The 144,179-nt window shown below is 40.0% G+C and overlaps 3 protein-coding genes across 4 annotated transcripts in view; 2 read left to right on the top strand and 1 right to left on the bottom strand.

Annotated features, from left to right (window-relative positions):
• LOC134577176 (prolactin-like) overlaps nt 1-5,978 on the top strand; it is a 6,612-nt gene extending 634 nt beyond the window's left edge. Inside the window, exons 2-5 of the mRNA XM_063435845.1 lie at nt 949-1,130; nt 1,546-1,653; nt 3,661-3,822; nt 5,363-5,978. Coding sequence (XP_063291915.1) covers nt 949-1,130; nt 1,546-1,653; nt 3,661-3,822; nt 5,363-5,551 — 641 coding nt within the window. The 3' untranslated portion in view covers nt 5,552-5,978. The remainder of the gene's footprint in view (nt 1-948; nt 1,131-1,545; nt 1,654-3,660; nt 3,823-5,362) is intronic.
• Nucleotides 5,979-24,385: 18,407 nt separating this feature from the next.
• PIH1D1 (PIH1 domain containing 1) lies at nt 24,386-42,258 on the bottom strand. 2 transcript variants are annotated; one of them, XM_063437200.1, is made up of 11 exons: nt 42,192-42,258; nt 41,035-41,150; nt 39,355-39,421; nt 35,229-35,414; nt 34,016-34,077; nt 33,771-33,852; nt 30,835-30,931; nt 28,258-28,305; nt 26,440-26,530; nt 25,428-25,571; nt 24,386-24,610 (listed from the first exon to the last, which is right to left on the bottom strand). In XM_063437200.1, the coding sequence occupies exons 2-11, from the start codon at nt 41,113-41,115 to the stop codon at nt 24,575-24,577; spliced, it is 894 nt and encodes a 297-aa protein (XP_063293270.1). In that variant the 5' UTR covers nt 41,116-41,150; nt 42,192-42,258; the 3' UTR covers nt 24,386-24,574. The 2 variants fall into 2 exon arrangements, with proteins under 2 accessions (XP_063293270.1, XP_063293269.1); XM_063437199.1 differs by having other exon boundaries at nt 41,035-41,145; nt 42,192-42,242.
• An 85-nt stretch (nt 42,259-42,343) lies between these two features.
• ALDH16A1 (aldehyde dehydrogenase 16 family member A1) lies at nt 42,344-138,084 on the top strand. The gene is made up of 17 exons (XM_063436967.1): nt 42,344-42,491; nt 54,088-54,190; nt 61,930-62,056; nt 63,226-63,404; nt 64,009-64,086; nt 72,790-72,974; nt 74,022-74,174; nt 78,656-78,853; nt 79,068-79,166; nt 79,556-79,692; nt 82,747-82,852; nt 93,870-94,039; nt 104,484-104,651; nt 111,819-112,023; nt 113,413-113,598; nt 133,963-134,088; nt 137,787-138,084. Exons 1-17 carry the CDS (start codon nt 42,396-42,398, stop codon nt 137,958-137,960), a joined length of 2,490 nt encoding a protein of 829 aa, XP_063293037.1. The 5' UTR covers nt 42,344-42,395; the 3' UTR covers nt 137,961-138,084.
• The last annotated feature ends 6,095 nt before the right edge of the window (nt 138,085-144,179 follow it).

Below are 144,179 nucleotides of genomic sequence, written 5' to 3'. Positions count from 1 at the left end.
ATTGATGTTTCTGTAAAATCAACATCTCTTAAATGTTTAAGACCTTATTGTCGTAATCACTTTTGCTGGTTGTACATTTTACATATTTTATTTTGAAATTCTTCGACAAACAAACAGATCAGTGTTTTATCTTTGGATACAACGTTAAGTGATCAAAAATTAAGTGAACAATTATCTAAATCAAAAGTAGTCCCTTAAAACGTAATAATGAATGACAAACTGTTATCATAAGGACTTTTAAGATTTTTAAGCCATTTATATTTTATCTGTGTATGATAGAGGTTTATGTAGTCATCACTTGCTTGACACTCTGGAAAGCCATTAACAGTTCTAAAGGATTTTAAAATGTTATTGTTTGCCTTTATGAAAAATTTGGAACATGCTTAATTTACATGCTACTGAATACAGTAAAAATGTGTTATTATTGGAACATAACCTTTGATGAAATTAAATTACCTAATGAGTTTTTTTATATAACAGTCTTTTATCTTTTTGTCTTAACAGAAATGTTATGAAATGAAATAGAGCCAGAAGCATAATAATTTATAACAAACACATGGTTAGACCGAATACGAAGATTAAACTGGGGTATTTAGTATTTACCACCAAGTTCTGAAAGAAAACTCTAAAAAATATATAATCTCAAAGAATTCTGCACATGACAACACAAAAACTCACAATCTGCTAAGCTTAACAAGGACCCCACTGGGCATGGTGTCTACTGACGTCTGCATGTCATGTGGATGACCTCGATCTTCATAAGTGATTGTAGAGTACGTTGACTTCCATGTTGCTTTCCATTTCTATATGAGTGTTTCTGATGTTTTAAGTCAGCAGGAAATTTGATAACACAAAGTTTCTACAATGGGTGACAAAATACTACCATTTAACCACCATAGCCTTCACTTTGGAATAATGAAATACATTATTTCTGTTTTGTTCAAACAGGTGTGATTTTGCTAACACTTCTTATATCTGACATATTTGTGATGAAAATGATGGTGTTCTCCTACCCTCTTTGCACTCCGGGAAGTTTCCAATGCCAGGTTCTCATCAGTGACCTATTTGACCGGGCAGTCAGACTCTCACACTATATCCAATCTCTCTCTACGGAAACGTTTGAAGATTTTGTGAGTACTTTGTTGGTGGGATCTTATCTCATAAGGGCTTATGACAAGTACGATGAAGGTTCAGAAAAAGAGGCAGTGAAAGTGTGGTGGAAGATGTAAGGTTAACCAGTAAAGAACAGTGTTGCAGAGCGTAGGTTAAAGAAAGCGAGAAAAATTGCATTGGTTCACAGTATAAAAAGTAGTAGTATAATTTGACAGTAATTAATTGAACATATTAGTAGAGTGATATCAGTAGAGTGCCATGATTGGAAACCAGGACTTTCAATAGGTCTTCTTGTCTCATTTCCTGTTCAAATAATATACCAAGAGAGTTGCTTATGTTCATTGAGTATAGCGAGTAAGTTGTGAATTCACAACATCATAACTGCCCATCTAGCAATTCTGTTGATAAATTGGTGAAAAATGTTTGTTACAGGATCAACGCTATTCTCAGGGGCGTTCTTTCATAACAAAGTCCATGAACAACTGCCATACATCTGCACTGCCTACACCAGAGGACAAGGACCAAGCTTTACAGATAAAAGTAAGCATACAGATTGTGTATCGATTATGGTTGTTTTTATTAAATCATACACAGATCGAGATCAGTAATTAAAATAAAAGAATAAATAAAACGACCGTTCAGTTTAACCAAAACATCATTGAAAGATAAAAGAAATCTCAATTTATCATCTCTTTTGGATCATGTCTATGCTTACTTTTTTATAGCCAGAATAGGATTCAATCAAAATTTTCCAATCTACTGGATAGAATATTCACCACCCATGGGCTGCTACAAGGAAGATGCTGCATAGCTAATCATCCATGCATTTTGTACTATATATGAATTTAAGTTGCATGATAATTAGATGAAGATGCTAAGAAGACAATTGATATATAGGTTTTTTTCCATATGGTTAAAGGGACACTCTAAGCAAAACAACTTTATCTTAATGAAGCTGTTTTGGTCATGCCCCTGCAGTCTCACTGCTCAATTCTCTAGACATTCTCCTCCTCACACAACATCCATGGAAAAAAAGGTTTAATTTTTACAGCACAGTTTGCTTACTTTATAAATTCTTATCTCCTGCTCTGTTAATTGAACAACACACATAAGCTGAAGTAGGCTCTAGCAGGTAATTAACAAAGCAAGAGATAGGAAATTCTAAATTAAACATACTGTGCAATAAAGAGAGTGTAAATATTAAATCTCTCTTTACAGGAAATGTATACAGAGGCTGCGTAAGTCTCAGTCAGGGGAGTTGTGGCTACTTAAACAAAGCTATGTAAAGCCTAAATGGCAGAGAATTAAGCAGTGGCACTGCAGGGGCATGATCTCTACATCAAAACCATTTTAAGATTAAAGGGACACTGTAGGCAATCACTGTAGGCACTGTAGGACACTGTAGACAATCAGCAAATTGAAGCAGTCTGGGTGCTGTGACCCTTTTGCACTTAGTTCTGCAATGTAAAACATTGCAGTTCCAGAGAACCGCAATGTTTACATTGCAGCTCTAAGTCTCCCCTCTGTGGTTGTCTACCAGACAGTCACTAGAGGGCTACCAGAATCCAAACTGACTTTTGGTCCGTTATCTGATGCTGGACGTCCTCACGGACCTCCAGCGTCAGATTTTCGCCATATAAAAGCATTGAATAAAGCTTTCCTATTGGGAGATCTAATGCGAGTGCGGCCATTGCCGCCCATGCGCATTAGGTCTCCCCCGCCAGCTGACGTCGGGGTGGGGAGGAACATGGCGGAGCCTGACCCAGCACAGAGTGACATCGGCGCTGGATTAAGGTAAGTCGCTGAATGTGTTTTAACCCCTTCTGCCCTGCGGGAGGGCGGGTGCGAGGAAGGGGGGGGGAAGGGGGGGCTATTAAACCTATAGTGCCAGGAAAACTGATTTGTTTACTGGCATTTTAGGATCCATTTAACTCACTGGCACTGCTGAAAACAGGAACCCATTTACTAATAGTGTTCGAACATGGTATTTTCATACATATATATGAAATGAATGACAACATTAAAAAAACAAACATAACTACAAATTTGATATTGATGAAATATGTTGTTGCACAGGAGGTATACAAGCATTAAGTGATTAATAGGACCACAACATTTTTGCATTCTCTGTATGGTTTTCATATATAGAACTATTTGAGATACATAAAAAAGGTCCCAATAGGGCTCCTGCTTATCTTTTTTTTTTGTGAAATAGAAAATTGCTCATGGCTAAAGGGATACTATGGGCACCCACACTACTTAATCACATTGGTCTGGGTTCAGTGTCCCTGTCCTCCTTAACCCTGCAATGTAAAACATTGTTTACATTGCAGTGCTTACTACCAGGCAGCCACTAGAGGCGCACCTCCTTCTGTTTCACAAAGCTTAACTATATGAAACTATGCTGGATAGCCTTGGCGCGGATGTTGGGAAGGTCTAAAAGGAGCCATGGGGAGAGGTGATGGCAAAAGAAGTTAGGAATACAGTATTTCTTTAACACTTGTGGTCTTATTTATACACCTCATTGTTTTATTTCTGATTGGGCAGCATGAAAATCTGATGAGTATTGTGCAAACGTTATTACGCTCCTGGAACAAGCCTCTTGAACACTTGGTCTTGGAGGTCCCAGATAATATTGCCAGGAAAGTGAAAGAAATTGAGGAACAAACCAAATCCCTGCAGGGAGGAATAGACAGAATCGCGAGCAGGGTAAGTAGTTGCATAACCCTGCAAAAGGAATGACTTCTACAGGTAGAAAAACATATTGTATATATATCAATTATAAATACTGTGCATACTATTTACCTTTTCAATTGATTCATTTATTGCTCTGTGCAGGTGCCGATATTCATAATATTCAGTATTTGTGGCTACACTCTTTAAATGTGTTTGAATAAGATTTTAATAAGGTTATGTCAGGCCTTAGTTCAGTTTAAACAGAGCTCAGGATAGTTTTAATGAGGCACTGTCAACCCCCACATACCCTGCAAAATGCATATTTCACAAAAATAAAATATTTCATAAATACTCATACTGACTGTGTTGGAATTTCACTGAAATCCCAACCCGGTCAAAACATATACTGAGACAAAGTAGGAACTACATTGTCTCAGTAATTTTCCTACGATTGACCCTGGGCGGAGCTACTGCCGTCAAGAAGTGTCAGTTCCCCCAGCCGTCACTAGTGACAGCCACAAGGAAATTGGTCTATATGTGTAGGATCCTGTGATCTCACAGGATCATCCATAGATGCCGTACGTACTCTAATAGACCGCAATGCTGTCCAGAAGTGACATCAACCCCTGGTGCTGAATCACCAGGAGCAGAAGAAGACTTGCTGAAAGTGAATGGTGTTGCCCACAATGGACAGGTTCAAATAAGCAGAACTCACATTTCCCTGCCCCCCCAGCCACCGGACCTTCAGCAGTGATGTCACTGTCAGGGGTCTTTGCAAATTATGCAAAGTTTCCAGATGGTGATACATGGTAACTGATCTACAGTATGAAGGCACTTTCAAACTGTGCAGTGAACTCAAACCCTATGCCATTTCAGTGGATCCCCTACTGGTAGGAACAGGCACCTGCTCACAGTCAGTTGTTCATTGCATTATTGAAAAAAAAAAAACAGTGCAGTTGTGTGAGTTTAATTCATATTTTATTTGTTTTTGTTTTTATATTTTCTTCTTAAGTCAATTAAATTAAGCTTGAAATACAAGTTATTGAGATAGTTTCCACTGGGGAATGGGTTGCCATCCAATGCCATGTAGATAATTCTGGCTCCCGCACAGGAAAAAGTAGTGAATTCAGTTGAATTTTCTAGACTCCATCAATCTGAATGAGAATTCCACTACTTAACTCATTATCTAGTCAAGAGAGTCCATAGATCAGACATAGCTCATCTTAATTACCTTGATGTTTAATTTCAAGGGAATATTTCACAGTAGAAAAAAAATATATATGCTTTTGTTAAGGAATGGAATCACCAATACAAACACACAATATAATTTAAGCTTAATAACATTTGAAAATATATACAGGTATATTTATATATCATATAAACTATGCATATATGAACCGGCCTACATAATATAACCTCAACACCAAGACACTATTCCTTTCCCAGTGTTGAGCATTAGGCTTTCAAAGGTTTGAGCACTTGTGGCAAACAGTAGTATATATCACAACCCAATCATGTTATAGAATTAGAAAATACCAAGAAGTCAGACTAATATTTTTTTTTACATTTTCAGATGCAAACTAATCTGGAAGCTGACGTTTACCCCCCATGGTTTGGACCCGTGGATACTGCTGTACCCAATGGAGAATCACAGCTCTTCTCGATCTACCACCTCCTGCATTGTTTCCGCAGAGATTCTAACAAGATAGACAACTACTTGAAGATCCTTCGGTGCCGCATGATTCATGCAAACAACTGCTAGGCTATAATCATGACTCAACAACTATGACACCTCACTACAAAATATATGAGCCTAGAATTTAGAATGTGCTTCAATTAGATAATTTCAACATGTCCAGAAAAAAGAATACCCTAAATGATTTTATGTAAAGCTTAGAAAAATCTAAAATCTAGAAGTACAGTACCCAACCTTTGTAATAGCTCAAAGTTGAAGTGCCATGTTCCCCAAATCGGACAACTATACAATACATGCAGAATGTGATGTTCTAGGTTCTGGCCACCCTCAAGAAGAGTGCTTACAAAGATGTCTACAGCAAGAAATAGATGTAAAATTATTTCACAATAAGTTAATTTAAGTTATATCTTTCTGCTGATGTTCTAAATATGCTTCAATTTGTACAACAAATGAATGTTATTGGAAGCAATAAATTCCATGCATTAATACCCTTGCCTTGGCTATGTTTCTATGTTTTATTTCAAATAGTATTTATGAATACATGTTTCAATAACAATACAGAAGAGAAAATAATTATCACCAAAAAAATGGGGGGTGGGGAAGGGGAATACAATGAATAACTATAATCTAATAATATATTTTATGTGTATATTAAAGCAGAACTATAATAGTAATATATAAAGCAGTGTTAACATTAAAATGTCATATGTATCTTAATAATTTAGCTAAATGGGGAACAAAACACTAGAGAAGGACTTATAATATACCATCGTAAAACTATTAGGTCCCAGAACTTTGCCAGCAGGAAAATCACAGTGAGAAGCGCGGAAGCGCCTCTAGTGGCTGTCAATGAGACAGCCACTAGAGGCTGGATAAACCCATATGTAAACATAGCAGTTTCAGAGTTTACAGCTGCAGGGTTAACCCTAGATGGACCTGGCACCCAGACCACTTCATTGAGCTGTAGTGGTCTGGGTGCCTATAGTGGTCCTTTAAGTCTCTTTAACATCAAGGCTGTATGCTCCAACTGAATAGTATCAATTTTACTTTTAACATCAGAAATCATTGCGACAAGAGAGGGAGGAGGACCAAATTTGTTTGCCTGATTTAGATTATATAGTTCCTTTTCTAGTTCCCTTACGTTTTTGGATCACATTTTCTTCAAATAAGAAGCCTGCTGTATAAAATGACCTCATAAGACTTTATGGGCATTCCATAATGAAGATATTGATATAGTTGGAGTCAAATTGTCCTGAAAGTATTCAGTAAGCACTTTCTCAGCTAGTGACCTATTTTCCATATTCGTAACCAGATAGTCACTTAGTCTCCATGATCTGCTAGGGTTTGGTTGGAAAGATTCCTGTATATGTAACGCTGCTATAAGGGCATGATCTGACCAGGTCAAGTCTAAAATATTAGACCTGAGAATGTATGGAACATTATGCTCACCTGTCAAAAACCTGTCAATTCTAAAATACATATTATAAGTTGATGAGTGGTAGGTGTAGTCCTTCTTTCCTTTGTGTTGGATCCGCCAACAGGCAAATAAGACCTGAGAAAAAATAAATGTGGAACACGAACTAGCCAATGTTTTACTATTATAATTTTTAAAAGTGTGATCACTCTCTCTAGCAATATCTTGATCACAATCTAACACAAAATTAATATCTCCACCAATTATTAATCTACATCTGATATCCTTGGAAACTTTTGTGACAATTTTATTCAGAAATGTATATTGCCCAGAATTAAGGAAGTACACATTAACCAAAGTGTAAACCACACTATTCAGCGTGCCCTTCCAGATCAAACACCTACCATTCTGATCAGTGGTCACCTCGTCGGTATGGCAAGCCACACCCTTATGACATTTTTTTAAACGCCTCTGGACTTTGATCTAAACATGGAATGGAACTGAGCATAATCTTATAACATAGTTGAAGGAATGTTATCATGTTTGATATGTCTCCTGAAGAAAAAGAACATCAGACCTCTGTGTTTTCTCCTCCCTGAACAACAATCTACATTCATGTGGTGAGTTCAGGCCCCTCACATTAAAAGACAGTACCATTGGAATCGCCCAGTATAAACCAAAAGTAGTGAGGGGCCCTAAACACATCAAACATCAGTAAAAAAAAGTAATTCAAGCAGGGAAAAGACAAAAGGACCTGGTCGACCTGGACAGCCAATATACCAACAAATGATAATAGAAAACAGAAACAAAAAACATTCAATAACGACACATGTAAAGGACAGATGAAATGTCTATGGTGAAAAGTGAAATAGTAGTAAAAGAAAAACAAAAAAGTTAAAACAGATAACAAAAAAAAATACAAAAAAAGGGGAAAAAAACTTAAAATCCATAACGTGGGGTAAAAAAAAATACAAAATTAAATATATACAAAAAATAAGGCCAGGAGAGGGGAAGTAAAAAATGCCCCCACCTTCAAAAAGAGATTACCAGGGACACTGGCTTATATGACATAAAGGGGAGAGGAAAACAATTTTGAACAAAAGGAACATCGTTCATCACAAAATTGAGAAGAAAAAATATATCAGTATTCCATTGAGACAGAATACAACAGTTCATGACATCCAATACAAAGGACAGGAACCAAGAACTGGAAAGCAGGAGCCATGAAACAGAAACCAAGGATCAATAACCAGAGAGCAGGAACCAAGTGACAGAAACCAGGAATCAAGGACCAGGAAACGAGAACCAAGGACCAGGAAGCAGGAACCAAAGAACAGGAGTCAGAGTCTCTTTATCAATCACTCTTAATGAGGAATTGCCTCCTTTCTCCTCATTTTTTAGGTGGCTGTGGAGTCAGCGGAACTTGGGCCTAAGGAGCCTCTGGATTTGGCCAATGTATAGTTTGCAGAACTTCCAGTCCTTATTCAGATGTAGTAATCACATACTGTTGTCTGTCTAGGCGGAATAAGATTTTAACAGGAAATCCCCATTAGTAGCTGATATTTCTATGGCGCAGTTCAGCTGTGAACTGTCCACATTTTTAAAGTTTTTGCACTGTAGCTGGTGAAAAGTCTTGGAAGAACTTTATGTGCCTAAATTTGCTTGGTAAATCAGAGGATCTCAATGCCAGCAGGAAATTTTCTTTCACCGGAAAAAAAATAAAAGTCTGACTAGTACATCCCTAGGGGCTTCCCTAGGGGAAGAGTTGGGCTTAGGGATCCTGTGAATACGGTCTATAAATAAATCTAAATCAGTAAGGTTTGGTGTAACAGACCTCATCACGGCTTTTAAATAATCAGCCAATTCACTGGGCTGAATGGAGTCAGGAATCCCCCTCACTCTGATGTGGTTTCTCCTACTCCTGTCTTCAAGGTCACTCAGTTTAGTATTAGCAGATTGCAATTGTAATTGTGAAGATTTAACATGTTTAGTTAGGTCTGCTAAATCAGAAGCATCTTGCAATAATGTATTATCAGTAGTATAAGTTCTATGCTCAAGCACTGTTACATTGTGCCTCATTGTTGCAAAGTCCTCTCTAAAATCTTTCAGCTCCTGTCTGATCTCCTGTAATAGTTACCAGATTTGTTCAGATGGAGCAGGGGAGCAAGGAGCTGTTCCCTGTGTCATGGAGGGAAGAGACCCTTGTAGCGGAGCTCCCTGTACCCCAGCTGGGTACCTCCGCCAAGGACCGCATCCTATCTGGAACAGGAGAAAACCTCAGTGCTTCTGCCCCAGTTGCCACGGCTTGACTGGAGTCCTCCTGGAGCCTCTCTGTCCTGGAACAGGATAGGCGACTAGCTCTATTCCCTCCCAGGGACTGGAGAACAGGCAGTCCTGGGAGCTCTAGTCCTTACAAGGACTTTCCCCACCGAATCCTCCACGAGCTGCCACAAGGTGCTAAGAAGTAATTATAGCCGTTCACCTCCCAGTAACTAGACGACGCATAGTTCTGGGAGTACAACTGATGTTAATTGGCCAAACTTTGCTTTTTATGCACAGACCCTAGCAGAGGGTCTCCACTGTATTAAGCACAAGCCCCTCCAGGAAGTTCTGGACCTGAGAGATAATTGCGTTAAAGACTGGTAAGCTAATGATCTCACGGAACAGAGAGCCAAACACAAAAATATAAAAACACAAAAGTACCCCAAAACATAATAAACACATAAAATACCCCACAAATAATACATCTTTAAATAGCCCTGATCTGAGCGCCCAAGTTCTCCAACTAATGCTCAGATTCATGCAGTGTAGTAGGGGAAATGCTAAATGTTAAAGTTATGACTGGCTGAACACGTGGTCCTATGCCTAAAATAAAAAGAACTGGGAGAATGTGTAGTATGAGGCGTGGGCTAGTTAAGCAGGGTATGGACCCAATTATTTGAGTAATGAGAAACGAGAGGAACTAGCTCTAATCCCTGGGGTATATGGTATAGATTAATAAAACTTAACTTTTAAAATGTTCACAAATTTTATCCCATATCTATCCCATATACCCTATGGCTTAGAGCTAGTTCCTCTCTTTTCTCACTATGCCCAAAATCGTTCCAGCGCCTTTGGTGCTTTTGCCGGTCAACTTTCGGGAGCTCCTGCGGCCGCAATACAGGGTGCTCCGCCTGGCAGTATTTGTTCCCCTAAGTCTCAGGCACCTTCCCTCCAAAAAGCACTCTCCTGGCAGATTTCAAAGTGGTTCAAAACCGCAAACCAAGTTGTCCGGGAACCGTATGGTCACCTCATGACGAAATGAGTTCCATAGCAGTCACAGCCAATTACCGCTGAGAACTATTGGTGAGTTTGGCTAATGCGAGCAGCCGCCAAGGAGCAAGCGATCAGTTCCATTCGCATGAAGGGAAAGTGCCAAACCAGGGGCACCCAGGGAAAGTTGCTAATGGCAGCTGGGCAGAGTAGCTCCCAAACGGTGTCCCAGACCTGGACCATAGTTGGTGGGCAGGAGGCCAACTTCCACACTCCTCCAGGAGTCCGTGGCAAAAATACGTGGGAAGGAGCATTTGTCACAATCCTAAATTCATTAAAGCAGCTCTGGCTTCAATATTAATTTCCATTACTGGGTCAGCTCACAGTGAAACTTCAGCCTGGTTCACTTGAGGCACTTGTGACCAAACTTCATTCCTTAATAGTGCTGTGGAGGAGCCCATTTCTATTACTCTGTGAGCAGCTGCCTGCTGCAGCTTTGTCAGGAGTTGATAAAGATTGTGAAATTGAAGTCCCAGTGATGTAGAATTATTAAAAACCTTATTGATCCTGTATTGAATTTTTGTACTAACTCCATTTTAACTACATTACATGACAGATTTTCCTAACAGCATTTAGAATAATGAATAGAGACTGTATTTTTTAGAAGGACATGACTAACACCCAAAATGACGCCCAAGCCCCCCCTTCCCACCGAGTAAGCCTCGTGCTGGATAAGATGGCGCTTGAGCCATCTGTCCACACCCGTGTCCAGAAAGACGCCACCTCCCGGTGGGAGGACACCTAGCTAACCACTTAGTGCTGGAGCCAATTAATAATATTGATGGGTGGACATTGACATAACCACTTAACACTTAATCCAATTAATGATGTTTATTTGTTGTTATCTTGATATTCAATGATGATGCAATTTCGCTCTTATAAGGGTCTGCGAGCCCGCTTTTTAATCAGATGCCATAAAATTTTCTCGAAGTGCTTTTAACCTGAACTCCGTGTGTCAGTGTGAACTTACTTCTGCGTATACGCAATTTAATCATCTCAGATTTGGACAGGAACAGATAGACATTTAAACATATTTGTTGATTTAAAATAATCTAGAACAATTTGGCGCCCATACGTGGGGCACCGGGCTATGGCCTCTGGCCGGTAAGCCGTGCTAAGGAAGACGCTGTTGGACGGAGGAATCCTGGGGGAAGGATAAGAGACTGATCACCTCTGAATACACGGTAGAGACTACTGCAGAGCCTAGCCGGTATGTTCCAGCCCCTTTGATTGACCCGTCCCAGTGTCTGTGACTGCTACCGGGAGGACATCAAAGACAGGTAATATCTTGCCCGGTGCCTTATTGTTGTTACCCACCTGTTTACCTGCATTTAGTCTATCTGTTGCCTGGGTGTGTTTGTATTGGCCTGTCTTTAGCTTAGGTGCCCGGGTAGAGTGTTTGTCTGTTTACCCCTTTTGGGATAAAGGGGGGTGGACCTGTGGGTGTGTCCCTGGGGTCCTCTGTTGTCTGTTTACCCCTTTTAGGAGCCGCGTGGCTGTGGCTGTAGGGAAAAAGGGGGGTGGACCTGTGGACGTTTTCCTGGGGGTCTTCTTTGCCTGTTTACCTCTTCTAGGTGCTGGGTAGCTGCAGCAGTAAGGAAAGAGGGTGGGGAATCTGTGGAGGGGTGTAGACTCATTGCTTCCTGGGGATTCCCCTGGTGTCACTTTGATAGCCTAGCTAGCCTCATTGTGCACATAGCTCTGCTTGCAGAGAGGTGGTACCCTCCAGCTTCGAGCGCTGAGGCTGGTGGCATTCCAATTTTATTTGTGGTGCGTGGATTCGGGCAGGCATTGCTGTCTCCATCACCACGGGGTAGTGAGACTTATGGGTGGGTCCGTAGAGGGTGAGGATAGTGGTAGCCACACTTAGTGGACTGCTGTAACGAGGGAGGCATATGGATTTCGGGCCGGTGTTAGCTGTTATCCTTGGCCGCTGGTAGTGAGACTTACGAAAGTCATTCTGCGAGCGGGGACACTGCGGGGTTGAGGGAGGTGGCTTTGGTCACATGAGTAAAGGAAAGGGATTACTGTTGAATTTATTTGAACTGTGATGCATGCACTGTATTTCAACTGAATTGTTGTTTTAATTGGGAGTCATTCAAACTCCTGTGTCTGTCTCTACTTTCACTTTACTTTTACTTCCTGTGTTATTTACACTATCCACTCCTATTTCTCTTGTGAGAGAAGTGATTGGTCACACACTTCTAACCTCGCTCCAATCCGTGGCTACCTCGGGTAGGCGGAATTAGTGACTAGCCTACGTTTTGGGAAGACGCACTTGGGGGGACCCACCCTTCCGAGTGGCAGTCGAGCATTGTAGACACTCTGTTTCATCTTCTTTCCTCTATATCTGGGACGCCTTTTATAGGGGGTATGGGACAGGGATTGGGAAAGCCCGGTAAGGGCTGGCTAGCGTGTGATCTAGTTGAAGACAGAGAGGGTGAAGAGATGGTTAAGGGAGTTGAAAAGATTGCTAAAGTGTGTAAAATTGCTGTGCCTTCATGTGGTAGATTGCAGCCAGAAAGCTGGCGTAGATTACTGACAGAGAAGAAAGGCAAGCTTACAGATAATGATTTATTACGTACTGCAGAAGCATGGTATAGAGTAGCAAAGGCTATTCAGCAGGAAGGTTGGGTTGAGGAAGAAATAGATCACAAAGGTGTAAAATTGTATGTATATCATAATAATTATGTTGCTGGGGCATTCCCTCAGCCAGCGCCCCAAAATGGCGCCCAGGGGATGTCCATCCCCAAGGTTCAGTCAGCAATAAGTGACAGCCAGCTGACCATGTTCCCCACTCCCAATCCTCCCATCACCCATCCCGTCATTTCTCCTGTTTGTCCGGTCCTGAATTCTGATGGATCTTTATTTTCCCCCTCATCATCACTAACATTCCCATCATCCTCATCCATCCCTGCACTACCTTCTCTGTCTAATCCAAACATTTCATCCGCCATTCCTTCTCTACGCTCCCTCTCCGTCAATAATCCTACCCTCCCACTTGCATCCACCCAGTTCTCTAACCCCTCCTCACCCGCTACTGTCAGTCCCACTACACCCACTCTGGCTCCTCCTACTACACCCACCTCTGCTAATCTCTCTCCGTCCTCTCCCCTGCCCACTCCTCCCACAGCCCAAGTTCCCACCCCTTCAGTTTCATTTCCGTACCCCGGATGTCCCACCTCCTTCCCTAATCCTTGCCCAACTAACCCGCCCTCCCCAGGTTCCACCTTAGCCCCTGCCCAGATGGCCTGGCCATACCTCTTCCCTTACCACATGGCCCTGCCCTATCCAAACCAAGCCTACTTCCTTTCCCAAGCCACTCCCCAGACCCCGGTCACGCCCAATCCGACACAGTCTACCCCGGATGTGCCCATATCCAACATGGCCGCCACTACCTCCCTTAACCCTAACGCAGCTTCCTTTCACGCCTCCAATATGGCGGCCCCCAGTCATCCAGCACCCCTGATGCCGGTACTTCCCGGTGACTACTCATCCCAGGATTATAATCCACTGGCCACCCCAGCATCCGGGATCCCCGCCTTTCCCCCGGCTCTGACACCCCAAGTGGCCCCACAGTCCAGAGGGGCCTTGGTCTCAGACGAAGATGAGTATGAGGAGACCGGCTCTCATGGATACCGGGGCTCACCGGATGCCTCAGGGCCTCCGCCTCACTGTTCCCTCGATGATCCTTTCGGACATACGGGCCGAGGGGATCAGGCTCCTCCTAAATATGTTTCTTTTAATCCTACTCAGGCTAGTTCTCTGATGAAATCACTCCCTGACCCAGAAAAGCAACCTATGCCTTTTTACCGAGGGATAGTTCAAATTCAAAAGACTTATTCCGCTGCATGGCGTGATTTACTGAGTATTTGTGCTATCAAAGCCGGAGATGCATACTGGCCCAGCATTGCCCGCCACCTTAGTACAGATTTGCTTATAAGTGACATTGATTACCCCTCCGGAGTAGCATTCTGCAACCAGCTAAAAGAGTGGGCTAAGGACAAACTTGCAGATCAGGCTGCTGGCCTTACTGATATTGTACAAGAAAAAGGAGAATCAGTGGAAAGGTTTCATGCAAGACTGTTTCAACTGTTTACAGATTTGGGATTTGATCCATTCTCAAATGCTGTCTGGTGCTTTTGTCCAAGGTGTTAAAGACTCCATACGCAAGGGAATCATTGCTGCACGCCCTGAATATAAGGTAGTCCCTCTGGATACCTTACTCTTAGTTGCTAGAGGTCTGGAATCTGCCCAGACTCCTAGAAGGCCCACTTCAGCTCCTCTCATGGTGTCTCACCCCGGACCTGTCCCAAAAGGCACCAAACCCGAGGATGGATTTTGCTTCAATTGCAAAGCTAAAGGACACTTCAAAAATGATTGCCCAGAACCCAAGAGAGTGTTCAAGCCTGCTCCTGGCCCCAAGGCAACAAAAACAGTTCCAATAGTTGAGGAACCTGATGATTAGGAAATTGGCAAGCCTGTGTCATCAACCCCTGTCATGGCAGTGTCTTCAGGGGATAAGGGGGGGCCACTTGCCACTGTGACTCTACCCATTGAAGGACAACCTACTACATTTCTTGTTGACACAGGTGCAGCCCGAAGTGTTCTACGAGAACAAGACCTGCCAGACCCATCATTTCTGTCAAATATTGATGTCTCTTGTGTAGGAGTGGATGGCCTACCAAGACACAATCCTTTAACAACTCCATTACGAGCTGGCAACTACCCTAGCTTGCTTGCTCGTTTTGTGGTATCCTCCACATGCCCCATTAACCTGTTAGGCACTGATGTCCTCTCACGCCTGCAGGCATCTATCATCTTCACTCCAGATGGACAAGTAGAGTTATCCACCCCTCTATCTGTGTCAGACACCTTAGCCTTGTGCTCCCTGCCTTTGATGCTCCATTTAGAAGAACCCCATGGGGAAGCAAAGGAACTGAGGTCCAATTTCCCTGATTCATTGAAGACAAGAGTACCTGCAAAGCTGTGGTCCTCAGGCCCAGAGGACATAGGACACCTAAAGGTCCCACCTGTGGTGGTAAAACTCATTCCAGGAGCAAAGCTACCAAGGAAACCACAATATCCTTTAAAACCAGCTCAAGCTGCAGCTATCTCAATTCAAATCAAAGCACTCTTGGAGAAGGGTGCTCTCGTGAAATGTGAATCAAAATGCAACACCCCATTGTTTCCTGTGAAGAAGAAGACTCCAAAAGGTGAACCAGAGAAATACAGAATGGTCCAGGATCTCCGTGCAGTGAATGAAGCAACTGTCCTGGACACCCCTATTGTACCAAATCCACACACTCTGCTCTCTGGGGTCCCACCTTCTGCAAAAGTCATGCAGAAGTCTGGGGTCCCACCTTCTGCAAGTCATTGATCTGGCCAATGCCTTCTTCAGTGTACCCCTGGATCCAATTTGTCAATACCTGTTCGCCTTCACACATGAAATGCAACAGTATACATGGACTGTCATGCCCCAAGGGGCACAAAACTCTCCAAGTCAATTTGCAAAGGCCATGTGCTCTATCCTTGATCCATGGCAATCAGACCACCCACAAGTTGTCCTGCTCCAGTATGTGGATGATTTGCTGCTCTGTGGAGATGACATACCTACAACTGAAGAATGTTCAATTAGTCTCCTTTGCTACTTAGCAGACCAAGGATGCAAAGCTTCACTTCTCAAGCTTCAATTCTGTCAACCTACTGTAATCTTCCTTGGACATTGTCTATCTCAGGGTACCAGACATCTCACTCGTGACCGAGTCAAAGCAGTACTGGATATTCCACCACCAAGGACTTCAAAATCTCTACATGCCTTCTTAGGCCTCATTTCCTACTGCCGAGCATGGATCCCAGAAGCCTCTCTGCTCATGCAACCACTCTATGATGCACTCAAGTCAGACCCATTCTGCCTGACCAATGAAGCACAAGACAACTTCTGCACACTAAAACGTGCCATTGCACCTGCTCTAGGCCTACCAGACTATACCAAACCTTTCAAGCTGTTTGTCTCTGAAAGACAAGGCCACGCTACAGGAGTCCTTACTCAAACAAATGACTTAAGAGGCCGTCAAAGGCCTATTGGATTTTTCTCCTGCCAGCTGGATATTGTGGCCAGAGGGACCCCGTCTTGCCTTCGGGCCGTTTTTGCAGCAAGAGAACTAATTGAAAGAACTGCGGACCTGGTCCTTGGCCACCCTCTAGTTGTCTTGGCCTCTCATGACATTTCTGCCATCATCAACCAAGTACAACTCAAGCATGTGTCTCCTGCAAGACACCTACGCCTTCAATGTCACCTCCTATTACCTGACAACATCACCATACAAAGATGTCAAGTTCTCAATCCGTCCACTCTCCTCCCACTACCTGAGGGGGGTATCCACTACGGGTTTATCATGGATGAAACCTACATCTACCTTCTTACTGGTACCATCAAGAGAATGCATCCTGATTTATCCTTTCATGATGGACAAACACCTCTCTGAGAGGGAGCAGGATATGCCTTCTGTACCATGTGGTACAAACCAAACATCACTCCTGAACCTTGCTATGAAGATGAGCTCTATCATCGGGTGGAGGTGAAACTCACTGCACAAGACTTCTACTGTGACTCTGAAGGCAACAGCATGGTCCTGATTCAACTACCTCCAGAACTCAAATACTTGTACCGTCATTGGGATACTGCCATTCCACATGTCCCTGTCACCAAGTTGAAAACAAAATCATGGAATGATCTTGGGCCCATGGCAAAATTATGGGCCACCATGGATGAACCACAGCTACAGGAAAATGGCATTGCCAAATACCCAACAACTGACCATCTTGAAGCATGGCCACGCCACTTCCTGGAAAATTAATTTCAAGATCTGGTCATAGTGAATGATTATGACCCAGAGACACCTCATGACTGTTTTGAACAGATGAAAATGGAAACAATACATCTACCAACTGTACATGAGAATCCATTAGCAGATCCTGATCTCACTCTGTTTGTGGATGGTTCAAGGTATGCTGATGAAGAAGGAAAATACCACACAGGATATGCCGTAACCACAACAGATGAAGTTATCAAATCATCATCTTTACCACCAGCAATGTCTGCACAAGAAGCTGAATTGCAAGCCCTGACTTCAGCATGCAAGATCTCCGAAGGAAAACGTGCCAACATCTACACAAATTCAAGATACGCTCTGGGTGTGGCACATGACTTCGGACTAATTTGGAAAACAAGAGGATTTCTTACCACTGCCGGTACACCGGTCAAACACAGCTCTGCAATCAAGGAACTAATGGATGCCCTCCTACTCCCTGAAGAAGTGGCCATCTTGAAAGTAAAGGCACATGGGAAATTGGATACAGATGAAGCAAAGGGCAACCACTTAGCTGATCAGGCTGGTAAGCAAGCGGCAAGAAAATAGCAGGAAGTGGATGAAGAAGTGTCCGGACACGAAGAAATTCCTATTTTTACCTTGCAGACTCTTCCTACTGACCTAAGAATCTTACGGGAACAGCAAGCTACAACTGCCCCCGAAGAAATACAGAAATGGAAGAAGAAAGGAGCAGTCCTAAAGGATGGAGTATACTACAACAACTTTAGATTCTGCCTTCCTAAGAACTTATATCCAGCAGTTGTCCAATGGGCACATGGACCTGCACATCTGTCAAAAGACTTAATGGCTGCCCTCATACAAAAGTATTACGAAGCACCTGGAATCACAACATTGATCAACAGCTTCTGTAGGGCCTGTGTCATTTGCGCAAAATGCAACCCAGGAAAACCAACCAAAGTGCCTTTGAAACACCTGGCTAAGCCTATCTACCCATTCCAGAGAATTCAGATTGACCACATACAAATGCCCAAGAGTGGGCCTCATGAATATGCGCTAGTAATAGTGGACATGTTTTCAGGCTGGCCAGAAGCCTACCCAGTGGCCAATATCACTGCCAAGACAACAGCAAAACGTCTACTTGCAGATATTGTATGTAGATTTGGACTTCCAGAAGTCATTGAAAGTGACCAGGGCCCAGCTTTTACAGCAACAGTGACTAAAGAAATTTGGACTGCTCTGGGAGTGACCCTAGCCTTTCACACCCCTTACCACCCACAAAGTAGTGGCAAAGTGGAACGCATGAATGGTACCCTAAAAGCCAGAATGTTAAAAATGTCACAAGAAACAAAGATGCCCTGGCCAGAAAGCCTGTCAATAGCTTTATTCAGCGTTAGGCACACACCTAGAGGGAAGCACTCACTATCCCCATATGAGATTCTATTTGGGACTGCACCCAGACTAGGTTGTTATTACCCACAACAGTTGCAGCTTCAAACTGATGTTTTAGTAGACTATGTAACTGAACTTGCAAGTGCCTTGAACAAAATACATGCCCAAGTTTTCTCTTCAATTCCAGATCCCGAATTTGATACGGGTACCCACAACCTGCTTCCCGGAGATTGGGTTCTGGTCAAGAGATTTGTGCGGAAACACACCCTGGAACCAAGATTTGACGGACCATTCCAAGTTCTCCTGATCACTTCAACCTCCGTCAAGTTGGCTGGCAGGCCACATTGGATCCACGCTTCCCATTGCAAGAAGACTCCTGCCCCAGAGGAAGCAGATACCGCACAACCATGTGCCTCTGGTACATCATCTCCTTAATTAGCCTAATTAAGGCCCAACAAGTAGCCATTACTAAAGATGCCAGTGGGTATACCTTCTGGTACAACTCTTCATGTACCCGTGTGGCTACATACACTTTTGATTACTGTGACATTGTAGACTGCCCATTCCCCACGTCACAAATTCAAAATATCTATAGAGATATCCCTCATGTAAAGGACCCCTATGTTTGTGTAGTTGACAAACAATGGGGGCACAACTGTAACCATTGGGGGGCGGCGGGATGGAATGCCGGGCCTGCCTGGGGTTACAAACCAAAAAGTGCCTTATCTAAAGTAGATGATCACGGTAGATCCCTTCTCCAAAGAATGACTCTGAGGAAGCCTGGAGGGGGTATACCCATGAAATTAATCCTAAACATTGAGCATCCCAGTCCAACAGATGCAGACCAGTATGTAATGGGAAGAAAGGTTCCTATAACAAATTAGGGCACTTCTACCTAAAAGATATGTGCCACTCTCCAGAGTGGCAAGGGGCCACCCACATGGTCTCAAATCCATTAAAACCACACATCCAGTCCTTTAACCCCTTAAGGACCAAACTTCTGGAATAAAAGGGAATCATGACATGTCACACATGTCATGTGTCCTTAAGGGGTTAAAGACATGATGGCCATTGCTAATCCCACCTTTGAAGATACCATGGCCGCTGAAACAGGTTTTAATGATGTTAACTTATGGTTAGAATGGATGAAATATAATGCCAACAAACATAACAGAACTGCATGCTATGTGTGTGGTGGTGCCCGGCCTCACCTCGGCACCGTACCTTTAACTTTGCCAGTAGATATAGAAGAATGTGTTTTGAGTCTTTTTGCCTACCACTACAATTTCAATAGGTCCCTCTGCAAAGCATGGACAGTAGAATATCCTCTCCTAACCAAGGATGTCAAACCCCCAGATGGTGTTACAGTTTATAAAGGTAATTACACCTGTTATGCTAATTATGGTGGAATTGGTAAATTCTTGGGTAACTTCTCCAAAGGGTATTGTGCCACCTACAGAACTGTCCCTATGTACCTGTTACAATTCCATACTAGGTCATTGGGGGATATTTACTGGTTGTGTGGGGATTTACAGCTAAGATCCAGGATGGACAAGGAATGGTGGGGGGAGTGTACTCTGGCTAAAGCCATCATGCCTATACATATTATCTCTGACACACACCCTGACATACATGAGTCCATACACACACCAGCCAAGGTTAAGCGTGAAGCCCCTGTAAAAGGCAGTTTTGACCCTCACATTTACATTGATGCCATTGGGGTACCTAATGAATTTAAAGCAAGAGATGAAGTTGCTGCGGGGTTTGAATCACTTTTTACCATAGTTACTGCAAACAAGAATTTAAATTGGATAAATTACATTTATTACAACCAACAACGCTTTGTTAACTACACCAGGGATGCCCTCCAGGGTTTAGCCGAACAGCTGCAGGCTACATCTCAAATGTCCTTCCAGAATAGAATGGCCTTAGACATGATTCTAGCTGAGAAAGGGGGAGTATGTAAAATATTGCCCGACACCATGACCTGTTGTACCTACATCCCAGAAAACACAGGTCCTAATGGTAAAGTCACCTTGGCCATAGAGAAATTAAATCAACTCTCTGAAGAGTTAAAAAGGAATTCTGGGATAAAAGATCCCTGGGAAAGATGGTTTGGTTGGATGACAGGTAGGCAAAAAGCTTTAATGCATATTGGTATGGCAATACTAGTTTCTCTTTTTATTTTTGCTCTTCTCGTTTGTTGTGTCCTCCCCTGTCTGAGAAAATTCCTACAGAAGACTGTAGACCAAGCGGCACCAACTTTCGCACATCTGACAGTTGATGACCAAGATTTCCAAGATCTCAACTCACCCTGTCTGCCGCTGCAAACTATCCCTTTTACTGATAAAGTGCAAGAGTTCTAGGTAGGGAACCAGCTTAGGGACAGCGTCCGTCTCTATGGAACTGACTGCCGTGCGGAGAAGTGGTGGACTAGTCACCGCGGGCCACCAGCGGAGTGAAGAGATTTCCTGCCCGTATTGACGGATGTGCTGCAGCCTGTTAGGGACAGGAAGGGACAGAATTGCACTTTGCAATAACACCTAGCTAGCGGCCACTGGGCTTCTGTGCCTTTGGGCTAACACGTCTTCTGGTATTAACAAAATAAAGTTTATCTTTTTTAGAATCTAACATTTCATAGGGAGGACTGATGTAGAATTATTAAAAACCTTATTGATCCTGTATTGAATTTTTGTACTAACTCCATTTTAACTACATTACATGACAGATTTTCCTAACAGCATTTAGAATAATGAATAGAGACTGTATTTTCTAGAAGGACATGACGAACACCGGAATTATCAAGTTCCTGTAATATGAAACAAAGTATACTATAGCTAGGCCATGAGAAACCGCTTGTATGAAATGTTCTTTCATAAAAAAGACCCTGAACCTGACCTAGAGTCTGACATCACTAACTACCCAAAATGACGCCCAAGCCCCCCCTTCCCACCGAGTAAGCCTCGTGCTGGATAAGATGGCGCTTGAGCCATCTGTCCACACCCGTGTCCAGAAAGACGCCACCTCCCGGTGGGAGGACACCTAGCTAACCACTTAGTGCTGGAGCCAATTAATAATATTGATGGGTGGACATTGACATAACCACTTAACACTAAATCCAATTAATGATGTTTATTTGTTGTTATCTTGATATTCAATGATGATGCAATTTCGCTCTTATAAGGGTCTGCGAGCCCGCTTTTTAATCAGATGCCATTCAATTTTCTCGAAGTGCTTTTAACCTGAACTCCGTGTGTCAGTGTGAACTTACTTCAGCGTATACGCAATTTAATCATCTCAGATTTGGACAGGAACAGATAGACATTTAAACATATTTGTTTATTTAAAATAATCTAGAACACCAGCATCAGGTTTTCTGTTTTTCTTCTTGATATTTATGTTCAGTGAGATTCACTAAAAAAGGCATTCAATTTAAAAGCTATTTTTAATGTTTTTATGAATAAAAGTAAGCCCAGTGCTCATGGAGCTCACTTAAATGGTGGCCATGTCAGTCACTAGCCAAGCCACCTCCCCTGTTTTTGTTTTCTACACTGCCTGGCCCCCAAAAAATGTCACACACTCTAATATTTCATTGGACCGCCTTTAGGTTTGATTACGACACGCATTAGCTGTGGCATTGTTACGATAAGCTTCTGCAATGTCACAAGATTTATTTCCGTGCATTCATTTTTCACCAAGATCTTGTATTGATGATGGGAGAGTTGGACCGCTGCGCAAAACCTTCTCCAGCACATCCCAAAGATTCTCAATGGGGTTAAAGTCTGGACTCTGTGGTGGCCAATCCATGTGTGAAAACGATGTCTCATGCTCCCTGAACCAATCTTTCACAATTTTAGCTAGATGAATCCTGGCATTGTCATCTTGGAATATACCCGTGCCATCAAGGAAGAAAAAATCCATTGATGGAATAACCTGATAATTCAGTATATTCAAGTAGTCAGCTGACCTCATTCTTTGGGCACATAATGTTGCTGGAACCAACTGCAGCAACTCCAGATCATAGCACTGCCCCCACAGGCTTGTACAGTAGGCACTAGGCATGATGGGTGCATCACTTCATCTGCCTTTCTTCTTACCCTACTGTTCCCATTACTCTGGAACAAAGTAAATCTGGACTCATACCACGTGACCTTCTTCCATTGCTCCAGAGTCCAATCTTTATGCTCTCTAGCAAATCGAAGCCCTTTTTTTCCCAACTAGTCTCACTGATTAGTGCTTTTTTTTAAGGCTACACAGCTGTTCAGCCCCAGTCCGTTGAGGTCCCTTCACATTGTGCGTGTGGAAATGCTCTTACTTTCACTATTAAACATAGCCCTGAGTTATACTGTTGTTTTTCTACGATTTGATTTCACCAAACGTTTAAGTGATCGATGATCACAATCAATTAGGATTTTTTTCCGACCACATTTCTTCCTCGAAATGATGGTTCCCCACTATCCTTTGGGTTGCGTTGGACAGTTCTTAACCCAATTTTAGTAGTTTATGCAATCTCCTTAGATGTTTTCTCTGCTTGATGCATGCATGATTTGACCCTTACCAAACAGACTAACCTCTTTTCCACGATCATGGGATGTGTCTGTTGACATGGTTGTTTAAGAAATGAGAAGCTACTCATTGCATCAGTTGGGGTTAAATAACTTGTTGCCAGCTGAAAGATAATCGCCCATGCAATAACTATCCAATAGGAGGCTTTTACCTATTTGCTTAGTTCAATCCAGGTGGTGACTTTTTTTGTTTGTTTTTGGCCAGCCAGTGTCTATCACAAGTAATATTTTACTTAATGTCTAACAGAGTACTAAATAAGAGTGAAATAAACTCAGGATTAGTAAGCATATTCACTGCTCATATACAGATATCCCATACTGTAAGTTTTCTTATAACGTTTAAAGAACTAGAAAATTAACATAGTAACGGTGGTCATTGGTCATAAATATAAAATAAATAGGAAGGCTAAATTGGAAAATAATAAAATACTTCATGTGTACTCTTAGTAGATACTGGTAAAAGGGAGATGAAAGGATAGTGTAAAAAATAATAACTGAAAGAGGGCTCATAGAAGTCTGACAGAAACAGGGCATCAATGTGCAGCAGCAGTAGAGAAAAAAATCATATTTAAATTCATTTTCAGCCTGCAGAGTGAGGCAATGTTCTCATTCATAGCTAAAGCTTTTGAATGAAACAGTTGTATCAAAGTGATGCATGTCCCTTTCAATATCTGCTCCTAATGCAATTAGCAAGTGACACCAAAACGTCCCAATTCATTCCTCTGTGCTCTCGGTTTTATATTGCTTTTTCCTTGTGTAACATACTGCCAGAAGAGGATTGTCAATAATAGCAATAAACAAACTTTAAAAAAAAAAAAAAACAGTAACACCCTCATTCTTTAAACTTTCTGATAGACGGTCTTACAAATTGTACAACATTAAACTGTATGTCCCAATCTTCCACTGCGCATCCTATTTTACTCTAAACTGAACCTCTTATCAGGTCCTGTGTGACCAAAATGCTGCTCATAATAGAGATCTGTGAGTCTCATTTTGTTTACTTTATTTTACTTGTTCAAAACCAATAAAATATTCACACACAAAATAAAAATATTTATTTTTTTCGATAATCACCCTATAAAGCAGGAATAGGCAGCCTTCTGCACTCCAGATGTTGGGACTACATCTCCCCTGTTGCTTTGCCAGCCTTGTAGCTGTAAGAGCATTATGGGAGATGTAGTCCACAATATCTGGAGTGTCAAAGGGGGCCTACCGTTGCTTTAGGGCATGGCAAGCATTACATCACTTTAATATGGTCTGTCCCTTAACCTATGCATTGAAATGGTATACTACTATACATATTAACCAGTTGAAATACAATGCCCTAAGTTTAAACCTCCCAAATGACCTTTAGCCACATATAATAATCACAGTACTACAATGACAAATCCAAACCAGATTTACTAAATAGGCTTAAGTCTCAAAATCCCGTGGATCGAGTCTTTTCCACTTCAGGAGTAAGCAGCATTTTAGAATGAACACAAACACAAAACATGTAAAACATATGCATTTTCGGATCCACTGGATCAGTATGTTGATGAAGGACTGGTATTCAAATCTTCTAGCAGTGCACTCGTTAGGATGGCTGGACTGGCATTGTAATTGTCAGAACCTGTAACAGAAATATCATATAATAAAAATAGACATAATGGGTCTTTGTGTTTTGAAATCGAAAGGCAAGTATTTATTTTTGGATTGGCAGGATTTAGAGTGAAAGATTCAACTTTTTGTTTTAAGATTTTATTTTTTTTAAACTGATGATAAGCGTTTTCTTCTTCATACATAGCAAAATAAATTATGTAAAGGACACCACCATTTTGAGGATTTTTAATAAATTTTACTATGTAATAGATTATATTTAACAAATAAGTATTTATACGTTTAAAAATTAACTGTGGAAATCCATACCACTCTATTTACATCTAATCCTCCATTTTGACTGCCTATCATTTATTGATACTATTAATCTATGTAATACAAAATGTTATTATTCACCCACTCAATTGGTGTCCTGCATTTTTGAACCTTATAAATGTATAGCAAAACAGATATAGAAAAGGTTAACACAAGTTACAAGTCATTTTCAATGGGTTTATACACTGGCGTAATTTCCAGATAAGGGACAGTTTCCCTTTTAACCAGAACAAAGTGCAGCTTTGGCTAATTTACGTAACATTTCCACCAATAGCATAACAATGAATCTACACCAAACCCTGCAAATTCAGTGTGCAACTACTCTAAACACATAGGATTGAAAGCGAATTTCTGAAGTAGCAGAAATTAAAGCATTGCTGACTATGAGAATGTTTCCAGTTTGGCTATTTTACCTTAACTTTGCAATTCAGTTTAATTTTCACTTTGGTAAATAACCCTGTAATCGTCCATTTAAGTCTGTAGTTCTGATACTTTGTAATTGATTTCAATTTTACCTTTGTGCTTTTATTAAACTGGGCTCCACTCTCTTCTTGGATAATGTTGTAAGGTATGAAGATGTCCAAATGGTACAGATCAGGCCTTGCCAATAATACTATTCGATCTTCTCCGAGGTCAAGAACAAGAGATCGAACAGATGACTGACGAGAGAAATAATATTGAAGATTGTGAAAAAAAAACTTGCGTAGTCCAGGTTAAACAGGCTTCAAAACATTTCCAATAACAAAAAGTAGATAATTTTGTTGTTGTTGTACATATAACATCAACATGACATTATTGTAACACCAAGTGAAAAATGTGAGCGTGTACATCTCTTTTATATGTGTACGTGAGTGGAAAAGTTACGTATTCACCTATTAGTCAAGTAGGAGTCTTCAATAACATTCACTATTTGCTGAGATGATCAATATTTGTCTGAAAGCTCCATACGTAGCTAGAGCAATAATGAATGACAGAACAGCAATATGGACAATCGCCGGACGATTTTTTACTATGAATAAATAGAATGGGGCTCTCACAGAATAAGGATGAAATGTAAATACCACAGTGTACCATATTGATTTATAAAAAAAATAGATGACTGAGAAACTCCCCAACTAAGTTATCGTCACATGTCAGTAATATTAGCAAATTTTTTAAATGACTAGTTAGGTGTTTCATAAATAATACCCTTTGTCTTTTGCCACAGACTAAATCTACCTTCAATGAATTGAGTAAGGATGTTAAAAGGTCTCCTTAGTTGATCCTTCAATATTCCCATTAGTACATCTCATACCCAAACTGTGCGGAAATGTAAATCATGTTGATAATATGAAAGGAATTAAGGAGTAACAAAAATGAGGCGTAAATGTATATGACTAAGGAAGACTAATCAGTTATAAAAAGATAGTATGGACACACATAAAAGAAAAAAAAAAAAACACACACACTTGGCTATAATAAAAAAAGAAAAAAATTATGATTTAAACCTCAAAAGCAATAGCACTGTACATATTCTGGAATACTTACTACTTTGGGTAAAGAGATTTCTGCCACAAGAAAGCTTGGATGCCCTTGAGATGGTTCTGCCACAATTGTATACTCGGGAACGACTGATGAACTGTAACATTTACCCCATAAAATATTATAAATGAACGTTAATCTCAGAATCATTGGTTGGTGGTACAGTATAAAAAGAACATCAAATCTCATTTCATTTGTTAGTTACAAGTCATGTGCCCCCCATTGGTATTAAAACCATTCTGATAATCACGGTTTATGTTTGGATATAAAACTTTAAATATATTTCAAAAACATAAGGAAAAAAAGACAATTCCATGAACCTCATAGTTACAACACAGTGACTGTTCGTTTTCGAATTACATATGTTTTAAAAATGCATTCCCATATTTGCAGTTAGAAAACATCTACAGAGACAATGTAAGTCCTCTCTGCCATTGCATATTTAGGTTCCAGATTTTAAGGACTTAAGAAATTACATTTATTATTAACCATGGAAGAAAAAAAAAAGGTTGGATTTCTTTTTTTATTGAACTCATGCAATAACAAATGGTTATCAGTTCGAAAAACTTCTACATTGTCCATTTCTAAAGTCCAACAGGATACAAAACAAAATCCATTCATTGTCCTTCAGCAAAGTTGAGAGACAGTCTAAACATGCTCAACAATTCTCTTTTCTGCTTAATGGCCATCAGTTCTTAAGCCTTGGTAATCATGGCCTGCCTGACTCATCTGTCTGAACTGCACTGGAGAATAACAATGGCTGTTTCTAAACCAACAAAGATAACAATATCAATAATATTACAAAAAAAAAGGTTGAAGGGGCACAAGGCCTCCAACTTACCAGATGGGAACCCCAAAATCTTTGACATGAATACTGTGCACCCCTCATTTAAATTATCCATTCTCCTTGCACATGAGGTGAAAAACAACACTACCATTACTGGTTACTAGAAGGACCTATGGGCAGTCAATCTTTTTATCTTCTGATATCAATATGGAGCTCTGGAGAACACTTTTATTTTTATTTTTTTTTTACATATTTTAAAGGGGAACTGTCACTTCCCAGGGTTTATGTCATGTGACATAATGTTAACGTATCCCTGTCATCAGAGCTTAAACATTCCAGTCTTACGTCACTAGCTAAGCTTTAAAAGTTACTTGACAATGCAAGTCTGAAGGTCCATAGAACACTCATCAGGGCTAATTTTTCACTTGTCAGTGGCCAGTGGAAACCGTGAGCCCTGCCCTGAAAAAAAAATTGTTTCCATTTCACATCTTACAGCACAATGTGTTTATTTCAGATGTTTGTATCTCCTGCTCTGTTAATGGAGCTCTAATAAGACACAGAAGGCTGCTGCAGGCTCAAGCAGGCATTTAATAGAACAGGAGATAAGAAAATAAACACACTGTGCAATAAGGGAAGCTAAAAATGTAGATGGGACACGATCTTTCAACCAAAATCCCTTCATTACACTCAATTTTTTTGTTGTTAGAGTGTACCTTTATAAACAATTTAAATCTCAAAAACAAAAAGGTAAATACAAGTTATGGGTGATTTTAAATGTTCTGGTCAATGTGTATTTTCCAGGTAAGTGTCAGTTACCTTTTAAAGTAGGGGTAGTTTGGCTGGTCAGAACAAAGATATTCAATGGATGAAATAAATCTAGTTTATAACAAATAAATATGAGTTCTTGAATAACTTAAAAACACCCAAACTAGTTGCCTCAATAGAAGTAACACCTATTTAAATCATTATTTTTGTTAAATTATCATAAATATCTCAGTAATATCTGTGTCTATAAACAAACAAAGAGATACACTTACCTTTGAATCTCTGAAATCAGTGGCTTGCTCTGGGGATTCCGAGACACACTGAAAAAGGAAAAATCTTTAATGTTTTACAGCTTGTGCGGATCTACCTCTTAGCTTTTGTACTGCTCCATGTTTTACATACTCTAAGTTTAGCAGTGAAACCAACCATTGCAACATAAACTCTGCACAATATTCCATGACTGAATGCTAGAACTTACCAGAGGATGCTTCACGAAGATCAAATAACTGCATGTTCTAACTTGGTGCTTCACTGCTTTGTGCTACTGAAGGTGCAGCGTGAACATTGCAGCTCATGTACCCTATGTCCCAATGATTCTCTATGAGAAGCACTGGATTGGCCAGAAAAGCATCAGTAATGAGGATCTTCTGGAGCAGTGCTGCAGCAAAGGACTCCCTTGTTTTTGGATTACAGGCAAGTTAACTGTCTTTAAGGGCACTGTGGGGGGTCACTATTCTAAATGGTGCTTGTTTTTAAACAATCTCGTGCTTTAAAGGTTTTTATTTAAAACTCTGGAGTGTTCCTTTAAAAAAATAAAAAAATAAAGAAACATGTAGACCAAAAGGGAAAAGTACATGCTTCGCTTTAAGCATTAGCTAGTAAAGAAACACTCTAAACCCCCAAAATCACTAGGTCGTAATGAAAAGGTTTTGGTTCATCAATGTAGTCCCTTTAAGACATTCTAAAATACTGCCAGCGACTAGAGGCATTCCCTTTCTTAAAGGACCACTACAGTGCCAGGAAAACATACTTGTTTTCCTGGTACTATAGTGCCCTGAGGGTGCCCCCACCCTCAAGGTCCCCCTCCCGCCGGGCTGGATGGAGTGGAAGGGGTTCAACTTACCTATTTTTCCAGCGCCAGGCGGGGAGCTCTCCTCCTGCTCTCTGCCTCCTCGGCTGAATGCGCATGCGTGGCAGGAGCCGCGCGCGCATTTAGCCAGTCTCATAGGAAAGCATTTACAAAGCTAAGCATTTACAAATACAAAGCTTTAAGAGCTTTGTATTTACAATGCTTTCCTATGGACGATGGCGTCTTCTCACTGTGATTTTCACAGTGAGAAGCACGCAAGCGCCTCTAGCGGCTTTCAATGAGACAGCCACTAGAGGCTGGATTAACTCTAATATAAACATAGCAGTTTCTCTGAAACTGCTATGTTTATATAAAAAAGGGTTAATCCTAGCTGGACCAGGCACCTAGACCACTTCATTAAGCTGAAGTGGTCTGGGTGCCTATAGTGGTCCTTTAAGAGCTTTGTATTTTCAAAGGTCTTCACGTCTGACATTGTTAAGCACACAGCATGCTGTGGCAAACACGCCATCAGCGTATCACAGTGATTGCCGCACATGCAACCTATGTCCCCAAACTGCAGGATTGTACATGGATCATCTAATCCTTAATATCTCACGAAGGCGGAGTGACTGATGAGAAGAGTGTCTGAACTTTAAAATAAAATAAAACATTTACAGCTCTTTTTTTCATAGTATTTAAAACTTAAGAAAAGAAAAAAAAAACTACGCCCCTGAATCTTAGGAGATCAAGGAACACTAAGATTAAAAAATAACATTTAATTTGAATGTGAGATAGTTCCTTTAAAAACACATTACTTTTCAAGTTCTGGTCCCTAGCCAATATTTACATAGCAAATCAAGTAATGTGACTACAGTACTTAAAAGGCTACATTAAATAAAGCAAATATATATTTTTTTCATTCCATTAATAGTAATGAAAATCTTTGTTTCATTTAATTAAAAGGGACACTGGACACCAAAGCACTCCTGCTTGCTTAAATGCTTTGTGTGTTTAGTGTGGCCTCTTTTTATTTTACAAAGTGCAAATTTCTAAATAAATTGGCACTTTTATAAAGGAACTTTGTTAAAACCCCTGGCTGGCAATCAGACAACCTGTCCTGTTATTTCCTTGTTTGGTTAGCTAAGTGGAGCTAAACTCAAGAGGCAGCAATAGCTCAGAGCACCTGCCTTGCAAAGACTTCTCATTGAGTATTGAAGTCTTTGATTGGACAGGAACTGAAAGTCTGGGCGGGATTAGAAGGGAAGGGCTTGCAAAGGATGAAGACAACTGCATATTTTGCAAGATGTTTTGATATATTCCTCCCCCCCCCCCCAAAAAAAAAAAAGCATAATTAAATGCTTGCATGATTTCATTTGATGCATGTTTACTAAACAGTGGTTGATTTTTTATTTTTGAATTTGGCCAGTGGAGTATCCCTTTAAATACATAGGCTATACATATTGTTCGTTCTTTGCCAAACAGTGATATGTGTTTCATGCTCTACGTCAATGTCATGAATAATGGTCCCTGGAAGCATGTAGAAATCATATTATCCTGATAAAACACTTCAATCATGGAGTAGAACCTATAGGCACTGCTTTACACTCTAACAATACATTTCCCATCAGGAAAATAAGATATCCAGCAATATGAGAATCCCTTGCCTCCCAACAGCATGAAGATATCATAGTGGTACAGTGATAAATAACAGCCACCCCAGTGATCCGACAGAGTTGTTGCTGGAGGAAACACCACACGATGTAAAGCATTTCATAAGTACCTTGGATCAATTTCCTGGATGATAGGCTTGGATTTTGTTCTGATGTTTTGATCAAAAATAGATCCCATGAATTTTCGGTTCTTCAGCATTCTCCACTCTGTAAGTGTTCATAAAATATCCCATTACTGACCTGCTTCATAAAACATTCTCTATTAAATGCATGTAAGCACTTTGTACCATTTAAAATCGAATTGTTCATCTAAGCTCATGCTGATGCCACTAACCGGAGAAGGGAGTCACTATATGGTTTAGTGAAAAATAAAACCACAAGCACCTCATATTAGTTTTCACCAAACTAATGTAAGGGAACAACTTCATATAAATTAAGTTGTTATAGTGCCTACAGTAGTCCTCCCTCGGTCGACAAAAATTTCTTATCTCCGGCTACGTTAACTGAACTTTTTTATCTGCGTCTATGTTAATTGAACTCAAACACAGAGGGCTGCTGCACGCCGGTAGTAGATCAGGAGAGAAGAATTTTTAAATAAAATCGCATTGTGCGATATAGAAGCTAAAAGTGAACTCTTTCTCAGGAAATGTGCAGTTAGGCTCAGGCTGCGTGGCTGAGGTGTGGCTAGGGCTGTGTAAACAAGGTACTTGAGAATAGTGCAGTAAGACAGCATAGGCCTTATCTATACACACAAACTGCTACATTGAAATAAAGTTGTTTATGACCTTAGTGTGATTCTTTAATGCAATATGAGTAGGAGTTTTATTCCCAAGCTAATGCCATCTTGTGGTTGTTAAAGCTTTTTCAAAGCTGCTGTATTCCTCATAGTGGCTCATGATTTACCCGAGGAATATAGGAATAGATTGACAGCTGTTAAGAAGTCAACTTGTTGGCATCAACGGGTAAGTACACCCTGCGTACGGATATGTTAGCAAGCATGGCCAACTGGAAAGAAGCAGGGAAGAAGCACTGTCTTACCAGTGATTATGTCTCTTAAAGTAAACCTGTCTGCCCACAGATTTCATTGTTGGAGAGTAATCTCACAAATTAGTGCCTGATTTCATGAAAACGACCTAATTTTAACTGCACTTTTAAGGTGACTCTGAGTGGAAGCTGTTGGCTCTACTTAGCTTCCTGCCTGCCTTACTCTACAGTTAGACTTCAAAAAGAGCTACTCTAACTGTTTACTTAAACGTGATTTTAAGTTTAGCATGCCCTGTTGGGAATTACATTTACCTAAATCTACGTCTCCATCCAACATCGCCAAGGGCATCGCAAGGTCGTATCAAATGCTTCTCACAGAGAATCATTTTCTTAGACTATTTTACCGGCTCAGAGTGCATGTGCATATCCTGAGCCAGGAAGGGGAAGAGATTAAAAAAAAAAAAAATCAATTAACAGCAATAGAGAGTGGTGGGAGGGAGCACAGAAATGGATGGATGGGAAAGCAAAGCTGTGGTGGTCAAGGTGGTTGAAGCAACCCTTTAAGTATTTGACTCTCGGCCTGACCTCAGAGTCTGGTTTAACTTTATCAATTCAGGATATTGCTGCTCATTTGTTATTGTTCTGCTTAGCCAAAGACAACACTGTCTGTCTCCAACCTCCTCCACATTGCTGTTTACTTATGACTGACCTGGAGTGGTCTGTGTTTTTAAAATAAAATAACACAAAAAAGAAAGAAAGACAGAAAAATACAAGAAGCTGAGCTACTAACCACGTGTAACAAACAGGAGACCAGCTGTTCCACAGTGACTCATCATCTTTAAAAATATTGTTTATTTAGTGCAATCTGTTATTTGTCAATGTATAATCACAGGGGACAAATTCCCATATAAAGGTTTATGTGGTTTAAAGGAAACTGTCACTTCTCTAAAAGTTTCCACAATAATGCAGTGGAGGTTACAAATATAAAATACATTTAAAAAAAAAAAAACTTATCTACACCACAGTTTTGTGTTCAGAACAGCTTTGCTGCCCAATGAGGTCTCCGCCATGCTCATGTGCAATAGGGCAAATACAGGCAAAGACTGTACAAGTGCCACATATGTGGCACTGAGTGCCATTCCAGAAAGCCAGGCAGGGCATATAAATTAAATACACCAGCTAGTCATTATTTATAAAAAAAATAAATAAAATAAAAAAAAGATACAGCACACTCGGCTTGTAGATAAATCTCACTGGTTCCACTTTAACCTGGTGATCTGTGCATAAAACACCAAGGGTGAAATATATCTTGTTTTAGAAAAAAAAACACTGGGGGTACATGTTTATAAACTGTCAAACAAGAGCATGGGTGTCTTTTGTTTTTGTTCTAAAATGCCTTTATATGATGATTCAATACATTTTGAATGTGACAATAATTGGATACTGCTTGAATGGTACCAATGACAAAACCTTTTAAAGGAAAGAACTTTTAACACTATAAAAAGGTATTTGATTTTATGAGAAAACACACTTTGCTTAAATTAATAAAAAAATGTGGACACAAATCAAAATAAAGCAATTGTGAACTACTGACTTGTGGTACAATATTTTGGGTCATATACACCTGGGATGCTCAACTGTCATAATGTAGATAATTAGGGACCCCAAAATGTTCATGCAATCATTATGGACATAGTCCCACATGAGTTCAAACCCTCAACCAATGTGTAATAAGGACTGCAAGAGTATTTACCTGCATTCCTATGACACAAACAAACAGACAGGCATGTGCCTATAGGTCATGTGACCTGGTCCTTATTAAACCATTGAGTACATAAAAGAAAATAGAAAAAAAAACAAAACAACTTTATTCCAAATAGTATTTTGAGCAGACAAATATTTTACCAGAACTGAGTTGCATCTGTCCCTCTTAATGACCTGTCATTTCTATTAATTCTGGCTATTTTTCTGCTCAATAAACTCAGTAATGATACCAATCACCTCTGCTCAATTTACCATTTGATCAAAATACAAATCACGAACGTCTTACAGTATATTGTACCTCTAGAGAGTTCCATCTCATACTTGTTTTCAAGTCCTTCCATTGCTACTGTGACGAAGAATTCCCTGAACAGCTCATTATCCTGGTGAATGGAGTAAAGAGCAAGGAAAGAAGGAAGTTAGGAAAAATGCCGTGCCTGAATACGCTTGTGCAGTATTAAAACTTGAGAAGGAATAGTACTTCTGACATATATATATATATATATATCATTATCTCCTGCCTGGTGGCCACGAAGTTGGTTGTACCTTAATCTTGTCGAAGAAGGAATTATTTATCACAATGTCGTAGGCAGTGCATCCGCTCCCACCTGCATTGAAAAACAAACAAGTAAAGTGAAACACAGTTGTCCTCTCTTTATCCCAGCAAAAGTTTACTTTTATCCTGTCGATGAGTATTGAAAAGCCTGTGTTGCTCTACTGTAGATAAGTCCCTTCAAATCAACGCAATACAGTACCATCTACAGAATTTTCAAGCAGGGTAGAGAAAATGAAAATACTTTTGAGAACGAACAGTCAGACAACCTTAATGAACGAAGTGATCACTTAATGGGTTATTCACTAAACTTTGAATTGTATCAAATTAAATCTGAATTCCTAATATTCAGCTACTTCAGACCAAGTTTTGGATTTAAATTTGGTACAATTTGGACTTTAGTGAATAACCCTACCAGTGATTCTAAAAAAAGGTGATTTAGGTAGTTTACAGTAGGCACAGAAGGCTTGACTTTACCATTTAAAAAAGTAGTAATTGCATAGAGCAGGTGCGTACAACATGCAGCTAGTTGGACATCGAGGTGCGGCCAGAATGAGATTGGCAACGCTGACCACATCTCCATCTGCTGACCGCACGTGTAACTTGAAACAGCGGAGAACGAAGTTTCAGCACGGATCAACACAGTTAGTGCGCATAATCCTTCCTCAAACCCTGCTCGTGAGGCATTGCGCAAGGGTCAGAGGGAGGGAAGGCAGAAGCACACCACAACAGTGTGAGCATCATGCCGAGGAAAGCTACGTGGATATGATAAGAAAAGAACAATGTTCTCTAGCTTTGGAACAAAACCAGAGTCAGACAAATCTCTTAATATAATGCTCCAGGTATTTTGTTGGTCCCATAGTGATTATATTACAAAGCCATAAGTCAATAATCAATGCTGCAATTAACATGCCAATCAAAACATTGACATTTAGATAACTGATCATTCTCTGTAACCATTTTATGAACTAAAATCAGCCAAAAGGGTTGCCCTTCAACTGACCAGAATTAGGACAACAATACGATGTCAGCCAAAATTATATACTGTGCAAACCTTTTTATTTTCAGGCCCACTGAAAGGTGTCTCTATCTTTAGAGACACATGCATTTCACAGCATGGAAAGAGTTTGCTAAAAGGAAAGTGGTAAATGACCATTTAAATCTATGAACGTTACTGGCCCATTTAAACATGTCAGTGTAACATACTGTTATCCACTTCTACGTGCGGTTCTCCGATGCTCATAGGAACTCGATAACCAGATGGGTCTTCTGACTCTAAGATAGCAACCAGCTCTGCCTCGCTGATGTCTGGAGCTGCAGGGATGTGACTTGATTTGCAGATGTTGATAAAGATCTTTGTGTTTTTTGATGTTCGGGTCTTAATGCAGAAACCTGGTCAGTATCAATAAAGAAGGGAAAAATAAAATAATAATAAAAAAGATAAATGAAAAAACAACACTACATCCACATTTAATATCTATATAAATAAACTAGATTTGCTAGATTTCCCACAGGTGCGAAGAGCTGATGATCTCATCTTATGAATCAATTTTAGAAGGTGCAGATTTCTCTCCAGTGTTCTCACTAAGCAGTAAACTTAGATAATATTTTATTTTTTTCAGTGGTGTTTGAAAATGTAATTCATGACCCATGCTAGTCAGGGCCCATCATGAATACAAATCTAATCCTTGTGGACAGATAGATGACTAAATAAACACATCTGAAATCTCTATTGCACGTTTATACCCTGAGAAGAAAAATACATGAAACAGATAATAGATACAGATCATAAGCAGTGTTCCCCTGTGTAGTCAATGTGACAAGATGAGGGCGTTTAGAACCACTCTGCTGGTGACAAGGACTCAGACAGGGACATGACAAAGCTCTCTTGCTGTCAGTGTTATGGCAGACGTTTGCACAGGAAAAAATATGTAGTGTATACTGGCAAACATCCTCGGCTTAGAAATTTCAAGAGTATCATAAAAATAATTTTTATTTTTTTTATAATTCTTTATTTTTGATATGCAGGTAGGTACAACAGTGCCTGTATCGCCACAACAGCAGCTGCAGGCTCGCTTTTTATGGTCATAGCATAACAATATTGTGGCATGTTGGATTTGCATACATTTTTTAAATAAAAAGTAACGATTCGAGATATAAGAGTTTGAGTATTAGTTCTCAGGTGTAATTAGTACATTATTGAACTAGGCTTAACAATTGAACCTGGAATAAGCTGTAACGTTAAGTGGTAACTAGAGATGTTAATATCTGCGATGAGTGATCTAAGGCATATAGTGTTATTGCATACGTTTTTAATTAAGTAGCTGGGTCTCAGGCTATTCATATATGTCCGATTAGATAGTACTATAGATTCTGCATTCTATGTGGGTTAGCTGGACATATGAGTGATTAGGTAAAGACAAGATTACAGACATGCTTATAGGATACGAATTGGGAAGGAGAGAGAACATGTAATAGGAAGCATTTTGTATGTTTTATAAGCTTAGCTATACAGTAGTTTCAACAGATTATAACTAAGTGAAATAAAATAAAATAAGAATAAGAAAGGCTGAACATTGTTAGGTCAGTTGTGCTAGTGTAAGTATAACATGTTGACACGTTTCATAATGTGGCAGTAGCTGGGTACTATAAGGTATATATATGCATCATGCTCTGTGTGTAGGCTAGGAGGCATTTCATATTGCATAACATCGCTAAAACCTGTTTATATTGCAAAGTAACATCGCTATTTTCTCTAAACATAGTGAACTTATGGTTCTGCAAATAATAGCTAGTAGAGATCGACCGATTATCGGTTTTACCGATATAAATCGGCCGACATTCGGTATTTACGGCAATATCGGTAACTGCCAATATAGATACCGATATTGCCGATAATACCTCCTAGGACCGCCAGGCTCATTACAAGCCCGGAGGTCCTGGGGGGGCGGGCAGCAAGCGTTTACTCACCTCCCAGCAGCTCCTCCAGCTCCCCAGTGTAAGTCTCGTGAGACCCGCGGCCGTCAGAGCGTTGCCATGGGAACACTCCGCGCGGCACACTGGCCGCGAGACGTACACTGGGGAGCTGGAGGAGCTGCTGGGAGGTGAGTAAATGCTTGCTGCCCGCCCCCTGACAGCTCAGCCAATGCCACTGGACCACCAGGGACTGCTATATCCCCCCCCCCTCCCTGGCCAGGTAACAAGCAGGGGGGGGGAAAACAAAAATAAATGATAATAATTAAATATAAAAAAAAAAAAAATGCCCCCTCACACACACTCCATTATATACACATACACTACACAAACACACTGTGTATATAATGCAGTGTGTTTGTGTAGTGTTTGTATAGTGTATATAATGCAGTGTGTTTGTACAGTGTGTGTATATAATGCAGTGTGTTTATATAATGCACACTATACAAACACACTGCATTATATACACACACTACATTATATAAACACACTCCACAAACACACTATATACAAACACACACACTCTGCATTATATAAACACACTACATTCACTATACACACACTAGACAAACACACACCGCATCCACTACACACACTAGACAAACACACACCGCATCCACACTAGACAAACACACACCGCATCCACACTAGACAAACACACACCGCATCCACAACATCCACACTACACAAACACACACCGCATCCACAACATCCACACTACACAAACACACACCGCATCCACAACATACACACTACACAAACACACACTGCATCCACAACACACACACACTACACAAACACACACTACACAAACACACACTGCATCCACAACACACACACACTACACAAACACACACTGCATCCACAACACACACACTACACAAACACACACTGCATCCACAACACACACACTACACAAACACACACTGCATCCACAACACACACACTACACAAACACACACTGCATCCACAACACACACTGCATCCACAACACACACACTACACAAACACACACAGCTCCCCTGTCTAAATACACGCATCCACTATACGTGGCATGTATATTTTGTGCATTTACCTTTAGAAATAGTTTTTAGTTTCCAAAATGGTAAATGTACAGAATATCGGCAAATTATATTGGCTATTGGCCTGAAAGTTCACAGAATATCGGTATCGGCTCTAAAAAAATCAATATCGGTCGATCACTAATAGCTAGGCATCATACCACTGGCTACAAGTTCCATCATAAATGTCATTATCATCACAGGGCAATGCTGGTTTGGGGCACAATCTGCGTGTGATGTGCTTGAGGCATCTGTGTCTGGGTGGCCCGCTATGAGGATTCTGGACAGTCCAGGCTCAGAGTGCTCATGTAAGGCGAGCTAGCGGTCGCTTCAGCCGATGCCTAGTGTTGGTAAGCCTTAGGTGTTTTCCTTGTTTATCTCTCCGTCATTGACTCTGGGTTTGCTTTCTCTGCTTTGTGGGTCAGCTCCAGCGGTGCTCCGCAGCGCGAGCAGCCGCTGGAGGTGTAGCGTTCTTCGTGTGAGGTCTGTACCTGCTGCGTTGGGTGCCAAGCTTTTGATCGGGTGAGTTCCTTGCTTGCGTCGGTTGTTTTGTGTTGCCAGGTGTTTAATTTTGCAGGTAGGAGAATGTGCCCGTTAGACTTGGCGCCGTTTTTCTGCTTAGGGCCTGCAGATGTCTGTGTTGCCGGACGGCCATTTTGGAGGTTTGTGGTGTCTGCCTATAATAGCTGCGTCGCGCAGCAGGCCGTATCCACGATATCAGTTATCTCTGCTTGACGGTAGGATTCTCCTCTGCTACGCAAAATGTCCTTAAGGCTTATGCAGAGTCGATCAAATAGCTCCAGGGGGGACATGGGTGGCTGGGTTTGGGACCTCCGCTTGTTATGTTTATGCTGGGCGGCCATCTTGGTTATGCCCTGTGTGCCAGCAGCCCCAGCATGTCTTGTGGCTGGATCGCCTGCTTGCAATCCTGCACTCTGGCATAAATCGTACTGAGTCTTAGCAGATTAGTGGTTTCTCTGATCAAACATGGTTAAAAATGGTTGTCAAAACAAAGTAAGAGTAAGCCTAAACCATAGGTAATCGTTTTTATAACAATAAGAATGATGTAAATTTTCCGTTAATGTCGAGAGCGTTTGCACTAAAGTTAATGCAAGCACTATCAACAATACTGTCAACAATACTGTGAATGCAAATACATACCATAAGCTATGAAAAGAGTATAGGTAGTTTACGTTTATTTCTTGCTGTACATTGGCACCTTTCCATGTGGTCATAGAGTGATAATAGTGTGTGACAGTGATTTCTGGGATTAATGATACTGTAAAATGAATAGGTACCTGGCTGTGGCCGGATTTGTTTAGATTCAGAAAGATTTGGCAACCTGCTCTGTATTTCTTCTTTAGCCTAAAAGAGTAAACATAAAATATATTTTTTATCAACCGTTAATAAGCCAACATTTACATACCATATATTGACAATTTAACTTGTTAAGGACAACATTTTATACATTGCTAAAAATATGGGCTAGTCCGTAAAGAGCGTATGCTCTATTAATTTTGTTTTTCTTTTCTTTTTCTTAAAACCCCACATTGAATGTGCTATGGAAGCAAAAGTGTCTAGGCACCGAGTTACCTTCAGAGGTTAAACTGGTTGTGTTTAATTCCAAAGTTGGTCACCCAGTGTCTGACACTGCTACCTCCAACTTCCTTCTCGAGTAGCCAGTGATAGGATGAGAGTGTCACTAACTGCCCATTAAGGGAAATTGTGCATTTCATGTGTCAATCCCAAAATTCATTATGTGCTGTAAAAAAAACATTGCTCCTCTTCTGACATTGTTTGTCTTCTCTGTATCTCATCTTCATTATTTAACTCGCTATGGCACTGCTATAGCAACTAATGAAATCCTTTTACCTTTTTTAATTATTTACACTCTCAGTTGCCTATTAATGTGCAATGCTTATATGTGAAACTATACTCACTTCAACAATTATTTTATATGTGCTTGTTCTCGTCATGCTTGCTAAAAACGTTTATGAAGCAGTGAATGTAAATTTGTAGTCAGGCTTGGCATCCCTAAAAATCAGGTGCCTATAGGCAGCTATCTATAAGTAAATCTGACCCTGGCGCGGATAATTCAGAAATGATATTTCTACATTTTCAAGAAAGCATTCTTTCAAACTTGGATAACAACTATAACCTAACAACACTAGGCAAATCCGCCAAAAGTGCTCCCATCCAATCCAAATCAATACAGAAGATATATTGTAAGGATTTACACTTACAATGTGGATGTGTCATTTCTACATTATCAGTGCAGCTGCAGATAATGATAGATATTACAAAAATGGTGAAAGAGAAAAGATCCAATACAGAGTGATGAGTTAAAGGGACACTAAGCACCATAACCACTTCAGTTTAATGTAGTGGTTCTGGGGCAAAGAGACAGTCACTTTAGTTTCAGCAAGGAAACATAGCCTTTTCTAAAAAAGAAAAAGCAGCTTTTACATGGAGCTGTAAAGACACCTCTAAGGGTTGTCACATACTCCCCCCTCCAATTGTATGGAGTCAACCGTTTTAGAATGGTTTGGTTTCAGTGTCCCCTCCTGTACTGTTCTCCCGCCTCCACTACCATCTCCTAAAGGCTGGAAGTTCCACAGGAACTTCCATTAGCTCACAGGCTTAGAGCGATCAGACAACCCTGTTTCGAAGAGCGGCGCCCTGTGAACCACAGGAAATAAATCAAATCATTCAAAGTAAATCCCATATGTTGGGGAAGGCGCCCTGGCGAGTCGTAGTGATTATTGGAAGGCGCCCTGGCGAGATGTAGTGATTATGGTGCCATATAATTATTTTTTTTATATTTTAATGCATTATGTACATAATGGATTAAAAAGGAAGGGTAACATTCAGCCTGAGAGCCCATTTATTTGATGATGACACAAGAATCTACCAAGCTCATTATAGAACAGCAATCATACACTGATCTGTCTATTCCTAATACAACTCCAGTAACGTACCTTCAATAACATCTGTTCATACAAAGCTTCTTCCATCTCAGCGTTGCGCTCTGCTGACAGTAAAGATTTGTCTGTCTCCATCTTCACGAGTAAATAGTCTAGGTAGCGATGCTTTACTATCAAAGATATATTATATTTTAGGTTTCATATCAACAAAAATAAAGCTTTACAATTTTACAAACTGTATATATAAAGCAGATAACTGAAACAAAGTGATGTCTACCCAACAGATCCTGCTTAAAGGAGCTGACAATCTAGGAGAAAGACATGACAGAGAATAGAGGTTGACGCTGATATCTAGATGATGGAACCAAGTACTCTGGATAACTGTAGAATAAAAAGGGACAGAATGAACCGGATTGTGGAGGCACTAGTTATGAAACGATGTGCAGAAGGATTGCTGTAAAGAAATTTACCCAGGAAGATGATAAGCTGTCCTAACGACATATCTGTATTATTTGCCAATATATATTTCAGACAATTTGTATAAAATGTGTTAAGAGGAAGCATTTACTCCGCTTTCCCCAACAACATACAGTGTTGTACCTCTTACATTCCGCTTAGCATAATTAAATACTGAATTGTATGTAACAGAAAACGTAATGGCATTAACTAAACTCGTTATGTTACGGCTATTGTGGAGCTGAAGAATTTCTCCAAAGCAGCTGTTGTTGTTGCCTATATCTAGCAGCTTGTTTTTCATTTTGCAAAAATTCCATGTTTTGTGAATAATTCCTGATGGATAATATCTGTGGTAAGTGATGAGGGGGGCAGTGCTAACATAGTTATTCACTAAACTGCAAATTGTAGTAAATTAAATGGTCTTACATAAAACATGTAAACTGAGCCCAGAAACCATAGGCAACATAACTGCTACACTGTGCTGTTAAGGTTATGGTGCATAGAGTGTCCCTTTAATTCAGTTTAGTGAATAACGCCGACAGTAACACAATCCCCACAGAAACCCCCTGATAACTGCTCCAAGTTTTGCACTTATTGCCTTATAATCCCTCTTTATAAATACAGCCAAGCCAAACCAAACATTACATGATTCCCCTCACTCCCAGTTGGCTCGGCAGTCTTATTTAATATCAGGAGGACCCAACAAACACCCGTCACGGTACAAATCCAACAATGAAAACAACAGCATCTCTCACCCAAGCAACAGTAACCAGCAGCAGCACTCAGCACATGGAGCCACTTCCGGGTAGGTGGAACGCACAGTGCTTGTTGGAACGCACACTTCCGGGTGGCACTGGCTTTTTGCACCGGAAGTGAGGTAAGCACATCCGTCAGGTTGGCACGCCCCCTGGTGTCAGAGAGCTGCTGGTTGCTTTTTTCACCAATTCCTCTCTGCAGTAATGGCTGCATGTACAGGGTCTGACAAGCCCACAGTGAGAGATATCTTCACCAGTATGCAGTATGGGCCAGCTCCTGAGGCTGCCAACGTTGCACAGGTGATTAGTAGCCATTTTCTAATATTAAACTAAGTTCCTCTTCTATTAGGTGGTGACACATGCTTCAAAGGGGACATGCAGCATGTCATGTCTGTTATACATGTCTTTCTTAAACTGTGCTTATTTTTAATAATGTACTAGATATGTTGCTACCCTATTATTTGGTTGTAATATTTGTAACTTCTAGTTGGGTTGCTGCAAAAAAAAAAAAAAAGCTTTATATATCCCCAGCTTTAGTCCAGTTCATCTGTGTAACTTTGTATTATGTTAAAGTAAGGAATGACTTGTTAGGATGCAGAGTTCCTTATTATTACTTTACTGAGAGAAGTTATAGCGTTATACTGAGTACTGTTAAAATATAACTGGATTATTATTATTATTATTGCGATTTATATAGCGCCAACAGATTCCGTAGCGCTAAAGAGTAAAGTAATTTGTCTAGCTTCCTGATTGGACCATCTCTGGCACTGGTCTGTTATACCACCATCACTTACTTAAGTTGTATGTAGAAAGTCACATAGAAAAATGTTACATTCTGCTGAATAGCACTGCAGATATATGGCATTTACTAATTAAAACTGAGGACAAGTATATGGTGCTGCATGATACATGGTGGTTAGAATTAGGGTTTGGTCATAGTTGGTGGTTATTCAGGTTGAGACAAACTCTGGTTGAAAATGATAGGAGTTACAATCAAAAGCATCCTGGAATCAGGTACCTACTAAGTCACCCAGTTATAGAAGTTAATTTACCCTAAACACCACTAAACCGTAAGTGCAGTTACTTTTGATTGATTGAAAGTTCTTTTCTGCATTGCTTTTTAAAAAAAACTTTTCAGCAGTATTTTAACAGTGCTGTGCTTTCCTTATGACTGTAGCCAGGGCAGGGGTATGACAGACAGGTACCAGTTTCATATCTTGTAATAATTCTAGATCCCACTGTTCATAAATAGGGAACTGGTTTCACACCAAATACTATAACATTTATTGACAAAACACCAAATTCTAGTGAATTAAGTCACAATTTAAATGTTTTATCTTAAACTTAGCAATATTGTGTTCTTTTTGCAACATTTCAGTGTTGATTGAATTAACTCATGCAGTTGGCGTTTACCATGGAATTGATCATTTGAAGCAAAGAGTTGAACTGGATAAATGCTCTAGTGATATTTCCATTTCACTTCTTTCGATCTGTGTGTAATTCCCTGGTTAAATCCCATCCGCTCCTTATTAGGTGAATAACACTATTGGGGATTCAATTTATCCACAAGAAATGGTTAATGCCAAATTCCACTTATACCTATGAGGAAGTTGAAATATCCAAATATTTAACATCCCAATGTGAGGGGATGTGCGTTTGGTTGCAGAGGGACAGCAATCATAGAGTCTTTGTACTATTACCACTCCCTTTAACCCCTTAAGGACACATGACATGTGTGACATGTCATGATTCCCTTTTATTCCAGAAGTTTGGTCCTTAAGGGGTTAAAGGGAAATCCTAAGCATCATAACAACTACAGTGCACTCTAGTGGGTATGGTGCCAGGAGTCCACTGACATCGTCTTAATATTAAGATTACATTTTCAGGTTGACACATATTGTGGTCCACTGGAAGCTTCTTGACAGGTATTGTTAAAGCAGTTTTCCTTCCACATTAGCAAAAATAGTTTACATTTCAGAATCCAATTGCTGAGGAGCATCAACTGGCACTCTTAGCCAGTGAATTCTGTCCGAAGACAAGCTAAACTGATTTCACTGATACATAACTAGGCACAGGTACTCTATGAAGAGTGGCTGGATTGCATGCACGCAAAGGACCCAGGTAAGTGTCAAACCCTTTGAAAGCAGTCTGACTCTTAATATTTTGACAAAGCTAGAGTACTCCTGTCACCATGGTGCTTAGAGAGCCCCTTTAACTACAGCATTATTAAGACCAGGAGTAGGCAACCTTCGGCAATCCAGATCTTTTGAACTACATCTCCCCTGATGCTTTGCCAGTATTATGTCTGTAAGAGTATTATAGGAGATGTAGTCCGTAACATCTGAAATCTTGAAGGTTACCTACCCCTGATTTAGACCTATAGTTCTTATCCTTCTTATTATGAGGACCCAAATAATGTTCATGGTTTTATCTCAGTGACCCATTCTTCAATTCAAAATGGCCTAATTAAAGTTTTAAAATTACTTTCATTAGACCCTTTTCGGTGTCTAAGGGTTCTCTCCATTGTACTGAACAAGGCAAATGTAAGTTCTTTATTGTGGGCAGTTGCCTGGGACCTGATCAATATCATTCACCTATTGTGACCATTGGGGACTCAAGATATTGTCATTAAGCCAGCAGGTTGTAAACGCTGATCTAGGAAATGACCTTGGTTTTGTAAATTGTGTCACTGTTTTCATATTTCAGTATTTATCACAGTTGTGCCTTTTGCATTTGTTGTCCATGAAACAGGTTATTGTGTCTTTTCCTGTCATCAATGACGGTTAGTATTCAAGAATGTGGCTTCCTCTTTGAGGTTTCTGCATAAATGATTGCATCTATTACGAGCGGAATGCCTGGATTCACTTATGGAACAATGGAGTACGTGTAGCAGTTTTCATATACAATGGTTAACGTGGACTTTTCTCCAAAAAAAGTGCTCAGTTTTTGGATGGAGGGGAGATTAAGGCTTCCTATTGCAGGTGCGCTACCTGCAAAGGGAGAAGCTGGCTACCTCTGCCGCTAGCAGATTTGTGCACAGAATTAACTAAGGCAGTCCTGGCTGCAGAAGTCATATGTGCCAAGTGTGTAATGGTCTCCAGCACAAACGTACAAATATGTCTGAAAGTGCTGCATTTCAAACAGAAACTCTGCGCATACAGATTACCACCATGACCTCTTCTCAAAGCAGTTTAGCAGTGGTTTTGACCAAACGTGAGATTCTTCCCGCCATGTAGAGACTGCCCCTCCCTCCTCAGCCAGATTGATAATACTGTACTAAATTTTCTTTTCCACACAGTCTAGCAAATTGGAAGGATCCCTCTTTCCTCCATAGAACTGTGAGACAGTGTGTGTAAACTGATTGCAGCCACAGTATTGCTGGTATCAGTTTACAGAGCAGTCCTACTCATCCTGTTTCATGAGTGGAACTGCAGCTGGGGGATATACTACTTATCCTATAATGTGCTGGTGATCAGGGACCCATAGACCAACATGAAAGGCTTCTGACTGGTGGAGACTCCTGGTCAGCAAGTGGTCTGTACACGTGCAGTAGCTTTAGGAAGTTGGTTGTTTTTTGTTTTTACTTTTTGCATTTGATTTTTTTTTCCTAATTCATTTAAAAAAATTGGGGTGTCCGTTTCTGACGTGTAGTGTTTTAATTAACCAGGGTGCCTACTGGTATACCTCTTATGGGGAGTGAAGTGAGGCAAACATGTACCAAGCTTGTTCCCCATCCCATACCCTGCAATAGTGGCTAATAAATGGAACATCTTCCCTATATAATCAACCCGTGTGCATCGATAAAAAAGTAACATTATTATACATTTTCCTGTTTCTGCAATGGGGATGTGGGTTGCAATAATAAAGCAGATGTGTTGGCCTGTGTGGTGGACCGCCTGGCACCCCGACTGGGTACCTCCGCCAATCATGCTTCTTACAACTCACCGAGTACCATAAGCACCGCACCAGACACCATAACCACTGTAGCCCCCTTAGCCGCCGCAGCTTGGCTGGGGTCTTATTTTCCCTTCCCATCCTGGACCAAACACCTGGATCCCGCTCTCAGTGGGAAGACCTCTCCTTCAAGAGAGTATAGTCTGTATAGCAAGTGATAATAGCAGGTATAGCTTTCCCCACAGACATTAGTCGAGACTTAATGCTGGGGGTCATCTGTTTAATCCGGCCAAATGGCCCACTTATACAAAATCTGAGCACAGTGACACACTCTTAAACACACCCACCATGTGCCAGAAAATACAGTGTCACTTTGACTCAGCATAAAATACAAAATATTAAAAACACATACAAATACACATTTCCCACATAGGAACCCCCGCAGTCTATACATCCCTGGATAGCATGTATCCGAGCGCCCAAGAACACAGCTGAATCGCTACCGGGGTAAAGTTCTAACCGGCCGCACACATGGTCTTATGCCCAAAACAGTTCCATGAATTCAGGGGTTGCGGCTGGTCCCGTTCGGGAGTTCCATGCCACCAAAATACCGAACATAATCCCTAAGTATAACGTGGAGCTCGTTCATCTCATTCGGATGAATGATTCCACCGAACAGCACTGTTCCAGGATCTAAAATACCAAATGCAGGCGGGATGGAAGTTCAGCGGTATTTGCGAGGTCGATTGTCTGATTTTAGTTCCATGCACTCGATGACCAAACACTGCTGCCTGCGTTCGCGCGAACAAGATTGCCGCCACCACGTGTTCGGGTTTACGAACGGCGGCCACCCAGACGAACAGTTAGAACACTGCTGGCAGAATCGTTACAATGTGTCAATAATGTTTAACAAGCTCCCAGGGGGTCTTTAGTTCGGGAGTTGATTCGGTTCCCGAACCAATAAGAAAATCCCACAAACCAAGTCTTTTCCCATGGCTTTTACAGGGCCCATAGTCTTTCGGCAGGACACTGGCAAGGAGCCCGTGGCAAGATCACATTCGCCACAGCCTGTATCCTCCATCTGCAATTTAGATATATTTAAAAACCAGCAGCTCCACAGCCACTGCTACGTGTTGTTTTCTTTTCTAACTGTGTGATGTACATTAGAACAGCGAGGAGCTGGGCGAGCTGTGATTGGTTAAAGAGCTGTTACAGGGCCTCCACCTCCTGTACAGTATACACACAAAGTGGTTTCCTTGTAATGTGCTGGGCTCAATAATGTACAAAGGTTTCTCTTTATAGTTTGCCATTCACATTACATTTTAACTGGGTCCCTGCTGAAGCTGTACCTCAATGCAACCTTTTGTGGTTTTTTTTTTTTCATTAAAGGACGAGGTTGTTAATAATCGTCAGGAAACTATTGCATGTGTCCCTTTTTGCTTTTCAGCAATTAGTATTGTGATATTTTTAAAGAGTGAGATTAGTTGAAATAATATTAATGTTGCAATCTGTTTGTTTTTGTTTATACCAAACACTATTTATCTTCTGTTTGACCTCCATTAATACTATTATTGTAACTAATATTTTGTAATTGTCTCATTTATTGTTACATTTCTACTTTATAATATTGTAAAGAGCTGTGGAATATGTTGGCGCAATATAAATAGCAATAATAAAAAAATAACACTGCTGTAGGACTTAAAGGGTTATTTACTAAGCTCCCAATTTTTGTGAATTAAATCTGAATGATAAAACAGGCAAAAGAAATGCTGGTGTTGAAAAAAATTATCCATTTAATTTCCTCTATAGTCATTATTTGGTTTTAATTTGTGTAAGGTCCGTAGCTTCTTGAATAAACATGTAAGGTTAATCATTGCTATGCCCTATGGTTTTCTTTTTTAACTTTTTTTTTGTCCTCAACAACTCACTCGCTGGGGATTACCAGTATTCACTAAACAATGCATTGTAGTAAACTGAAAGCAGAATTTTAATTTACAGAAAAATATCACAACTATATTCACAGCTTTAAAGCGAAACACTAACTTCACTGGATTGTTTATATAATGTTTCCCCAATTATTAACAAACACAGTATATTTTTGAGATGTGTGAAAAATACAATTAAACCTAGAACTCTACACACCTCTATCCTAGAACATCCATCTTGTCTCCCTGTTATTAAAGGACCACTCCACAAGTGCTTTATGGGTAATTAGTACCCTCATTTAACCCCAGTTTATAAAAGCGCTCATTTCTATGAGAAATCAGCGCTTTTATAAATTAACTGGGAACTCCCCCCTGGCTGTCAATCAAACAGCCAGGAAGGATTCCTTTCTACTTGCTAATGGAAGTGGCAGGCACGCTCTGTGCCTGCCTCCCTAACAGACCTCAGTCCAGCTTCAGAAGTGCACAAGCGGCGGGCGCACATGCACGTCACTGTGTTTGAGTGTGCATGAACGAGCCCATGTGGGAAAAAGGAGGAGGGGCTTACAAAGGCTGCAGTCATAAGAACTGCTGCTTTTGTAATCTATTTTAGACAATACTCCCAAAGAATACATGCATAAAAATATGCATATATGTATTCATTGGGGGTATATCTACTAAACACTGAGATTTTTTGGGGGGATGAGTTGGAAAAGTTGAGTGGTCCTTTAATCATTGTTCTAAGCAGGTGGTTTGCAATAGAATATCTTCCAGCGTAATGATGGCTCACCTTCTAACCTACATTTTGCATTTTGGTTTTATGTTTATTACAATTTGATGTTTAGGAAATATTACCACTCTACATCTTCTGGTACTGGTTATCGTGCTCATATACGTTTTGGAAATTAATTATTCTACATGTAATGCTTTATTTATCACCCCCCAAAATAGTAACCAGTTAAAGGGACACTCCAGGCACACACATCACTCCAGCGTAACTGAAATCCCCATAGGAAAGCAATAAATAATGCTTTCCTATGGGGAGGTCTAATGCGCGTGCGTGGCCAGGAAGGGAGGAGAGTTTGGAGGGGTTTTCAGCAACTTGGGATGGGGGGTGGGAGGGAGAGGAGCACTGTAAGGTCATGAAGTGATTTGTTTTCCTGGCATTGGAGAGTCCCTTTAATTTATCAACATCTTTGAGTGATGTATAGTTTTGTTACTTAAAGGCGCTGTATATGCTTCATCTCATTGAAGTGATTATAGTGTCTGGAAGCCCCTGGCACTGTCCTTTTATTTAGCGTTAAACAGCTGTTAATGGTTTTATATTTTACTGCTAAGTAGTCCCCTGCAGCTCATCCCCTCTATGCTGCTGTGGCTAGTGAGATAGTATTAGCCTGAGCAATAATGGACAACTGTGATTGGCTGAGAGTGTCAGCAGGCTGCTTGTAGCCTTGCAGAGCACCTTTTGTCGGTATGAATTAGTGTGACTACAAGGAAGTGTTTTATTTTTGCTTTAGCCACGCCTCCTATGGGCTGTGGGTCGCAAGGGATCCTTATTTTTTTTTAAAGTGCTCGAAAATAGTTTATCCCTGAATGGAGGGTCAGTGCCAGAGAACTTCACGCTCTATAACCAATTCTAAGATATGAAATATTTATAGTGACTACTGTGTCCTTTTAGTGGTTTATTCACTAAATAGCAACTGTAGTGAACTTAAAACCACATTGCAAAGTTCTGGCTAAAATAATTCATTAGTGACTGTAAGCTCGTTTGAGCTGGGTCCTCCTCAATCTACTGTTCCTGTCTCATTTATTGTTAAATTTCCCCTCCTTTAATATTGTAAAGCGCTGTGGAATATGTTGGCACTATATAAATGCCAAAAATAATAAGAGATTTTTTCCATATCTGCTATTTTGGCCTAAATGTTGAAATTCAATATACAGATCACTATTTAAAGGAACACTATAGTGCAGGCCCGGACTGGCCATCGGGCACACCGGGCAAATGCCCGGTGGGCCACGGTGGCCATGGGCCGAGGCCGGCAGGGGAAGGTCCCAGGATCTCCCCTGCCGGTCTATGCAGGGCCGGCAGTATCCGAGCGCCGGCCCCGCTGTTTTCAATGAAGGGCCGGTGAGGAGATCAGAGATCTCCCTCACCGGCCCCCTTGGAGAAACATGCGGCTGGGGAGGGAGGTAGAGGACCCGGCGGAGCTCTATCTTGCAGCTCCGCCGGGTTCCTCTCGCGAGATCCGGCGCGTTGCCATGGCAACGACCGGATCTCGCGAGAGTGAACTCTAGCCCTCAGGTTAGAGTTCACTCACCACTGGACCACCAGGGATGGCGTCAGAGTGCCTGTCCCCCCTCCCACTCACCAGCATGCCGGTCCCCCCTCCCAGGCTAAAGGTAAGAAGGGAGGGGGGGACATAATGCGTACTCTTTTATTTTATTTCACCCCCCCAACACTCAATCCCTTCTAACATTCACACACAGCACACACATCACTATCACACACAGCACTCTCACTCCCATCACACACAGCACTCTCACTCCCATCACACACAGCACTCTCACTCCCATCACACACAGCACTCTCACTCCCATCACACACAGCACTCTCACACCCATCACAGCACTCTCACACACAGCACTCTCACACACAGCACTCTCACTCCCATCACACACAGCACTCTCACACCCATCACAGCACTTTCACACACAGCACTCTCACACCCATCACAGCCCTTTCACACACAGCTTTCTCACTCCCATCACACACAGCACTCTCACACCCATCACAGCACTTTCACACACAGACCTCTCACACACATCACACTCAGCACTCACACACATCATCCACAGCACTATCACACTCGGCACTCTCACACACATCACATTTAGGACTCACACCCACATCACACTCAGCACTATCACAAAACACATCATACACAGCACTCTCACACACATCACACTCAGCACTCACGCACATCGTCCACAGCACTATCACACTCGGCACTCTCACACACAGCACTCTCACACACATCACATTTAGGACTCACACACACATCACACTCAGCACTATCACAAAACACATCATACACAGCACTCTCACACACATCACACACAGCACTCTCACACATCATCCACAGCACTATCACACTCTGCACTCTCACACACAGCACCCTCACACACATCACCCTCAGCACTCACACACATCATCCACAGCACTATCACACTCGGCACTCTCACACAAATCACATTTAGGACTCACACACACATCACACTCAGCACTATCACAAAACACATCATACACAGCACTCTCACACACATCACCCTCAGCACTCACACACATCATCCACAGCACTATCACACTCGGCACTCTCACACAAATCACATTTAGGACTCACACACACATCACACTCAGCACTATCACAAAACACATCATACACAGCACTCTCACACACATCACCCTCAGCACTCACACACATCATCCACAGCACTATCACACTCGGCACTCTTACACACATCACATTTAGGACTCTCACACACATCACACTCAGCACTCTCACACACAGCACACACAGCACTCTCACACATCATCCACAGCACTATCACACTCGGCACTCTCACACACAGCACCCTCACACACATCACCTTCAGCACTCTCACACATCATCCACAGCACTATCACACTCGGCACTCTCACACACAGCACCCTCACACACATCACCCTCAGCACTCACACACATCATCCACAGCACTATCACACTCGGCACTCTTACACACATCACATTTAGGACTCTCACACACATCACACTCAGCACTCTCACACACATCACACACAGCACTCTCACACATCATCCACAGCACTATCACACTCGGCACTCTCACACACAGCACCCTCACACACATCACCTTCAGCACTCTCACACATCATCCACAGCACTATCACACTCGGCACTCTCACACACAGCACCCTCACACACATCACCCTCAGCACTCACACACATCATCCACAGCACTATCACACTCAGCACTCTCACACACATCACACTCAGGACTCACACACATCACACTCAGCACTATCAAAAAACACATCATACACAGCACTCTCACACACATCATACACAGCACCCTCATACACAGCACCCTCACACACATCACACACAGCATCCATCATACACACATACTGCACCCCTCACATACACACCGAACCTCCCCAACACACTGCACCACACACATACACAATACTTCCAATATATATATATATATATATATATATATATATATATATATATACACACTCACACACACACTACATTCCTGACATACACACTCTGGATACCCTATACACACACTAGATTCCTTGTATGCAAACACATACTACACTCCTAAACACACACTCTCTACAAACACTACATCACATACACACACACACACACACTATAGCCTGTATGCACACACTTGCTACATCCCCTATACACACATTCTTTACAGACCCTAGCCACATATGCATTACATTACACCACAAACACAACACGACTAAAACCGACCTTATTACACAATACCACACCACAATCAGCTCACTCTATACACACACACACACAATCCCACAAGCAGGCTCCAAACACAGCACGATACTCTTTCCTGGCATTTTTGTCTCCTGGTATCCATTTATAGAGACACCAGAGACAAGTTGCAAGGAAACACAGTGCAAGCATGTTATTAAATTTGCTTGCACTGTGCAGAACAAATACAGGGCTTTTTTCTCATGCTAGAGCTCTTTAGCAGAGCTCTGCGCATGGTCTGCCCTGGCCTGCACTTTGAGAAGGGGGCGTGTTTGTCGTTAGTGACGACCAAACACACCCTCTCTGCACCGCCCCTTCTTAGTGGGCCGCTGTGATAAAAAAATGCCCGGGCCGAATTTTTATCCCAGTCCGGCCCTGCTATAGTGTATTCCTGACACTATAATTCTAAAACACCTATTCAGGCCCCCAGCCCACCTTGCCTCCGGTTAAAAAGGTGATTCACAGAACTCTTTTCAGCTCAGTCCCCTTGGCTAAGATCTCGGCCAATCCAATGCTTTCCCACTTGCCCTTAGGAAAGCATTGGGAGGCTATCATGCATGTGTTGCAAAACTCTGCTCTGCGCCAATCAACATCTCCTCATAGAAATGCATTGAGTCAGTGCAGCTCTATGGGGAAAGTTCAGCACCTCCATGCAGAGGGTGGTGCTGAACGTTACTGACCCAGGAAGTCCCTCTAGTAGCTGTCTGAGTGACTGGCACTTGAAGTTTTACTAGGCAGCAATGTAAACTCTGTCTTTTCTCTTATAGTGTGACCAGCGTAGTGCAGCAATTAAAGGGCCACTATAGTCACCAAAACAACTTTAGCTTGATGAAGCAGTTGTAGTGTATATATCATGCCTCTAAAGTTTTACTGCTCAATTCTCTGCCATTTAGTTGGGAAATCACTTTTGTTTCTGTTTATTTAGCCATACCTCCCCTGGCTCTGAAAAGGCAGTGTTTAGATTATTAATGAATTAACCTTCTCTTGTTTTATTTTGATTCAAGTTATTGTAATGCTATGATGCTTTAATTACCAGGTACTCTGTGTAAATGGTATTTGTATGTGCTGTTTTGATACACTGTTTTCTTTAATAGTTTATGGCTGATGCATGATGTTGGTTGACGGTTAATTTTCATTTTTCTTCCACTTGCCTGCTGTATTCTGTATTGCCAATATAGATTGTGAGCACGTTTGATCAGGGCATTCTTGGCTATAATATCCATTTTCTATAAATGTCAAGCGTTGCAGAATATGTTGGAGCTATATAAATGATAATACAAAAAACTAATAAATATAAATGATAGCTGGTATAAAATAGCTGAATAGACAGTTCCGTTGTGGTATTGCATACCTTTAATTTTTTTACCATTAGACAGAGAAATGTTGTTGCCATGGAAACATTTTAGTTTCACAGATTTACTTTTGTATTTAGTTTTATTGCAAACCGGTACGTAAAAAGCTTTTTTTTTTCTTTTTAGCAGATGATGTTAATCCTTGTTTTTTCTTTGTTTATTCTAGGCATGGCTCGACTCTCATAATCGCAGCTTTGGGCATTTTGTAGACGGCAAGTGGCTACAACCTGAAGGAAGGCAAACTTACACTACCAAGAACCCTGCAACTGGTAAGCATTTAACAATCCCTGTCTGTAGGTCTTAAAACCTTTATGTCAGTCATGTCACATTCTCCATGACTTGCATTGTACTGGTGCCTTTTTAATGAGCATCATGATATAAATAGATACATGATTCATATCGTTCAGATACCATGTAAACCTTCTCCTGTGTCATCATATCTATTCAGTGAATTTTGCTGTGTTTAAATGATGTCATTATTGTGCAAAATGTGGACATAGAGGCCTGAGGAGTAAAACAACAAAAACATTTTTTCTATGTTTGTTGCCCTGTATCCAGATGTATGTGGCAAATGAATGACCATGGTAGTGGATTGCTTCTCCCACTATAGCAAAGAAGGGCTTTTTAGATTTCCCTATTTACCTTCTCAGATCTGGTAGTTAGTGGTGTCCGCCAGCGCTCCTTCCCTATGCAGCCATCTTTCTCGGCATCCAGGCCACACTCCCCTTTATTTCTTTTTTTGAATGTCTATAATACATTAAAAATATGGAGTCATGTTTGACCTAGACAATCCATTGAATGATATTGATAAACCGGTGGGGAGAGGCTAATTATTAAAAAAAAATTATAAAAAATAAATTATTTAAACTCTGTACATGGGCTAGCATTGCTGCTAGCGCAATGTGTAGCTAAATTGTTTTCTTCATAGCTTAATATGACGTTGTGTGTACCCAGGGCCGGTGCTAGGATTTTTGACTACACAGGCGAAGATGCATTTTGACGCCCCACCCCACGCCTCTCCCCAAAAAATAAACAACGCATCTTCACCTCTGTGTCTCGTAGCCCCCTTTTGAATTTCTTAGCCCCCATTAGTATTGCATATCCAACCTCTTCAATGTCTTACCCCTTTGGCCCCTTTGTGCCCTTTAGTGTGTCTCCTACAACCCCTCTTATGTATTTCTTACTTCCCCGCCAGCCCATTTCTGTCTCTTTCTTCCCCTCAGCCCCTATCTATCTCTCTTTTTTTTCCCACATAGACATGGATACAGGCAAAAATACATACATGCACAAATACACAAACATACAGACACACAACCATACAAGCACACAGACATAATTATTCAGGCACACAGTCACAAAGATATACAGACACACAGTCATAAAAGGCACACAATCAAACAAACACAGTCATACAATCTACACATACAGGTACATTGTCGTGCAAACACAGACATACATTCATACAGACACAGGCACACACAGAAATACAGACACAGACATAAAGAAACAGAGAGGCATATAGAGACATACATACACAATGATACAGACAGACATACACACACACACACTGACAGACAGACATATACACACACACACTGACAGACATATACACACACACACACTGACAGACACACACACACTGACAGACATACACACACACTGACAGACATACACACACACTGACAGACATACACACACACTGACAGACATACACACACACTGACAGACATACACACACACTGTCAGACATACACACACACTGTCAGACATACACACACACTGTCAGACATACACACACACTGTCAGACATACACACACACTGTCAGACATACACACACACTGTCAGACATACACACACACTGTCAGACATACACACACACTGTCAGACATACACACACACTGTCAGACATACACACACACTGTCAGACATACACACACACTGTCAGACATACACACACACTGTCAGACATACACACACACTGTCAGACATACACACACACTGTCAGACATACACACACACTGTCAGACATACACACACACTGTCAGACATACACACACACTGTCAGACATACACACACACTGTCAGACATACACACACACTGTCAGACATACACACACACTGTCAGACATACACACACACTGTCAGACATACACACACACTGTCAGACATACACACACACTGTCAGACAGACATATACACACACACACTGACAGACAGACATATACACACACACACTGACAGACAGACATATACACACACACACTGACAGACAGACATATACACACACACACACACTGACAGACAGACATATACACACACACACACACTGACAGACAGACATACACACACACACACACACTGACAGACAGACATATACACACACACACACACTGACAGACAGACATATACACACACACACACACTGACAGACAGACATATACACACACACACACACTGACAGACAGACATATACACACACACACACACTGACAGACAGACATATACACACACACACACACTGACAGACAGACATATACACACACACACACACTGACAGACAGACATATACACACACACACACACTGACAGACAGACATATACACACACACACACACTGACAGACAGACATATACACACACACACACACTGACAGACAGACATATACACACACACACACACTGACAGACAGACATATACACACACACACACACTGACAGACAGACATATACACACACACACACACTGACAGACAGACATATACACACACACACTGACAGACAGACATATACACACACACACTGACAGACAGACATATACACACACACACTGACAGACAGGTTCAGGAGGGTGGCTTACCTGGGATCCAAAGTGCTGCCTGAGGTAGTTAGGAGTTGGAGGAGCTGGTCCTGCCCAGCCCCCCTCCTCTCTGCTCTCTTCTTGGGGGGACTTCCTCCCATGCTGAAGTGAGGGGCCGGCGGTAGCTCTGCCCCTGCTGGGCGCCAGCCGCGCTGTGTGCTACAGAGGGAGCAGGGATATGACGTGTTCATATCCCCGCCCCCTCCACACAGTCCGCGACACTGCCGGCTTGCGCTCGGTCACGCTACAAGAAGTGACCGGCAGGAGAGGGGAGCTGTGCGCTTCCCAACCTCCTGCTGGTCACCCGGACTTTTGCGCCCCCCGGGCCGGTGCGCCCTAAGGCGGCCGCCTGAGCCGCCTTATGGACGCGCCGGCCCTGTGTGTACCATGACTGGAACAGTATAAGCATGACGTAATAATGGCACCCAACAATGCTGGGTGCTTAGCAGCCTGTTAAAAGAAGACACAACATGGGATGCCTACCCACAAGACCAAAAAAAGGATACAAGAACACTATATAAATACAAGCATGTTATTCTGTACTTGCACAATACTGTGATCAGCATAGTGCAGCAATGAATTCAAATTCCATTCCTGTGCACATGGATGTGTCACTCACTGCAGCATGACTAGGCTGCATGAAACATGCATGTGTACCATGATGCAGTTATGTGCACATGAAGAATCAAGCAGGTACAGATTACACTGGAAAAATAAACCTGGCAGGAATAGATAATTTCTACCAGTTTTTGGTGTTGGCCCTGGAAAAACCCCCAAAATAATATGTGTAACGGATCGACGGGCAACCCGACTGGGTACCTCCGTTGAAGGATGCTCCGAGCGCTTCCTGAGGACTCCAAGCACTGCAGCAGACACCACAACCACCAAACCGGAGAAGCATACGACTGCTCTCATGCATATGAATGCTGTAAACAGCTGAACAGGAAAGGCATACAATCAGCTTACACTCCTGGCAATCAGCATACAATCCAATTCCCCCAATAACGAGACGACACTTCGTTTTGAGGTCAAGCAGAACTGACTGTACTGGCACATACAGCCTCTTTTATTCACAATCCACAAACATAGTACTGCCCACAGGGTTTTGAAATATAACCAATCAATCCGTACAATACACACAGACACTCCCACACAAAATCCTCCCCTCTGTCTGTGATATGATTACTGAACACAATGGGTAATATAATTATCACAGGCAGAGAAATACAGTTTTATGAAACATATCACATGGACCCCAAAACATGCAATAACCCCATAAAAAAAGTCCAAAACAGTGTCTGTGAGTTAAAATGGCCACCATCCATTGTTCTCACCATGTGCCTCTGATACATGAAATGGTGGCCACCCAGTAACTCCACAGTATGTCCCCAGATGGTTCTTAAAGGGCCAGCAGCAGCATAATAAAATACAATATCCCGAAATACTGTATTTAAAGGGCCAAATCTCCCAGGGGCCATAGTCAGCAGGCAGAAGGCGGGTAAACAGGCTTCTCCAATGCCCAGTGGCGAGGTTGGTTTCGCCACAAAATGTATCTCTCGGGAGTATGTTCATGAGATTGTGCTATGATGCTAGTAAGAGGGCAATGTTCACATGATGTGCCAGAGGAATGTCGGTTCATTGCTAAAATAGGTAAATGTCCTGACTGTCAGGTCGTTGGCCCAGTTAGAGCTGCAAGGGGAAAGTGGTTTTCTCCGAGTCTTGAGTAACTGGGATAGAACACAATAGTTATATGTAAAGAGATATTAAGAAGCAATGTTAATAGAAGTAGAACATAAACACGTGGCGAAGGAAGGCTGTTTCCTATAGGTGGTTGTGGAAAACTTTTATTTATTTATTTATTTTTATATGTAAATTTTATTGTTTTTTACAGTAAAGGGGGAGGAGGTACAGAAAGGGAAAAAAGAAAGGGAGGAGGTTATAGCAAATGAGAATCATCAAACGCATGGACTTTTATTTATTTATTTTTGTTAAATCCATATTCAGCCATTGTGCATGGGTGGAAAGGAACCAGAATATTTACAGGGTTATTCATCATAGGACGCTCCAAACCAAAAAGGCACAATGCTTTATGTGCGAAGAGCGTGTTGTAGTTTTTTTTCTTTTTTCATTTTTTCATTTTTCACCTTTTGAAAATTAACCTGGTTACACCCCGTGGCTTTCAAGCACACAAGAGGTCCTGTTAGTTTATGGTTGTTTAGCTCAGTGCACCTGCCTTGTAAAGATTTCTAAAATAATAGGGGTCCAGGCACTCCTTGGTTCAAGACAGGCACTTTATTGAGAACCACAACAGCAACGTTTCGACCCCAAAAGGTCTTTTGCTGCATTGGGAAGTCATGCATAATTAAATGCATGCATGATTTCATTTGGGAGATAACTACTAAACAGGGATTTTTAAATTTATTTTATTTGATCAATGGTGTGTCCATTTAAAATAAGAATTGTCTGTAATTTAAAGTGAATTTCAAATAGAAAGGGACACACTAAGTATCAAAAGAACTTTAGCTTAACCCCTTAAGGACGGACGCAATTTTACAAGTTCTGATCAAAACATTACCTGAAATTTGAGCTACATGTCTGTTCAACCATAATTGACCTCTGTCATATCAAGTGTATCCACACTTATAAATCCTTTTGTTCATGAGAAACAGGGCTTTAATTTCCAATCAAATATTTATATATGAATAAAATCTAAGCATGTGTAAGAAATTTAGAAATGTTTTTTTCTTAGTTCTGCGTGGCATTTTAACTGTGAATGCCATAATACTGTTAGCTTTTACTGCCATAAAATACACATATTTGTGTTCAGCAATGTCACGTGAGTACAACTGTATCCATCATGTCAAGATTTGATGGTGTTTTGGAAAGTTACAGGGTCAAATAAAAGGATTTTCCCTTTTCCGTATTTACACATTGAAATTTGCCAGATTGGTTATGTTGCCTTTGAGACCGCTTGGCAGCCCAGGAATGAGAATTACCCGCATCATGGCATACTATTTGCAAATGTGGTATGTCCAGTCTTTTTTAGTAGCCACATAGTCACAAACCCAGGCCAAAATTATTGTTTATATTTGTTTTTTGCATTTTTTCATACACAAATGACTCTTTCATTCATGATACCATTGTTGTGATAAATTTACTGCTTCTTGTGTTCAGCATAGTCTGAACGCAATAGTACCCCCCTTGTACAGGTTTTACAGTATTTTGGAATCCTTGGGGTTAAAGGAGCACTATAGGGTCAGGTACGCAAACATGTATTCCTGACCCTATAGTGTTAAAACCATAGTCTATAACCCCCCTTGCCTCCCTAAATATAGTAAAACCTTACTTGTATTCAAGTCTGAAGCTGCTGCCTCTGTCTGCTGACATCATCCGAAGTGGTGGGCCTGAGTCAATCACAATTCTTCCCCATAGGATTGGCCAAGACTGTTAAGGAGGCAGATCAGTGGCAGAGCCAGCACACGTCAAACACAGCCCTGGCCAATCAACATATCCTCATAGAGATGAATTGAATCAATTCATATCTATGAGGAAAGTTCAGTGTCTGCATGCAGAGGGTGGAGACACTGAATGGCAGTACTGCTTATTCTGCAGCACTGCCCAAAGAAGCAGCTTTAGCAGCCATCTGAGGAGTGGCCAGTGAAGGTATCACTAGGCTGTAATGTAAACACTGCATTTTCTCTGGAAAGACAGTGCTTACAGCAAAATGTCTGAAGGGAATGATTCTACTCACCAGAACAAATACATTAAGCTGTAGTTGTTCTTGTGACTATAGTGTCCCTTTAAATATATGGCTTTCAAATTATCCGGACTTTCTGCCTGGGTTGTCAGCCAGGTCCCTCAAATTGTAATTCATAGAATTACTTAAAGGGATACTCCAGGCACCCAGACCACTTCTGCCCATTGGAGTGGTCTGGGTGCCAACTCCCACTACCTTTTAACCCTGCAAGTGTAATTATTGCAGTTTTCATAAACTGCAATAATTACCTTGCAGGGTTAAGTCTTCCTCTAGTGGCTGTTCTTAGAACACGAAAAGTGTGTTATACGATGCTGGACGTCCACACATATTGTATAATGCTTTCCTATGGGGAGGTCTAATGCGCGTGCGCGGCCATTGCCAAGCATTCGCATTAGGTCTCCCCCGCTGGCTGACGTTGGCGGGGGAGGAGAGTTGGCGGAGCCTGACCCAGCGCAGAGGGACTCCGGTAAGTCACTGAAGGGGTTTTAACCCTTTAACACTTGGGATGGGCGGTGGGAGGGAAGGGGGCACTACAGGGTCCTGCAGTGCCAGGAAAACTAATATGTTTTCCTGGCACTGGAGAATCCCTTTAATTATGTTAAAACATAAATATACACATAGGGATGAAGAGAGGATTAATTTAAAAGTAAAATGCCTCTGGTTACATACCCATACATGGTTTATGTTTCCTGTTAATTTTTATTGTAGACAACGGCAGCGGCAATCAAAGCGATAATAGAAAAGTAAATTGCATTTACATTTTTCAGTATTTATGCACGGTTATTTGCTACATTGTGAACGGACAAATTTTAGGCCAAACTTAAAATAAAAATGGGAAATTCACTGTTTTCTTTGACTGGTCACAATGTAGCAAATAACTGTGTTAGAGAATTTAGAATGTGAGCTTTAGCGACTCTGCTATCAAGTTGGAAAAAAAACACCTTAAAGTTGAAAATGTTTGTCAACTTCCCTCGACTTACTACTTAGTGAATAAATCCCATGAAGATATTGTCATGCTCTGGCCGCCCAACATGAACCTGAAAGCAATGAATTTATCCATTTGAACACTGTCTACATGTCATTAGAAACCTAGATTCATTTATTGACATGTAGCTGCAAAAGATTCCCTTTCAATAACTTTACCTGTTTTTATTGTTGCCGTTTTGACATTGTAGTTAATGGGCCATTTATTTAGAAACCCTTAACAGTGCAATAACGCTACTTGATCAAAGGTTAATTAGAAGCCTAGTCACAGTATTGGTGCCAACTTAGTGGTTTTCCCGGAGGGATAAGTTAAAGTGCCATCAGTTCAGGGAGTTTCTGTAGTTCTCAGACAAAGAAACCGCCTTAATGCGCCTTGCTATTATTGATCTGTGTTCTTTTCGGTTCATTAGGAGAGTCCCTGGCCAGTACCGTTCAAGGAAATGAGGAAGATGTGGAGGTTGCTGTCAGTGCTGCACGGAAAGCTTCTGAGACTTGGAGCAAGCTGCCCTGCCACGTTCGTGCTCGTTACCTTTACAGGTCCGATATATTTCCCAGAAGCAATCCGTGACATTCATTATCTGGCAATCACCAAATATAAACTAGCAGGTGTCAAACTCTAGCTCGTCGGCTATTGTTGCATCACAAGGTTGAGTCCTATAATTTAAAAGCTAATTGTTGATGGCATTGAGACAGCACTAGATATTGTCTTTTTAAATGTAAGCACAATTGGAAAGAATACTCTTTCCTTATATCTGGATGTGAGTTGCAGTTATTGTTTATCCCTATTCTTTGCAATAATATAAACTGCCAAGCATTAAGTAGACACTTCTAAATTGGGCTGCAAATTTAAAATATCTCTTCAACAAAGGGGGCAAAGCATCATGAGAGTTGTAGTTCTACAATAGTTCGTGGTTTACCTCTTGACCGTACCTGCACTAAAACATAGCATTCCAACTGAATTTTATTCATGTACCCTAATTTTGAAAACTGTAAAATTTGTAACTGCAATAAAGGGATCAGCAAAAAAAAACAAAAAAAAAAAAAACCGATTGGAACAGTAAAACAAATTGATTAGCATGATCATTATGCCAGTGTGTTCTGTCGAGTGACCCAAGGCTACAAACTGTTGAGGTGTGTAGTAGTACAAAAACCCAGGCACATAGGAATCAAGCAACTCTGTACCTCTGTTTATTTGATTGCCTGCTAATGGTCCAGTACGAAACGGGTGCTTGTTGTAGTTACCCAGATTTCTGAGATATGACTTTTCATCCTCGCTCAATCAATATTTTTTTTTAAGAAATACTCAAGAAGGAAACGGCTAATCTATGGCATGTCACAGTCTACCCCTGATTTCTATAACATAATGATTGCTAAGCTCAACTGTAAAGATGTTTGTAAACTACAATTACTTAGGGTAATCATATAACATAAAGGTGGCATAAACCTGTGACATCAATGTGAGATGTGCTGCAACAGGGAACACTAGCAATTTAGTTTCTGATATTTTTTATATTTGTATTTAAAAAAAACAAAAAATTTTTGGACATATTTTTTCGATTTTTATCGGTATTTATTTTTTTATTAGTAGTAATATGTTTGTAAAGCTTTTCCACTGGCATTCAAATATTTTTCTCAATGTTTATGGCGGGATTGTTATTCACATAATAGATGAAATCCATGACATTGATTTACGTTTTATTCCTCAGCATTGCACGCACTATACAGAAACACCAGCGGTTGCTTAGCGTGGTGGAGAGCATGGACAATGGGAAGCCTATAAGAGAATCCCGTGACTGTGACGTGCCACTTGTTGTTCGACATTTTTATCATCACGCTGGGTGGGCACAGCTCAGAGACACAGAAATGAATGGTTGGAAGCCTCTTGGTGAGTCTGTAAGGGTTGAATGTAATTGCAGTGGGCTGAAATGTAATCTAACATTTTTAGGTAATTCTTATATGTTTATTTTTATTCATGTCTATGCCCAACTCCACAATATTTTAAAGGTTCCAGGGTAAGTGAGTCATAGAGGTAATGGTAACTTCTATCTGGTTCTTGGAGCCTTTCAATAAAACCAAAATCTAGAAATCCCACATCCTGTGCCATATGATACGCAACCTGTACTCACGTGCATGAGCCATATTGCAACTCTCACTTACATGGAAGTCATAGCACACTACGCTTGATACCCCTAGAGTGCAGATCTACACTTGTACCATGCACGAATACTTACTGGGTCTGACTGCCCACTCAGTTTGTTTTTTTTCATCCAAATACTGTGACAATTAGATGCTCACAATATTCTTTGGTGAGCTGGCATTCAGGTTTTTTCATGACCTTTCCTAGGTCTTAAAAGGCACTTTTAGGTTTCTACAACTAAAGATGCCTGTCTTATAGATTAAAACATAACATGACCTTAATTTGGAAGTGTGCAGTTCTGTAAACTCCTGCATTAAATGAAATTAAAATACGTGTTTGTTTCCTATACTAGGTGTTGTTGCTGCGATTGTTCCATGGAATTTTCCTCTCATGTTACTTACTTGGAAAATATGTCCAGCTCTTGCAATGGGTAATAAAGTACTTCTAGTTTTTTCGCTGTTTATATACTGAATGTTATTGTTTCATATTAGTTGCTCACAAATGTTTTTTATTTTTTTTATTTACAATTTTATTATATATGAAACATCCTAGAAGAATGTTTGTTTTTTTATTTTATGTAATTATTGTCTAATCAGAAATGTTTATATAAAGAAAGAATATGTATTTAGAAGTAAACATATATAGGTGTTGAGCCAAATTCTGTGTCACTGTTAATGAACGGACTTCTTAGAATTCACCTGTAATTCTTATTTGATCATGCTTCCATCTTAACACCCCGTGGTAAATACTCCTAATAGATGACCACCACATAATATACATGCTTTATGTGTGTAGTGTGTATCTTGTTTTCCTTTTCAATTTATAAAAGTGCAGATTTCAATAGGACTCTGCATTTTTATAACTTGGGGCTCGATTTTAATTTCTTTGGATACAGGGCTTTACAAACTTGCTTGGAATCTAGGAGCCATCAAAACAAGTTAGGAGCCAGATTTTTTTCAATGTCAAAAACACAATTCTTAAAGAGACACTATAATCACCAGAACCACTACAACTTAATGCACTCCACTTGATGCCCATTGAGGAGATCAGCCTCTGTGCAAATTGAATTGGCTCTTCTCCTCCTAACTCCTCTGGAATTCCTCGGAGGCAGACGTTCCGGTGTCTGGGTCGGTAGTCCAGTTAGGCTACTGCACGGTTCAGTTGTTGGATTTGCTGAAAGAGCCCTTTTATCTGGCTCTTTGCTTCCTGCAGTTGGCCATCCCTCCCTCACCTACACTGCTTGAACTTTCTGATTAATCACCCCAATCTAGGTCTGTGATTTCCAGACCTCTCTCAGGAGCCTTTTAATGTCTTCCTTAGTGAATGGAGACGAGTTGTCATACGACTCAGAGGGCTGGTAGACTCTGCTGGTTCGAGGCATGGTTAGAGATCCTTCTGGGATTCCTCCGAGGTTTCCTACTCGCTCTGGGCCTTGGATGCTATCTTGGGTGCTAGTCGTGGCGCGGGCCTCTTGAAAGAGAGCCTGATATCTGGGGACCTTCCGGGCATTTTTGCTTTCTGTATTTGTGCCCCATTGTGTCATTTGGGGGTGCAGTACGTTTTCCATCTGTTGGTTAATTTTTCTGCTGTATTGCGGAGTCTCAGCAGAGCTCCAGAGATGTCTGGTTAGGTGCTCGGCCGATCACACCCGTGCAAATAAGTTTTTATCTTTACTTCTTTAAAAAAAAATTTGATAGGGAAAACCATGTCAAAAAGGGTTATTCCATTAAAAAAAAATCTAATTTTATTTTTTTACATTTTTAAAAACATTTTTTTTTATTGTTTGGATTAACTGTTTAATTGTAATTTTAAAAGTTCTTTAATATGATATAGAGATTTCTCTCCATCTCCTTCCCCCATGGAACTCTTGCTCATGTTGGTATGAACACAAGCTACATGTTTAATCCAATTTTATTTTAAACACTACCACCTTGTGGTGTGTTAAGTCTACACATCTCTTTATTAATATGTAAAAGCACACAAAGTATAGTGAGTCTCCTTGTTGTTATCAACACACCAGTTAACTCCCAAAAAAGGTGATAAACACAAAAGACAAAAGGAATGGTGTGGTGTGCTGCAATTACATGTGTGAGGATCACCAATGAGATAATATACATACACTGGTTATCAGTCTCCCGAAATATACTGGTAGTACTCCAGTTAGGAAATGATATTCCAGCATTTAATCATCACAAGTGGTCCGCCACTAACAGTGGCCAGAAAGGCACATCAATAGGTCAAAAGACCTGCCACAAAGGGACTCCAAGATGTTCTAAATCAGCTCCTGAATGCACCAAGGTTCTGGATCCCAAGGGGTGATAAATGAGTGAGTTCTAGAAAAGGATGTCCCAAATAGAGTGAAGAGAGTGTTATGGAGGCTCCGTATGTGTCCAACCGGTTTCGTCCTCAGGACGTTTTCTAGGAAGAGCTTAGATGTAGGCCACACCATTCAGACTTATAAACCCCACCAATTTATAAACAAATTCCGACCAAAAACATGGCCAATGAGATCATATATAGAGACCAATTTGGTAGCCATTAGGTTATGTCTTCTGGATATATAATCCAGTGACTAACCATTGTATTCATTATCCGGACTAGCCATCGTGTGGGGGAAGAACACAATAATAAAATGCGCATAAAAATGAACAATTAACATTTTAATCAACATAAATATTGTTTGCCGGTATCTTCACCAGCCCCACTCATGGACACCAAAAAAATGGCTGCTCGCATGTACAGCGGCATCTAAGTAGTCACACATGCTCAAAGTGAATGGCTGCTTCATTCTGCATTCATTCACACTTCACTACTGATGAGATAGACATTAAGAATGGTGAAATTAAACAAAATATCAAGGAATTGGAAGATACATTAATAGAAAATAAAAATTCAAAATTAGAGATCAGGATGATTACAAATTAAAGAGAGAATTGAAAGGTATTTTTCTAATTAAACCTGTTAAACAATATGTTGGATACCAAGGATATAACAATCAAGCCAAAAGTTATCCTTCACAAAGAGCAGGCCACACCAATAGATCATTCCATTATTCCAATAGGAATAAAACCCAAAACATAATTTACACCGGGCTCTCAGTCCTAGAGAAATAAATATAACAGGAATTATACAAATGTAAGGAGTAGAAATTATCGATCCCCTTCCCTATTCGTGAGAGGGCTGGATATCCCCTAACAACTCAATAGGGGTTTATTTAGACCAGTGGAACACCAATCATCGCCCCCCCCCAGACCAAATCAGACCAAGGGGTCTCTCCGTCACTCCAACCGCTTTCTGGCACTCCAGTCCCCACTCAAAAGGAGAAGAGGAATGGATCAACCAGAGGTGGAGGAGGAGGGAGAGAGACCAGATCCCAATTATCGAGAACAACAAAGATCTGTGAGACCATGCAGGAAGATATTATAAATTTATCCCAGGCCCATTTTGACACACAGGAATTGAATATTTTAGCCAAAGGATTAAAATTTGCACACAGCACCAACCCGGATGGTTTTAATTTATTCATGGATGCTCAAAAATACTTGCAGAAATTAACCATGAAAAGACACCTTTTAAAAAGACCTATTCCTGTCATGGCATTGGACTTGATAGGGATCCATTTTTTCACACCAATTTTAAACCTAAATCCAAATTCTACCCAGTTCACGATAGAGGAGAATATCTACAGGTCTTCAGCAATATGCTTCTTAAAGAATTTGAGGCTATTGAATCAAAGATATGTCCCAATAACAACTTGAACAATAGGGAACGATCAGCTTTTAAAAGATTATGCGATAGACGTGATGATGTCTTCAAGGAGGCCGATAAAGCCGGTGCAGTGGTTATATTGGATCATGGAGACTACATAACAGAGGCCATGAGACTCCTTGGAGACAACTCCACGTATTGCTTGTTACCCAATGATCCCGTTGTAGAATATACCACTAAACTTCTTCATTTATTTATTAAATGATGGGAAGGATCAGGATATCCTAAGTCAAAATGAATTCAAATATGTATTTTTTCCTCACCCTAGACTGGCCACATTTTATCTACCCAAGGTCCATAAATCCCTAAAATAACACCAGGCAGACCTATTGTAAGTGGCATTGGTAGCTTAACAGCTAATCTGTACCAATATGTTTCCTATAGAAATATGTACCTAAAAGTAAATCTTTTATTAAAGACACATGACCTATCCTCAGCATCATTTTAAGGACATACAATGGAAGAACAGTTACATATGGGCTACGGCTGATGTGTCGTCTTTATACACTGCCATACACTGGTATTTATATCGGCAGACATTTTGTGCTATGATAGAAATTAAAAGTGTATATTCTGAGTCACTCTGAACAGACCAGACTCCATTTTGTTATTTTCAAGTTAACAAAAGACACAAGATTTCTATCCTTTCTGTAAAACTAACCACTTTGCCAGAGCTAAGGAATGCTTAGTATATACAAACCTGTTAATAAGAGATGAGAACAGGGGATGGACAGACTGTCTAAATGCTAATGGAATATAATCAATTCTAAACCCAGACATTTGTGACAGAGAAGATTAAATAATTTAATTTTACTTTCGATATTGTATAACGTCCCATTGTAAGTTTAGGGGTCATACTTAGTTATAACTGTCATATTAGAAATTACAGCAGGAATTGGAGACACATAGTCTGAAGAAAGCCTAAAAAAAAAAAAACTCTTTGGACTGACCGAAAACGTAAGTTATAGACAACCATAAAGATAAGGTAAATGACGTCAAAATAGCCACCAGGAAAAGTTAACTCTTTCCTGGATAGGTATGTTTAGTGGGACGAGACTGCCCTCTATAGACCAAATACTTAAATTGTTATCTGGAAGGTAACCACACCTCCAGTGTTTCTATTGGTCTATCACCTAGTGAATTTTTCCTTTAAAAGTTAAGACAAAGGGAAGAGAGAGGTATGCAGAGAAAGCAAAGGGCAAGGCAGTCGAAAGCAGGCTAAGAAAGAAAAGCAGAGTGAGAGCGAGAAAGAAACATTCCTTGACACTTAACTACCTGAGAATATCTGATAAGAAAATCTACTCAACTGGTAATTATACTGGTTTCATTTAATTAATCTAATTTAATTAAAATTTTCTAATAGCATGATATATGACTGGATAAATCACGATCAGATTTCGATATTTAGAAATCTTAGTTAACTAATAAGTATATATTTATAACCATTCCATGTTGCAGTTGGAATTAGAATAAGTATGTATTTATGTGACATATCACATGTTAGCATATCGTGATATTTATCCAGGTGTATTGATTTGCTCTAAAATAAGATAAAATATCTGTTTAGGCAAGTTAAAATTCTGCTTATAGAACATGGTAGATTTCTCTTATTGGATGGTTCCAGGAAGTGACTAATGAACTGGTTTAATTGTTATTTTATGTAAAATCACATGAGAATAGGTCTTAATTACCTAGGAGGTCTAGCCAGCATTGAAAGGGTTATTCTAACTGTCAGCTAAAGTTGTATGGCCTTAAGCTGCAGCTCTGTGTCTGTGTGTAAGTTTCACTTTCGTTTCTCTGTGAAAGACAGTCATAAATCTTGTCTTAGCCATTGGAAGATGTTTTTACATTACCATATTGTATTGCATACTATGTTATACTGAATTTTCATTGATTATTGTCACGCATGTTACTTATTATTATTAATATTTAAATTTTCACAATAAATTGCATCTATTTTTATAACAAATTGTAATTTTATTTATATGGAATACATTTCACTTACACGATAACGATCTTTGGGATCTGAGAATTGAAATAGTGGGCAATTCTCAACTGTTTACTATTATTATCCCATAAATATCCCCACACCACCAAAAAGGTCTGCTAACCATTAGGAAGGTATTAGAACAAGATCAAAGTATGGACGAAAAACAGAACAACTTTATATTGGACTGCATGAATTTTATTCTTACTAACAATAATTTTTTTATTTGAGAATAGGTTTTACCTTCAGATTTGTGGTAACTCCATGGGCACCAGGTTTGCGCCCAGCTATGCCAATCTCTTTATGGCCACATGGGAGAATGATAAGATCTGGGCCGAGTATAGCTGGACGTCAAACCTGGTGCTCTAGAAACGTTTTATAGATGACGTCATTATTATTTGAGATGGTGCAGTCTGAATTGTCTAAATTTTTAATATATAAATAATGATCAGGGTCTGAAATATAACCCGGATATCCAAATCATTAACATTAATTTTTTGGACATTAATTTTATTTTTTTATTGAACAATACAAAATTTGCTATAGGACCTATTTTAAACCTACTGATAAGAATAGTTTTATTGATTTTAAAAGTTGCCACCATCATCAGTGGTTAACAAATATACCTAAAGGTTCATGCGCATAAGTCGCAACTGTGTCAGGGGCGAGGACTTTGAATCCCAAGCCGAATTTTTGGAAAGAAGATTCTCCGACCTGCATTACCCCAAAAGGCTTGTTGAATAATACTAGAGACCTTGTATGACTGTGTAGGAAAAAACGTGAAACCTGGGTTAACAGACCAAATAGAGATAAAATAGATTTTAGTTTGTCTTTTAACACACAATTTAATAGAAAATCCAAATGAATAGAAAAAGCACTTAATAAATGTTGGCCAGTTTTATTGCAGGATGATGTTTTAAAGGGAAATTTTACCTCCTAGACCTAAAGTCATTTAAAATAAAGACAGGAATTTTAAATCCCATTAAGCACCCAGCCTTCTACCATCCATTGATGAACAAAACTCTACTTTCTTTCCTAAACCCAATGGCTTTTTCAAATATGGGCACTGCAAGATATGTAAACATCTTCCCAGTTCAATTAAGGAATTTAGAAGCTTTTGCAACCAAACAGACCTACAAAATTAAGCACTTTATAAATTGTTCCACTAAAAATGTGGTTTATTTATTACAATGTCCCTGTGGGACGTACAATCAGAGCCCTTAAGGAACGCATCTTGGAACATCAACGGGCCATTACGGAGAAAAATGTAAAACACAGTGTACCTAGACACTGTACAAACTGTGCTCTCTTTGATCTTCTCTTTAAGCATTTTTTATGTTTTGGGATTAGTTCAACATGAAAGTAGAAAGGGGGATATAGTGAAACAGGTGTGTCAACATGAATCCCAATGGATATATAAACTTAAGACATTTTATTTTATCCTGAACTCAAGCAATCCTAGGTGGGGATCATTCCACCAACGCTGTGTCAATAGAGCAGCAGTACCTTCTGCTCTATACTTGTGAGTATATTTTATATATATATTTTGTTACTCATCCCTTATATATTGAAAGCACCATTGCTGTTTTTTATATATCCTGGAGCACTGAATAACCAGACCGGATTGACGGACGCACCTCTCCACTATATCCTCTAGCGGGGATTATACCGCTATATTCACCCCAGAGCTGGTTAGAACGCTCACCATTGAGTGTATTATCTTCCTTTTATTTATTTTACCATTGGATCTTAACTATATCACACTATCGGCTGTTTGCCGTGTTTTCCCTTTGTCTCTCCACATATTTTAACCATCCGGATGGATCAACTCCTGAGGATTGTACCCCTACCCTATCCAGATATATCAATGAGACTTTAACATTACTTTTTATTGACTTTTACATTTTGTATTTTATTATCCGGACGGATCAACCCCTAATTTATTCTGTTGTCTTAAGTGAGACTTTTTACTCTCTACCATTTTTTATTATCTACATAGGCCTACTTGTTGTTGTTTATCCATTTTAGACCATTTGGCCTGGTTTCCATTGTTATAGACTACTGCTATTAGCCCTTAGCACAGCCCTTACCCCCTTCACATCTTTTAGCTTGTTTCATTAAGGGTCTTGAGGGATTCTCTTTTTTGGGTTGCCACTTTTTATCTTGTTATTTAGCGCTGACTCTTTCTCCCTGTTATTGGGAGATCCTGGTTTAAATGTTGATGTCAACATTATGGCTTTAATTTGATTCTTAACCATTTTCATGTAAAAAAAAACTGATTTTTTTTCATACTCCTTTTGCACATTCATTTTATTATTAATGGCATATATATTTTTTATATATCATGTCTTTTCAATGCAGTATATAAACACAGAAAACATCTACAATGGAAGGAAATGAAATCTCATAGAGTAGTATAGTTAATACACCTTTAAACAGTGCGCTTTAAATTGCACTCACAAGCATATGATTGATTGTAGGAGCATCACATGATATAAGATGACTGAATATCCTCAGGCACGATAAAGGGCATGTAGGAGAGAGTGGGAAAAAAATATAATAAGTGTTGACAGTATATAAAGGACTTCGTACTTTAATGGGTTACACTTACAAAATTGCAGTGGTATCAAGGCATATCAAATCTCAGAAGATGTTGTCATTGGCTGGATTTTTGCCTTAAATTCCAAAAATGTATTATAAACCAATCAAAATAATAAAGAAACAATAAAATAAAATCAACTCTCTGCTACAGCTCAACCCTATGCGTTTCTTCCGTGTGTTGCCCGGACTTCCTCAATCCAACGCTTGTTTAGAGGTCACAGATAATCATATACAAAATGACAATAGGGTGTGGGTTACATAAAAGAAAGGGTTTGTGTACAAATGCCCCTTCATAATGCTAAAATGTAAGTACACAAAAGAAAACTAAAGTTGAAAACGTGATACTGCAATTCTGAACACTATACAACTATAAAATGCCTGTCATATGATTACTACATATTTTCATATTATTAAACTGTTGAGTTAACTAATGCGGAGGTGATACGCAAATTAGGGTAATAGCCTAATTGCAATGAGTGTAACATTTTATGAAGTTGGTCGTGAATTATAGAAAATGTAAAAGAATACATTCTCGTTGGCAGAAGTTGAGATGAGCGTAATGCAGAGTTTCTATAACCCTAGGAAAACTGTTGGAATGACATAATGGGATTTAGGAGTTAGGCTCAGTTAGTTGAGAGAGCCCCTTTACTAAAGGGGTCCCTGAATTGTAACTTGTTACAGGCTTACCATTTAACCAAGCTTAATTACTGACCGTATAAAAATCAACGTGATTAAATCATGGAGTTCAAAGCAAATCTCACTTTTTTTTGTCTTCAGGTAACACTGTGGTATTAAAGCCAGCCACTTACACACGGCTGACAGCACTTCTTCTGGCAGAGATCTGTGCCGAGGCCGGGTTACCTCCAGGGGTTTTCAATGTAGTCACTGGCAACGGGGCATTCGGGGAAAAGCTTGCCGTCCATCCCAATGTTGACAAAGTAGCATTCACTGGTTCCACGGAGGTAAAAAAACACACATATCGTGTATCTGTTATATATACATATTGGATTGTTTGAGATTAACATTTTTAGGTGTTTTCGATATTTTGTTGCTATGGTATTAGTGACGTTTAGGGAGTTTTTACATGTTAGCTCTTTTGTACCTGTCCCTATTGGCAACTGTTGTCAATACAACTACTTATAATTCACTAAACCAAGAACCGTGAATAACTGATAAGGTCATTTCATGTTTTAAAGGAGCCGCCATAATCGCTACTTGTTGAAGTTGTGGTTACGGTGTAATTAGCTTGTGCCATTGTTCCGCACTTCTTGCTCAAACTGTTTAGCCAACATCAGGTGTCTCTGAGGCACCAGCACTCTGGCTCTACTAAACATGGTTGCCGATGTGGATGTTTTACTGCTGCATTAGCTATGTTAGTTTTATTCAGCATGTCAGCTGACAAATCACTTTTTTACTATTTAGACTTTTTCCACGCAGTGGGTAGGATAAATAGTAGTGACGCGACAAGCACAGCACGTTGGAACTGAATAAATATTAAATAAGCCTAATTATGGTTTGACTGTTTCCAGTTCTACTTTATACATAGCATGGCACCTTTGCCATAGATCAGATTTTATCCAACTTTTATTATTTAGATCACATATACTTTGGAATCCTTTCACTCATAACTGAACTGAAACATGTTTTAATTCACAATCTGAGGTACTGCAGTGATATTTCACACTAACACATTAGGCATTTCTAGGTGTACCTTATTTTTATGTTTGTCTACTGATCTAAATTTAATTGAATACCCAAATATTTGCTCTCATGGAGGCAATCTCAAGGACAGTTGTGTGTGTTTGTATAGATATGAAATAGACCTATGGAAAAGGCTCACTTGAACAGTGTTGCCTTTAACCCCTTAAGGACACATGACATGTGACATGTCATGATTACCTTTTATTCCAGAAGTTTGGTCCAAAAGGGGTTAAATACAGTTGTGTGCTTTCCTCCCAAATGTTTTCGTCTTCTAATGTTCAATGTTCTCTTTTCGTTCTATTCTATAGGTGGGTCGTACTCTGCGTAAAGCTACAGCTGGGACCGGTAAGAAGTTGTCACTAGAGCTGGGTGGGAAGTCACCCTTCATTGTGTTTGACACAGCAGATCTAGACGGTGCTGTAGAAGGACTGGTAGATGCCATCTGGTTCAATCAAGGACAGGTAGATGAAATTAAATTATGGTTTTTAAAAAAGCCAAAAAAACAAACAGTAGCACTCTTTAAAGAGACACATTGATGCTTACCCCTTAACGATGCATGATGGAATTATTCTGTCCTGGATGTGCTTTCCTTAAGGACCCATGACAACATAATTCCATCATGTGGTATTTTACCACCAGGGACCTATTCCCAGCTGGTAACTGGAAACAATACCTGGGGCTCCCATCTGATAACTGGGGCCAGAATTAGTGGCCCCAGACTGACTGCTGCTCTGTTTGCTGTGCTTAAAGTAAGCATTGTAAATTGGCAACTAAATGTTGTTTTGAAATGCAATTTTTAGTGGCCCTAGGCTGATTAATGAGCTTTATGCAGTGCTAAAAGTGCATACAGCCCTTATAATTCCTTGAGAAAGACTCAGCCACAACAATTTTCTCTGTGCAGTTGGTGAGACCTACATGCCCCAGTGGTATTTTAATCGATTATGTGCTTTTCCAGTTGCCCATTACCGATCACAATACTATTTTCAGTTTAACAAGTATCTATCTGCCCGTTAGACTGAAAATATCCAGTAGATGGCAGCAATATACCACTCTCTTTCATCTTAGAATTCACTTTACTAACATCAGTACTCATATTGGTAGAAGAAAAACTTTTTTGGCATTAGATTCAGGTTATGGATTAACATTATTTAGTATAAGTATTAGTTTTATATGATTTAGGTTGGGAATTCATTACAGGATTAGGGCTCAGATGAAGATTTGGGCAAGCAAGGGAATTTCTTTGCTGACATCAGCAGAGGGGATCCTTCTAATACTATTGCTAGGGTTTGGATTAAGATTAGGATTAAGGTTAGACATTGAATCAGGGTATGGTTTGGGGTTAGATTTGGGATTATAATTTTGTTTACAATAAAATAGGGATAGGATTAAGATTATTACTTTGCAAATTTATACATATGGGGTATTCTTGTACTCAGGAGATGCTGAGATACTATTTTTACAGTGGGACTCATGAGATGTAAAAAAAAAAAAAATAAGCAGCAAAGATATGTGCAAGTAAAAATAGAAAAATAAAACTTAATACCACAAACTGTTTAAAAGAATTGCACTTCAATAAAGCTTTAACTATTTCTTGTGACGGGGGAGTGGCCAGCAGAGCAGCTAACAAGACATGTTGGTGAGAAGTTCCGGCTCAGCACACTAATTAATACACCACATTGTGATGATATTGCAGCACTAAGGCCTATAAACCAGGTTAATACCAACGCTTATACCCCGACAGAGAGATGGGGCAAAAAAATAAAAGATTAAACCGCCCAGAGGGCTCTTACCTGCCTGATATCAGGCGATCCTTTGAAAGGCCACAACAGCCATCACAGCCTAAAATGGCGCCTGGTAGGCCCCAGAGTTCCAGTGAATAAGAAGCATCTCTAGAGGAAGAGGGCCCTTCGACCATACAAACCATCACCGCAGTGTGCTCATCAGAAGAATCGGACTCAGACGACTCACCCTACACTAAGGGCGATATTAAAAAGCTATTGCTTGATTTGTGGGAGGTCTGGAAGTCTGATCTGGCTAGCGTGTGTTTTGAGATGACCGGTATTACAATGCGTCTCAACATAGTAGAGACCTGGGAAGGGGAAAGAGACTCTCTACTTACTGAAACTCGATCCCAGGTGGCATCACTATCCCAACAACTCATAGGACTCACCCACACTGTAACAACGATGGAAGCATGTCACTGTAAGAGAAATGTGCGCATCTGCGGAGCCCCTGAAGAAGTGGGCCCAGAGGCCCTACTGGAGTTCACTAACAAAGTAGTGACAACGATGGGGGCGAAGAAAGAAGGTGAAGCATGGGCAATTTACAGCTGCATTCAAAATTCGGAAAGCCACGTCCGCCACTGCAGATGGCCCCAGGGACATTATTGCCATCACCTGGGATGTTTCGGTTAAAGCGGCAATCATGGCCCATTCGAGAAAGGCACCTACCACAAACGTGGATAATTACCACATCAAAGTTTTTGACGACTTACCATTCACGACCCTGATGGAACGGAGAAGGTTCATGCCAATTACTCGACCGCTACTGGACTGCGACATCAGATATCGATGAGGGCCGTCAGGCACTCTGATGGTACCACACGGGGACAAAGTCCTTTTGCTGTCAGCTGAGGAGGACCCCAAGAAATTCCCGCAAGACCTTCAGCTAACATAGCTCTTATCCCTGGTAGAGGGGAGTAGCAAGATCCCGAACACTGCGGGCGATAACCAGGAGCAGGGGAGTATCGCTGGGGTGGAGAATGTTCGTGCACGGGAGTGCTGGCCGCGCATTTACCAACAGGGACTAGTTGAGGCCCTTGCGAGATACAAGCCCATTATAGATGTACAACTTTTACAATGTTTTATCTTTATTTCTCATGTTGTCGCTCCTTTTCTTTTCCTTTCTCAAATTATATCCAGAAGCAAGCTGATATACTATTTTACGTTTGGCCACTCAGAGACGGGCACTTCGCGCCCAGTAGCTTTACCACAGGGCCCTATCCTGAGTCACGAGGAATGAATGGAAAGTGCGAGTGATTAAACATATGGGGAAAGGTGAAGGGGGTAAGTTAGGACCATAGCATGCTCCAGGTGAGCAGATCAGAGACCTACCATAGAGACATGCAATAAATCATTTCCTTCCATATAACGACTCACAGACTTACGGACGAAACAGGGTACCCATATGGATCACTTAAGTAGCAGAGAAAATTGGGCATTCTACAGAGCAACATATACCTGTTTGATGAGCATAGCTCTCGTTGGTTCTCTTCATTAGGCAGTTTAAGACTCAGATAACGTCATTAGCAGGGCAATTAATACATAGGAGAAAGGCACGTATGTCACTGTAAATGGTGAGGAAGCATGATAAGGACGCTAACAACTCCTGGTAAGATGGAGGTCTGATGAAGTATGGGGACTGGGCGGGCAGGTTGGTGACTGACCCCAGTACTGTATATAGCGGAAGTGTGACTGAGGGCAATAGTGTGAAAGAGAATGCATGTGGGGACACGTGGAAGTATGAATGAAATGAGTAGATGCCTCAGGGTCTAATACTTTATTGCCATGTCTACAGCTGCACCTTCTGTGTCATGTTCTAAAATATTTTCTATTACTGATGGAAGTTGTCAGCCTATACTAACTAAAACTGTGGCCACTTTAAAATTGTCAACTTCATTGTTATGCTGCCACATCACAAATAAAGAATTTAAAAAATAAATAAAAATTCTTGTGAGAGTCCCCATGGTGTTCACTTTTGGAAACAGTAGGCATGTATTCAGTAATTTAAATAGAGTTAAATAGAGAAAAATCCCTGACCAATGAGATGACAATAGGGGGTACTGTTTAAATGTCTAAAAATTCACTTTTATTATGTCGGTTTACAAGAATAATGTCAGTAACTAGTGTGAGTCATGGCCACAAATAGGTGTGTGTCAATAGTAGATTAAATGATGTTCTATGTAGAAGAAAAATATATATAAAGAAAAAAAAAGTACATTATTAATGAGAATCACTGTACCTGAGCTTGATCTCTCAGCTACAGTGTTCTCTATGGAGTTTCAGTACTAAATGCAGCTCATCAATCAGCCTACGGTCACTAAAAATGGACCCAGCTGACAGTGGATTTAACTCTACTCACACTACATTGTTGTATATAGGGATTTAAATCCTCCATTTAAAGAGCTGCGTGTTGATCTCATTCTGAGCTCTTCATGAGCTTACTTACCTGTCTGAACCCCAGATATCTATTGATACCTTGGTTTGCAGTTGTGAGACTTGTATATAGACTTGTAAATGCCTATTTATAGAGCTACATGCTGTGCTTACTTCCTGCACTGTATGCCGCTCATCATAGAGTCTGGAGCCACTAAAATTGTCCCCATCTGATAAAGAGGATTCCCAGGTATCTATTGATACCTGGGACTCCCTGGTGTGAGCAGGTATTTAAAGTCTCTAAATGCTAGCCTACAGCGCTCACTTTGAGCTCTGCAGATGGCATCGGTCAGTCTGTGGCCACTAATTCTAAACTGAGCTGACAGAGTGGAGCCATGGAAATCAAATCATACCTGGAGTTCCCAGTTACCAGCAGAGAAACTGTTGTTTGAAACATTAATAATCAGTCAAAGTGCCCAGTTTAATCTGTTTGCATTAAGATATTTAGAAACACCCCTGCCACTGGGCAGTAACAAATGTCCCCGTTCAGACTGTTAATATTTACACACTAAAATAAGATTGTTTAAGTCCCATGTAAATATTTGATCTGAAGTGAGAACATGGATATTGATATAAATAGAAAAAATGGTATAAATAGAAGAACCTACTTAAAGCTTTCATATTCGTTTTGCTTTAATAATATTTTGGAATACTAATATTGATGCATAACATGAAATATACACTGTGACAAAATAAAACAACAAAATAACATCTGGCTTTGCGTGCAGGTTTGTAGTGCTGGATCCCGTCTTCTCATGCAAGAATCCATTGCCGAAGATTTGATTCAGAGGCTTAAGCAGAGACTCTCACATCTTAGGTTGGGTGACAGTTTGGATAAAGCCATAGATGTTGGTGCTCTAGTGGACGAAACGCAGAAGAGAACAATCACTGAATTTGTGGAAGAAGCACGGGCAGAGGGAGCAGAGGTAAGCCTCGCAGGATTTGTAATGGCTTTACTATCAAATTACACACTCAGACCAGCTTAAATGTGTCTATGGAAGTTAGATGTTAAATATTTCATTGCTACAATGCAGATGCTGTTTCTTGTTTCCGCAGTCTGTTATGGCTTGGCCGTAACAAATTGGATCAAGTCCTTTTAAAATGCATTTACAAATTGTCTTGTTCATTTTTGCTTTACAGGTTTTTCAAGCACCTGGCCCCATCCCTAAAAAAGGCTTGTTCTACCCACCTACCTTGATCACTGGTGTTGACACTACATCGCGCTGTGTCCGAGAGGAGGTAACAAGAATCTGTGCTATGCCAATCAGTATTCCAACATCTGTAGTGCAGTGAGGCAGAACTATGTCATGTTTAGAGTGTTTTCATCAATCACACACCAATGGCAAATACAAAGATTACATTTCCTACCCTCATATGTAAATATTACTATAAAATCTTTCATCAGTAGACAGCACAGCTACTGTCCATAAGCCTACAGATAGATGTTTGTTTGTTTTTTCAGAAAGCTATACAAAACTGTGTATTTACACAGAGATGATACTTTATTTTGATCTTCAGCAAGAAGTCCATAGAAGCAGAAAGATTACAATTTCTGATTTACAGTAAAAGAAGAAAATCTTTATATATTTATTTAGTAGTATTCTATCCTGTGTTTGTTTTCTACTCAGATTTTTGGACCTGTTTTGGTTGCAATGACTTTTCGGACAGCTAAAGAATCTATCGCTTTGGCAAATAATACCCCATATGGATTGGCTGCAAGTCTCTGGACTGAGAACTTACCTTTAGCACTGGAGGTAGCTCTGAGGTAACTACTGAAAATGAACCCAATGTTGTAGTTGCCGATTTATCCTTCTGGTGTAATATTTAATTTCTATGTCTAAATCAGTGGTAGTCAACCTTTTTCTAACTACCGCCCACTAATGCATCTTTTTGGTTGAAAAAATTTCCTTACCGCCCACCAGTTTTCGCGCAAGTGCGGAATATTTTTTTCGAAAGGAGGGTGTTTTAAAAAAAATAAATGTACGTACATTTATCTTTTTATTTGCAATTAATGCATGTTTATAATGTTTTTAACTTTATAAAAAGTTTAATGAGAAAACAATAAAGTAAATTGAAATTACCTTTACTAGTGATTAATGAGATCCTTGAGGTTGTAAGGAACAAACGAAGGTCTCCTCTTTCGGTGATATTCAGACGACTTCTCTGTTTGCGCATAATATGATTTCTCATCTGTGCGTCAGCTCCCCTCTTCTCCCTCCTCAATTCCCCTCCCCACCTTTTTTCCCCCTTTTTTTAACCTTCCTTATAGCAATGCCCAGTAGGAAGGCTGAGCTAGGTATCCCACTATAACAGACTGGCACACATACATACAGACATACAGACACACATACAGACATACAGACAGACAGGCACACACACACACACAAAGACACATACACATACAGATAGACACAAGAAACAGACACACATACACACATATATACAGACAGACACACACACACGACACATACATACACACATATATACAGACAGACACACACACACACACACGACACATACAAAGACACACACACACGACACATACAAAGACATACATACAAAGACACACACACACAAAGACATACATACAAAGACACACACACACAATACATACATACAAAGACACACACACACAAGACATACATACAAACACACACACACAAGACATGCATACAAAGACACACACACAACATACATACAAAGACAAGACACACATATATAAAGACATACACACAGACACAAACAAGACATACATACAAAGACAAGACACATGTATACAGACACAAACAAGACATACATACAAAGACAAGACACATGTATACAGACATACACACAAGACACATACATAAGACACACACAGGACATACATACAAAGACAAGACACACATATATACAGACATACACACACACACAAGACACATACATAAGACACACATACAGACACACACACAAGACATACATACAAACACAAGACACATGTATACAGACATACACACAAGACACATACATAAGACACACATACACACACACACACACACACAAGACATACATACAAACACAAGACACATGTATACAGACATACACACAAGACACACACAAGACATACATACAAACACAAGACACATGTATACAGACATACACACAAGACACATACATAAGACACACACAACATACATACAAAGACAAGACACACATATATAAAGACATACACACAGACACAAACAAGACATACATACAAAGACAAGACACATGTATACAGACATACACACAGACACAAACAAGACATACATACAAAGACAAGACACATGTATACAGACATACACACAAGACACATACATAAGACACACACAGGACATACATACAAAGACAAGACACACATATATACAGACATACACACACACACAAGACACATACATAAGACACACATACAGACACACACACAAGACATACATACAAAGACAAGACACATGTATACAGACATACACACAAGACACATACATAAGACACACATACACACACACACACACACACAAGACATACATACAAACACAAGACGGTTTGCCGCCGGGGCCGCAAGTGGTGATGGCGGTACCCAGTCACAGTGGTACCGCCGGCTCGCGCGCGCCCGCCTGCCCAATTTATAAAAAAAAAAAATTGAAAATCCCTACCGCCCACCTGGAATCCTGAAACGCCCACTAGTGGGCGGTAGGGACCAGGTTGACGACCCATGGTCTAAATAAAAGTCCATGCGGTAACCAACTACCTAATATATCTAGTGGCTCAATGCATGCCAGCAATCAAGACATCCCAGGTAGTTTATATGCTGATAGTTTAAAAAAGAATATTGGAAATTATAAGGATGGAATGTAGGGAAAAAATGTAATTTGCTGTTGGTCACAATTCCAGTTGTTACCGGAAATAATAGTGTGTTTATGTTAATAAGTCTGCATAAGAACGAAGGATTAGAGGTACTTTACATGCAACCCACTCTCGCCAACTGTTATGATAATACAGTCTTTAAAACAAAATTAAAGCTACTCTTTTAGAAGTTTGTGAAATTTTCACCTTTATCTTCAGAAGGATATTGATACCCTAGAGAGAGTTCAGAGAAGGGCTATTAAACTGGTTCATGGATTGCAGGATAAAACTTACCAGGAAAGGTTAAAGAATCTTAACATGTATAGCTTGGAGGAAAGACGAGACAGGGGGGATATGATAGAAACATTTAAATACATAAATGGAATCAACGCAGTAAAGGAGGAGACTATATTTAAAAGAAGAAAAACTACCACAACAAGAGTACATAGTCTTAAATTAGAGGGACAAAGGTTTAAAAATAATATCAGAAAGTATTACTTTACTGAGAGGGTAGTGGATGCATGGAATAGCCTTCCAGCTGAAGTGGTAGAGGTTAACACTGTAAAGGAGTTTAAGCATGCGTGGGATAGATATAAGGCTATCCTAACTATAAGATAAGGACAGGGACTAATGAAAGTATTTAAATTGGGAAGACTAGATGGGCCGAATGGTTCTTATCTGCCGTCACATTCTATGTTTCTTTAACATGTCGGGTCTGTATAAGTTCGGGGTGGAGGATTACACTGAAAATTAAACTCTGCTGATGAATTCATTGTTGAAGTTGATGAAAAAACATACAAATACCCACTAAGGTCCAATAATATAGTCTATAAAAGCAGAAGCAATATATAAAATGCAAAAAAAGCTACATACCTAGTACTATAATAGCATATTGTGTGTGTCTACTACCAATGCTTTCTAATGTTCACCTATTTTAAATATATATTTTTTTGGCTTGTAGCCTTAAAGCTGGTACAGTATGGATTAATGGACACAATATGTTTGATGCAGCAGCAGGCTTTGGTGGATATAAAGAGAGTGGATTTGGTCGTGACGGAGGTAAAGAGGTGAGGACTTTACAGTTGTTGTTTTTGTTGTTTGTTAAAAACCAATCGCAGTACATTTTCTTACAAAATTAGAGCTATTGGTTGCTGTCCCATAAAATATAAAAATATAAATATGCAACAGTAGGTACCACATTTGTACAGGAAATTGATTGTTAAAAACAACCAAAAAAAACTGGGAAAATATTAAAAATGGAAAAATAAATGGAAAAATAAAAAGAAATAAAGTAATAAATACTCTCAACTCTGCACAACCCATATAATGTTGAAGAAATCACGTAGGAACATGTAGACATGGGCGTAGATGATCCTCTTCTGCCCATTAACAAGTGTTGAGGTTGTAGCTAGCAGGAGCTAAGTCAGGTCCCAGTTCCTCTTGCAACTATGACAGGCAAAAACTCATTTTTACGAAAGGGGACATGGGATAAGGAGAATAAGATAAAACCATATTTGAGCTTTATTGTATCCACTGGTGCAGGGAATTAGGAATAGCTAGACACCTCATCCGGAGAAAAGCCCTGTGTGGTCTTTCAAGCCACATATAACATTGTGGCAAATCAGAAACAAAAAACTGGAGTCAAGGTCTGCCCAACAGCGCTTCATAGAAAAGAGATGCTGTAGTACTGTCTCTGCTAACTGTTTAATACACATAAACGTGGTAAAACCCAGCCTGATCTCAGTTTTAGGACAGTGTAGGTAGGAGCTTTCCTGCAATTCTATGTATTCTCTAATTGGACATCATCCAGGTCCTATTTACAAATTGAGACAACAGCTGAAAAAAAGTGAGGCAAAATATTCATTTTCAGAGTGTATCATGCAAATCCAGGAGATTTATTTGGAATCCCATTTATCCGGGTCAGCCTTAACCCCTTAAGGACCAAACTTCTGCAATAAAAGGGAATCATGGCATGTCAGACATGTCATGTGTCCTTAAGGGGTTAAAGGACCACTCTAGGTACCCAGACCACTTCAGCTTAATGAAGTGGTCTGGGTGCCAGGTCCAGCTAGGGTTAACCCATTTTTTTTTATAAACATAGCAGTTTCAGAGAAACTGCTATGTTTATTAATGGGTTAAGCCTTCCCCCAAATCCTCTAGTGGCTGTCTCATTGACAGCCGCTAGAGGCGATTGCGTGATTCTCACTGTGATTATCACAGTGAGAGCACGCAAGCGTCCATAGGAAAGCATTGTAAATGCTTTCCTATGCGACCGGCTGAATGCGCGCGCAGCTCTTGCCGTGCGTGCGCATTCAGCCGACTGGGCGGAGAGGAGGAGGAGAGCTCCCCGCCCAGCGCTGGAAAAAGGTACGTTTTACCCCTTTTACCCTTTCCAGAGCCAGGCGGGTGGGGGACCCTGAGGGTGGGGGCACCCTCAGGGCACTCTAGTGCCAGGAAAACGAGTATGTTTTCCTGGCACTAGAGTGGTCCTTTAATAGAGAGTAGAAAAGGATGGAGGGGTCAACTGCAAGATGGATTCATAGATACGTAATGAAATGAGTATGCAGCTGAAACCCAAATCTGGATCTAAGCTATACCATGTCCTGGGCTGGCATACTGATTGGCATAGCACAGATTTTGTTGAAGGTAAAATTTGTATCTAGACACGGCCCCAAATCAGGATAGTAATTCAAATAGTGGAGCTTCCTCATGGTTTGTTTCAGTCAACAGCTAATACTTAAACAAGGGGCACACCACAAATATATATGAAAAGATTTTTATTAAATGGGTCACAGTAGCAGGCTATCTCATTAACTGTATTAATGAATGAAAAAGACATACAATGTCAAATGTAAAATACAATGTAACACCTGCAATAAGCCCCCAACGAGTCTTGGTTGACTCTTGTCCTTCTTCTCACTAGGTCGGGTATGCTTTTCTTTTCTTTGTATGTATAATTATTTTTGGGTTTATAACAAATGTTTTGGTATCTCATAAAGCTATTTTTGGATACTTGTATTCAGTGATTTATGTATTGTGTATTCTGTCTATAGGCTACGCCAGAACTTGCAGGTGTTACAATGTCAAATGAAAAATACAATGTATGACTTTTTCATTCATTGATACAGTCAATGAGAGCCTGCTACTGTGTCCCATTTAATAAAAATATTTTCACATTTATTTGTGGTGTGCCCCTTGTTTAAGTAATATATGTAACTTTTTTGGCCTTTGGGAATATGGCCTTACACGAGTGAGCACCCATGACTAGATTGTCCATTTAGGTTTAGCCCTCTTCTGCTTCTGATCAGCACTTCCGAGTGTGCCTACCTGTTTTTTTAATTTTTACTACTTGTTTCAGTCAATATGACATCATCTGCATATACTGATACTTGTTGCCTGCAAAGAAAAAAATCTCGGTCAGGTTGTGATCTAGTATTATGTAGAAGGGTCTCCAGGGACAAGAGGCATCACTTGCGCATTGCATTCTAAAAAGAAAGGGAGTTCTGGTATCCCCAGGTATCTGTGCATCTTAACTACTTTACGTATCCCTAGTGCTCCAGGAGACTAAAAGGATAAGGCCATCCTGTCAAATGCCTTTTCTGCATCCAAAGACTGAACCAGAAATGGTGTTCTTGAGCTAGAAACCCACCAAATTAAGTCAAATGAGCTCCTCTGGGTATTCTCGAACGGTTGCAGTCTGGAATAAAACCCTACCTGATCTGGGTGGAAAAGACCATTCAGGAGTGGGTTCAAGGCGCTCCCTTTTCTCATATCATTATCTAGGCTGGGACCTCTTTTATTACAGGCCTATCGCATTGTCGGTTCCGGCACACCACAACCGACTTTGTCAAGTTGCTGTATGTCTCATATAAGGAATTTACATACCTACTTCTAATATGCTCTCATGGCTTTTATGCCTCAGAAAAAATAAAAATAAATAGTGCTGGATATATATATATCCAGCACTAGCAGGGAAAAAACACTTGCACAATGTATAGATGGAATTTTACACTCTTGTAAAAGACAACTTCTTTTACAAGAGTGTAACATTCCATCTATACATTGTGCTAGCAGTTTGCTCTTTAAAAAAATCAAAGACATTTATACGGATCTTCAAAATAGATTTATTCACAATAAAACTCATATTTAACAAAAATCTTTATAATCTTGAATGTGAGAGGATTCTTTATATTCTCTATAAGCTCAATCATGTCTAAGTGTACACAACAGTTTTCTGTTAACATGTATAGATCCTGCAAATAGTTTAGGTTTGCTTCGTTTTTTTGGGTTTTTTTTTAAATACGGGCACAGATTTCATTCATGAAAACTGCCACTAGAGGTGTGCGTAAACTCACAATAAAACATTGCCATATCTCCTATATTAAATATTTTACATTGTGGGAGTAAAATGGCAGGGCCACTGCACTCAGTCCACTTCATTGAGGTGAAGTGTTCTGGGCGATTCTAGTGTCTCTTCAACCCAAAGAGCATAGATACATTGGTGTATTTTACAGAAGTAACTATTAATCACTTTTGACAGGCTGTGACATTATATAAAGAACCAAAAAAAAAAAAAATGTATGAACAGTAAGTAGTCTATTATATAAAGAACAAAAAAAAGTATGAACAGTAAGTAGTCTATTGTATAAAGAACTAAAAAAAATGTATGAACAGTAAGTAGTCTATTATATAAAGAACAAAAAAAATGTATGAACAGTAAGTAGTCTATTATATAAAGAACTTAAAAAAATGTATGAACAGTAAGTAGTCTTATCAGGATGAACAGGTTTGCCTTTATTTGCACACAAGAGATGTTGTTGTTAAAGGGACACTATAGTCACCTGAACAACTTCAGCTTAATGAGGTTGTTTAGGTGAGTGCTACAGCTACCCGGAGCCTTTTTCTTGTAAGCACTGTATTTTCTGAGAAAATGCAGTGTTTACATTGGAAGCTTGGAACACCTCTTGTTGCAGTCAATCAGACGGCCACCAGAGGGACTTCCGAGTTCAGAGGCCCTAAAAAGGCCTCTCGTCCGATGCATTCTGGGTGAATGCATCAGACGGGCTATCAGCACACAAAGCACTGTGAACGCGCTTTGTGTGCTGACAGCCTGTCAGCACTGCTGTGGGCGTGGCTTCAGCTGACAGCTGAAGCCCGAACCCACAGGGATGCTGTCCGGCCACAATAGTGGTTGGAGGGGGGGGACGGACCTACTCTCCTCCCCCCCCCCCCCGGCCCCCACCCCTGAGCGGTGAGTGGGGGCCCTAAAAATAAGGGTGGCACATACTGCCCCCCCGGCCCCCACCCCTGTGCGGCGGGTGGGGGCACTAAAATTATCAATTAGGGGGGACCTATTGTCCCCCCCCGGCCCCCACCCCTGTGCGGTGGGTGGGGGCCTTAAAATAAAAAATAAGGGGGGGACATACTGCCCCCCCCCGGCCCCCACCCCTGTGCGGCGGGTGAGGGCCCTAAAATTCACAATAAGGGGGGGGGGGGCCTACTGCCCCCCCCCCCCCCGGCCCCCACCCCTGAGCGGTGGGTGGGGGCCCTAAAATTCACAATAGGGGGGGGACCTACTGCCCCCCCCGGCCCCCACCCCTGAGCGGTGGGTGGGGGCCCTATAATTCACAATAGGGGGGGGACCTACTGTCCCCCCCCGGCCCCCACCCCTGTGCGGCGGGTGGGGGCCCTAAAATTCACAATAAGGGGGGGGACCTACTGCCCCCCCCCCGGCCCCCACCCCTGAGCGGTGGGTGGGGGCCCTAAAATTATCAATAGGGGGGGACCTATTGTCCCCCCCCGGCCCCCACCCCTGAGCGGTGGGTGGGGGCCCTAAATACAAAGGGGGTGGGGACCCTAGTTAACCCTCTCCCCCCCCCCCCCCCCCCCCCCCAAAAAAAAAAAAACTTATCTCCCTACCTACCCCCCTCACCCTAAAAATAATGAGGGGGGACCCTTTAACTAAAAACCTGTAAAGAAAAAAAAAATAAGATAAAAACAACTTACCATTCGATGTTTTCTTTCTTCTAAAATCTTCTTTCTTCAGCCCCAAAAAAGGCCAAATAAAAATCCATAATAACCGACGCAATAAAAAAAAAAACCCGAGCGCAAAAAAAATAATCCATCTTCACCCATGGAGGGCTCCGCGCAGACTGAGCTCCGCAGGGCGGGGGAAGGCTTATAAAGCCTTGCCCCGCCCTGCAATTAGGCTAAGAACACTCTGATTGGTGGGTTTAAGCCAATCAGAGTGCTCTTTGTCATTTTACAAGCGTGGGAAAGTTCTTTGGAATTTTCCCACGCTTGTAAAATGACACAGAGCAATGTGATTGGATGGATTTCAAGCCATCCAATCACATTGCTCTGTGTCATTTTACAAGCGTGGGAAAATTCCAAAGAACTTTCCCACGCTTGTAAAATGACAAAGAGCACTGTGATTGGATGGCTTGAAATCCATCCAATCACAGTGCTCTTTGTCATTTTACAAGCGTGGGAAAATTCCAAAGAACTTTCCCACGCTTGTAAAATGACACAGAGCACTGTGATTGGATGGCTTGAAATCCATCCAATCACAGTGCTCTGTGTCATTTTACAAGCGTGGGAAAATTCCAAAGAACTTTCCCACGCTTGTAAAATGACAAAGAGCACTCTGATTGGCTTAAACCCACCAATCAGAGTGTTCTTAGCCTAATTGCAGGGCGGGGCAATGCTTTATAAGCCTTCCCCCGCCCTGCGGAGCTCAGTCTGCGCGGAGCCCTCCATGGGTGAAGATGGATTATTTTTTTTTGCGCTCGGTTTTTTTTTTTTTTTTTTTTAATTGCGTCGGTTATTATGGATTTTTATTTGGCCTTTTTTGGGGCTGAAGAAAGAAGATTTTAGAAGAAAGAAAACATCGAATGGTAAGTTGATTTTATCTCATTTTTTTACAGGTTTTTAGTTAATGGTCCCCCCTCATTATTTTTAGGGTGAGGGGGGTAGGTAGGGAGATATTTTTTTGGGGGGGGGGGAGGGTTAACTAGGGTCCCCCCCCCCTTTGTATTTAGGGCCCCCACCCACCGATCAGGGGTGGGGGCGGGGGGGGACAATAGGTCCCCCCCCCTTATTGATAATTTTAGGGCCCCCACCCGCCGCTCAGGGGTGGGGGCCGGGGGGGGGGGACAGTAGGTCCCCCCCCTTATTGATCATTTTAGGGCCCCCACCCGCCGCTCAGGGGTGGGGGCCGGGGGGGGGCAGTAGGTCCCTCCCCTCATTGATAATTTTAGGGCCCCCACCCGCCGCACAGGGGTGGGGGCCGGGGGGGGACAGTAGGTCCCCCCCCTTATTGATAATTGTAGGGCCCCCACCCGCCGCTCAGGGGTGGGGGCCGGGGGGGGGACAGTAGGTCCCCCCCCTCATTGATAATTTTAGGGCCCCCACCCGCCGCACAGGGGTGGGGGCCGGGGGGGGACAGTAGGTCCCCCCCCTCATTGATAATTTTAGGGCCCCCACCCGCCGCACAGGGGTGGGGGCCGGGGGGGGACAGTAGGTCCCCCCCTCATTGATAATTTTAGGGCCCCCACCCGCCGCACAGGGGTGGGGGCCGGGGGGGGGACAGTAGGTCCCCCCCTCATTGATAATTTTAGGGCCCCCACCCGCCGCACAGGGCGGGTGGGGGCCCTAAATTATTATTGATAATTTTAGAAAGCGAGCTGAGCTGTCAGTCAGACAGCTCAGCTCGCGAACGCGCATTCCGCGCACATGCGCGGTAAAGCGCTCAGGTTCTTCATAGGGCGGCATTCAATGCCACTCTATGAAGAACGCGATTGGTCCAGCGCGAAGCCGTCCCATTGGGCCCCGCGATTTCGTCATTTTGACGAAAAAGGGGGCGCGGCCTAGCGGGGAGCTCGGCGCTGGAACGGAGGTAAGTTTTTAATATAAAACCACCGATTTTTTTTTTTTTAATGAATGAAAGTTCATATAAAAGCAAGAAGGAAGGCTGGGGGACCTGTCTTTCTTGCTTTTATATGGTGACTATAGAGTCCCTTTAAGGGCAAAATGTTTTTAAATATGAATACTGAAAGTGTTCCCTAGAATAGCGATGAGCACCAAAACAGGAATGGCCTATTTAAGAGAGAATTAAAAATATTTTTATATATACATTTATTAAGACATCCCCTTAGGGAGAAAAGACAAAGAATATCATATTGTGCATACAATAACTGTAACAAAGAAATACCATAAATACTTACAATGTGATGGGACTGAAGCTATATCCGTGTAGCTAGGTTGCAGTAAGGAATGGCTATTTATTTAATAGCAAGTGGCTACAGATACATGGATACTGTATCAGTTATCCTAGAATGCCTTGACATGTTACACTGTCACCATATAGATCTAAAGTATTCCTTAATCCCATTGCAACGATACATTTAATTCGCAGTGTGTTAATGTAAAATCTGCACTTAAATAAAAAACTAAAACGAGTGCTAGAAAGAGCATTCAAATGTTATCATTGCAAAAAATAATATCTGTGCGTTTAAAGAAATAGATCGCTTGTTATGGTTAATACCCTTATTATTGCACAATGACAAATCTGTGAAAGAGTCACTGCAGGGAACATGGCTGATCATGGTAATATGTAAATACTGGCAACTTGACAGCCCTGCTAGTTCAAACCAAGGAACATGTTGTCTTTTTGACAGCTATGCCAAAATACGCATGGTCTTTTCTGGAAACGTTACGCAGACGACATCCTCCTAATCTGGACTGACAGATGATTGTTTTAAGTCTTTTGTGGAACAACTGAATGGGAATGAAGGAAACTGATAATTTTTTTAAAATCTGACGTTACTTATCAATGTACACAATCAAATAGTTACCTCCCTTTTTCGAAAACCTACGGCATCCAATAATCTATTACGTCGGACAATTTCCACCCATATTCATTAAGCCATGAATAGCTGTTGGTCACTATATAAGGCTATAAAGAAACTGAAGAACAAATTGTTTTATTAAATATATGATTTTCTATTAATTTTATCTGAACCTCCTTTTGTTACTAAACAGAATGATTTTGAACTTGTGATAATTTCAGTGAAGTCAACACTTTAAACACTTTCTTTTTTTTTCTTTTTGGGGATTGTCTTCATTTGTTTCTCTTTCTTAAAGAAAAACTGGTCGAGTGATGTCTATAAAAAAAAAAAAAAGGCTGACTTTAAGAGAGCACTTCGGAAAAAAGGGTTTCCTAAGCAAATGCCTTAAAAAGGCATCTGAAAGAGCATTTGAAACAACTTGGGAAACCCTTCTAACTGAACCCTCTAGTTACCTGAATCAAGTCGCAAGTCAGATTCTTTGTGTAGCAGCACGTATGATGGAGGCTGGCATCACATGTGTGGACTGTTTTATAGAGATTCTGGCCACTTTTTATTAAAGATAACACCTTGAGAGAAAAAAAGACCTGTAAATGCACACGGCTTCACTCTTTTATCATCGGTACCTACCCATGTGGGAAATGTTTGGCATGTAGACACATTAAATGAGGCTCTAAGACCATTACTTCAGGTAACAACAAAGACACTTTCAATATTAGATTTTTTTTTTTTATTATTATTCTTTATTTTTAGTGTGCAGGATAATACAAACATGCATGATTTGCCACAACAGTATAAACAAGCTTTTGAGGTGAATACATAAGGTATATTTTCATGGCACGTAGGAAAGACTGCACATTTTATAGTAAGGGTAAGCAAGCTAAACAAAGCATTTTTTTCATTTTTGAGTAATAAACATGCTGGTACAGGGTATGTCAGTTGGTGATGAGTAGATAAGCTTATAGAGAACATCACTTGTGGGCTGACATTGACATTTCTAAGTTGAGAAGGGAATATGCTGAACTACAATTAAGATTAATTCTAGAGCTTCGTAACCGCTGGGTATTGAGGTTTGCGGAAACGGGAGGCAGCCCCCTCGAAGTTGGTAACAAACATTGCAATAAAACATGGTACGTAGCTTGTATCTGTAGGTTGGCTGGCTGAGAGACTTATTGCCGGACTCTGTGGATATACCTGGGTGGTAGGTTGGAGTAATGGTGGTGAGCTGTGTTTTTGGTGGTCTGTAGCCGTTGTTTTAGGCTGTTCAACCAGTGCCCGCTAGTGACAGCTTGCCAAACCTGAGGGGCCTGAGTGTCTAATCGTTGGTCAGAGACAATTTAGCTAGGTACAAGTGTGTATCTAGACCTGAGAAATTATCAAATAATATTAGAAACACTGTGGTATGACAAGTGTAAATTATGATCATCGCATGTAGAAGAGTGGTTGAAAAATATTTGCCAGGGTGAGGAATCAATACTGGGTTTTAACTGGCAAGGCAAAAACGTTGGGTATTATTTGAATCCACACAAAGGATTAATTATAAAAATGATGTCATATTTTTTTTGCTGGTATATAAATATTTATTATTTCTGGAGGAATATTGGTTCACTTCTTTTTCTATTGGTTCAACTTTGTACCAGTTATCCATATCAGATTTGCTGGTGTCAGACTTTAACATAGGTTCTTCTAATTACAACATAGTGATTTGTGAATTTTTATTTTTTTTCCAGCATTGCTATTAGCACAAATGTAGCTTTAATCTATAGGTTTCTCCCTGCAGATGAGATTTAAGTGCTTAGAGCAAATTGCAACACTGGTGGAACAAACATTACTGTAAATGCGCTTACCACCAGGACAGAAAGAGTTCATGTGTACACTCAGACGAGGAAATGGCTTTCTAGCCCATTTTGCAATCAGTAGCCATCACTATTTCCTTTAGATGTTGAGTCCTATTGGCGCATAATACAAAGTAGGCAGGACACCACTCTGTTTAAATGCATTTGGCTATGAAGAGCTATGTTTCCTTTTGTCTGGTCCTTGACAAAGATGCCTTATTATGATGTGTATAAATAAAGTTGTTTTGGTGCCAGGAGGCCCCCCGGATACACTCATACCTAAGGTGATTAAACCATTTTCGAACGGTTTAACCCCTAATTTGCCTCCAATGCTGATTTCAGCTCCATCCGGCTTCTGAAATTTCCCTTTCAGGAAGCGCAGAGTGGTGCCAGGCAGGGGCGCCTCTGATTGGGTGAGAGTGGTCAGTGACTTTCCATTCACAAAGCTGGCTTGCAAAGAAACGTACCTTTTGCAAGCCAGTTTGTTGCATTGGGAGTCATTGCTTGCCTGAGAGTGCCAGATGACTGCTCTCAGCCAATCAGCGGCGCCCCTGTCCGGCGCTACTCTGCGCTTCCTGAAAGTAAAATTTCAGAAGATGGATGATGCTCTGGGGGGAGCTGAGGTTGGCGCTGGAGGCAACTTCGGGTTTAAACCGTTCTCAACGGTTTAACCTCTTCAGTTAAGATTTTGCCTGCGGGCCTCCTTGCATCATAAGGCACCATAACAATTTAATTTAGATGAAGGTGTTATGGTGCCTAAACTATTTATTTAAGCCAATTTATTTATATCTAAACAAGCATGGATATTTTTTTTTATATAGTGATTACACCTACAAGTGTTCTATAACCGTTGGTTTGAGCTAGTAGGGTCTGGCAAGTGGTCAATATTTACATATTAACATTCAAGTGATCAGCCCTGTTGCCTGCAGTGACTTAGATTTCCCACCCTGTGTAAAATAACACAGAGCACTGTGTAATTGCATGCAAATATATCTGTTAACAGTTCTACTTCTGCTGCCTCCCTACTTTGCTATCGCAGTTGATGACAGCAGACTTGCATTCACCTGATAATCCACAGAAACATGCCAAAATGCTTAGTATATATGGGTACCTGCTATGGCTGCCATGTTTGTAGTTTTCACTTTTTTGTTTACAGCATTGTGGTTGTAACTGCAAACGTATTATTTAAGAAAATGTACACATTAAACAGTAGCAGTTAAGAAATCTGAACTCTGGTATAAGAAATTTCCATATCCCTTTACACACGTTCTAATAATGCATATTAACACACACACACACACACACACACACACACATATAAACCCAATCTACCTGCTTGCATTCATAAACAAATCACACGTTCTAATCTGTGTTTTTTTTTTCTTCTTGTCTTTCATCTGAAGGGCCTGTATGAATATGTGCGTCCAAGCTGGGAAAGCAGACCGCATCCAAACCCAGGAGATGTGAACGTTAAAACCTTTGCGGTCGCATATGGAGTCGATGTACCCCCCATTCCTGGACAAAATTCAATCTGTCCATCCGTCATTAAACAAGAGGACACTGAGATTCCCAGGTAAAATATTCCGTATTTTCAATTTTGAGCATTTAACTGCTAGGAGTAAAACACATACCTTTTTTTTTTTTTTTTTTGCCTATTCATTTTCTATTTTTTCCTGTGGTATTTGGCTATTGTATTAAGACAACAACTCCACTATGGACCAAAACACAGGAAACAGGGTGCAGAATAATGGCAGTAGGTGCTCTGGACTGATGAGTAAAATGTAAATATTTGACTTTAGCAGAAAGCAGTTTTTTCACCCAAAGGCTGTACAAGAATGAGTGTCTGCAGACATTTGGTAAGAATGAATGGTCTCCCCAATGCTGAGAAGTACAGACAGCTACATTTTATTCTGCAGCAGCACAACTCCTACAAACATACAGCCAAAGCCAGTAAGAACTATCTTCAGTGTAAAGAAGGACAAGGACCCCTGGACGTTATGGCATGTGCTATGGCAGTTGCTTTTTTATTTTGGCGTGCAACATTTGGTACTTTGTTATAAATGGTCACAGAGGTTTACCACCTAGTAGAAAAAAAAAAACCCTCATATATTTTTATATGTATTTATATATTTATAAAAGACCAGTGTTTAAAGTGACCTCATACATATTTTTGTATAAAAAAAAAATTCTCATTCAAATTTCAATTTGACTGACCACAAACCAGCAAGCTCTTCAATGCAGTGTTGATGAAAAGAGGATGCTTGGTAAACATCGTCTGTACCTGGTGGTCTTACACATATGAGGGATTAGGTTGTATTCCCTAAATAATGCGTTTGAGCTTGATAAATGCATACGCAAATGTAATAAAGTGGGAAAAATGCGGCTAATTAAATTTTACCTGTGCAAAAAAACAAAACAAAACTGTGAAACCTTTTAGAAAACAATGATTAATCCCTTTCAGTAATTACACAGTGCCAACATGCAAAATTGTCGATTATTATAAAGTGCCAAATGTGTGTATAAACCATACAAAAACGCAACAACCATCTAGATAATACACATAATCCACTCGTTCTTTTTGACTTGCCATCTGTATGATCTTTATTATATATTATTGTACAGATAATCTGCATGATTTTTTACAATTGTTTTTTAAAGGTTATATCCAGAAAATTGCATTAATGAATGATGAATACTAAGTATAACAACTTTTGCCCACCATTTCTACGCTTGATAAACACATCATTTATACAATGATCAATGTGAGAAAATTGAGCAACTTCAAGCACTCTTACAAAACAATTCTAATTGTTTCACTTACATTGTAAGTTCCACTTACAAGTAGACAGAGTTGTTGTGTTCTGTGGTATATAATATATTGTTTAGTTAAATAAATACCACATGTTAGGTCTACAAGAGAAGGCACCCTGTTTGTGAATTTCCTTTTCATTCACTCATGCATTAGTCATATCATCAGACACATTTTTTTTGTAATTCTTTATTTTTGTTGTGCATAAAATCAAGCCTATATGGCCACAACAGCAGTAACTAGTATTATAATTTCAGTCTTTGTCCTGTCTTTCGAGAGAACTGCACATTTTATATATGCATATAAACAAGAGTGAATTTAAAAAAAAAACAGGATAATATAGAATTGGCTACTAGACAGGATCTATTAGACTGCAGAATATGCATGACAGAAGTGCAGACATAAGTTGTTTGTCTGTCCCTGCTGTGATAGAGCAGAGCCAAGACTAATATGTTATTATCAGTAGAATAAATCTGGCACATTTTAAGCATGAAAGTTGAGGTACTGTAGCAGTTTCAAGAGCCGTGTGGACCTTAGTCCAAGTCTCACGTGTACATGCAAGATGTTCATCCAGAGCAGGAATAGCAGTGTCGGAGAACACTGCGTGAAGAACAGTAGGATGACTACCGCTGTTGACAAAAAATGGACTATGTCCAGATGAGTCATGGGTAGTATTATTCCTGGCAAATTCGGCCCAAGGTAGCAAGTCAGACCAGCTTTCCTGAGTGCCATTAATAAAACATTGCAAATATAGTCCCAACGACTAGTTGGCCCTTTAAGCAGCATTAGTGCCATTTTTGAAAAGCGATCAACGGTATAGCCTTTAGAAATCGGGTGTTCCACAATGAAGTCCATTGACAAATGAGACCATGGAACACTGGGTATAGGAAGTGGTTGTAATAACCCACATGGTAGTTCATGGGGAACCTTAGAAACCGCACAAACAGTACAAGCCTACACATACTCTGTGATGTCTTTTCTAAGCGAAGGCCACCAAAATGAACTGGAGACAGCGGATACAGTTTTATTGATACTGGGATGTCCAACTGTCACATTATCGTGAAATACTCTTAGTACCTCCTCTCTTTCTAGCATCGGAATAAACAATCCAATATCATAGTTACGTTCCGCTGGTGACAACTTTCTAGAAAAGAACCCACAAGGATGCAAAGGGGTATCCTGACTCTCCCTCTGAGAAAGAACAGCCTCTACCCCTGTCTCAGAGGCGTCTACCTCTAGTATGAAGGGTTTTCTAATGTCAGGATGTACCGATATGTCAGCAGAGGCGAATAATTTATTAAAAAGCTCAAAAGCTTCTCTAGCTTAATTAGACCATATAGTAAAGTTATCCCCCTTACGTGTCATATTGGTGATGGGGGCTATCACAGTAGAGAAACCTTTGATGAATCTCCTATAGTAATTTGCAAACCCAATAAACCTTTGAATGGCTTTTAACCCATTAGGTAATGGCCAGTGTAGAACGGCTTCTAGTTTCCGAGGGTCCATCTGAAAACTAGAGGCCGAAATATTATATCCCAAGAACTGTACCTCCGTCTGATCAAATATGCATTTCTCAAGTTTGCAAAACACCATAAAACCTGTACAATGGGGGTACTGTTTTACACGTGAGACATCGCTGAATACAAATACGTGTACTTTATTGCAGTAACAGCTAACAGTATTGTGACATTCACAGTTAAAACGCCATGCTTAATTTCTCATTTTTTTATATTTTAATCATATTAAATTGTTTTCCATACAAATATTTGATGTGGCATTAAAGCCATGTTTCTCATGAACAAAATGACATATGATAAGTGTGAGTGCACATAATATGAAAAAGGTGAATTACGCCTGAACAGACATATAGTGCAAATTCAAAGTTTTGTTTACATTATGTTTTTCTCACCACTTGTACAATTGGCTCAGTCCTTAACGGGTTAAATCAAACTAGTAAAACAAAATATATTATAGGAGGTAAAGATGTTGATACAATAATTTGCCAAATATAGTCCAAATTTTCTTCTAATGACCTGAGTTCTTATGCAGTCTACAAATCCTCACTGGATGTATATGTGGATAGAAGAGAGAGGGGAATACTGATAGTATAGTGTAGAATTTGGTGTACTGGGATAATGACAAAGTGCGAAAGTATCAGTGTATAGTGGTAATATCCTCCACTATTTAGATGTAGGCAGACTCAATCTTGTAAATCCTAATAGAACATGAAGTGACAGAGCAAAATCCAATAGTGCAATATTATAACTATAGGGTACATAAAGTTACAAAAAATATAAATTTTACACTCACAAGTGTGGAGCTTTGCATTAAAGCTCACATTTTAAGGTATAAGGTGGTGTAATTCTCACCCGGGGATATAGTAAATACATTTGTCCACCAGCAATGTTGATATATAGAAGAAAATAAACAATATATAGTTTCTCTGCATGTTAATATATTATATAGCAATGGATTTGCTCAGTATTTGTATCATGCTTGGAGTCTTTCCAGTGCCTTACCCTTTCCTTGCTTTTCTTGTATTCCACCAGCTCTTGGCACTTTCTTTGCTATTGTGACACCTTCACGTGTCTCCGTAAAGGAGAATTTGCTAGATACTCAGCATAATTTTTTTATCTACCGTATATACTCGAGTATAAGCCGAGTTTTTTAGCACATTTTTTGTGCTGAAAAACCCAACTCGGCTTATACTCGAATCAATAGTCTGTATTATGGCAATTTGCATTGCCATAATACAGACTAGGGGCTGGCAGAGAGTTTACTTACCTGTCCTGCAGCTCCTGTCAGCTCCCTCCTCCTCCGCGCCGTCCGTTCAGCACCTCAGTCAGCTCCCACTGTAAGTCTCGCGAGAACCGCGGCTCTCGCGAGACTTACAGTGTGAGCTGACAGAAGAGCTGACCGGACGGCACGGAGGAGGAGGGTGCTGACAGGAGCTGCAGGACAGGTAAGTTACAGCTCTGCCCACACTGTAAATAAATATTCAATTAATATATTTTTTTTAGGATCTAATTTTATTTAGAAATTTACCAGTAGCTGCTGCATTTCCCACCCTAGTCTTATACTCGAGTCAATAAGTTTTCCCAGTTTTTTGGGGTAAAATTAGGGGCCTCGGCTTATATTCGGGTCGGCTTATACTCGAGTATATACGGTATTTCCAAGCAAGTGTTACAGATGGGTAACTTCTCCCTTCTTAGTCGACAGGACAGGAAACCATTTAAGTTTATTGTCCTTGCATATCAGGTTGCGTCAATATTGACACCAGATTGACGCAACCTTTTGTAAGTATGTGTTTCTGTATGACATAGCATGCAGAGTTGAAATTGAAGCCAGAATGATGCATAATATTGCCCTATAAAGGAGTATTGCTCTAGAATGTGCTACACCTAATTGGAATATAAAGACAAGAATTTAATAGGAAGAAAAATATATAGTTCAAAACATCGAACTTGGAGGCAGAAGCAGACAAATACCAGACAAAAGTGTCCACAAACATCAACAAAGTTGCGGATGATGCTGGCTGCACTTCAGCAGCCAATGTAAAAAAATTATCCAGTCCAGTGTTTCTTAAAGGGACTCTCCAGTGCCAGGAAAACAATCCCTCTCCGTCCTAGACAGCCACTAGAGGTGGAGTTAACCCTGCAAGGTAATTATTGCAGTTTATAAAAAACTGCAATAATTACATTTGCAGGGTTAAGGGTAGTGGGAGTTGGTACCCAGATCACTCCTATGGGCAGAAGTGGTCTGGGTGCCTGGAGTGTCCCTTTAACTTATGGTTCAAGGTACAAATTTGGATATGCACGTTATGCTCATCATCCCTCTGACAAATGTCCAGAATAATTAGTTTACTGCACTAACCATGCCTTCCTGAGTGTAATGAAGCCCCATTTGACACAGAAAAGAGTTTTAGTGAATGTGTTTTTCAGACATTTATTATTTTACATATTTATAAAAATGGGTTGCCACGCTATTGCCTTGTACAAGATTTTTGGTCCCTTTCATTTCAAAATAAGGTTAAGAACCATTGCTCTTGTCGAGTCCACTTACAATCCTGTCAATCAAGAACAGCACTGGCCTAATAGGCCAAAACATAGCCATCACGGTGCGTCTACATGGGGGAAAGGAGCGTCCTGCCCATAACAAATCACTTGTGGAAGAATGAATAGCACACCGTCCTAAATCCAACATCTGCCAATTAACTTCTTCATCCGAGTCAGAGTTTTTGAAGGATAAGGTCAGGACAACCTCAACATTAAGGTGAAACAAAGCCACAAACACAAATTCCAAATTACGGCATTGTTCGAAGGACTACCCAGTCAGAATTAAATGCCAAAAAAAGCTTTTAAAATCAAGGTTTTAAAGGGACACTCCAGACTTTTAAAACACTTAAAAGAGCACTATAGTGCCAGGAAAACAAACCCGTTTTCCTGGCACTATGGGGTTATTAGGTCCCCCCCTTCCCTCATGGCCCCCCTTCTGCTGGGCTGAAGGGATTAAAACCCCTTCAGCCACTTACCTTAATTCAGCGCCGGGCTCCCTCGGCGCTGGTGACCTCTCTTCCCCCGCCCCGAGTGGAGCCAAATGCGCATGCGCGGCTAGAGCTGCGCGCGCCTTCAAACCGCCCATAGGAAGCATAAAAAACATTACTTAATGCTTTCCTATGGGCATCTGAACTAACGCAGCGTGAGTTCAATGCAATTTTCTCACTGAGAATCGCGGAAGCGGCTTCTAGTGGCTGTCAGGGAGACCGCCACTAGAGGCTGGATTAACCCTCAGTGTAAACATAGTAGTTTCTCTGAAGCTGCTATGTTTTCAGCTGCAGGGTTAAAACTAGGAGGACCTAGCACTCAGACCACTTCATTAAGTTGAAGTGGTCTGGGTGCCTATAGTGGTCCTTTACGCTTTCTGGAATGCTTTGTGTGAGGTGTCTTATTTTTATTTTTTCTTCTTCTTCATTTTGCAAAAAATGAAGATTTCAATAGAAATTTACACTTTTATAAATTAACCTGGTTACACAACCTTGACATTCAAGCAGACTACAGGTAATGTTAATAACTGGTTTGGTTAGCTCAATTGAGCTAAACTCAGGAGGCAGCAATAGCTCAGAGCACCTGCCTTGCAAATACCTCTCGTTGAACTGTATTAGGCAGTCTGTGATTGGACAGTCACAGAGAGTCTGGAAATAATTAGATGCATATAAAACAAAATATTTGTGTTCACAAACCAAAGTGCAATTAGTGCAAATGAAATATTAGCAGACAAAAACTTTCCTGTATCAGGTGAAGCTTCCAAGGGTAGACCAAAAACTTCCTTCTGTCTTCCACTAAATATATATACAAAATTTGGGGAGTATCTGCTAAACCAATATAAAATAAGAAGACATTGCATATAACTGTGTGGATAATGTGCCACACATATTCTAATCCCAAATGGCTACTCACACTTTCAATGAGGTAATTATGCTTTGTACATAGTTTTCAGAATAGCCTTCATAGTCTTCACAATAAGTTCAGATCACCATGTGTTGGCTGGAGTACATACACTCAAAAAAAGAGATAACATTGTAGTGCAAAATCGAGTGTGGAGTAAAATAACAATTTATTGACTTATCTGTGGATGTAGTTGATCAGAATCACCACTAGTCATCCTACGCGTTTCGTCCGAATGAAGGACTTCTTCAGGGACTTTAAAAATTAAACAAATTCTTTTATAGAATGCAATCTATGTGTACAGATAACATTTTAGAACCACAATGGACGTAGAAAGAAACAAAACTTTTTTAAATGCATGCAGTTTATTGCACTGTTCCCATCAAATAATTTGTATCTTATATATAATGAAAAAAAAGCTATTCTTTCTAATTCTGAAAATGTCCCAGAAAAGGGGGGCAAGGGGGGGAGATTGTTAAATAGGAAAAGAGGGCGGAAATTTATATATTTTTTATCTTATATGGGAATATTCATTTTATGTATAAAAAGACCTTTAATAAAATATATTAAAAGATTAAAGACATGTCATTTAGCATCTTTAGAATATAATATGATCGATCTTTCCTTAAAAAATTGGCCAAAAATTAACAAAATTACTCTTGCAAATATCACTCAGCAAGATCAAATAGATTCATTCTCCAATATTATTTCAAAATAACAAATAAAGAAATATTCACACGTTTGAGAATCAAAACTTTTTAAATAATACATTATTAAAACGTACAGCAATAGCTCATAAACTTATGGAACAAATGTTCTTGTATGTCAAGGTTAATTTTTTTTACCTCCAATGCCAATAAATTAAATTAAATGAGATGTTCATTGATAAACCATTAAAATAATAAAAACCTGGAATAAGGAGTTGGGATCGGAGATTTTAGAATCTGAATGGTACTCCTCCTTATGGCTAGTTTATAAAAACATACATTGCTTGAATTTAATAGAATGGCAATGTAAAATTATGAATAAATGGTATTTGGTTCCATCTAGATGATCTAAAATGTATCCTAACTATACGTCAAACTGTTAGAGATGTAAAAATCTTGCAGACTCTTATATACATATCTGGTGGTCATGTCCGCTAATTAAAACAATTTGAAAATGGGCATTCGAAAGTTATAGGGTGTTATCGAATGTAAATCTGAACTGGTGCCCAGAGACCGCGCTATTTCATTTGAATCTGGATGTACTTCCTAGGGAAAATAGATGTTTAGCTATTCACTGCCTCATAGCGACAAAAATTGTGATTGCCAGAAATTGGAAATCTAATATGCCATTCCAAAAACATCAGTATTTATATCAATTGAAATTGCAATTTTGTATGGAAAAATAATTGGCTAACTTAAATCCACAGTAATATAAAAAACGAGATTTTTTTATCGATGGTTGAAAATAATTTGAAATTATGATGCTATTTGTTTACCTTGCAAGACATACAACAGATAACACGATTAGATAAATATAATAAATAACTCCTGATCTGTATATTTTAAACTAGTGTTTGTTTTTTGTCTCAGTGAGTTAATGTCCTTGTTGTAGGCTATGCTTATATATTTAGATACTTTATTGATTAAAGAAAAGGAATATGAATAAGAATATCTAAATCTATTATTGTATGCTATGATGTATAAGCATCTAATGTTTTGTGAAGTTTTTGTACAATATATTAAAAAATGTAATAAAAAAAAATATATATTTATTTTTTAAAGACCTTTATTTCTAGGAAAATGTATAAAAAAAACCCCTTTATTTCTAAAAAAAAAGAAAGAAAAAAGACCTTTAGTTCTTAAAATAAATGGGAAAAGTGCACTGTTTACATTAACATGCAAATGTGCTAATCCTCTCAAAAACATCATAGATCTATATCCAAGTTTTTTAATTCTGTTACCCACTCTCCAATGAGGATTGATATGTTCAATGCCCATAAAAATAGAAATCTTGCCAATTACACTGCAATAGGTGCAGAAAGTTTATCGGTACTATATGTTTATAGCAGTATTTTCTGATGTTATTTTGGTGTTCTAGGATTCCTTCTTTTAATTTCCTACAAGTTCTTTTGGAAACGTTGAATCATAATAACTTTGAAAAAATTTAATAAAAAACATTTGGCAAACAAGCAAATTTTTTTCAGTATATTTCACGCACTTGTATTGCGCTCTCTTCCGCTGTCAAATTTTCCCTAATTCTTGCAGATGTTTTCCTTTGTTATACAGCATACGAATACTAGATTTGAGGTTTCAGTTTGCTCGGATACAAACATTAAAAATTGTCCGTGAATTAAAATAAATAATGAAACTGGTCCACAGTGTTCAGTGTGCTATAAGCAATTTCAACATGTTTATTCAGCATAGTGTGACGTTTGGGTAGTTCAAAGTAAATTACATAATTTAGGACAAAATAGCCAAGGTTTAGTGAATAATCTTGATAGACTTTGAAATGAGAGGCTTGAAGCCCAGCTTCCTGCCCACGGACTATGGTCCTGAGTGTGCTTCCTTCCACAGAGGTTCGGGAACCCGTTTTGGAGACCGAGACTATGCCGCCACATGAAAAATATAGTAAAAGATTGATAGATTGACACTTGCACGGAAAGTATTACAAATAAGGGTTGGTTAGTGTGGGCCACCCAAGGCATAACCCTTAAAATTATATATGAATCAAAAGTAAGGGAGATCCCTAATATGGTATTTGAGTAAATATAAGGTAACTGTTTGGAATACACTAAAGAGTAAATAGTGTGTTTGCTGCCACATGCTGTCAACAGATCGGAGAATAGCAAAGATTAAAGCTTTAACACGCTGTAACTTGGGCACGGATTCTCTGATCAGGACTCTGTTTGGACAGGGAGGGAGCTTGGTAATGAGCTTTCCAGGGATATATATATATATATATATATATTGTGTGGTGTTCGGTCAAGGGAAATAGCATTCTAGCGGACATTTTGAGTGCTGTGCCTTGAGGACTGTGAGAGCACAGCAGAGATCCAGTTGAGTTAGCTCGGGATAATGTGATTAAGACCCCAGGTATGAACAACTGTCCTGTACATTCTGTACATTTATTTTGCATGAAAGATCCCCTGGAGGGAGTATCAACATTGTGGTGTATAATTAGCTGTGGACTCTGTAATAAAATGCTATTTTACTACCTTCATTGACTAGTCTAATGTTGGGGAAAAGGCTACAGTGTCTGCTTTACAGGAGATAAGATTTCCTCAGCTATAATCACTGCAGCTTAGTCCGGAGGAAGAGGTCCTCAAACACCCCAGTCCAGCTTTGGCGACTGGGTCTGAAATTCTCCAGAGTCCCTGCTTACCCAGAGGCTACTGGCCAAGTCTTCTTCTCTCATGGGCACACAGATCTACACATCCAAATGCATGTGCACATGAACATATACATACTGTGACGCATATACACACAGCTACACACACTCAGCTACACACTTCCATACAGATTAAATAAGAGCGCTGATGTAGACTAGGCCACTTCCAATACAGGTTAAAGTCCTGTAACTCAGATGTACCTCTCTATTCCAAGACTGTTCTAGTCAAACAAAAAGGATGGCCGTGGGCTACGAGAAAATATTTAGGGTGTCACAAATACTGGAAGTGTAAGACACCTGAAGTATACAATAAATAATTTTTATTTTTTTTTATTTTTTTTATTTACTTGTGATTGCTTATTAAATCCATATATGTTTTTCTTCTTCAGTGTTGACAGGACTTATAAACTGTATTATGGTGGAGCACAAAAACGCCCAGATGGTATGTACTCGCGCCCCATAAGTGGACCAAATGGGGAAGTCCTTGCCTATGTGGCTGACGGTAATCGAAAAGATGTGCGCAATGCAGTGGAAGCAGCTCACAAGGCAGCACCAGGGTAAGCAATTCAGATTGCTCCATATCTCAAGTAATTCTCTCCATCAGAATCTCCTAGATTGGGGTTCAGAATTTCCACTTGCTTTTTTGCAGTATGAAAGGAGAAATTGTGCCCTGATGAGGGAGTTTGGAATCTCTCAGACTCCATAGGCTGGTGGTCCCAGCTGGTTGTTGCGTGTACTGCAACAGCCAGCTGGGAGTCAGAGCTTAAATATCGACTCCTCTCCCCAGCAGCTTGCACAGTGCTGATTGGAGAATGGGTTACAGGCTGAATCTGTGACATGCAGGGTTAGATTACACTGATTGTCCCTACCGGGCCTTACCTTCACAGCACGGCAATCGGTCACCAGTCTATTGCAGCTGCCCTATTATAGAATAGTTCTCTCTAAGAAGATTCCCACAGTGTTTATCACTCTGGGAGCCACCGGTGATGTGAACACTTTATACGAATTATAAATTATAAGTTGACCTCTCAGGAGAAAAACTAGCCCGCAAACATCAGTGAAGAAGGAAAACTACATTTATAAGGGAAATAAAAAAAAACGTGTAAATTACACCAAAGTGAATACATACAAAAGCATACAACCTGGGTATGAATATATTTGATATGGACAAAATACTTGAATGGATAAAATGTCTATTTACTAATGTCTATTTATTCTGTGTTCAATGTGTAAAACTGGCTGCTAGAGTAAAAGCTTCCCTCCCCCCCCCCACCTGTGTGCTCAGTAACTATTTCCTCTGTAAATTCCTCCCATCCTGCTACCCTCCCCCTTTCCCATCGAGCAAGCCTTGTGTAACAAATTCCTGTGTTAAAGGACAGCTTCCTTTACTAACTCCTCCCCCACTTCCTTTGTGCAACTAAGAGCTCTCTATAGAAACATGACCCGTGTAGTAAAATGGGGCTGGGATACAAAGAAATGCCATGTGATGATGCTGGGGTCACGCCCAGTAAGGTGGGTTTAGACAAGACTCCTTAGACTGTTAACCAATTGATGAATGTATACTTTATGTTAACTGTGACTCTGTACATTACGTATTTCTGCTTTAAAAGGGAATCGCACCCCCTCGAATAAAGGCCATTCTGAAGTATTTCATAAACCTGCAATGTGTCCGGTGTGATTTACTTCTAGAAGATATGTGCACAATCAATTTGAAAAGGAGTATATAGACAAATAATCAAATGCTTGATTTGATCCAAAATATGTTTAATATACAAAATGACAAATCAATATCTGGAAAAGAAAGTGTGTATATAGTAGAGTACAATCGATCAAACGGGTGGGTGGAGGTAGTGGAGAACGCAAATAGACAAATGATGATGCAGGCCTGTCTCCCTCACATGAAGAATAATATCTGGGATGTGTGCTATCTGGGATCCCTGACAAAGTCCTACAGAACGAAACGCGTAGTATTGTTTTGTTTATTGACTTTTGTGTTTCAACTGGTCTTAAGGGCATTTCAGGTGGCAAGTTGGGATTTAATCTTAATTCATGGATATGCTACCATACCATCTGACTTCTTGTAAATATATTACTGTACCAATAAATTTGTAAGTTTTATACCATCTGCACTATCTACTTTATTCTCTTTATCCTTTGAGTGGCTAAGGAGAGTTATTCTGAAGACTGCCAGCACACATCCCAGATATTACCCTTCCTGTAAGAGAGACAGGCCTGCATTATCATTTGTCTAGTGAATTCTCTACTACCCCCACCCCTTTGTATGTTGAATGTATTCATAACCAGGTTGAATGCTTTTGTATGTATTCACTTTGGTGTAATTTATACACGTTTTATTTCCCCTTTCCTTTTTTTTTGCAATACTGTGTCTGAGTGTTTAGAGGGAAACACTTTCTAAAAGGGTTCTAATATGTTATTCTTGAGCATATAGTGATATATTTATGTTTTTAGAACATGCTAATGTGACCAACTAGTGAAGACGGTTAGCTATATCGCAGCCAAAGTTTTCAGCTATATCGCAGCCAAAGTTTTCATAACTTCCTGATGAAGGCTATTAAATCAAATAACACATTGAGAAGGAGAGATGTCAAACTTATTTGAGGTGGTGAGAAACTCCTTGAAGTCTAGGCCTTGTGCATACAATCATATTGTGAAATATTTGTAGTCAATGCTTGCCAGCAGATGTATTCAAATACAATAACTGCATAATTCTTCCCTCAATGAGAGATCTAATAAATATTTGCATTCATTTTGTGGAGGAAATATTTGCTGAACTCTTAGTCCCAAGTGTGTTGAGCCTGGGATAAAACAATCTGGCAGTAACATTCTGCTTGTGGAAAACCCCCTAAGATACCAAATATCCAAGGGGAATTCCATTGTTAACCACGCCAAAACATATAACAAGGTCCTTTTACATTATTTACAGGGCTTATCCACCTAATTAGATTTTTATAGCTATGTTCTTACAAAATGTTCTTACAAAATGCAAATTGATGAGAGCGGTTGAAATTCTATAAAAGTTTGTGAAGATGCTAAAAAGTTAAACATTGCTTATAGGAAAGCAAATAGAACAAGCTTTTATCACTGTAATAGTATAGATACAACGGTTAGAAAAGATATTCAGATCACACGTTGCATACATTAAATGTTGAAATAATCTTGTTTTAAATGGAAACTGTCACTTCCCTGGATCTTTACTATTATTATTGTTTATTTCTGAGGGCCAATATATATGGGTATTAAAAGTCTACACACCCTTGTACTGAGCTTTTTGAGCTGGGAAATATTAAATATAGAAATTCACACCTCTTTATCCTGCAACTGGACGCCTCCATCATAGCCCCTGTCAATCATTGTTCTGTGTTTTTTTCTTTGCTCTTGACACTCAGCGTAGAGAAAAGAGGAGTAATTATGAGAAAATGGATCCATAACTCTAAGCCCTCTGTCGTCCCTCTTGTAAATAGTGTTGTTTCTTTAAAAAGGTTAGCGAAAAAAATCAGTTTTCCTGGCACTGCAGGTCCCCTCTCCCTCCCACCCCCCAATCCCTGGATGCTGAAGGGGTGAAAACCCCTTCAGTTACTTACCAGAGGCAGCGACATGTCCCACGTCACTGCTTATTCCTCCAACGCCGCTCCTCCCTGTGATTGCGCATGCACACTAGAGCTCCCCATAGGAAAGCATTGAAAATGCTTTTCAGTGCTTTCCTATGGGGAAATGAGCGACGCTGGAGGTCCTCACACAGCGTGAGGACGTCCAGCGACGCTCTAGCACAGGTTTCCTGTGTTATGATCCATGAAGTGCCCTCTAGTGGCTGTCTAGTAGACAGCCACTAGAGGAGGAGTTAACCCTGCAAGGTAATTATTGCAGTTTATAAAAAAGGGTTAAGAGTAGTTGGAGTTGGCACCCAGACCACTCCAATGGGCAGAAGTGGTCTAAGTGCCTGGAGTGTCCCTTTAAGGAAACAATTGTCACTTTAAAGTTACATACCTGCAAATTGTACTTCGGTTGCACAGCTACAGGCAGATTCCGGCCACAGCAGAATGAGATGCTCCATAGAGTAAAGACTCACTCAGAATTATAGGACTTGGCCATTTCTTATAATCTCCTGTTCAGCAGTGCATTATAGGATAAGTACATCATTTCTTACCTACCATATCATAGGATGATTGGAACTGCATTAGAAACTTATGGCAGTTCTATCAAAACTGCTCTCAGTTTGTACTAGGACTGATTTGCTATTTAGTGAACTGGGCTGTGGATTTCTAAAGGGCGCGCTGCGGACCATGCATGGGCAGCTTGGCTTTCTCCAGGGAGGACACTATATGAACAGCAAAGACAAACTTAATATACGACAACCCAGAACTAAACATTCTTATCTGCTTGTTTGACAGCCCTGCCTTACTGTCTTATAGCAGCAGTGACTTAATAATTTATTTCTTTTTTTAAACCGTTGGCACTATAAGCCACTCCTTGACAAGAGAGTCCGTTTCGAGCACTTTGAGGTAATGTGCTGAGACTGTCCCTTTAATAGATGTCATTAAAGAAAAATGAAGAAAATCGAACTGACAGAAAGTGGGTGTTTTAGTGAAGAGACACATATTTTTTTTTTTTTTTTTAGCCATTTTTAATCTTTCTTCCATTTCTTTTCCCCCTTTGTCACTTCTATGAAGATGTAGATATACTGGGCGTTATTAAAATTTTTTTCGATTGGTTTAACATATTAAGTGCTGACATTCTTTTAAACATACACGCACATTTCCATAAGTTGGGGATTTTATCCAAATCTATCATTAACTGACCATACCTAATTTCAATGAATACATTCTAAATAAGGGGAACAAAATTGAGAAAAAAAACAACAACATATATATATATATATATATATATATATATATATATATATATATATATATATATATATATATATATATATATATTCTGAATTTAAGGTGCCTTTTACACATTGAATTAAGTTGCCCAGTCGGCAGGTTGGGGCCCTAATAGCATATTACAATAAAAGTTCTTGCATTTGAAAGTTTTTGAAAACTTTTTTTAGATATATATTTTGACTTCAAGATTGCTGATCAACATGACAATAAAAGAAATACGATCGCATTCCCTCTTAAATAATCATCTGTTTCTGATTGTATCATTTAACATATACAGCATCTATTTGTGGAATATAAACATGCATCAGGAATGGCCTTTAACCCCTGTGTGACATGTCATGATTCCCTTTTATTCCAGAAGTTTGGTCCTTAAGGGGTTAACCACTTTCAGTGCTAAATGTCCTCTTTGTTTCAATGTCTTTCACTTTCAGTTTGGTTTCCTGGAAGAGCCAAGAAATGTACAAGATGACCTAGAGCTAGCACAACCAATCCGAGTGCTCGCTCACTTTTTTTTTTTTTTTACAGTGTTAACATTTTATGGCCCCTTCCTCACCAGTGGTGGCTCGTGAAGTTTTAATATGTTGCGGCACCAGACTCCTCGCCCTGAATTTTACTTTTTCCTTTAACAGCAGTTATAACAAAAATGGGGTTCCGCGAGAACAAAATTGGGGTTCTGCCGATGTTTGCCACAACCAAGATGGCCAACGCTACCTGCTGTTCCCAGAAGGTCGGGAACAGCAGAGATTTTATTATTAAGAGATTGCGGGAGCACGACCTTAAGCCCGGCCTGCCGTCAGCCATTTCCTATCACTCGTGGTAGAGCGTGATAGAGCGTGGACCTAAAAAGTGCTTGCTCTGTTTTTTTCATTAAAATGGTTTGTTAGGGACATTAAAAGTTTCTGTTACAGTGAGGGGAAAACCTGTTTTTCAGATGATGAGCCACTTAAAGTGGTATTCTACACACCATATCCACTACAACTTATAGTTGTGTTTATTGTGCTAAGCGTCTTTGGGTACTTTCTATTTTGTGTCAAACCATTTTTGACCAGTTGGACAAAATTTGGGGATTTCGCAAATCTTAAAGGGGCTATCCTGCGTTCTGTCTATCACAGTTATATATATTGGGCAAAATTTATATTAATAATGTGATAAAGTGTAAATTCAGCATTATTAATGTGACTGAGAAGGTGTAATGTCTGGGTGCCCGGGAAATGCCAGTTTCTGTTTAACTGCTTCTAAATGGTTTGAGGGGGGTTAACTCCACCTCTAGTCTACCAGACAGCCAATAGAGGGACATCTGGGTGGTGAGGCGACTTTAGGCCTATTTTAACAAGACTGACAAGGGATTACCATTTCACTAATAAAATCCCAAATCAGATTGGCACTATATATTCCTTTTACAGGGTTATTCTCTAAAGTGAGAATTTAAAATGAACTTCAAATTAAAGATAAAAATAGCCAGATTGGAGAAATTCTCCAAGTCCGCAACGCTTTCAGTTTGGCTTCTCTGGCTTTAAATTAGAAAATCGCTCTGAATTCTCATTTTAGTGGATAACCCTGATAGCGATGTTCACCAATAGGCTTTGTGTTTTCTACAATAAGGCAAGATCTGAGTGGTTTCTTGGCATGAGTGAGTTTTCTGAACACATTTCTACGGTGACAGTCTGTTTCACTATGTTTAAGTACAATATAACTTAACCTTAAGTGATAGAGAATCAAATTTAGTCTATACATTGTGTTAGCAGAATTGCTAGAAAATAGCTAGATTTCTCTAAAATTAAAGCCCTTTCCTTTTCCTGTCAGTCAGTCCAGTTTGTGCCAATCAGCACGGAGATAAGGCTGTGCCCTGCTTGTCAGTATTAAGGAAACCCTCCCCTGGGTTTGTCTCCTGCTTGAATTCAGCCTAAAGGAGCAATGCCCTCAAGGGGAAGTAGGGAGGAGGCAGGCTTTGTGTGGGAGCAGTAGAGAGAAACAGCCAGAATGATTTATTGCAGGAGCCTTGGACAGGTAATCAGAGAATGCAGAGAGAACATATACCTTTTATTACAAAACCAACATAAAGTGTTGCACTTTTGACCTGTTATGGGAATCAAGTCTGTGCTTCCGAAACAGAGGTGTCTCTACAGCAAGTGTAGCACCCACTGAAAACATGACTGATTGGTCTCAGCAGGAGACAGGGGTAATAGAAATCAATTAAAATGTGAGCCTTTAATAGTATTAAAGTAAGAACCACTTAATGGTACAACGTGAAAATCACAGTGAGAAGCGCTGAAGCGCCTCTAGCGGCTGTCAATGAGACAGCCGCTAAAGGCTGAATTAACCCATAAGTAAACTGCTATGGTTACAGCAGGCAGGGTTAACCCTAGATGGACCTGGCACCCAGACCACTTCATTAAGCTGAAGTGGTCTGGGTGCCTATAGTGGTCCTTTAACTCCACTGAGCTAACCAAACAAGGAAGTAATAGGACATGTTGTCTAATTTACAGCCAAAGGGGGCAACAAGATACATTTATAAAAGTGCACATTTCTATTGAAGTCTGCTCTTTTTTGTGAAATGAAAAAAGAGGACACATTCTTCACACATAAAGCAAACAGTTATCTTAGTGCTGACATGGTTATTTGAAATTTTTTAGTGTGCGCAATTGAAAGATTTTTTCGTTAGCAGCTGGTTTTATTTATTTTGTTTTTGTTTTTATCTAGTACTTTTTGCACTGCTCAATTTTACATATTTATATTTACATTTTTGTAATTTATCATAGTGATAAATAGAAGAAGAATAATAATGAAACATTTAACTCTTCGCGTGTGCCTTCACAGATGGGGAAAAAGAGCAGCTCATAACCGAGCTCAGATTGTTTACTACATGGCTGAAAATCTTGAGCTTCGACGGGTTGAAGTAGCCCAAAGACTGAGCACCCTTACTGGACAATCCAAAGAGAAGGCCCTCCACGAAGTTGATTTAAGCATTCAAAGACTTTTCTATTGGGGAGCCTATTGTGACAAATATGGAGGTAATGTACAGGTAGGTTTTCTACAGAAAAAAATAAACAGAAGTAGTCCTCTTTCAATTTGCGTGTAGAAAAGTTGTAGGGAGACTCAAGTCCATCAAGTTCACACATCTGTATCTGCTGTTGATTTAAAATAAGGTGAAAACACAATTCAAAGTAATTTTTAGGGGAAATAATCCCTTTTGCACCACAAAATGGCACAAGCTGTTACACCGCATAATAACCGTTACATCCTCAAACTACTCTGTTTCTCCACACAAAAAAACTAAACCTTTTTTAATTTGAGAGTCTTCTTTAGTAATGTTGTGTATCCCTTCTCAATCCTGAGTTAAAGGGACATTCTAAGCACTATAACTGCTACTGCTTAATGTATGCAAAGAGACTGTCCCTGCCAAGTCTCAGCAATGCAAACTCTGCATTTTCTGAAAAGCACCATTTACATTGCTACATAAGGCAAACCCTACTCGCTGTCACTCAGCCACTAGAGGGGCTCCTTGACGTGGTCCTGCGATCATTGCAGAATTGATGTTGAAGACACCAAACACGCACGATAAAGATGTAGTCATTCGCTACAACTTTATGAAGAGATGCCGATTGCCATGTATATGCACACTAACCTTGTCCCAATGCTTCTTTATTGGGAATCATTGGATTGGCCAAGAGGATCTCGGCCAAGAGAGGAGCTGTGGTTGCGGCAAGACAAGTACCAGGGGATAGAACATACCTAAAAAATATATATATTTTATTATGTTTGGTGGAGCCCATAAATAGTTAGTATAATACTCAATAACATTTATTCCTAACATTCGAATGTTGCTTAAATCTCCTGTAGATCCTGCAATCATAATGTATACTGAACATTTGTATATCTTCTTAAAACCAACCTGTATCCTCATTGAGAAATGTTTCAGCTTGAGCATACCAAATTGGAACACGATAAAAGGCATGTCAGTTTGAGGGTTAGTCATGCGCTATGAGCCTGTGAGGACAGTCCAGTAAAATGCTTCTATGTGAGAAGCATTTTATTAGATCTCAGAGAGGAAAGGACTGATGCGGCTAGACCACAGACAGGTCATGGAAATGCTCAAGGAGAGCCTTGCCTCGTGCTGGATTCAAGGAAAGTTTTAGCTTAATAAAATAGGTTTTCACTAAAAATATGGGAAGGGGGAACCAAATGTAAACCGTAAAGTAAAAAGAGAACTATATAAAAAGGGTTGGAGTAACCCTCTAAGCAAATATAGTTTATGGTTTGTTATGTACATGTGTGTGCTATAAACACATTATGTGACCAATATGAGGTGCCATTTATCAAGCTGCCCACTGATACTGTCATTATGTTAATAATGAATTCTTTGATTTTGCGATCTTCTCTCTAATATATTTCTTTTGAATCTCTTGTGAAGGAAACCTTGCTTTATGGAGCCACTGTGCTAATTCGAGAGCCCATGGGTGTGGTGGGTATTGCTTGCCCAGATGAAAGTCCTCTGTTGAGCTTTGTCAGCCTCTTTGCACCAGCTATCGTACGTGGCAATGCAGTTATCATAATACCAAGTGAGAAGTGCCCGCTGCCAGCATTAGATTTTTACCAGGTAATATTTCCTACCTAAAACAGTTCTGTTCATTAAACATCTATTGCGAATGTGTATTTGTGAATTCAGTGCATTTTGGTCATATTACAGAGTGTATCAACAATCGAAGCAACATAATCACTTCAGCTTGCTGGACCCTTTATTATTAGTTGGCAAACATTCTCACTTCATTTGACTACTTACTCTGGGAATGTGCCAGCGCACTCACTGCACCATAGTCACTACAGCAGGCTGTAAAAAAGAAAAAAGTGGTTTAGGAAGTTTTTCAATTAGAATGAACAACTATTCTGTTTTCATATACACTTGTAGATATATATATATATATATATATATATATATATATATATATATATATATATATATATATATATATATGAAAGGTTTTTATGTTCTTTTGTTGATTTGCCACATATACTGATAAAAATAGTTTTGTGTGTTTTGGGCTTTTTTGTTTTTCGGGCTTTTTAACGTGTCCGTATTTCCTATTTGGTTTAAATTTTAAATCGGAGTTCACTTTAAGTTTAAATACACGGACATGCTTTACTCTGATCTTCAACCGGGTGCCTTTTTTGTATACAAAACCCTAGGGTTGACCGAGCTATAGTTATTTATAGTCTTTTTACTGCATGTGACTGATCATGTTGAAATTACTTTATGCATTGTTTCTTAAACAAACAGAAAAAGCAAAGTGACCGGTCAGCAAAAAAAAATAAATTACATATATATTTTTAATTTAATTTTTTTGCAAAAAAACACAATTTAATCTAATAAATGAAAGGACACTGCCTGCCATCAAAAGCTTGATCTACTCACGTTTTCCCCTTTCCACTCTGTTGAAATGTTTATTTAATGTTTGACCTATATTGTTTGCATTTGCACATGCTCCTCTTCACTGTTGGAGTATAATCTGCCCCCCTACCCTCTCACCACACAGCACATTGCTTTAACCTCACTATGTGTTTGTAAGTAAAAGCAACAACTAATGTAATTGATTGGGACTATCGGGCAGCTGGACTGGGAAAATTGCCAATCTGTATAGAGGGAGCAGGACCCTCACTGATGACCACACTGTGTCTCTACAGAAGCACTGTGTGTTTGGCAATGGTTGTTATCCCGATATGAATTAATTCTTGCCCTGTCTGTGGAACTAAGCTACAGAATGTATTAATGGCCGCGCTGAGCTCTCTTACACAGTGTGGGAACAACGTAACTGATTTCACAGCTCTGTGGGGAAATTTTTTTAATTTTTTTGGGAAAAGAAATAATTTTTAAAACTTTATGATTTTAGTTTTAATGGTCACACATTTATTTCAGAACTGGTAGCAGTTCTTTAAGTGTTAATTCTCCTGTGAGGCATAGTTGCCAGATAGGCAATCTAATGAGAAACCTGATTTTAATTTAATATGAAAAGATATAAATAAACGATTGGTGGCAGTGACAATTTGGAATTTAATCTGAAATTTAAAGGGGCACTCTATTCTGAACGTCGTAATAATTTCAAGTTCATTGTATTGGTTGTTGTGCTATAAGTCTCTGTGCACAGTGCATAAGGTTTTATCAAACTATCTTGGGGTAAATTGCCAAAATATGGGTTAAGCCCAAAACCCTTAGCCGGCCGTCTTTAGCTGCACAGATAATATGGAAACTACACTTCAGAATTATAGAGGATGAATATAGACATTGCAACAAAATAGATCGGAAAGCACGGAGAAAAGGGAACATTTTTATAGCTTTCTCACTGGTTAGTCCCGCTCTCTAGCCAATCAATTGTTTATGTTGCTTGGGGTGCCCCTTTAAAAGGTTAATCCAAGCAACATGATATGAGTGGTTTGAAGTTGCTATGGTGCCTGGAGTTTGCATGTGCAACATTTTGCTATTAAATGCTGAACAAAGTTTAAAATATCTGCTGCCAGGGGTGAAACCCGACCTCCGGCTGAGTCATTGAGGCATCACTAGCCCAGAATAGGTACGTAACCTGTGCAAATTTGGCGTTGGACGCCAGCATTCTGGTGCCAGTCAGCCAATGGAGGTATGTCCCTCCATGCCACCCCTTTCCTTCCTTTAATTTGTCCTCTCGGACATCCCTTTCCATCCAGTGAGGAGAAGTGATGTCGATCGTAGAGGAGAACTTGGCCTTGGCTCTAGAATGGGGGTACTGTTTTTTTTTTTTTGTTTGTTTCTGGGAGGACCTGTGTAGGGTTATTCTGACCAAAAACAGTGTTAGAACTTTGTTGGCTGTTGATTTTGTTATGGTTTTCAGAGTGCTCTGTAATGTTGAACTGCCGGTTTTACATTCTAGAGTTACGTGTATATATTTATATTAAAAAAAAAAAAAGCTACATATCTATTACGTGAAGCCTAAGACGTGTTTTTCTTCGAATATGTTACTTTTAAACCGAGTCGATTAATGATCTTACAGGAATAACCCAGGGGAGAAGGTTGGAGGAATTCCTTTGTGCAATAATCATGTGAGCTATGCATGTCCTAAAGGTGTAAATGCTGTTTTGTATTTGCTTTAGCAGTTCTGTTACACAATCCTCACTGGCAGGATTTAAAGGTCAGTTGTAAATTAATTTCGTATTTTGTCCCTATATTCTGATCTTATGTAAAAATGTAATGTCCAATTTATTTGTCAACAGCAGTGATGTATAGAGCTGCCCGTAAATAAAAAGGGTGTTTTTGGATCATTTTAGGTTGACTGCATTATATGTCATTCGTCCAAGGACCCCCAGTGTAGATTGTCAAACCTTTTTCAAACACTTTGACTTCGTACCTGGGGTCTGCCTAGCTATGCATCATGCTTACACTACAGCTTCTTCTCATTCTGTGAGCTCTCTGTCAAAGATAAACCTGGTAGTGCAGAGCTTAGCTCATTGGTTGACCGTGAACGAGAGCTAACCAAAGCTTCAGATGAGTGGAGAAAGAGAGAAGTGCACAACAGACCCAAGGTAAGAGTTCAAATTGTTTTACAATGGTTTGACTACTTACAATGGGGGGATGTGTCACGGAGCCTGATCGGCACCTCAGTGTGACCGCGCCAGATCAGTGTGGTCACACTATCGCAGTGCCCGATCGGCACCACGATGGGACCGCATCTGATTGGTGCGGTCACACTAAAGGAGGGAGAGGTTACTCACCTAACCTCCAGAGCCTCTCCCTCCTTGCAGTTTGTAATTCAGTGGCCGGGTCCAGTGTTAGGAAGGACGCCGGTCACTGCAAGGCGGTGCTATATAATAACGCTGCCTACAATGACGTCACTAGTGACGTGAACGTGCATGCGGCGTCATGTTTCCGCCGTGCACCCACGTTCTGTTGTTCAGTGCCCTGTCGTGGTTTCCATCCTGTTGGTTATCCGAGAGCATGTTCCTGATTCTGATATTTGCCTTTTGATCTTGGCTTGACTTTCTGGTATTCGTGACCCTTTGGCTTTGTTCTTTCCGTATTTGTTCCTTTCTGTATTCCTGACTGTGGCGAAACCAACCTCGCCACTGGACATTGGAGAAGCCTGTTTGCCCGCCTCCTACCTGCTGACTATGGCCCCTGGGTTATTTGGCCCTTCAAGTACAATATTTGGGCATATTGGATTTGTATGGTGCTGCTGCTGGCCCTTTAAAACCATCTGGGGACATACTGTGGAGTTACTGGGTGGCCCCCATTTTATGTATCAGAGGCACATGGTGAGAACAATGGATGGCGGCCATTTTAACTCACAGACATTGTTGTGACTTTTCTACACGGTGCCATCTTGCCGGTATTTGGTACACAACGACATTGTGCAGTAGTTTTAAACTATACAACAGGGGACACATTATACAGTAATTATTTTTTATATAATCTGTATATGTTCTGCGGAATCTGCATTAAACTGTATCTTCCAAACTACTGAATGGATCTGGGTGAATTTTGGATATGTGGTTCACCCAGGTCCCATGGTTCTGAGGATATACTTATATGGGGTTATTGCATGTTTTGGGGTCCCTGTGATATGTTTCATAAAACTGTATTCTTCTGCCTGTGATAATGAGATTACCCATTGTGTTCAGTAATCCTATTACAGGCAGAGGGGAGGATTTTGTGTGGGAGTGTCTGTGTGTATTGTACAGATTGATTGGTTGTTTTGTCCCTCCCTGTGGGCGGTCCTGTATTCTCAACAACTGTAATAAAAACCAGGCTGGGAGTGCCAGCCTCAGTTCCTGCTTAACCCTCAAAGTGAAGTGTCGTCTCATTATTGGGGGAGGATTTATTGTATGCTGTTCCTGTTTGACTGCTAGGAGTGTAAACCTATTCGTATGGTTTTTCCTATTCGGCTGTATACAGCATTCACATGCTAGAGAGGATTCCTATGCCTCTCAGAGTCGGTGGTTGACCTCGGCTCGTTACTGTTTATTCTATGATGTTAATTCCGGCCATTCTAAGACCCAGTAATACGTTGTTAATGTTTGTATTTGTTACGTGTTTTATTTAGTTCTGCATGTTGGGCCACTGGTTCGTCCAGACAGGATGGCAGTATAAGAAATTATGACCATCTAACAAGGTTATTCTTTAAGGAATGTGTGACAAATAAGACACAAATACAAGTGTATACAAAATGTATTGTTAAAGGAACACTATAGGGTCAGGAACACAAACATGTATTCCTGGCCCTATGGTGTTAACACCACCATCTTGCCCACCTTGCCACCCCTACATATTGTAAATCTTACTATTATTCAAGTCTGCAGCTGCTGCTCCTGATCTGCCTGCTTGGCTGACATCATCAGAAGTGATTCTCTGAGCCAATCACAATACTTTCCCATAGGATTTGCTGAGACTGTCAATGAGGCAGATCAGGGGCAGAGCCAGCACAAGTCAAACACAGCCCTGGCCAATCAACATCTCATAGAGATGCATTGAATCAATCCATATCTATGAGGAAAGTTCAGTGTCTGCATGCAGAGGGTGGAGACACTGAATGGCAGTGTTGCACAGTGTTTGAAATACAGTGTTGACTGCAAAAAGCCTAAATAAACGTAGTATAATCACCAGAACAAATACAATAAGCTGTAGTTGTTCTGGTGACTATAGGGGTGCTTTTAATATTGACTTAGGTTAGGGTTACAGATTTTAAAGGGACATACACAGTACACATTCTAAACCTATCCAGTCCATTTTAAATAGATATACAAAAATGCAATAATTAAACATTTAAATGAAGAACTTCTCCTTATGCCTTCATCTTGGGACACCAGGTTCTCCGTTCACCATGGCACTTCTGCTTGCTGCACTCTTCCCCCCCAGACAAGACTGGTTCTTTTGCAGCCCTAGCTAGTTATCCCAGAATCCCTTTTCTCTCAAAAAAAAAGTTGTTTATCCACATCCCTTTTTCCAGGGAGTTGTGACTTGTGACGAGACCAACCTCGCCACATTGCATTGGAGGAGCCTGGTTGCCCGCCTGCTGCCTTTGGATTATGGACCGGCAGCTAAAGGGTTAATTTTACTGTGCAGAAGGATTTATTTCTCCCTTTCTGCACAGCCGTTCGGTAGATTCTATCTACCGAACAAACAGCCTGTTTGCAACCTCCCCAGAGCCGTGGGAAGTCGGCCGGCGCTGTTAATTGGCCACCCAGAAGCTGGAGTGTGCTGCCAATTTACCTCCCTGAAGCTGCGGTTAACCGCAGCTTAATTGCTTGTTACTGGGTGGCCGCTGTTACACTTAGCGGCCGCTAGGTGGCGGTGTTCTGGAGCTCCCTGGGCAGCCAGCGCTTTTCTGCCCGACTTTCATGCACCAAAATCGGACACTTTTACGTGCAGGCACCGCTGAACCTCCAGCCCCTGGTTCTAATTCGTATAGATTTGGTGAATGCAGGGAAATTCGGTAGTTTGTACAGGTGAATGTTTTAACCCAGATAGCCATGCCATGGAGCATATTAGTGTAATTAAAGACTCTGGCTCCATGGCAATTAAACTGTATTTGTGTGGTCTGAGTGCCATTCTCCTAATAATGTGCACTCAGACCTGAGCTATCTGGGGATATGTTACATGTCTGTGTTTAATGTATAAAAAGTAACTTTATATATTTTATAGCATATTACTGTATTTGTGTCCCCACATGTGTAATGGAGTTTTGCCTTTGTCCTGGGAGATAATTGAATTACAACTCCAGTTTGGAGTGCTACCTTATTCCCTTGTATGCAGTTCGGGAGTTTGGTGCATTCATTTATATCCAAATTCGTGAGTTTTGGTGCTTTTACAGTAGCTGTGCCTGTCTATGAAAAGGGGATTATCGCCTAAATGGTTTTTACCCTTTTCTGCTGAAACGGTCCGTTACATGACTTTACACACGTTTTTCTTTTGATCTCTCTCCCCCTGCTATACTAGAACATTCCAAGCAGACCTGGACTGCTTTAGAGACGGAATGGAATGGAAAAACACATACTTGCATGGTTACACCTAGATATTAATTACTCTGTTTTTATCTCTTGATAACATGACCCTTGCAACCTAATTTTCATATATGTTATAGTAAAGATGTACACAATATGTTTTACATAACCCACTTAATGTTAGGTTCTCTGACATTCTGATCTCCTGATAATATGCATGAAAAACTGTTTGGCAGGGATGTAAGCTATTGTTGGTTTAGCTGGGTGCTGTACAATGCAACTGAAAGCTTTGATAATTAGCACACTGTTATCAAGTAGATGACCTCAAGTTGTGAAACCAGTGACAGACAAATAAATTTATATACAACTTTGCAGTGTCTTGCATATCAATTTCTTACAACAGGGCACTACAAACATCATAACCACTACAGCATTCTGTAGTAGTTATGGTGTTTTGAGTGTTCCTTTGAATGGACACTGTAGTGTAGGTCTTATAACCACTTGTTCTCAAGGAGTTGGTTTATAGTATAGATTGTAGAGCATTTTAACACAAAATAAGTGTACCTGGCTTCCCGCAGTCCAGCCCCCACTGGATGCATGGCTACGACAGAGATCACACTTCCTTCTAGCCATGCTGATTCATACTAGCCATGGATGCTGTGATAGGCTGAAAGCGGACACTCTCAGCCAATCCCAGCCACCTTTTGTTATTTGGGCTAGTGCTTCCTCATTAGTCCAAGTGGCACAGAAGGATGGGTGCTGTGGGGACTCATATGTACCATTAAATTTAAAAAAAAAAGGTTTAATGTTAATGGAAGGATGGCGCCTGGCACAATAACCAATTCAATAAAATTAAGCAGTTACAGTATCTACAGTGTCCCTTGAAGGAGTTAAAAATGCCTAAAATACCTGCCGTACCTGTTCACCACCCCACTTGGGAAATTAACTCCGACTATATACATTTTTATACAAATTATACAGCTAATATTTTAATTGAACTAATTTTTACATATCAATGTATGTGTCCTGCTTAAATGAAAAAAAGCAAATACATTTTTATTGATACTTTATCTTTAACTGGATTTTTCTGATGTGTTTGTTTTTTGGTTTAAGTGTGTAAATCTACACTAATTTACAGTTCGGCCAAGACCCATATCATCTTCCCTCAGTGCTGCTATTTCAAAATGGATCCTCACTTAGAAGCATTGCTTACAAGATGGCAGATATCTGTACTTTGCCCAGAATTCTAATGTAAATGTGCAGCAGGTCTGGCAAAGCAGATTGATCTTAAATCTTCCAATCATGACAGCGCTCAGGAAGGGAATGCAATCAGGTCACCACAGGAATTTGTAAATGAATGCGTGTGCACAAGCAACTCGGTGGGGGAGTTCAGTTTTAGTAAACATTTATTTTTCATTTAAAGCTGTTGTTATTATTATTGCCATTCATGTAGCGCCTATAAATTCCGCAGCACTAAAATATTATGACAGATTATGACAGGAACAATAAACTGATGAGAACCCTGTTCAAACCAGCTTACAGTGTGTAGAGGACAAGATTTGATTCAGTTATTCATATTCAATCAGTACATTGTGTTGAGAAACTTGCCGTACAATTAATATATTAAAAGGTTATAGGACGGAAATTGTCTTCCACCATAAACCTATCATTTGTGCTACAACTTGGCAAGGACGTTTTAATTACAGTTATGAAACTTTAGATTTTTCTGTTATTTAAAAGCCTTATTATGTAACTTTCATTTCATGATTGAAATTCTCCATGTCTTTTATATTTGCAATTTTCATTTCTATGCTCATCAAAACAAAGTCTGAGAATTATAGAAATTATCGGTATCGGTACTTCTGAAAGTAATTGCATGTTTCACAACCCTTGCTAAGCAGCTGTTTATTGAATGAATTCAGAACTCCCGGTGAATAAAATGAGAAAACCATGGTTGTGTCAGCTATTTGCTATCCTGGGAAAAACTTGCTGCAGGAATTGAGGAATTTCAGGGAACTTGCAAGAAATTCAGGAATTTTTAAAGGGAGTGTATTTTTCTTTGCATAATTTTTTCAAAAACATTATCTATATTTGGGCTTAAAATTTCCACTCACCCACTTGTGATTGGCATATCTCCCAACATTTCAAATGGAATAAGACGGTCACTTTAATTTTAGGGGTTGAGTGGGGGGGTGGCCATGGGCGGGGCTGTTATGAGAAATTTTAAATGCAGCTAAAATGTAATTTAGGATACAATGTATCTTATTTACACAGACTGATTTCTAGACACACTTATTGTGAGTTACGGGAACACTATAATGTCACTTTGTCCCCCTGGTGGCAAATAATGGCGTTTTTACACTTACATGATTCCAGGCCAAGGTCCCTCGGTGCTAATTCGGGTTCCTCCTCCGTCAGCTGATGGGAGGGTAGCCTAATGCACATGCACGGTGAATGCCACACTCGTATTAAGCCTTCCCTATTGAATTAATGCTTTCCTCTGGGGATTTAGCAGACACTAAATGTCCTCATGCAAAACTTGAGGATTTCCAGCGTCGCTTCACGGAGTCAATCTCTGTGAAAGGCCAGGAAGAGCCTCTAGTGGCTAAAATTACAGGGACATATAGATGAACGTGGCTGGGTGCCCATAGCGTCCCTTTAAAGACACAATACTGGGGAGCTCTGTTATACACTCAGACACATCAACAATATAGAGCTTCTAGAAAAGAGGAACAGATGGTTTTGGTCCCAAATTTGGTCCCAAATTTTGGACTGTTCCTCCTAAATAGGAACACTTGGGAGGTATAGATATATCCAACCACCAAAGGTGCTATGATACGCAGCCAACAGATTCCACGTCTGGACTCAAATTCCCCCTCCATCTTACTATCTCTACAAACCATTTAGTTACCATGACCGTTGTAGTGTGGGAAATCCTGTTTATAGAGATGAGTGGGGGTACCATTGCATGGGTTAATATGCAGGTATGATATTAATAGAAAAGGAAAGTTCCTGCGAGTTACTGTTTCTTATAAATGAGTCAGACCGGAGCTGTCAGGCTCTACCTACATAGTGTGTTCAGTTAAAAGGACACTCCAGGCACCCAGACCACTTCTGCCCATTGGAGTGGTCTGGGTGCCAACTCCCACTACCCTTAACCATGCAAGTGTAATTATTGCAGTTTTCATAAACTGCAATATTTACCTTGCAGCGTTAACTCCTCCTCTAGTGGCCGTCTAATAGACAGCCACTAGAGGGCACTTCCGTGATTATAGCACACGAAAAGTGTGCTATAGCATTGCTGTGAGGACCTCCAGCATCGCTGAAATCCCCATAGGAAAGGATTGAAAGCATTTTTCAATGCTTTCCTATGGGGAGGTCTAATGCGCCGCATGCGCATTAGGTCTCCCCCTCCGCCTAGCGTGCATGTGCAATAGGTCTCCCCCGCCGGATGACGTCGGCGCTGGATACAGATAAGTCACTGAAAGGGTTTGTTTTCCTGGCACTGGAGAGTCCTTTTAAGGAGAGTGGTTGGAGGCTGATTGACAGCTCTCTCGTCTCTGCAGAATGCTTTGTACTTGAATATTAATTATGAATAGAAAAAGTGGGATGTTTTAGTTTCAAATAAAATTGCATAATATTATGAGTGTGCACAATCGTTTTATGAGGTTATAAATTTTGACTAGACCGTCTTAAGATTTGTGATCAAAGCCATAACACCCCCTCAAAAAAAAAAAAAAAAGTTTCTGTGATTATCACTCCTCCAACCCTAAGCCCAGAGATCTCTTAATTACCAGTGAGTTTATAAGTCTACCCCTGATTTCAAGATTATTTATTCTACACTGGTGTGTATGTAATTAGCTGGCTTAATTTACCTGTTGGTGCCAAGTTCTTAAACAGCAAATTAACAAAAAATTACTGCTACCTAAAGTGGGTGTGAGTGTAAACTTAACATTTTTGGAGATATTGGCTTTCTATCTATAATCTTATTTTATTTTATTTATTATTTAGTTTAGAATTGCATGTGTGTGACTGTGTTCTTTTTTTTAAGTTTTTTTAAATTCTTTATTTTTGACTCAGGTCATGGTTTTAGGTATGCATTTCAAAGGAAAAAAAAGAACAGATAACATGCATGTAACATAGATACGTCCTTCACGTGGGGTTTGCTGGTCAGGGGCCAGCTGAGCTGAGCTGAGGGAATTTAATTTTTGGTAGTGTGGGTCGCTGTGGCCGTGAAGCCTAGGGGGTCTAATGGAGTGATTATGTAGCCGGTTTAACCTACGATGCTAGGGGCTGTAAGGCTGGTTTGAGCGGGTTGGTCTTGTTATTGTGTTGGGTGGTCTGCATTCTCCCGCTGTAAAGGTGAGAGTAATAGTGTGTCCCTTTAACCCGGGGAACGGGGGGGGGGGTGAACCTGAGAGTGGTCTCCGTGGGCAATGTAGGGAAGAGTCCTGGTTACTGGATATGGTGTGGCCGTGGGGTCTTGGGTCTATGTGTAGTTATGCGGTAGGAAATAATAAGTCCCGACGTAGTTTCAGGTACCCGTCTGTGCCGTTGATGGGCCTGTTCTTGTGTAACGGGAGGCGGACGGCTTTGCTGTCGTAGGATCTTTCTCTGCTGGCCTTGTCTCCGTTTGGGTCAGACCTGCATTGAGGATGGTTTCTTGTGGCAATCCCAGGATCGGTAGGAGGTCTCTGGCACTCTGTAGGTCGTGGACTTTATACGATGTGTCGCCGTGGTGGATCACTAGAGCCCAGGGTCGTCTCCACTGGCAAGTGATTTCATGAAGGCAGAGGAGGGCCGTGAAGCGTTTATGGTGCGGCGCCAAGCTAGTGTTGGCCCCGATAGGTCCGCGTAGAAAGAGAGCTGTCTGTCTTCAAATATGTACGGCGTCCGTGTTCTAGTTGCTTGGAGGACCGCAGTTCTGTCTCCGTGGCTTATGAAGCGCACTAGGAGATCTCTTGGTGCCGTAGCTGGGGCTTTCGGTGGTCGTGGGAGGCAAAACATCCCCCCCAGAGTCACTCGTTTGGCCTGTTTGGTGGGTAGTAGATCCGCCAGCAGGCGCCGTACAAAGTGTGGCACTTCCGCTTCTGGGATCTCCTCTCCAAGTCCCCTTATTTTAAGATTGAGGCTTCTCCTCTGATCCTCGAGGTCTGCGAATCGTTGGTCTGTTTTATGGGACAGTTGTTGCAGTTCCTGTACCGCTCTGTGTAACTGCACTGTGTCCTGCTGGTTTCGGCGGGAGTCTGCCTCCAGCGTGGTCAGGCGGCCTGTTAGGCCCTGTAGATCTCCGCGTATCCGGGCCATATCTGCCTGCATTGTAAGTTGTTGTCCAGCCAGCAGTTCCCCCATCACTGCTGTGGTCACTGGGGAGTTTTCCGTTTGCGGGCTCGTTTGTGTGAGAGCCGTTGCTACGGGCGGGCAGTGATCGGCTTCGCTTGTGAAGTCTTCTGACAGCTCAGAGTAATGGTCGGCATAGTCGGCCATGCTCGAACCCGTGTTGCTGCAGGCCTGCCGCCACAGTTCGCCGATATTGCCGCTCAGCCGGGGTTTGTCGGGTTTGACTTTTTTAGTTTTCCAGCCCATATCTTCTTCTCTAGTTGTTGGTGTCTTTTGGCACTTTTTGTGCGGTATCCGAGGGTGTTTTGTTGTGGCTTGGTCCGGAGCATCGGTAGCATGCGGCCATTCAGGACCGTGGTTAGGCTCTGCCCGTGTTCTTTAAATGTAGTTGTATGACAAACAACCAAACGGAAAGATTTTAACAGAAATTTAAATAATTCACTTATTGTGGTGTACTAATTTTAAATGCGGTATTAGTTGTGGGAGTACCAGATGCTTTCACTTGAATTCGATACTAAGAAATATCCTGTTTTACTTAAAAAAAGAAAAGAAAATCATAACTATTTCCTTTTATCGTGTACCATGTTTTGTGAATTTCCTTTTGACATCCTTCATTACTGTGCAAGATTATTTTGTAAGTTAGCTTTTATATTAACTGTTTAGTAATTGAATTTGCACTGCTCCTTTCTTGCTTTTTGATTTATTTTGGATGAAATAGTGCTTTGTTTGTAATTTTATGGCAAGACAGGAGGCTTCATATTTGCTTTATCTTTCTTTACTGAACCTCCCAGCAGCAAAGGAACAGTTAACAGTAATGTAAAAAGTTCAACCAATCAGATAGTATAACAGTATTATATGATGTCATCAAACTCCTCCCATATCCTCTTTCTTTGCTGCTTGCCTCCCAGGTGAGTCTACTCCAATTATATTGCTGTATCATTTAACCTCTAATACACTATTTCAATTAAAAAATGTATTACAATGGTCATATACCTTTAACACTTTATTCACTTATCACTTTAACAACACTTTCTGTGGAAACATTTATGCTCTATTTATTTTAATTTCATTCTATTCAATCTTGGACTACTTTGTCAATTTCCTATTAAACTTTATTTAGGTTTCCCCTTTAAATCGCAGGAGGTTTTTCCTCCTGCGACTCATTACTGCTTTTTACTATTCTCAGTTTCGCGCCCTCACGTTACCCCGCCCGTTCACATCAGCACTTAGCAAGTGCATAGTTTCCCGCCCTTTTGCTGGCGGCGGCCATTTTATTCGCATTCCAGTCACCAGAGCAGCGATCAACTCGCCTGACTTCGGATCTGGTAAGTACTATTTTCCTCTTCTGTTTATAGCACCTTAAAGTGCTAATACCTTAATTTCTTTTAGTGATTTTTCACCCCTTTTTTTTCCTTCTCAGCATTTTTTCCAACACCTGCTGTATTATCATTGTTGTTACTAAATAAAGGAAGGCTTTGTGGGTGACCCCCACCATTTTATTATCTGCCACTTCATTATATTGAGTGTCTTTAATATCAATTCTTAAGGTGTTTTTAACACCAATATTACTGTTCAGGGTGACCCCCTTATACAAATGCACTATAATTAAAGTGATACAACACTTTAATATCAATTCTTAAGGTGTTTTAATACCAATATTACTGTTAAGGGTGACCCCCTTATACAAATGCACTATAATTAAAGTGATACAACACTTTAATTTCAATTCTTAAGGTGTTTTAACACCAATATTACTGTTAAGGGTGATCCCCTTATACAAATACACTATAATTAAGTGATACAACACTTTATTACTACTCAGTGGTGAACCCCACTGTCTATGGTTATAATTAAGTGGTTAACCCCACTGTTTACTATCATAGTGGTACAACCCACTTGTGTATATTTTAGTGGACAACCCCACTAAATATTGAGTGCCGCCTACGTATTAAACTACACAAATATTTTGGGTGACCCCCATCTATACTCTGAAATAATTTTGGGTGAACCCCATTCAACTCCATTCTTTCAAATTAATATACTTAACTGTTTGGCAACCGCTCTAAGACATACCATGTCTGACAATAATGAGCCCGCTATATCCCAGGTACTCAGAGCCTGGTTGGTTTCAACCATTGCAGATTCCATCCCCAAGGCATTAGCAGCCTTTCATGAGAAGACTTCGGCCGAAGTCACCCCTACTGCACGTCAACTCTCTGATTCCGAGGACTCTCAACCCTCGGATTAGGAGGTTACACGCAAACGCCCCTGGAAAGGGGAGAGTAGGTCTGCGGGCAAGGGCAAGACTCCTGCCAAGTCCCAAAAATTGATTGCCACTCGCCCCGTTCAAGCCAACTTTAACCCCTTAGAGGGTCTACATCCCACACGTTAGACGGGGTTGACGATTATTTCCTTGGATATTCTGATGAGGACCCCTCGGCGAATGCGCTAGGGGATACCCCAACGGAATTTGTCAAGGAAACCTCTCTCACACATAAAGATCTAGATGCTATACTACCTAATCAAAAGGACCCGATTCAGACATCCTTCTGGATGCTTCGGGTGTCCCTTTATTTGACCCCAGGGTCATCAGACACCCACGGTCGGCAGAATGGGCTCCACCAGAGCACATTTCCAACTTTTGTAAAATGTGGGTTATGCAAACCACTGGACAAAGAAATTAGGGCAAAACTCAGAGCCGAGTGCCCTCGACCGACCATTCCAAACAAGGTAGCTCTCACACCAGATTTGACCCAAACACAGTTAGAGAGTGGGCCCAGAGAGCCTTATGCTTACTAGGCAACGCTAATGTGGCCATGTCCACCGAGAGACGCTAGGCTGCACTGTACAAACTGGATGCAAAATTAGCCGATCTGAGCTCCCGAGAACTGGGACCAGAGGCAATGGATTACTGTTTGGGGACTCGTTCATGAAAGACCTTTCCAAACATGTAGCGGTGTTCACCACCCTAAATAAGGCCCAATCCTCCATGCGCAGGGTTTTTTCGTTCTCAGTCAGGCCGTTTTTCTGGGAGAGCTGGACGTTATAGAGGCCGAACGAACAGCAGAATCGCCTTCACAGGCTACAGGCCTCACCCCTCTGAAAACTATTGGCAATCGGGACAACCCCGACCCTACCACAGGCAACTATTCACTAATAGAGGGTCTATCCAGGGACGTGGATCTGCCTCCCTACACGGAAGAGCTGCTCCAGGTAATAAATCTCCCTTCTTTCAATGTACCTATAGCAGGTCGATTAACCAGTTTTTCCAACAGTGGGAATTACTTTCTCAGGATCTATGGATCCTACACAGTCCAAGGGTTCAAATAGATTTCCTTTCCACCCCTTCCAGGACACCCCACCTACACCACTAAAAAAAAAAAAAAAAAACATGTCTGCAGCAGACAACGTGACACTACCGAACTGCGCAAGCTAGTAAAAGGGCCAATAGAGAAATCCCCTTTCCCGCATACTTTTCTAAGCAACATTTTTTTGGCCACAAAAAAACTGGAGACCTACGCCCAATTATCAACTTAAAAAAACCTGAATCACTTTGTCAGGTATCGCCACTTCAAGATGGAGGGCATCCATCTACTCAGGGACCTCCTTTGCGTGGGAGATTGGTTCTCCAGCTTCGATCTCAAAGACGCATACCTCACAGTTCCTATTGCTCGCAACCATCGAGCTTTCCTTCAATTCCTCTGGCAAGAGGAAATCTGGCAATTCACATGCCTCCCGTTCGGACTATGCTCCGCACCATGATGTTTCACGAAACTGATGAAACCAGTGATGGCGCTACTCCGATCACAGGGGATTCGATCCATCATATATTTGGATGACATCCTGATAATGGCACAAGACATTCGCAAATTGTTATCAACCCATCAGATTCGCTTACGCGATCTGGCCCATACTATAGGCCAACTGTCCGCCTCTATCCAAGCCATTTACCCAGGACCTTTACACTACCGAGCCACGCAACGGCTCAAGACATACTACCTACACCGTTCCACCTCCTATGATCAGTACATCCAACTGACAGACGAAGTTCGTATAGAACTTCACTGGTGGCTTCACAATATGGAAGCCTGGAATGGCAAAGCCATCTTCGGATCACAACCAGATTTCATTCTGGAATCCGATGCCAGTCTACTGGGATGGGGCGCCACATGCGCCCAAGGGTCCACAGGGGGACTTTGGTCCCCATCCGAACAAGCACTGCACATCAATTGTTTGGAATTGATTACAGGATCTTTTGCAATTCGCAGTTTCGCGAAAGACTGTTTCAACTGTTCACTAGTACTGCACATGGACAACGTCTCTGCAGTGCGCTATGTGAATCGGTTAGGAGGCTCCCGATCCAAGCTACTATCCTATCTGACCAAAGATCTTTACCAATTCTGTCTAGAACGGAACTTATCTAATATCTTCCGGGCACGGACAACCTAGTCGCGGATTGGTTCTCTCGCCATTGGAGGGATGTAAGCGACTGGCAATTAGACCCCCGCGTGTTCCACCAAATTCATTGCCATCGCGGGCCCCTTACACTGGACCTGTTTGCATCCCGTCTGAACCGCCAGACGGAAGCCTTTATCAGCTGGCTCCCAGACCCCAGTCATGGGCAGTCGACGCCTTTCTACATCCTTGGCCGGAGACAGGAGCCTATGGGTTCCCACCTTTCTCCATGATCCAACGCACCCTCTACCGGGTCAAAGCCCTAATAGTGACGATAGTCATTGTCACTCCACTAAGGAGAACCCAGACTTGGTTTCCAACCCTGTTAGAATTATCAGTGAACTATCCAATTCTTCTACCTCGATCACCCGACATCCTCAGGAACCCAACAGGGCACTTTCACCCACTCGCCCTTCAGGACCGGCTCCAGCTTGTAGCTTGGACCGTTTCAGGGGATCTTGGAACGTATCAGGACTTTCGGAGACAACTCAGGCTCTCCTATGGGACTCCTGGCCCCAGGCACTAGTCGAGCTTACATTGCTGCATGGAAGACATGGGTCAGCTGGTGTTTGGAAAGGGACACCGATCCCTTTTCAGCACCTCTGACGATCATCCTAAATTTTCTGTCTACCCTATTTGATCAAGGTAAATCCTATCGATCAATTAATGTCCATAGATCCACTATCTCTGCGGCCCATAATCCCATTGACAATGCGTCAATAGGGAAACATCCTTCAGTCTGTAGACTTTTACGAGGGATCAGGTTAGCCAGACCCCCTCTTCCTAAATACTCCTGTTTCTGGGATATCACTCAAGTCTTTTCCCTTTTAGAATCCTGGACCGCTAATGAAAATTTGTCGCTACGTCAACTTTCGGCCAAACTGGCCTTACTCCTATGCCTGGTATCCTTCCGTAGGGTCTCGGATATCCGAGCATTTGATCCCCACGCAGTAGTCTTCTCGCCTGAAGGCGTTAAGTTTCACATCACCAGACGAACAAAACTAATTCTTCCTCCGTATTCTACTTTACTTTCCTAATAGACAGTCACTCTGCGTGGCACTCTGCGTAAGGCATTATTTAGATGCCACCACCACTCTACGCCCCCCTACGGGACCCCTCCTCGTGTCTTATGTAAAACCACACAAACCGGTATCCGCACCCACCGTCGCACGGTGGATCAGATGGATACTAGCGCAAGCAGGCATTGACTCAAATTTTGGCGCATATTCAGTCAGAGGAGCAGCCGCATCCTCAGCCTTTCGCGCGGGGAGCTCCCTCTCAGACATTTTGTCATCTGCATGTTGGTCCAAAGAGTCCACATTCCGTACATTTTATTTCAAGCCTATGACACATGCTGCATCTTCTATCATATAGGAGTGTTAAAACAGCAAATATGAAGCCTCCTGTCTTGCCATAAAATTAGGGATTATTCTAGCTTTAGTGACTGAATCATCTAAATTTTATTAACGACAGGAGGCGAATATTTCCCCCCCCCCTTCTTTATTTTCACTTTCTAACACCCGCCCAGGTAAGTTACTATGCATTCCAGTCTACTGGTTACACACACTTTATACACCATCTGCCATAGGTTCACGCCATAACACTTCTAATCTAGTGTTTGAAATATTCAATATTATATTCAAAGAGTAACTACAATTTGTTCTTAACATACATGCCATAAATTGCATTCACCTAGTATGAGAACCTATACTCTCACGTCTTTTCTCTATTCCCTTAGTGTGAAAAATACCTACCTTTGTATATACGGCTCCTTCAAGCACGCTGAAGATTCCACATGTTGACTACTTCAGGACTCCAACTTAGTCCGCAGTTCATCGTTACAGTTTACACGGTTGACACAGACATATTATCGACCACAGCAAGAAAGAGGATATGGGAGGAGTTTGATGACATCATATAATACTGTTATACTATCTGATTGGTTGAACTTTTTACATTACTGTTAACTGTTCCTTTGCTGCTGGGAGGTTCAGTAAAGAAAGATAAAGCAAATATTCGCCTCCTGTCGTTAATAAAATTTAGATTATTCAGTCACTAAAGCTAGAATAATCCCTAATACACAAGCAAGGTGAACACAATCATTGCTTTTTCAATATGTGGAAAATACATTTCTTGAACGTTTGGGGCAGTTGTCGTGATTTAAGAGGTTAGGGTTAGAATCAATATGATTTCACATTGATTTACAGGAATAGTAATTTGTTCTGTTAATAATTAATATTTAATTCTCCCTTCCTTTTTGGATGTCAATGTACTTGTATTTTATTTATTGCGCAATTTTTTTTAACTTTTTCTAATAAAAGTTCATTTTTAATCTTATATGTTTTTTTTTTTTTTTTTTTAAACATTGACAGCTCATTCTTGCTATTTGGGGAACTTTGTGCAAACAGATCCACTGTATAACAGTGCTTAACCTAAGTTATGCTTTGAATTATGTGCCGCATTTTGAGCAACCTGACTTTAAACCCTTTAGGACTGGACTATTTTTGCGATGTTGTATATTTGCGACCGGGCATCTTTTTACACTTTTGTGGTGTTTGTGTTTAGCTGTAATTTTCCGCTCTCTTTTACTGTTCCCATACAAATGATATATTGTTTTTTTCAGGACAAAAGGGGCTTTCTTTACATACCATTAATTATATAATCTCATGTAATTTAATTTAAAAAATTAAATAAAAATATGATGAAAAATTAAAAAAAAATACATGTTTTTTGACTTTTACTTGAAAAATCTTTTGCTCATCTACAAAAACGAATGAAAAAAACTGCTAAATAGATTCAACATTTTGTCCTGAGTTTAAAAATACCCAGTGTTTACCTGCTTTTTTGCTTTTTTTTTTTTGCAAGTTATAGGGCTATAGCTACAAGTAGGATATTGCGGTTTCAAAACATACATTTTTAAAATGTATCAATGGTGACATTGTAACACTATTATCTGTCATAAATCTCTGAATAACATGTACATATTTTTTTTAAAGTAGACAACCCAGGATATTCAATATGGGGTATGTCCAGTCTTTTTTAGTAGCCACTTAGTCGAAAAAAACACTGGCCAAAGTTAGCATTCATATTTGTTTGTGTGAAAAAAGTAAAAAATGAAATTGAACCGGAAATGCTTAGTAACCGGAAATGCTTTTTGTCCAACATCCACCGTAAAGACCAACGGTGGATGTTGGACAAAAAGCATTTCCGGTTACTAATTGGACATATATGTAGAAAGGTTTAATTACACATTTCTACAATACTACTTTTCATATAGTGGACTATATACATTTTTATATGTACCATACCAGTAATAGATGTTTACAGTGTGTTACTAGAATATTATTTGCTCCTATCGGCTAGTTTTCCTGCTGCTTCTATAGTAGTGATTTCAGCCGTTTATAGATAGGAGCATACAGTTGTAAAGACTCTTTTGGGACTGTTCTGTTTGATGCTAGTCATTTATACAGACCAAGGACTGATGTTATATTTTTCCATTTGCTGAGATATATATATATATATATATATATATATATATATATTTGTAATATCCGTTTTATTGTTATTCAAGTACTGTGATACATTGTTTAGCAGACTTACCATTCCTGCAAACTTCTTGTTTTAAGCAGTGGGGTTTCCATTATACTTACTCTAATATTACAAGTGTTGGTAACAATCTCCTGGTTTCAGCAAACTGATTTTTTTCTTTTTGCTATTTTTATTTTTCTGTTATCCATTTCAGCCTAAGGTGTGGGTTGTTTTACTGGGATTTGAGGAGTTACATACTTATTTTGTGATCATTATTTACGCCTTCCTATCTAAACCAAAAATTTCCTTTTTGGTGATTTTTTATTATATATATATATATATATATATATATATATATATATATATATATATATATATATATATATATATATATATTTTTTTTTTTTAATTATTATTATTAATAATTTTTTTTTTTTTTTTTTTTACTTCCCAAAAACGTATTTGCCAGTTAGGTATTGGTAATGAATATTTTGTATTGAAATAGATATATATAAAAAAAAAAAAAAAGCCATCTTGGTTCTCTCAGTAAGTAAGGAAAGCCTATTTTTCTTAAAATGTGTAACAGACAACATAATGTTTACATTAATTCACTTGAATTTTCTGATCTGTATTTTTTTTCTTTTGTCCTCTCATGCTATGTTTTTGTGTGTTTGTTTAGGTCTTTGACACATCAGATCTCCCAGGAGGAGTTGTAAACATTCTAACTGGAGGACGGGACCATTTATCCAAATATTTAGCAGAGCACCAAGATGTACAGTCCATGTGGTACTTCGGTTCTGCAGAGGTAACGCTGCCATATCTTTTTGTATTTTAACTACTCATTGGGTATCTGTCATGCACAAAGGGCAGGGTGTCTCCATATAGAAATTAAAATCTATTTGACTTTTGAACCTATGGAACGAGTGCCAGCAAGAGCTCTCTGGGATGGCTTCAAGGATCGATCCCTTCCTTGTATGCAAGTACTTGGTAAAGCTGTAAGTTTGGGGTTCTGTAAGAGCCATAACAGCATCATTATTTCATCAGTAACTTGTTAACCCTTGTGTTATTGGTACTGTTTGTAACAAGCAATGGTGAGGATAATGAACCCGGTAATGTTGTTCTAATTATTTAAGAGGCAGGAGAAGTGAATATAGAATGAGAGGAAGAACAGGAAACACAAATTGTGAGAAGGAAATAGTGAGATGATAAGAGTTTGTAATAGTGAAAACAATCCAGCGCAAGTGAGCCAAAAATGCCTTTTGGGACTCTTGAGTCTCCTTCTTGGTTTATGCAGAAGATAATGGACTTGCACTCAAACACTTTTGCCATCACTGCTATACGTGTTGCCAGTAACTGTACGGATTAGACTTGTTTTTACCTCCTTTTAATTAACCTGAAGGTTAAAAACTGCAGGTATGGTGACTTGACTGGTATGTGCATGTAAGGTTGGATCTGTGGCATGCTGCCGAGAAGCATTAGAGACAGAAAATTGCGTATGTGTATATAAATTGCTCACATCATTAAAATAGAAAAACACTATGTGTGTGACCAAAGTACAACTACAAAGAAAAGGGGAAATAATAATGAAGTGCAGGAAATAGACCGCAAATAAAGAACGTTCTGAAAGCAGTCTGAAACCAGCAGGAGATTTTCTAAGGTTTCCATGGTAATGGATCCATATTTTTGACACGTTGCCCTAAGATTGTTCTTTACATATTATCCTTATAGTGCAATATTAAAGTTATGTTTGTAAATAAAGAGATGTATTCACTAAAACCATAATACCCTTGGTATTATGTCAAACCACATATGTGTAGTTTGCTAAAGCTATGGCTCTTCATAGCATCCGGAGATTTCCACTCTCCAGTCGTATTAATAATGCTCACTTTACACTTCCTCTGAGTCCAACCTAGATCCAACCTAGATGGCAGTGATTAACTGAGCATGCTGGGAACAAGTTAGCTTTGGAGTGCGTGGTCTCTGGGTGCTGTGGAGAGCAACCTCTTCTAAATAAATTGAGCTACATCCAAACACTAAATAGCATAACCACTGCACCGATATGTCCATTTAATTTAGTTTGAAACTAGATTTCCACCTGTAGTGCACTAGATTCAAATATATATCATTATAGAGTCAGTTTCAATTTGCTTTGATGCAAAGTAAATAAAAAGTGTGTAATAAGAGTCACTACCTTTATGCCGGTATACACTCTTAAGCACATCGACATGTAGAGACTTGTATATGCATGCATGCATGTCGTAGGAATAACCCTAAATTATGCTCTTCTCAAGCCAAGTCATGTTTAAAGGAGAAATGTGGCTTTTTTTGGAATTTAGGCCATTGAACAAAACATTGAAAATCACCCAAAACATGTATATTAGCCTTTTTTTTATGCAGTACTCTATTTTCTTTTACATTTATATTAACAATTCAGCAAAAATCATAAACCAGTTTAGCCAAGACAAATCCAGGGCACACATTGCAGATTAGGACGAGATGGCTGCCAAGTCCTTAGTTTTTTGTTACAGCGAACAACCACTGACCCCTTATTGTTTAGTAGATATATCCCCAACATGCCTCTTGGAAGTGGGGGCACTGTTTATTGAATATGACATCCCCGTTTGACTGCTGAATGTAAGCAAGATGTACTGCTTTCACTAATAATGCTCAATAAAACATTATAAGGGAATACCTACCATATAGTAATATGGGGGTCATATTGATAGTTATGCTTGCTCTCTGACACTTTCTACATTTACAGTACTTCAAATTATCATTCACTTGCAAAAAGCAAATGAACAATAATTTGTGAATGTGCCTCCTGCATTTACTTCCAATTTTTGCATTATAAAAGTTTGTATTATTATTATTTATTTACTTACTTATTTATTTAAAATCAGTGTTTGATAAATATTTATGATCCTATACTTTAGGGTGCAGCTTCTTAAACAGGACCAAATACATTTTGCCAATTGGTGGAGATTCTTTTTCCTTGGCCAAATTCTGACTGGAATTAGCTTTAGTAAATATGAGACCTGAAAATTCCAGTCAGAATTTGGCCATTTTAGCCAGATTTTGTCCAATTATACAACATTCAGTGTTTAGTGAGTTAGCCTATCAATATATATCTGCAAATATATATTATATATATATTTATATATATATATGATATTTACCCATTAACATTACAATACCCAAGGAGAGCCAAGCAATGCCTTTCAAACACACAAGCATATACAGCTGCTGATATAGTTTAAAATATTTTGTTTTAAATTTTAGCATCACGTTTATCTTAAAAATAAAAAGTGCGCCTTTGTTTTACAAAAGTCCTTGCCTCTATTGATTAACTAGTGCTAACATCCATCCTGTATTTCCCCAAAAGAAAATGGTTAAATATTTATAGAAGAAGCAGTATAGAAAATATCTGCGTCTCTTTGATGGGAAAATCCCCCCTCCTCCCCACCCCCCCAGCTGGTTAGGCACATTGCCAAACAGGCGGGAACATATTTACTACTTTGACCTGTTTGTTAGAAACGTGATAATGCCACTTTCATTTTAGTTATGTTTAGCTTCGTATATGACACGTGTAAACTACATAATAAATCTCAGAAAACAGGAACCCTTTGTCTTGCTTAAGACCGTCTGGTCTAGGAGGAATCGAGGAGGTGTGAGTTATCCAGGGGTTACACAGTATCATGTAAGGATAAAGAGGTCCTCTGTAATTGAGGGAAAGGGTAGGCTTAGTCAAGATATTTTAAAACAAAAACCAGAGTTTATTCTGCTCTACTTTGTGAGGAAACTCAAGGTCAAATCACTTATTTTATACGGTTTTTGAATTTTCACATTTTTGTTTTGTTTTACATTGAATTTAATGTATTATTCTTAATTAAAGGGACACTTGAAGCACCATAACTACTACAGTATTGCTGTAGTAGTTATGGTGCCAGGTAAGAATGGTTTGACTTTTTACTTGGGAGCTGCCAGACAACTGTCTCTGCCTGCGCTACTTCCATGGGAGAGCTAGAGGCCAGCCTATCTGAGCTAAGTATCACCAGATTGCATTTCGCTAATGGGCCCTGTACCACAGGGCTTAGTTCAGACAGACCGCTTCTGGTTCTCTGTCCGAGGTAGTAGAGGCAGGGAGCAGACCACAGGTAAGATTGGTCTGACACTGTTTAACTGCTTACATGGGAGATGTCACGGCTCTCCTAACACCGTAACCATTACAGTGAATGTTTTTGGTTATATGGTTTTGAAGGAAGCAATATGAGAAGACATTTAGTTTTCTATTATACCTATTTTTTATTCATTTTTTTATTATATTATATTTGCTATATTTTTATGTTTGATTTCGTTGAATTTATGGTAGAGTTTTTTAATATGTTACAAAGATTTTGATACAAGTTACTGATTTCATGTTTATAGTAGCATAAAACATAGTTTCTATGAAACTATGTACTCTGGTAACCTTTTAACTGTGTCTTCCGTCTGTCTCTCCATCAGGGGTCTAAATTCGTGGAATGGGCGTCTGCAGAGAACTGTAAGCGCACGTGGGTGAATTACGGTCTTCCCAGAGAGTGGGAAGATGTCCATCAGGGTGCCGGAGAAGAGTTCCTCTACCATGCCACTCAGTGTAAAAACATCTGGATACCCATGGGGGAAATATTTGCCAATTAATCCTTTTAGAAATAAAGAGAGCCTTAAATGAAAACCATAACATGAGATTTATACTGTAATAAATATTCATACTTTTATAATAGCCACATACCTCAGGTTTTCAATAAATTTAATTAATTCTGTGTTTGTTGACTATCCTCATACAGTTTTTTTTAGAGTAGTGTTTCTTTAAAAAGCAAGAATTCACTGACAGAATGTCATGTTCCTATGATTGTTGTGCTAGCTGATGATGCCATGAGTTGTTAAGATATGTTCAATATTTAAGTTTACGTCCAGGATGCTCTGTTTCTTTTGTATCCTTTCTCTGCATTCCCTCTATTGCACAGCACTGGGGAACATGTTGATGCAGTATAAATACCAAATAATAATTGATGGTGGCCGATTCCTTAGGCTATTGCTGCATTACCAGCTTTGGCCAAAAGGAGGCATTCCAAAGTTCTTGCAGAGTTCTTACATCATATCAACTTTGATAAAAAAAAATACCTGTCCATTATAGTTAAATATATATATATATATCATTTATGACTGTTACTTAAAGATAATGTTATTCTTAATGCATGCACTTAGTAACTGCAATATTAAAGCATATGTATGTCGGTAGGACCTGTTTTTCCCCCTAGAACAGCCAAATTTCTCTGAGACGTAGAATGAACAAGGCACCTTAGGAACGTGACAATGCTTATGGAAAAGCTTCACAAACTTTCTGCAGAATTTTTTTACTGATACACTTTCATAGTTACATTGTAATATAGGCAAAAAAAAACCTCAAGTTCAGTCTTTCATTCATCAGAACTATTGAAGTTGATCCAAAAGAAAGCAAACAAAAAAGATTTGACATCAAGAATCTAGACATTTTACAAATCTGTTGAGAATGTGCTAAAACAACCTCTTGAGGCAGACCATTCCACATCTTTAATCCTGTTACTGTAAAGAATCATCTGACCTAGTCAAAACATTTTTTTCTTAAATTCTTAACAGATTACGTCTTTGTACGGTCCAATTAATAAACAGGTTACAAGAGCGCGGTTTGTAATGCCCCTATATGTATTTATAAATATATATGTATGTGCAGCTCTTCTCTATACTGCTTTTTCTAAAGTAAACCAGTTTAAACTTTGTAACATTTCTTCATAACTAAAATCTTCCACTCCACTTATTTGTGTAGCTTACCTCTGCACTTCTAGTTCCATATCATAATTTTTTGCAATGGGTACCAAGAAATTGGGTATTATCATTGGTTTGTCAAAATGCATAATTCTATTTTTGTCCAGTGAATACCCCTTTTTATGCATGACAAGATCTGACATTGCACATTGTTGTCTAGTCTGTTGTCTATATCTATTCTCATTTAATTTTTTCTCTACCTCAGAACCACGTAAGGTACGGATAACTTGTGCATTCCTCATCCCAAAATGCATAACTTTGCATTTAACTACATTAAATTGTATTGGATACTTGTGTGCCAGGTTTTCTAATTTGACCAAATACCTCTTCAGCAATGTAATATCTTGCTCATACTGTATTAACTTACCAAGACCAGCGCATGTTGAGGAGGATACAAACAGCAACATTTGTGAACATAGACTGCTAACAGTATCCACTTAAATAATGATAAACTGGCAATAAAAGTAATGCACATGGTAATCAACAATGTATTAGTGAATTTTATTTATGGTACAATCTTACTGCACAAAATGCGTATTACAGCATAGTTTAGTTCCAATAGAAGTTTTTGCAGTTAGCTTTTTAATTTTATGATCATGTACCTGTTGTACCCTGATGTTCTTATTCTTAGCAGACAAGTGCAACCAAAATATCCTTATTTTTCTTGTTAAAATTATGTTTCTTACCAACTCTGCTTACTGAATGTTTTTTTTTTTTTTAATTCTAAATACTAGTCTGTGAAGGTCCCAGAAGGTCAGCTGATTCTGAGATATTTAAACATCATGTGGTACCAATATTCACACTATCCAGGTTATTCACTAAACTCCATATTTAAAAATAAAATAAAAATAATTCTGAATAGCAGAAGTGAGGCTAAAATAGCCAATCTCAGTGGAATAATTTTCCAAGTCATCTATGCTTGCCTTAATTTTTCCATTTGCATTTCAATTTGCCTTAATTCAGTGTATAACCAAGGATTGACAAAGGCATGTAGGCCACACAACTGCTCTATTCTAATATTTGGTAGAACAGCATCTAACTCTGGTATTTATTTCCATCAATAATGTCTATTCAACTTATTTAAAACAGCATATTGTTCTGCAGCATAAATTCAGTTGAATATAAAATTAAAATAATCGAACCATATCTCTTTATTTTTTCTTCTTCAAAGTAGTAGCACTCTTTGATTAGAGCCCACGAAACATAAGACAAGTGTGAAACACCCAATCGAATTTAAGACTTTGCTTCTTGCTCTCCCGTCCTTCGTCCAATAATACCCATCTTCTCTGTAATAAGTAACCTTAGGTTCGTTTTCAAAATTAAGATCAAGATGGATTCTTTAATAAGTGCTCTTTAGATAAAGATGTATCCACAGATGAATGTGGACATTAATAATCTCCAAGTAACACAAACTTGTGAAAGATTGTCCATAAAGACCTAAACGAGGGCACAAGGAAGACCATTTACTCTACATTAGGTTGTGTCTGGCACATACCTATGCAAAGCCTTTTAAATTATTTAGGCAAAAAGAAGGTATATTAAAAACCTTGCGGCATGTAGATGTGGTCACATTTCCTAGACACACACAAACTTTGGAATAGCTTATCTCGTCTGATCTGTCAATATTGCTTTAGTCTAAAGCTTTAAAAAAAATAGTAGGATATATTCGAGTTTTGGAGCTTGTTTTAGCACACTAATGGTTTATTTCTAAATGTCTTCCTAAATGTTTGCTGTGAGGTCTGTATTAAGCCAATATTTATTTGTGGTCACAACATACCGACCTGTTTCCAAGGTTCATCCCTTCTCTATCATTCACACACTTAAATCTGGATTCACTGATATTGACTTCCACTTAGCATTTACTTTTTTTGAAAATTTGAAGAAAAAAAAAAAGGTGCATTTTTCTATGAATTGCTATGGCAACTACAACAGGGCAGGAAATGTCCTAATTACCCATTTCAGTGCAGCAGCAGAGAGCAGTGCAATGCAGTGCTCTCTTCTGTAAATCTAAAACGTGCATTAAAATTTATAAAGTACATCTTGAAGTCTATGAAAAAAAACCTGCATTTTATTAGAGAAAGACAATCGTCTCTATCTTTGCCAAAAAAAAAAAAAAAAAAAAAGTGTGATCAACCTGTAAAATTATGTCCCTAAGGTGTCAAACCTTTAGTGGTGGCTAGAGGTTCTCAAGCCACTAACCACCCCAGCAAAAGTCGCAATCTATCTCTCCATAGTAACATGTAAAAGTGAGAGAAGGCCCACATATCCTAAAAGCAATAAACCTGTAAAACCAAATAAAACAAATGTGTTCTTTACTTACCTGTTGAGGTTTTAATTAAAGATCTTATTTCCTCAACCACGAAAATATTATGCGCAGACGTAGCCTTTTGGAATGCCAAACATTTGTGCTACTTGAAGAAGCTATTGTTCCTATACCTCTGTGTTGATGACACTCATATTTCAGATAGAATATTTAATAAAAAAAAAAAAGTTACACATTTTTGTCAGCGAATCCATATTTACTTTATTTCAGTTTTTTCAACACAATAAACAAATGATAATTTGACGGATTCCCTATCACTGGATTATATGCTGTTAATTTTTGTTTATTTTGATATCCTGCATAGTTCGGTATACAAACTCACCGAGAGACCTATTTATTTCATGTACAGAACAGCCTGACCACCCAGGGCAGGAGTGTGCAACTTTTTGACCATTTTCACCTTTGTTCGCACCTCAAGTAACTGCAATTATACCAACATTCTGAGTGGGTGGCCGCCGGTCGTATAGCCGAACACGTGGCGGCGGCCAACGTTGGCTACGAAAGAGACCGACTGCACAGCCTGATTTTATGGAACTCTTTTGGGGCAAGTGCCTTGTGTGCGGTCGATCAAAACTGAGACTTCCATGGGAATCCTGAACTCCCAAACTGATCTGGGTGATTTGGGGATATGTTGGTCCACCAGATCGGGTCTATCAGGGGATATGACGGTATTGGGTTTTCCATGTGTTTTGGGGGTATTTTTAATATGTTGTAAAAATTATGTTTTCTGTGACACATCTGGAGAAAATTGAGTTTAGTACAGTGCTTGACTCCATTATCTCCCAGGTACAGAGGAGGGATTAACCTATTTTATATGGGAGTGTCCTGGACCTGAGAGGCAATGTGATTGTTTATATGTTTTACTGTAGTCTACTCTCAGGTCAGAGGGGAGTGCCCCTTGCATGGGGATTGACATAAAAGGCCAGTGTGGCTACCAATAAACCAGTTCCATTCTTACACTCAACATAGTCTCATCTAATGTTTATAGGGAGCCGCTATACTTGCTATAATCACCAGCTCTTGTAAGAGCTACACAGCTATACCGACCTTGGGATTTGGAAAGCATTACTCTGAATAGGGGGAAAGAACATCTCTAGTGGTGAAACCCCTCATCCTTTTGGGGTGGCTGCCACAAAAATGTAAAATTTATTCAGTGTCATGTTGTAGGACTGCCATATTTGTGTTAGGCACTTATGCTTTCTGCATTATTTTGGCAAGCAATCGAAATTGGAGCTTCTATAAACCGGTTCTTTTCTCAATACCTTATCTCGGTATTTATAAGCGTCAAAATGTATTCCAGCCTGAACAACTATGATTGATTGAGTGAGGTGGAGAAGGATTAGACCAATACGCTGAGCAAATAAATGTAATCTAAATAGAAACATAGAATGTGACGGCAGATAAGAACCATTCCACCCATCTAGTCTGCCCAATTTTCTAACTACTTTCATTAGTCCCTGGCCTTATCTTATAGCTAGGATAGCCTTATATCTATCCCACGCATGCTTAAACTCCTTTACTGTGTTAACCTCTACCACTTCAGTTGGAAGGCTATTCAATGCACCCATTACCCTTTGCCACTTTAATTTAAGACCATGTCCTCTTGTTGTAATAGTTTTTCTTTTTTTAAATATAGTCTCCTCCTTTACTGTGTTGATTCCCTTTATGTATTTAAATGTTTCTATCATATTCCCCCTGTCTCGTCTTTCCTCCAAGCTATACATGTTAAGATCCTTTAACCTTTCCTTGTAAGTTTTAGCCTGCAGTTATTGAACCAGTTTAGTAGCCCTTCTCTGAAATCTCTCTAAAGTATCAATATCCTTCTGGAGATACGGTCTCCAGTTGTGTGTACAATACTCCAAGTTAAGTCTCACCAGTGTGAGCACTTCCCTCTTTCTACTGCTAATACCTCTCCCTATACAACCAAGCATTCTGCTAGAATTTCCTGCTGCTCTATTTCATTGTCTGCCTACCTTTAAGTCATCAGAAATAATTACCCCCTAAATCCATTTCCTCAGATGTAGAGGTTAGGACTTTATCAAATATTGTGTACTCTGCCCATTTTTTACATCCAAGATGCATTATCTTGCACTTATCCACATTAAATGTCAGCTGCCACAACTCTGACCATTTTTCTAGTTTACTAAATCATTTGCCATTTGGCTTATCCCTCCTGGAATATCAACCCTGTTACATATCTTGGTATCATCAGCAAAAAGACATACCTTATCATCAAGACCTTCTTCAATATTCCTAAGGAAAATATTAAAGAGATTAGGTCCAAGTACAGATCCTTGAGGTACCCCACTGGTAACAAGACCATGCTTCGAATATACTCATTGACTACAATCCTCTGTTGCCTGTCACTCAGCCACTGCCTTATCCATTCAACAATATTGGAATACAAACTTAAAGATTACAGTTTATTGATATGCCTTGTATGTGCAACAGTGTCAAAAGCCTTACAGAAATCTAGGTAAGCAATCTTTCCTGATCTATTATTTTAGTTACCCAATCAAAAAAAAATCAATAAGATTAGTTTGGCATGATCTCCCTGAAGTAAACCATTGTTGTCTTTGATCATGAAATCCATGTGATTTTAGATGTTCAACAATCCTATCTGTAGTGGGACCTGGGTAACCTGGCTGGTTATTCCTGTTATTAATAATAGGCAAGACCCATCTCTCAGGGTTCAACCTTTGACAAACTTTATTTGGGCACACAGCTCTTTA

The sequence above is a fragment of the Pelobates fuscus genome, chromosome 11 (assembly GCF_036172605.1).
Source record: "Pelobates fuscus isolate aPelFus1 chromosome 11, aPelFus1.pri, whole genome shotgun sequence".
NCBI lineage: Eukaryota > Metazoa > Chordata > Amphibia > Anura > Pelobatidae > Pelobates > Pelobates fuscus.
Note: the sequence above shows the minus strand (reverse complement) of the source record. Positions and strands in the feature narration are given on the sequence as shown.

What these genes read in the sequence shown, in the direction of transcription:
- PIH1D1 (XM_063437200.1), bottom strand. Translation starts at nt 41,115, where the DNA reads ATGGAGACAGACAAATCTTTACTGTCAGCAGAGCGCAACGCTGAGATG. An exon ending in GCACGTAGAAGTGGATAACA is followed by an intron (nt 34,078 to 35,228) that starts GTATGTTACACT and finishes TTTTCAATGCAG; the next exon opens with GTGGGAGCGGATGCACTGCC. An exon ending in CCTTCTTCGACAAGATTAAG is followed by an intron (nt 33,853 to 34,015) that starts GTACAACCAACT and finishes TCCATTCACCAG; the next exon opens with GATAATGAGCTGTTCAGGGA.
- ALDH16A1 (XM_063436967.1), top strand. Translation starts at nt 42,396, where the DNA reads ATGGCTGCATGTACAGGGTCTGACAAGCCCACAGTGAGAGATATCTTC. An exon ending in AGGCTGCCAACGTTGCACAG is followed by an intron (nt 42,492 to 54,087) that starts GTGATTAGTAGC and finishes TGTTTATTCTAG; the next exon opens with GCATGGCTCGACTCTCATAA. An exon ending in CACGGGCAGAGGGAGCAGAG is followed by an intron (nt 78,854 to 79,067) that starts GTAAGCCTCGCA and finishes TTTGCTTTACAG; the next exon opens with GTTTTTCAAGCACCTGGCCC.